We start from the raw sequence: 144,179 nt of genomic DNA on the forward strand, positions 1-144,179 counted from the left end.
TTTGTTCACACCCATTGTTGGACCTTGTTCACACCCATTGTTGGACCTTGTTCACACCCATTGTTGGACCTTGTTCACACCCATTGTTGGACCTTGTTCACACCCATTGTTGGACCTTGTTCACACCCATTGTTGGACCTTGTTCACACCCATTGTTGGACCTTGTTCACACCCATTGTTGGACCTTGTTCACACAAATTGTTGGACCTTGTTAACACCCATTGTTGGACCCTGTTCACACCCATTGTTGGACCTTGTTCACACACATTGTTGGACCTTGTTCACACCCATTGTTGGACCTTGTTCACACCCATTGTTGGACCTTGTTCACACACAATGTTGGACCTTGTTCACACCCATTGTTGGACCTTGTTCACACACATTGTTGGACCTTGTTCACACACATTGTTGGACCTTTTTCACACCCAACTGAAGTAAGAAGGGCCTTTACTAAACTGTGTACGAAGATCCAAACAATAAAGTGACTGTGGGTGAGTTTTTTGAAAGTTGAAAAACAAAAGAATTCTGATCTCACGAATGCAAGAACAGCACATATCAGGGGCGGATCAGTTCATTTTAGGGGGGGGGGGGGGGGTTCCCAAAGTATATTGTGAAGATATGGGTGTGAAGATGCGAAGCGCCGAGCCGACGGCACGAAGCGCCTAGCTTGATAGGGGGGTCCGGGGGCATGCCCCCCGGGAATATTTTCAAAAAAAGGCTGCAAAATGGTGCAATCTGGTGCATTCTGAGGATGATCATTACCAGTTTCAGACAGCAGATTTTGTCACTGATTAATACTCCAAAAATAGAAACTCAACCAAAAAAAACCCACAAAAATATTTTTATTTTTTGGCTGGGGGGGGGGGGGGGGGGGTCCGGAAACCCCAGAACCCCCCCCCCCCCCTCGTCCGCCCCTGCATATACAACTTAATCAAATTTTCGCCTATAGGGGCTTCTTCAGGACTAACAAACAAGTCGCGTAAGGCGAAATTACTACATTTAGTCAAGCTGTGGAACTCACAGAATGAAACTGAACGTAGTCCGCAGCTAGTGCAAAAGGCAGTGAAAGTGACGAGCCTGTTTGGCGCGGTAGCGCTGTGCTTCATAGCACGCTTTACTGTACCTCTCTTCGTTTTAACTTTCTGAGCGTGTTTTTAATCCAAACATATCATATCCATATGTTTATGGAATCAGGAACCGACAAGGAATAAGATGAAATAGTTTTTAAAACGATTTTAGAAATTTAATTTTAATCATGATTTTTATATTTTTAATTTTCAGAGCTTGTTTTTAATCCGAATATAACATATTTATATGTTTTTGGAATCAGAACATGATGAAGAATAAAATAAAAGTAATTTTGGATCGTTTTATAAAAAATAATTTTGATTACAATTTTCAGATTTTTAATGACCAAAGTCATTAATTAATATGTAAGCCTCCATGCTGAAATGCAATACCGAAGTCCGGCCTTCGTCGAAGATTGCTTGGCCAAAATTTCAATCAATTTGATTGAAAATTGAGGGTGTTACAGTGCCGCCTTAACTTTTACAAAAAGCCGGATATGACGTCATAAAAGACATTTATCGAAAAAATGAAAAAAACGTCTGGGGATATCATACCCAGGAACTCTCATGTAAAATGTCATAAAGATCGTTCCAGTAGTTTACTCTGAATTTCTCTACACACACACACACGCACAGACACACACACACACACATACACCACGACCCTCGTCTCGATTCCCCCCTCTATGTTAAAACATTTAGTCAATACTTGACTAAATGTAACAAACACAGAGTGAGTGAGAAAAAAAGATGATTACAATAACGGTATCGTATGTCATTAAACGGACAGCTGACCTCCATAGGAAACTTGACCCCATCAATGGCGTGTTCGGAGCCGTACGTGTGTTGTGAGGACCAGTGGAAGTGAATGTTGGCCATGGTGTAGATCTCGTTCCTGTCTCCCAGCCCCGTCAGATGGATATTGCTTCGTGGCCTCAGCGTCACTGTAACAGTCACAGGACAAACATCTCAATATATTAAAATAGGGACTGGGTGGCCGACTGGTAAGTGCACTTGCCTCGGAAGCGAGAGGTTGCGAGTTCGACCCTGGGTCGGGGAGTAAGCAATTTTCTTCCCCCTTTCCTTGCCCAGGTGGTGGGGTTCAAGTGCTAGTCTTTCGGATGAGACGAAAAACCGAGGAAGTGTCAAAAACTTCACTCGTAGATCATACAGATCAGCGCATTTGGTGAGAAAATGGCTCACAGAAAAACTATTATCACAGGCATGGCACCATGGTGCCTCTTCTCTTTTAATTAAGCAGGTGGACATGCGTTATATAAGTGTGGCCAGTGTGTAGCCCAGCCAAAACACGTGATCGGTAAATACAAAAACAGCAGCATGTTGTCCTGTGCTCGAAAACGAGGAATTTTCGTTCAAATCTGTAGTTATCCCCAAAGGATCCCCAACGAGTTGTAATTCACCTTTCCACGTCAGCCGTTTGTCCCAAAATAGTCCTCCCCGTCAAATGCATGCCACGCAGTAAAGCCCCTAGGGTCTTCAACATGATCGCGATGGTGACTATCAAAACTGGTACAGTCCAACCTGCCCTTAACGACCACTTTTGATCGGCCCCTTGAGTGGTCGTTCCACACAGGTTGGACTGTACCAGTTTTGATAGTCACCATCGCGATCATGTTGAAGACCCTAGGGGCTTTACTGCGTGGCATGCATTTGACGGGGAGGACTATTTTGGGACAAACGGCTGACGTCCAATACGACAAAAAAAAACGAGCCTGGAGCGAACCGCTTCAAGCGAGCAGGCCAATTAATCAACGTTGTCCGAGTGTCGGGATTATGGCTGATAGCGATATCCACGGACAATCCCGATGACCGCAATGACATGGAATCACACTTGTGCATCAAACTAAGAGGCAGAAAAGCCGATGGATTCAACGACAAAACTTCGTTTCAGAACTGAATCTGGCACTCCGACTCATACCTTTACTTTCACCCTCTTTGAAGTGAATTTCGCTACTTAATCACATCATACCCGGGGACTTTTTGACTATGTCTGTGACGGTGTTTGTGTCTTTTCTTTCTTTTTCTCATACTAAATCCATGGCTCTTTTTCTTCTTTTATAATTTGGGACCGAGATATTTGAATGAAACCTCTGTGTGTGTGTGTGTGTGTGTGTGTGTGTGTGTGTGTGTGTGTGTGTGTGTGTGTGTGTGTGTGTGTGTGTGATATTTCTTTTTTCTTTTTCTCATACTAAACCCATCGCTTTCTTTTTAGATTATGGAGGGGAAAGATTTTGTGACTTACGCCCAGCCCCATTGTAAGTGACGGTGAAGGTGCTGGATAGAGGCGTATAGTCCAGCATGTTTATTGGTTCAATGTCTCGGAAGCGCATGCGCGACGTTACGATGTTGATCGGTGATTGGCGGAGTCCGGAACACTCAGGATATCTTGTCATCCACGTGGTGGGCCCTGGAACATTTATATAATTGTATAGGAATCGTCAGATGTAGTGGACGCCAGGTTCCGTTTTACGTTTTTTTCTGAGATGAAAGATTGAAGTTCTTCTGCAGAATACCGAACGGTAATAAAAAGCAAAGCAAAACAAAATTATTAAAAATTGAAAATGAGAGAGAGAGAGAGAGAGAGAGAGAGAGAGAGAGAGAGAGAGAGAGAGAGAGAGAGAGAGAGAGAGAGAGAGAGAGAGAGAGAAAGACAGAGAGAGAGAGAGAGAGAGAGAGAGAGAGAAGAGAGACAGAGAGAGAGAGACAGAGAGAGAGAGAGAGGAGAGAGAGAGAGAGAGAGAGAGAGAGAGAGAGAGAGAGAGAGAGACAGAGAGAGAGATGGAGAGGGGGAAAGGAACACTCACGCACACACACACACACACACACACACACACGCGCGCGCGTACACAGACCATGTTCTTGGGGGAAAACAGATCAAACCAAAAGCCCATCCGAAGAGTGTAGCACGCCAGCCAATACAGCTAACGCATGACAATGTGTGTACAGCAGACAAGGTGTGGGATACAAGAGTAGTATTGATTTATGGCAAACAACGTTGCTTATCTGCTTTGCTCTCACGTCATCACACACCTATTCATAAAATCCCAGAACCTACCAAATGATGGACGTTAAAGTACATTACAAAATAAAACTTGCACGGCATATTTCAAGAACACTTAAATCAAATCAGATCAGAGGCGCGTGGAAATCGTCTTGGTTGCTTGTGGATACAAAATCTACAGGTCCAGGCTTTGATTGCACGAAACCGCCTGCCTGGTGGTAAAGGCCCAGCCAGGGCTTCCCACGGACGCCCCACCCAAAGGGTCTCGGGACCCCCACTTTTAATGTTTAGAGGGTCCATGGACCCCCACTTTTAATGTTTAGAGGGTCCATGGACCCCCACTTTTAATGTTTAGAGGGTCCATGGACCCCCACTTTTAATGTTTAGAGGGTCCATGGACCCCCACTTTTAATGTTTAGAGGGTCCATGGACCCCCACTTTTAATGTTTAGAGGGTCCATGGACCCCCACTTTTAATGTTTAGAGGGTCCATGGACCCCCACTTTTAATGTTTAGAGGGTCCATGGACCCCCACTTTTAATGTTTAGAGGGCCCATGGACCCCCACTTTTAATGTTTAGAGGGCCCATGGACCCCCACTTTTAATGTTTAGAGGGCCCATGGACCCCCACTTTTAATGTTTAGAGGGTCCATGGACCCCCACTTTTAATGTTTAGAGGGTCCATGGACCCCCACTTTTAATGTTTAGAGGGTCCATGGACCCCCACTTTTAATGTTTAGAGGGTCCATGGACCCCCACTTTTAATGTTTAGAGGGCCCATGGACCCCCTCAGCGGAGGTTTAGAGGGTCCCAAGAGTCCCCAAAGCCCGTCTGCTCTTGTTGTACCTTGACCACGCATAGTGTGACATGGAGTGTCTATTGTCGACGGAATATTCCCGTATGGCTTCAATTTGGCTTTGGTCGGGCGTCAATCTAGATCATCAACTGAAAGTTTGAAATGTAATCCTATCAATGTGTAAGTCCTCTTGCATTTTGTCTGAAAAATCTCACTCTTTTAGTCAGTGATGGTGCCATTTTCCCCCTCCATTGCTTCGCTGGATCTGTGTCACCGTGTTCCTTCAACGCTCAAGTAATAAAGTACGCCTTTTTTTGCTGGCAACCAATGCTTTTTAGATCAAAACCTTTGCTGGGAGCAGCTACATCTGCATTGGTTTCAACCTCCTTTCCGGTGTTATTTCAGCGTGAAATTGGCATCGGTGCTTGCACTCGATTTTGCTGACGACTACAATCTGAAAACAGTACCTAGGTTACGCACGATAACAGAAATGAAGTGCGTCCCGGGACCCCTTGCACACATTTCTATTATGTGATTTGGGCTTCTATATAGTGCGTCCCGGGACCCCTTGCACACACTTCTAGTATGTGATTTGGGCTTCTATATAGTGCGTCCCGGGACCCCTTGCACACACTTCTAGTATGTGATTTGGGCTTCTATATAGTGCGTCCCGGGACCCCTTGCACACACTTCTATTATGTGATTTTGGCTTCTATATAGTGCGTCCCGGGACCCCTTGCACACATTTCTATTATGTGATTTGGGCCTCTATATAGTGCGTCCCGGGACCCCTTGCACACACTTCTAGTATGTGATTTGGGCTTCTATATAGTGCGTCCCGGGACCCCTTGCACACACTTCTAGTATGTGATTTGGGCTTCTATATAGTGCGTCCCGGGACCCCTTGCACACACTTCTATTATGTGATTTGGGCTTCTATATAGTGCGTCCCGGGACCCCTTGCACACACTTCTATTATGTGATTTTGGCTTCTATATAGTGCGTCCCGGGACCCCTTGCACACATTTCTATTATGTGATTTGGGCTTCTATATAGTGCGTATAGGACGCAATGACGTAGTTTGGGAAGCCCTGGGGTGGGGTCCTGTATAATGATCTGGGCCTACCTCACAACACGAGCCAGAATAAGGAGATCACATCCATCCAATCGCTCTGGCTGCTGTCTTCACAATTTGCTGCAGGTTATTCTTGTCCGTTTGAGTGACACTGATACACCAAACAAACATGGAAAAGGCGAGTACACTCTCTGTCACAGCCCGGTAGAATTGTGTAAGAGTAACTGCACAAAGCCCAAATCCGTCACAATTAATTTGTAAAGGTTGAATTCTTACTATTTCATGAACATCACGTCGAACCGCGTCATTTCATTTCTAATTTCAGGTGTATAGCTTTAGGGTTTTTTTCCTCTGCGTTTTCCCTGTTGCATGAAAGTAGCCTTGAGTAAAACTGCGCAATGTTGCTGCGAGTCAAATGTACAGGCAAGGCATCAAGTGAGCTATTAGCTGGCATGCTATACCCTCTTAACGGCCCATGACGGGGTTGATATTACCATCCCTGGTCGTGTAGCTCCAGTTTCGGCGGTTCGATGAAACAGAAAATAAAATGGAAAATGACAATGACAAGTGGCTCGCTGAAACAGAAAATAAAATGGTAAATGACAATGACAAGTGGCTCGCTGAAACAGAAAATGAAATGGTAAATGACAATGACAAGTGGCTCGCTGAAACAGAAAATAAAATGGTAAATGACAATGACAAGTGGCTCGCTGAAACAGAAAATGAAATGGTAAATGACAATTGACACGCATACAGACTTTTTGACATACATTCACAGACGCAGATGCATACACACGAACAGATGTACAAAGAGAAACAGAGACAGACACATGGACGCTCACACACTAATGCAGGCAGACGGACAGACAGACAGACACATGTACACACACACACACACACACACGCACGCATGCACACACAAACACATGTTTTTCTCTCCACTCCCTCTTTGGAAAGCGCACAATAATACCGACAGAAACACTCGCACAACTAAGGAACAACAACAACAACAACAACAACAACAACAACAACAACAACAACAACAACAAACAACCATACCCCTCAAAGACCGAGCGGCGTTGGGGGAGAACCTGATCTTGGCCGAAGGACTGAAGATGGTGTATGGACGATGACCGTATGGACCAGTAGAATTCAACCAGCCAAGGAACCGTGGACGACTGCCAGAGCCTCTGCCAATTTTCCAAGCAGAGACTCTTTCCCTCCACGTCGGGCGTTGAAGTGGGTGTTGCCTGCCCCACTGCCCGCTGGAAGTGAGACCAGCCAAGATGGTTGGTGCGTGGCCGTGTGGAATGAAACCTGTCCATGGAAATGAGATTATTGAGTCAAACTTTACACCCTGACACATGCACCGCCTGGCGGTGACCTCAAAAGAATGTGTTACCACAGGCGAGGCGAAATAGCATCATGTGAAAGCTTTTTGTGTCTTTCTTTTTGTTTATTTTTTATTCCCCAGGCAAATGCTTCTCTCTCTTCTTTGTAACTAACCACATTATGCTCAAATGTAACCGATTAAATGTTCAAAGTAAACCGTTATAATATCAACAAAGGCGACCTACTTCAGAGTAAGGCCTAAAAAAAAATAACTTTTTATTACATTTGTCAAAAAAATACACACAAAAAACAAGTAAACGAGTGCAGAAAACGCAATGAAAGCGAAAGCGCCCGAGTCGCACACTTATTTCCCTGTCAAGTAGGTTTAATTTGTACACATTAGAAAAAAAAAGTTACCAAAAAAAAAAGTGATTGCCTACCTTCCTACCCTATTTTTTGGGGCTATGTTACCGTAACCACACCTATTTTTTTTTGTGTGCCTAATTTAACGAGATACAACATCGATGCAACAAACCAAGACGTCTTGTCTTGACCCTCATATCCACAGAGAAAACTCTGGCGTCAAAAGCGAAGCAAAGTTCCAGAAGACATCATAAATGAGAATAATGGCGTCACGTTAAAGTTCTATTACTTGTTATGTATGTTTCCCCAGGAATTGAACAAGAATATCGAGAATAAAGTTTGTCTCGGTGACTTAGCAGAGGAAAATACTAGAACAGTCACCGCCAGGCTGCGCATGTATCGGTATCGTATCTCATTAAGTCTGTGTGTCAGTGGGGATGAGTAATTGGCCTTGAGTCGAGTGAAATGGTTTGAAGTTTGAAAGTGGGTCGATTGAAAGTGACGGCGCTGTCAGTAAGTTTGAGGTAGAGGGCACAAAGGCATACATTTACAGAATATAAATTAAATAGAATTTTACATATGGCTTGCTGTGTGATACCAGGTTTATCCTCGACTTTTTGTGTCTGCACTTTTAAATGAAAGGTTCCACTTTTGAACACACTTACCCGTTTTGAACATAGTGTGATATATATATGTATAGTACATAGTGTGATATATATATATATATATATGTATAGTACATAGTGTGATATATATATGTCGTGCCGAATTCACGGAATTGCCGAATTCGCGGAATCGGCAACATTTTTGCCGATTTCGCGTAATCGGCAAAACGCTGCCCAATACGTGAAATCGGCTGCGTTTTGCCGAAATCGCGTAAAGGCTTCTAAAATTTGCCCATTTTGCGAAATCGGTAGCGACTTTTTGGTTTTAAAGTTCTCAAAAGCCTGGGATATCATCAAACTTAGACAACTAGATACTCCAATGGATAGATATCGCAATAATCGACAAGTTATGGCAAGTTATTGCAGAAAGTGTAGTTTTCGTGCATTTCCGGAGTTATGCTCGACACAGACCAACATAGACCATACACAACATAGTAGGGAGGTAAAACAATGTTAATGCAATGTTCTGGTGACACAAAAAGTAACAGACTGGCTGTCGCTTTTGCGAAATGGGCAAATTTTTGAAGCCTTTCTGCATTTTCGGCAAAACGCTGCCGATTTCACGAAATGGGCAGCGTTTTGCCGATTACGCGAAATCGGCAAACATGTTGCCGATTCCGCGAATTCGGCAATTCCGTGAATTCGGCACGACATATAATTATATATATAGTACATAGTTCTATCAGGTAGATAGTGAATATGGTAAACGCTTATGTTCAAATGAACAAAGTTTTGAAAACAGTGTGGCATGTTACATAGTTCTACTGGTGTTATAATGTGCTACTTTTGCCTTGTACAACAATGTACTATGTTTACACTGTGTTATAATGTGCTACTTTTGCCTTGTACAACAATGTACTATGTTTACACTGTGTTATAATGTGCTACTTTTGCCTTGTACAACAATGTACTATGTTTACACTGTGTTTAAAACTGGTTACAGAAACGGTGTTTAAAAGTCGAACACTTCAATTAGAATGTTTCTTTCGCTAGCATTTCAATATTTAAACAAGTGCGGAAAGCGCTATCAAAACATTTAGTGAATATGTCGGCCTGACCATCAAACCTGAACTAAAAAGGCTTCACCGAGACTGAGTCCTGGCTTACAAGCACCAGTCAACCGAGACAGCGATGTTTCGGTGCCATGGAGACAGGGGACCTAATTCACCGAATCCGGATTTTCGTTGCGCACATTATCAATTTAAACACAACATATCCATATATATTTTAGATTCAAGAGAAAAAGAAAGCAATGAAAACATTTGTGTGTCTGAGATAGAGAGAGAAGTGAAATGAACGTTATCTATTCCGATTTAAGGCTCGGCCTTGTCTTACAATCTGTCCTTGAAACCAACACACACAAACAACACACAATAATGTGATTTCTTTAACAAAAATGAATGATCAACAAATTCAAACACCTTAGGAAAGTCTAGACATAGTGCTGGAGAGAGAGAGAGAGAGAGAGAGAGAGAGAGAGAGAGAGAGAGAGAGAGAGAGAGAGAGAGACTCAGACTCAGACTCTCAGAGAGAGAGAGAGAGAGAGAGAGAGAGAGAGAGAGAGAGAGAGAGAGAGAGAGAGAGAGAGAGAGAGAGAGAGAGAGAGAGAGAGAGAGAGAGAGAGAGAGAGAGAGAGCAGAACTCATGTTATTGTGAGGTTGAAAAAGATCGACACAAAAACAGAAAGAAAGAAAGAAAGCAGAAAGAAATAAAGAATCCAGACAGAGAGCAAAGACCTAAAAAAGGAATAGAAAAAACCCAACCAAGACTTAACCAAATGAATACTCTACATGAAAGTGCAAATGTGTTTACCATATAAAGGTGAAACCTCAACTGCCAGGATGACCAAGACAGCAGCCCAGCCTTGAGAATTCCAACATTTCCGCATTTTTCTTCACACTCAGTCACCTGCCAATCAAACACAACACTCCCGAGTTCCTAACTTTCCCCACTTCACACTCAGTCACCTGCCAATCAAACACAACACTCCCGAGTTCCAAACTTTCACCACTTCACACTCAGTCACCTGCCAATCAAACACAACACTCCCGAGTTCCTAACTGTCACCACTTCACACACAGTCACCTGCCAATCAAACACAACACTCCCGAGTTCCAAACTGTCACCACTTCACACACAGTCACCTGCCAATCAAACACAACACTCCCGAGTTCCAAACTGTCACCACTTCACACACAGTCACCTGCCAATCAAACACAACACTCCCGAGTTCCAAACTGTCACCACTTCACACTCAGTCACCTGCCAATCAAACACAACACTCCCGAGTTCCTAACTGTCACCACTTCACACTCAGTCACCTGCCAATCAAACACAACACTCCCGAGTTCCTAACTGTCACCACTTCACACTCAGTCACCTGCCAATCAAACACAACACTCCCGAGTTCCTAACTGTCACCACTTCACACTCAGTCACCTGCCAATCAAACACAACACTCCCAAGTTCCAAATTTTCGTATGTCTTCACCACTTCACACACAGTCACCTGCCAATCAAACACAACACTCCCGAGTTCCAAACTGTCACCACTTCACACTCAGTCACCTGCCAATCAAACACAACACTCCCGAGTTCCTAACTGTCACCACTTCACACTCAGTCACCTGCCAATCAAACACAACACTCCCAAGTTCCAAATTTTCGTATGTCTTCACCACTTCACACACAGTTTACCTCACAAGGAAACACACGAATCTCAAGTATCCCTGTTCTTTCTCTGTTTTTCTTCACAAGCAATTATCTGAAAATCAAAGACAACACTCCTAAATTGCATCGCTTTTTATCTTCTCACGAACATTTACTTGAAAATGTGAAGATAAAAGTTAATTTAACACTGCCAACTTGACCTACTTTCCGTTTCACTCAGGAATCTGTTGATTAAGCACAAGACTCCGAAGTTTCCTCATTTTTCTTTATTTTTTTTTCAAAAACAGTTACCCGAAGAAAAAAACCCACTGACAAGTGTCTGCATTATTTTGTCACAAAACACCTGACAATTTAAAAACAATACTCCCAAGTTTTTGCCTTTTTCTTCACGCACAGTTACCTGAAAATGAAGTACAACAATACAAAAACAAAACAAAACAAAAAAACAAAAAACAAACACACAAACAAACGTACACACGCCTAAACAAGCCCTCCAAAGTGTTCTAGTATTTGTTTCCTCTTTCCTTCAGTTACCAACACATCAGTCTATATATCCTGAGTTTTTTCACTTTTTTCTCTTCACTACTGAAAATCTAAAACAGACACTTTCAAGTTTCCTCACTTTTTTAACACCTGAAAATCAAAACACAACATTCCCAAGTTTTCCATTTTATCTTAACACCTGTAAATCTAAAACACAACATTCCCCAAGTTTCCCCTTTTTCTTAACACCTGGAAATCGAAAACAGAACACTCCCCAAGTTTCCCCTTTTTCTTTACACCTGGAAATCGAAAACAGAACACTCCCAAGTTTTCAATTTGTTTCTTAACACCTGGAAATCAAACACACAACACTCTCAAGTTTCCCAATTTTGTCTTAACACCTGTAATTCAAAAACACAACTCTCCCAATTTTTCGATTTTTTTTCTTAACAACGGAAAGTAAAAAACACAACACTCCCAAATTTCCCTTTTTTTTGTTTGTTAACACCTGTATATCAAAAACACAACACTCCCAAGTTTCCCAATTTATTCTCAACACCTGTAAATCAAAAACACAACATTCCCAAGTTTCCCAATTTTGTCTTAACACCTGTAAATCAAAAACACAACACTCCCAAGTTTCCCAATTTATTCTCAACACCTGTAAATCAAAAACACAACATTCCCAAGTTTCCCAATTTATTCTCAACACCTGTAAATCAAAAACACAACATTCCCAAGTTTCCCAATTTATTCTCAACACCTGTAAATCAAAAACACAACACTTTCCCCATTTTTTTCCACACCCAGTTACCTGAGAATCAAACGCAAGACTGTACAGTTACCTCACCACCACCGGCACTCCAAGCACAACGCAGGCCTCCAATACCTCCCGTGTGTCCTGGCCACAGTGAACTAAAGCCAGGTTCACACGGGACGATTTTCCAACGATTTTCCCCGTCACACAGACCAGCCAAGAGCAGTGGAAACTCTCGCGCCAACACTCACACGGCGCGTAGGAATACATGAAAGAGTACAATGACACTTTTCCAAGCCAGGAGGACCCGCGCAGGCCGACACACACAACCAACGAAGACAACGGGAACAATGCACGAGAGAGGCGCGATATAAACCAGTTGAAAACCTTGACTTCCAAGAGGGGGGGGGGGGGGGGGAGTGGAGGTGGAGTGAGACGGGGGTTGGGGTGGGTGAGGGGGTGTTGGGATTTTATATAAAGGGGGGGGGGGAGTGGAGGGGGAGTGAGACGGGGGTTGGGGTGGGTGTGGGGGTGTTGGGATTTTATTTAAAGGGGGGTGGGGGGGGGGAGTGGAGGGGGAGTGAGACGGGGGTTGGGGTGGGTATGGGGGTGTTGGGATTTTATTTAAAGGGGGTGGGGGGTGGACCGGGGGGGGGGGGGGTGTTAGGAGGGAGGAACGGGCGATAGAGAACAACGGCTAGACGATGTATATATATTATCGAATCATTTCAAACCATGACTTTGAACCGCATTAGGTGGAGGGTGGGGAGCATTGCTCAGCAAGTTAGCAAATAGGCACTGAGGAAAGCAATCAGGCAGCCAACTTATTTCTTATTGATCCGAACACAAGCTGACAACTAACGTTAAAAAAGGAGGTAAATATAACAATCACACCAACAAACAAACAAACAAGGTTATGTTATTACAAAATGTTGGTTACTTACTTTCCGCTTCTATACATCTATACTTACAAATAATCTCACACCTAATCCCTCTTTAAGCTTACCCAATCAACGAACAAAGAAACCAACGAACTGGTCAACTAGCTTAGTTTCCGCTTTTATAATTAAAACAAACAAACAAACCAACAAACAATCATACCCACGCTCATTTGCACTTACACACCAACACACGAACCCAACCAGCCAGCCGAATCGTCAACATATTTTTCACGTTATGTTATGTCACGGACTGTACTAAGATACTGGGCCATAAAAGAACAGGTATATCATAATTGTGAATATATATCACAATTTTTGTATTCTTGAAAACATTATATCACACTTTTAACATTTTTTGTGTGGAGATCAATCATATGGATAATGAGTTCAAGGATATTGTGAGTGGATGGATACATGTTTATTTTTGTAATTAACCTTTAAATTAAAAAAAAAAAGTACAGACCTTCCCGTGCAAAAGATTCGGCTCACCTACTCAGATCAGGCCTCGGTTGTGCGCGGGATAATGCCATTCCTCAACTTGGAAACATAGCAAAATAAAAAAGCCTGACTACTTTGGGGGAGATCTGAGATTTAAAACAGAACCGAGTTTCACGGGAAGGAACATGCTTTAAACAATGTGCATGTCAACACAACAACAATGTGCATGTCAACACAACAACAATGTGCATGTCAACACAACAACAATGTGCATGTCAACACAACAACAATGTGCATGTCAACACAACAACAATGTGCATATCAACACAACAACAATGTGCATGTCAACACAACAACAATGTGCATGTCAACACAACAACAATGTGCATGTCAACACAACAACAATGTGCATGGCAACACAACAACAATGTGCATGTCAACACAACAACAATGTGCATGTCAACACAACAAGAATGTGCATGTCAACACAACACTACAATGTGCATGTCAACACAACACTACAATGTGCATGTCAACACAACAACAATGTGCATGTCAACACAACAACAATGTGCATGTCAACACAACAACAATGTGCATGTCAACACAACACTACAATGTGCATGTCAACACAACACTACAATGTGCATGTCAACACAACAACAATGTGCATGTCAACACAACACTACAATGTGCATGTCAACACAACAACAATGTGCATGTCAACACAACAACAATGTGCATGTCAACACAACAACAATGTGCATGTCAACACAACAACAATGTGCATGTCAACACAACAACAATGTGCATGTCAACACAACAACAATGTGCATGTCAACACAACAACAATGTGCATGTCAACACAACAACAATGTGCATGTCAACACAACAATGTGCATGTCAACACAACAACAATGTGCATGTCAACACAACAACAATGTGCATGTCAACACAACAACAATGTGCATGTCAACACAACAACAATGTGCATGTCAACACAACAACAATGTGCATGTCAACACAACAACAATGTGCATGTCAACACAACAACAATGTGCATGTCAACACAACAACAATGTGCATGTCAACACAACAACAATGTGCATGTCAACACAACAACAATGTGCATGTCAACACAACAACAATGTGCATGTCAACACAACAACAATGTGCATGTCAACACAACAACAATGTGCATGTCAACACAACAACAATGTGCATGTCAACACAACAACAATGTGCATGTCAACACAACAACAATGTGCATGTCAACACAACAACAATGTGCATGTCAACACAACAACAATGTGCATGTCAACACAACAACAATGTGCATGTCAACACAACAACAATGTGCATGTCAACACAACAACAATGTGCATGTCAACACAACAACAATGTGCATGTCAACACAACAACAATGTGCATGTCAACACAACAACAATGTGCATGTCAACACAACAACAATGTGCATGTCAACACAACAACAATGTGCATGTCAAAAAAAGAAACAAGTCGCGTTGGGCGATATCAAACCCCATAGTCCGGACCGAGTCAAAAACGGCTTGACAACCATTTCAATTAATTTGGTTGAAAAATGAGGTCGTCACAGTGCCTCCTCTACTTTCACTAAAAGCCGGATATGACGTCATCAAAGACATTTGTAAAAAAAAAGAAGAGCAAAAAACCCTACTTTTTGGGGTAGCATCTGGAAGACTTTGTAAAGTTTCATGAAGATCGGTCGAGTAGTTTTCTCGGAATCGCTCCACACACACACACACACACACACACACCACCACCACCACCACCCTCGTCTCGATCCATGATCTGTCTGAAAACATTTAGTCAAAACTGGACTAAATGCAACAACAACAAAAGGAAATGATGTATAACACCTGTGTCAGCGCATGACAACAGAGTGTCACAGGGCCCAATTCGAGCAAAGGGAGGGAACCCTGCCCTCCGCACAAAGATTTACTGGTGTAGATGCAAGTGCTTATTTTTACGTACTGCGACCCCGCGGTATGGGGTGACAGGTTCGAAGCATCACGAGGCGCACACATTAATCTACTCTCCGTAACCTTTACACCTGGCTGTGGCAAGCCATACAACTTGTCAACCTGTCTCATCCATCCATCTGAGAGACTAAACTGACGTGGTGGTGCACCGAGTCTCTGTACTGTTATGTGTAAAACCTCATGCACATGCAACTTGTCAACCCGTCTCATCCATCCATCTGAGAGACTAAAGTGACGTGGTGGTGCACCGAGTCTCTGTACTGTTATGTGTAAAACCTCATGCATTTCATGGATCAGGGTAACCAAGACTGAATCAAAAAGAAAAATATAGCACACGTGGATGGGATGGGATGGGGGGGGGGGGGGGGGGGGTAACTCAGTTAAGAGAGCACTGGACTCGTGATCCTGTGATCACTAGTTCAAACCCAGGCTGGAAGGGACACGTGTAAAGTCCTCGTGCCGACTCGGTGACAGCAATTGCACTTCAATGCTGAGAATGTGTGTGCAACGCTTACCTGTAATTATGCAAATGTATGCAAGGCAATGTTAGGCGGGAAGCATCAATGCTTTCCCTCGACCCACGTATTCACCCCCCCCCCGGCCCCTTCACCTCCAGTCCCCTGTACCCCCCCCCCCCCCCCCCAACCCGACCGATCCCAACATGGAAAAAGTTATTTACGAGAAGAGAGCGAGACCTTAAAGATAATTAACTTCCTTCCCATATAGACGATCTGAATACATGTAAATAAGTTATAAAAAAATACAACGGCATCTGCTTTGCAGCATAAATCATCCACGGACAATATCATTTGAATGTACGTACGTACAAGTAATAGGAACATAATATACTCAACGACAAAAACAAGTACACGCTTTTATTTTTTGTGTCACACGCGTAATATTACTTGCAATCGACTTTTACTTGGAATACATTTCCAGAAGGCCATATTACTGCGGATTGCGCGTGACATAGGCTGAAACTCTCTGGTGCACTTGTGTATGCGTTTGCACGAGTGGACTTTTACGTGATTCCCCGTATTTCTTGTGTTCTACAACCCACTCACATTACAGGATCTCTTCCGTGCGTACTCGGTTTTGTGCTTGTGTGTACACACAGGTCTGCACATCAGTTGACCTGGGAAGTCGAGAAAATCTCCAACCTTATCATATCCAGGTACTCGGTGCGAACGGGATTCGAACACTGAACCTTCCACGTGAGAGGCCGACGTCTCATCCACGAGGCTATTGCGCATGTCTCCGATACCAGCACAGATGATAGTGTTGTTTTACGTCCTCACGGTGACACCATTAGGGGCATTACCCCCGACTTTTGGTTCAAACACAATTTTATTACAAATACATGACATGAAACAATTGACAAAAATGCAGATAGGACACGAACTCAAGCAGATGCTTATTTGACGTGACCATAACAATGCTAAGTTACACAAGTTTTCATGATGGTGGACAACACAATTATTAACCAGAAGAACAAAATGTAGGAGGGGGGGTATGGGGAACTTAATCAAAACAGGAGGATTTACAAAGAAAAAAGAAAAAAAGGAAAAAAAGCGAGACTTTTGGATGAGACACACATGTGCATACGTGTTTTGGTGTAATCAGCCACCTGCACTTACAGCAGATTAACCGAGGTCTTTTACGTGTTACTGTGGTGACACGGTGGTGGGACATGGATACCGTCTTTTTTCAATCTGCACATACAGTTGACCAGCACAGCTCTGTCCGGGTTTTGCTTTATTTCAACCCCTCACCGTCGCTGCATATTGCCCTTTGAATGGGCGGTTCTGGTGAGGATATGCCCCTTCTTTCTTTCGGCTGGTAACAGGCGGAACCTCGCGGCAAGATCACACCAGAAAGGAAAAAAACCGTGCATTGGTCCCAAATAGCATGTCGCTTTGGTAACAGTTCGTGTGTAAGTCGTGCATTTTATACGGTAAAAAGACAATGGAAGCAGGCGGAACCTCGCGGCAAGATCACAGGAGTTGTCTTGCGTTATCACCCCATCAAGAAGCGCTCATTGCAGGAAGAGGATTGCCAACCGTGGAGACCATTTTCTCGCTTTTGGTCTGATTGTAATACCTTGGATGTTTTGGGTTTTCATTGGGTTTTTTAAACTAAGTTACTCCGGCAGTGAATGGTCAACAGCCAGGCTGCTTCCTGGGCGCGGTGCTTTTTGCTTAGGAATTACTTCCGCAGATAGACATGGGGAAATTAAGTTACGAAATCGATTCATCACCAAATTATAACTATGCAGGCAGCAGCCAGACTGTTGATTGTTGGCGTGTGTCCGACGGGCGCAGTGGCGTGGAGGTAAGACGTCGGCCGCCTAATCGGGAGGTCGTGAGTTCGAATCCCGGTCGCTGCCGCCTGGTGGGTTAAGAGTGGAGATTTTTCCGATCTCCCAGGTCAACTTATGTGCAGACCTGCTTAGTGACTTAACCCCCTTCGTGTGTACACGCAAGCACAAGACCAAGTGCGCACGGAAAAGATCCTGTAATCCATGTCGGAGTTCGGTAGGTTAAGGAAACACGAAAATACCCAGCATGCCTACTCAACGAAAGCGGAGTGAGCTGACTGTGCTCTCAGAGTATAGTGTGGGGAATCCAAATGGGCAAACGAGCTCACACGTAACGAGAAACAAGTCGCGTAAGGCGAAAATACAACATTTAGTCAAGCTGTCGAACTCACAGAATGAAACTGAACGCAATGCAATTTTTCAGCAAGACCGTATACTCGTAGCATCGTCAGTCCACCGCTCGTGGCAAAGGCAGTGAAATTGACAAGAAGAGCGGGGTAGTAGTTGCGCTGAGAAGGATAGCACGCTTTTCTGTACCTCTCTTCGTTTTAACTTTCTGACCGTGTTTTTAATCCAAACATATCATATCTATATGTTTTTGGAATCAGAAACCGACAAGGAATAAGATGAAAGTGTTTCTAAATTGATTTGGAAAATTTAATTTTGATCAAAATTTTTATATTTTTAATTTTCAGAGCTTGTTTTTAACCCAAATACTCATTCAACCAATTTGGTTGAAAAATGAGAGCGTGACAGTTCCGCCTCAACTTTCACGAAAAGCCGGATATGACGTCATCAAAGACATTTATCATAAAAATGAAAAAACCGTCTGGAGATACCATACTCAGGATCTCTCATGTCAAGTTTCATGAAGATCGGTCCAGTAGTTTTCTCTGAATCGCTCTACACACACACACACAGACACACACCACGACCCTCGTCTCGATTCCCACTCTATGTTAAAACATTTAGTCAAAACTTGACTAAATGTAAAAAGCATTGAAATGAACAAGCGACTTTCATCCTCAACGAATAAATGGTGTTTTTTTTTTTTACACGTTTTGAGGAAGCATTTATCCCGCCCGCTGTACCACCCCGTGGGAACATGCTACGGTTCGTTTGATCAGCAGTGACCCAGTGTGCAAACCCAGGCTTACAAGGAAGCGCAGGGGGTGACATGTGTCCCTGGCTGTGGGTGGCACACTTGTCCTTTCTTTGGCCCCTCTTCCCTCATTCTTGTTTTCTTCTTCTGTTTTGTTTTGTTTTAGGGGTGGGTGGGGTGGTGGTGGCGGTAAGGGTTTATGCTCTTTACACCCCCGGTATAGGGGTGTGTATAGGATTCGGTCGATGTGTTTGTTTGTTTGTTTGTTTGTGTTCGCATATAGATCTCAAGAATGAACGGACCGATCGTCACCAAACTTGATGAACAGGTTCTATACATTCCTGAGACGGTCCTTACAAAAATTGGGACCAGTCAAACACACGGTTAGGGAGTTATTGGTGGATTAAGATTCTACAAGGACTTATAGAGCGACATATTAATGGTCAAAGGGAAATAACCTTCTCAGTTGGTGGCAGTGAGAATGGTAAGGACGGGGGTGTTTTTTCTACCTCGGAGGAATTTCTTGTTTTATGTCCTTCTCCACTTCCTTTTAGTCTTCTCTTTTTTAAACGTAAGCCCCAAATAAACGAGAGAAAAGATTGGACGATTAATACTTCTCTTTTTTAAACGTAAGCTCCAAATAAACGAGAGAAAAGATTGGACGATTAATACTTCTCTTTTTTAAACGTAAGCCCCAAATAAACGAGAGAAAAGATTGGACGATTAATACTTCCTTTTTGAGAAAGGTCCCAATGACGAAAAGTGATTTTTTTCTATTCTACATTATTCGGGGTAATACTTTTATGTTATCTTTGAAGATTGTTTACAAATGTGTTGTCATTTGTTTGTTACTTGGTTTTTATTATTGGTGCAACTTGCACCATCATGTGTCCAACTTGCACCATCATGTGTCCAACTTGCACCATCATGTGTCCAACTTGCACCATCATGTGTCCAACTTGCACCATCATGTGTCCAACTTGCACCATCATGTGTCCAACTTGCACCATCATGTGGTCCAACTTGCACCATATCATGTGTCCAACTTGCACCATCATGTGTCCAACTTGCACCATCATGTGTCCAACTTGCACCATCATGTGTCCAACTTGCACCATCATGTGTCCAACTTGCACCATCATGTGTCCAACTTGCACCATCATGTGTCCAACTTGCACCATCATGTGTCCAACTTGCACCATCATGTGTCCAACTTGCACCATCATGTGGTCCAAATTGCCCGATATGGCGGCTAAGTTGAACTTTAATAATTGAATTTTTATTTTATTTTCTGACAATATGTTTGCTTTTAATTCTTGCTCTGTATGCAAGTTCGTCTACCCCTAGGCTCAAGAACAATAACAGACATTATGTCAATATTGCAAAACATTTATTTGGCAATTTGCTTAGGTGGTTCAACTTTGCCCCCTTTACCCTACTACTAAAATGCTAAAACTACTGTGTGTACTCAACAAAGGCATGTGAACATTTTGTTTGAGATAAACATCACAAACCAAAGTCTGGCTTGCAGCACTTTCCCCACATATTAATTTATATCATAAAAACTGAGTGGTGCGGGGTAGGACCTTGTGCATGAGAGGGCTTCCAAAATTGGGCAGTGGTACAGAGGCTGCCCAAGGTTGCCCCCGCCCCCCCCCCCGATGCTGTTTTGAAATTTTGCGTTTGAAAGAGGTATTTTCGTTCCCAGATATGTTGCTTGGATTTATTTTGTTTGCCAAAATGGCTATAACAGTTTCGGCAAAATGTTATGTACTGTTGTTATTTGCACAAGAAACGAATGTCTAACTTTAGATGATGAAGTTGTGTATCTCTGTGACCACAACCGGACTTGAGGTTGGCTTCTCAGACGGTCCTACGCGTGTGCGGTTTCTCTGCTGTACTGTGTCTGTGCGGTCTACTCACAACTCTATTATCAGTTGGACAATGAGTAATCTGTCATGGCAGTCAAAATAACCTTCGTTGTGCATCACCATTTATAACAACTCTATGATCAGTTGGACAGTGAGTGTCTTACGTGAAATCTACCTTGCCTGTCCGTTCTGTCGTCTGTATGCAGGTGTGTTTGATATGCAGGTGCGTGAAGTTGGCAGTTAAGGGAAGAGTCAACTCAAGCACAACTGAAGTTCACTTGAAACATATAATGATCTGCACAATACCAACAAGAGAACAAACGTTACATGACTGAATCAATAAATCACTGACTAAAGAGTACACGATATATGAAACAGTGAAAATAAAACAGATATCTCTATCTTTAATATGTATTTAAAAAATAGAAAGAAGAGAAAAAAAAGCAGCAACACTTTGAGAAAACAGTCGATGCACGAAATTAATGAAAACTTCCGAATAATAAAAGCAAAGCAAAACAACGACAAAACAAACCAAAATAGTCATGCATTACTTTCACCATCTTAAGATCGAATCAGCTCATACCGAGGTAAGTTTCCCAAACTGTTTAATGTTTGTATGTCTGTCTACTGCAAATACCATTGGGTCGACGTACTTTTGAATGTTTTGTTTTATCCAAAATTATAAACGTACCATAACCTAACTTTTTTTGTTCTTTGATTCCGGATCGTCAGGTGCCTAAATGGTGGGGTAAATGCAGTCATACACGTAAAATCCCACTCGTGCAAAAAAGTCCCATGAGTGTACGTGGGAGTGTAAGCGCATGAAAGCAGAAGAAGAAGAAGAAGAAGGAACGTTAACAGTATTTTTTGTTTCAGATAAATGAAACCTTCACCCTGACGAAACTGTAGGTATTGAAGTTATCGAAACGTCGCCTGTATTTGTTTCGTTTTCGTCATTCCAACGTGAGTACAGTGCTTTTTGGTCTTTTTGGTATTTTCTTGTTGATATATAGTCATAACTTTTTCTTCTCATTGGTTCACCTCTGCGGGTGCCTGCTGTCCGGCGAAGGGACAGCTTCCATTAACAATCTTAGTCCACGGGAGAGCCGTGGTAATGTACAGCTCCTGGCAAATGAAAGTGTCAACAGTACATGCTGTGGGTAAGTAGTAGATGCTTTCTGTCTGTTAGTTGGGCCCGAAGATAATAAGGGATTATGTTGAAATTATGTATCTGCGTGCTTGAGACGGGATTACTGACGTTATTTGAAGCAACGTTGTGCAATGGGGATTTGTAATTATCAGAAAGGTGGATTTGTGTGTGTGTGTGTGTGTGTGTGTGTGTGTGTGTGTGTGTGCGTGGGTGTGTGTGAGAGAGAGAGACAGAGACAGAGAGAGGGAGAGACAGAGAGAGAGAGAGAGAGAGAGAGAGAGAGAGAGAGAGAGAGAGAGAGAGAGAGAGAGAGAGAGAGAGAGAGAGAGAGGTGATCAAGCGTCTCTGTAATCGTTCTTAATAATAGATCACTTGCCTCCGGCCTGCCACTGACAGGAACAAACTGTCATGGGGGCAACAAGTTAGATTTGGGTATATCATTGCAATTAGAGTTGAATAGTGGTAGCAAATGTATGGACATTTGTTCTATTCCTAATGTATTTAAACTGATTATTGAATGGAAGAAAAACGAAGTTTCGTTATTAACATAGATAAATTAAAAATGGTTGTTAATTATAATGTTGCTTATGATAGTAAAGAAATTGTTTTGAGAAAAAAACTGCTTATGAAGAAGGATGCCTTTAATTAAAAAAAAAAAAGGAACAAAAAAAGGGTTGATGCAACCTGCACTCATGAGGAAAAAAACAACAAGCCGTCATCCGAGCCACTCACCACGACTTGATGTCTCCCGGTTAAACTACTCTCTGTCGTCTTCCTGGCTGGTTGCAGTTTTTATATTTAGTCGAGTTTTGTTCATAACATGGCCAGCGAAGAATTACAACATGTAATCTTGGTGCAGATTGATCCTGGGTTTTCACTGTTGATGGTTTACTTTCAGGCCGACAGATTGATCCTGGGTTTTGACTGTAGATGGTTTACTTTCAGGCCGACAGATTGATCCTGGGTTTTGACTGTAGATGGTTTACTTTCAGGCCGACAGATTGACATTGAATCACGCAACTTGAATGAACTTTTTTATTATATGAAGTCTTATATCGCGCGCGTATCTCCAGACTCGTACTCAAGGCGCAGGGATCTATTTATGCCGTGTGAGATAGAATTTTTTACACAATACATCACGCATTTACATCGACCAGCAGATCGCAGCCATTTCGGCGCATATCCTACTTTTCACGGCCTATTATTCCAAGTCACACGGGTATTTTGGTGGACATTTTTTTAATCTATGCCTATACAATTTTGCCAGGAAAGACCCTTTTGTCAATCGTGGGATCTTTAACGTGCACACCCCAATGTAGTGTACACGAAGGGACCTCGGTTTTTCGTCTCATCCGAAAGACTTCCCTTCAACCGATATGCCTATAAGGGACCGATGCAAGTATAATTGTCATCCTTCAGCGCTTGGACGCATGCATTTACCCCCCCCCCCTCCCCAAGAAAACAACCACACACACAAAACAAACAAACATCAGCAACAAAAACAACTTGTTTCTGTGCAGATCGGGATCCATGACTTTGCTAAAACAATTGTGTAACTGTCGCGGACAGTTGTATGTAGTTATAAGGTTCCTTGGTCGGGCGTTGCTGACAGGTACCTGTGTCAAGGTGGGAAGACCTGTAGCTGGGCTTAGCTCAGTGATTCGCGCCTTGCACGCTTTGCACGCATTGCACGGGACGTTCACGGTAGGCTGCGCGCTATTTGTAGAGTTCACCGGTTACCTGGTTGCTGACTGTGAAATTCATAAGCATTCTTTTTTCTGTCTCGGCCGAGACCAGATGTTTGTCGAACGGCTTCGAAATTCGTGTGTGAATTGTCGTTTGAGTTCGAAGTTATTTTCAGTAGTAATGTACGTCTACTGTGGACTTTGTTAAAGTCGGTTGCGTAAAGTGTACGCGATGATTTTCATTAGCCTGTGTGAGGTAAGTCATATTTCTTGGTCTAATTGGATAGACTTTTGTCAGTTTTTGCTGAAGGTGAATTAGCGGCCGGTGGCAGGGGACAGGGAACCTACATTAGTTACCAGTTGTACTGTTTTGTCTCGTCTTTGTGTTGTTGTAAATAGTGTTCATCATAGTGTTTAAAAGGAAATCATTATAATGGTAAATTATATGGTAGAAGGAAACCAAAGTCTAGTCATTGTGCTTCCTCCTCATCCCTAATAATGATGTCTATTGGAGGAGGAAGTCACGTGTCTTATATTTTTGGGGAGATTATTGACTTTGGCCTTCTAGGCTTTCAGTGTTTACTGTCGAAGACAGACCGGACGGGAAGGTGCGAACCCTAGCTTCACAGCATGGAGGAGGCACCACCACGCTGCTGCTTGAGCAGCCAGTTTGGACTCTCGCATCGTCACCCCCACGCTGCTGTGTGAGCAGCCCCTCTGGATCTTCTCCGAGGCTTCATTACGCTGTTTTGAGCAGCTATCTTGTAACGTCGCAGCGGCGCAACCACGCTGCTGTTGGGCAGCAACATCGAACCGGCGCCGTCGCTGCAGAGTGTGTGCCGTGTGACAGCTCTTAACTGGGCTGATTCTCTCACCCCCGCGACAGAGACGCAGGTGTCGACCCGAGGGCGCACCCCCCCCCCCCTGAATTCGTCGAACGTGTAGATAAGTACTTTCTTACGATAGATATCATTTATGGAATGAGGAGGGCCTTTATGACGTACGTGCTTTGTGTTTGACTATCCTGATTGTCTCGTATGTCGTTTGTTGACATTATTTTGACTGTTGTGTACTTTCTCATGTTCATTATGTTCATCTTCATGTATTCGTGTTAACCCTTCCATTGTTCCATCCATCGTCACCCCCATATTTCACCCAACTGGGAACTATTAAATACTTTCATTTATCTACATCGGTGTTCTGTGAGTGCTGTGTGGTGTGGCCAAAGTTTTTGTGTGAAAAACTAAACATGCAAACGTGCATGCACGCGACAGTAACCGACACCTTTGTCATGGTACCCCTCAACATTGAAACCTCTAGTTACACCCCCGGTATAGGGGTGTGTATAGGATTCGGTCCATGTGTTTGTTTGTTTGTTTGTGTTCGCATATAGATCTCAAGAATGAACGGACCGATCGTCACCAAACTTGGTGAACAGGTTCTATACATTCCTGAGACGGTCCTTACAAAAATTGGGACCAGTCAAACCCACGGTTAGGGAGTTATTGGTGTGTATAGGATTCGGTCCATGTGTTTGTTTGTTTGTATGTGTTCGCATATAGATCTCAAGAATGAACGGACCGATCGTCACCAAACTTGGTGAACAGGTTCTATACATTCCTAAGACGGTCCTTACAAACATTGGGACCAGTCAAACACACGGTTAGGGAGTTATTGGTGTGTATAGGATTCGGTCCATGTGTTTGTTTGTTTGTTTGTGTTCGCATATAGATCTCAAGAATGAACTGACGGATCGTCACCAAACTTGGTGAACAGGTTCTATACATTCCTGAGACGGTCCTTACAAAAATTGGGACCAGTCAAACACACGGTTAGGGAGTTATTGGTGGATTAAAATTATACAAGGACTTATAGAGGGAAATATTAATGGTCAAAGGGAAATAACCATTCTCACTCAGTCACTGCCACCAACTGAGAAGGTTATTTCCCTTTGACGGGGGTGTTTTTCCTACCTCGGAGGAATTTCTTGTTTTTTACTGCTCATGCGATCGATGTTTTATTTGGTACCTGATCGACGTTTTTGTCAGGTCGATTTTTGGGGTACCCTTACATCGTCGGCGGTCACGTTGCACCTCTAACGGCTATCTAACGTACTTTTGGTATCAAAGATTTCTAAGTGGAATAAGGCCTTTAATGGCATATAAAATGAAATGACACGGGAATGAATGTTTTAGTTGGGATACAAAAATGGGTGCAATAATTTGTTGTCAGAGTTTATAATAAAACACTGATGCTATGGTCACAAAAGAAATTCCATCTGAAACGAAGTCTTCCATTATTGTTATTTTTCTCAATTTGACATCAACAATGAAATGGGCTTTTTAAAGGTATTGATATATATATGAAGTCTTATATCGCGCGCGTATCTCCAGACTCGGACTCAAGGCGCAGGGATCTATTTATGCCGTGTGAGATGGAATTTTTTACACAATACATCATGCATTTACATCGACCAGCAGATCGCAGCCATTTCGGCGCATATCCTACTTTTCACGGCCTATTATTCCAAGTCACACGGGTATTTTGGTGGACATTTTTGATCTATGCCTGTACAATTTTGCCAGGAAAGACCCTTTTGTCAATCGTGGGATCTTTAACGTGCACACCCCAATGTAGTGTACACGAAGGGACCTCGGTTTTTCGTCTCATCCAAAAGACTAGCACTTGAACCCACCACCTAGGTTAGGAAAGGGGGGAGAAAATTGCTAACGCCCTGACCCAGGGTCGAACTCGCAACCTCTCGCTTCCGAGCGCAAGTGCGTTACCACTCGGCCACCCATCCTTTGAGACTCATTGGGACTCTAACAAATTCCGGGAGAGAATTCTACACAACGCTGTCAGAAAAGATGAAATTTAATTTGGAATAAGGACACTAAACTTTCGGTTTGGTTTGGCTTGACATTTTGCGGTGAAAGCACGTGGTGCACGTCCAGAGGATTTTGTGAAGGAGCACGCCTTTACTAAATTTAAATCTTTCTCTGAATTGCAGAATCTTGAGAGATAGAGAGAGAGATAGAGAGATGGATTGGATAGATTTGTTATTGTTTAAAAATTAATGATAGCTTACAAAGCGGGAACCACAGAGTTTATGATAATGGCTAAAACACACAAGTGAAAATGTAATACATAGAAAATCTTAACAAAGCAATGAAACCACAAACCTACCACACACTAATTTTGAAAAAAGTAACCCCCCAAAACAAAACCTTTATGCAGACACACACAATAACCATAGATGTACACATCAAAATCAAAATGGCTAAAAACAAATCTCATTTACACACACAAACATGATCAGCCATCTCCGTGTGGTCAGGGCAGGAGAGGTTTGTTGAATACTCTAACTAAAGCTTGAACAGATAGGTTTTTAAGGCTGTTTTGAAAGCAGGAGTTGACGCAATGTTGAGGATGTATAAGGCGGGAGGGAGTTCCAATTTTGAGGGGCAGGATAGGAGACGGGTCTGTGACCGAAGGTTTTAGTTTCAACTTGTGGAATGCGTAAGAGACGGGACGCAGCAGATCGAAGCTGACAGGAGGAAGTGTAACCAGTCAACAGATCAGAGAGATAGGCAGGAGAAGTCTGGCTGCCTATCACTAAAAGGATCGAATACAAACTCTCCTCTCTTTCTTTTGCCGTCGTTTCTGGTTCTGCCCCAGAATACTTGTCAGAACTCCTCAATCTCTACACCCCCTCTCGTCAGCTTCGCTCCGCCGCCGACACTCGACTCTTCCGACTCCCCACAGTGCAAAGAAAGACATGTGGCGAGAGGTCCTTCGCCTATCAAGCCCCTGTGACCTGGAATAGATTACCTCTGCCTCTCAGACACACAGATTCTCTCACTACATTCAAGACAAATCTCAAAACACACCTCTTTCAGCGCAAGTGATTTTTTTCCCTCCAGCATCTCCCCACCCACCCCATCCCGCCCCACCTCACCCCCTACCTAGTGCCTAAAATAACGTGTATATATATTTTCTGCGCTTTGTGTCAGCACTGTTTGTGTGTGTGTAAATAGTACTGTTGACACGTTTTTATATAGAAGCCTACTGTGGTTCTTGTGCTTAGGCTGTGTATTGGACTGTCACTGTATGCCTGCATTATTAGTTGTCAGTAATTATTACATGTGCTGATTGTTCTCTTTGCCTGCGCGCGTATAGTATGTTGGTTATGTTTGGTCATATTATGTTTGCTTATGTTTGGTCGTTACCTTTGCCTGTGCGTGTATTGTATGTTTGGTCGTTTTCTTTGCCTGTGCATGTATAGTTTGTTGGTTATGTTTGGTCGGTTTCTTTGCCTGTGCGTGTATAGTATGCTTGGTCGATGTATGTATTGTAAAGCGCTAAGAGTAGACATTTTTCTAGAATAGCGCTATAAAAGTTTGCATTATTATTATTATTATTAAGTCTGAGAGAAATGACTATGACAGAGAGTACAGAGTTTGAAGTCAACACACACAACCAAACACTCTCTGTCTTTAACACAAAACAGAAGGAATGAGAACTACTGTCAATTAGTAAAACATGAGCAAGAAAACAAGGCTTGGAAGGATACCGACAAATACAAACGTAGAGATGGACTCTCTCTGTGTGTCCCTCTCTTACAAATAAACACACGCGCGCGTGCACAGATGTTTATTCACAGTACATATAAATGAATATACAAAATATTTACAAAATTGACAGACATTTTTAGGCAAGGAGACATATACAAAATAACAGTTTCCTCGACGGTAAAAGTACGCGCGCTATGCCTGCACACATGCCACAAAAACATACCAACATACTCACTCAAGCACACACAACCACATTACACACTCACTAGAATCCGATTCAGTCTCCAATGTGGCTTTTCTACCTAAGTTGTGGGATGGTTTCGAATTTTATTTTAGTTGAAATAAGTCGATAATCAAACCGTTATTTCTAATATGCTGACTGTTAGCAAATAATAACAGACATGTCTCAAAAATGATATGAGCATTCACCTGCCCGCTAATGTTGATATTCATTTTGTCGAATTTTGCTTGTTATCCATTCCTCAACAGTAAGTAGATATAACTAAATTAACATTTTGATGCACCAAGTAACTACTTTGACCAATCAGGACTGAGTTTAGGTGACATGCTTAATGTTATAGCGGTCAGGCCGGGATCTTGTTTCATTATCACTCTGAAATTAACGAATACAAAGTAAAATAAATTACACATATCAGGAAAACATCTTCTGCAGAATGAAGCCTTTTATTTTTAGCAGTAATAAAACTTTAGGGGAAGGGCTCTTAATATGGACCACTTTTTGTTTCATGCTGATAACTAGCTTGTTTTCTTGCGAAGATGTTTCATTTTGTGATTGGCAGTCCATCTCTCTTAGGTTAACCGTTAAGCCTAATTAGAGTGAATTAGCTTTGATAGACATTCAGCAAAAATTAAATACAGAAAAAGTTACAAATGGTCCATATTAGGAGCCTGGGCGCCCAATATGGACCAGTCAAGAGGCCTTCACAAATTACGGTAAAAAGCCCCTATATTTCAAAATAACATGATACAACTTAGTGTGCAGGTCAGACTAATTAAAATATGATTTAGATTGATCTGTTTCGTGTTGATGAGAGCATTATTTGAAGCACACCAGGAAACTAAAGAAGCTTATCAAAAACAGAGTGAAAATAAGTGAAATTATCAACTTCCACGAAAAGAAGACTATTTGTTATATTTTTTTGAAATTTCGAGGGCTAGTTATAGGTTATTTCCACCAAGCTTCTGAATGAATTAATGAAAATAGCCTTTAGCTTTTATTTTCTTCGATTTGTTGAAGGTGGTCCATATAAATGGACTCACACATACTTTGAGATTTTGCTATTATTTTATTGTTTGCAGTAGAAACTCGGGGTCAACACTGCTAAAATGTAACAAATACGGTCTTAGCTGTCATATATAGCAATTTTTGTGTGATAAAAGCTTTGGCTGTGGACAGAAACGAGTCCGTTTTAGGCGGCAAATTTAGAATAAACCCTGCCAAAAGTGAAAAAAAGAGAAAAAGCCTAACGGTTTTGAGGTTTGTGTTTCTGTTTGTGTTTTGACATGTGCAAGTTATCCAGAGAGGTGGAATACAGCCAATGAAATTATTTTGAGCGCTCTAGCGCCGTTAGTTTGTCAGAACAGGAGGTGGTCCATATTAGGAGCCGGTCCATATTAGGAGCCCTTCCCCTGCATACTGTGTGACAGTGGTATACGTCCCAGACTATCTTCGCTTTCCGCCCGCGTCAAACAAGACTGAAAAGCAAAATGCTTGTACGACTCGCCTTCGACATGTCCCATTACAGTGTAACCCCCCTTTTCACATCCCCCAATATAAGACTCTCTCCTCTTTAACAGGGCCGTCCCAATTGTGGAATGGGTACATTATTAGTTGAGGATGCGAACCCTAACCTGCTAGAGGGGTACGGGGGCGTGCATCTTAATAAGATAGAAACTTGAGTTTGTGTGAGTGTTCATAACCTATTCAAGTTTACCTCTGTTTACCACCTCCCCTTTTTTTCAGACCTGATTTGCTCTGACCTTTAGAGGTCTTATAAGGGGGGTTCTTTTATAAACACATACAGTGGAACCCCCTTTTAAGACCTCAAACATCTGAGAAAATCAGGTCTGAAAAAAGTCTTAAAATGGAGGTAAATGTACAGAGGTTATGAACAGAACATCTGAAACATCAAGGTCTTAAAAGGGGGGAGTCTTAAATCGGGGGGTCTTTTTCTTCTTGCGTTCGCCGAAATCTGTACATGAATATTGCATCAGTAAAATTTAGTAAGTCATGCATATTTTCTGTGAGAGCTAATCATGCGAGTCTGCAGATTCTCTTTGACCAGTGCTGAAATAATATCAACAACAAAACAAAACAAAACTAATGGTTAATGTCTGTGTCCTTATGCTGCTTTCCAATTGTTTGGTATGTTGTCCACTTTTCATGTGCCACTGCCATGGCGACCTCTAGTACGCTATGGCCACTGCTCTAAATGCACCTGTCATGGGTTCAAGTTTGATGACTGAGAACAAGCATACCATTTTGTGAAATTGTTTGAAGTGTGATTGAATGAGTGTCAAGGTGGTGGTGATATAGCTCAGTTGGTAGCGCGCTGGATTTGTATTCAGTTGGCCGCTGTCAGCGTGAGTTCGATCCCAGGTTCGGCGGAAATTTATTTCAGAGTCAACTTTGTGTGCAGACTCTCTTCGGTGTCCGAACCCTCCCCCCGTGTACACTACATTGGGTGTGCACGTTAAAGATCCCACGATTGACAAAAGGGTCTTACCTGGCAAAATTGCTGAGGCACAGTTAATAATTGTCTACCTATACCCGTGTGACTTGGAATAATAGGCCGTGAAAGGTAAATATGCGCCGAAATGGCTGCAATCTACTGGCCGTATAAAATTTCATCTCACACGGCATCACTGCAGAGCGCCTAGAACTGTACCCACGGAATATGCGCGATATAAGCGTCATTGATTGATTGATTGATTGGTGGTGGAGATGTTTGTGCACGTGTATGCGAGTGCATGTTTGTGTTGTTGCATGAAATCTGGGTCGGCCCCTGGGGTTGATGGTATTACTGCAGAATTTTTGAAAGTGTTTTGGACCCGCATCAGAACATTGTTAATTGCGTCTTTTAATGCAAGTTTTGATGATGGAAAATTGTCTTCCACGCAGCGCAAAGCTGTCATTACTCTTATACACAAGGGAAAGGATTTGCCCAAAAATGAATTAAAGAACTGGAGACCCATCTCCCTTACAAACAGCGATTATAAACTGATAGCCAAGTGTTTGGCAAAAAGGTTAGGAAGCGTTATTGGTGATATTGTTCAGAAAGATCAAGTCGGTTATATTAAAGGCAGAAAAGTATCTACAATATTAAGGTTAATTGATGATGTAATCGAACAGTCACACGAGTTAAATCAACCTGGTCTGTTGGTCGCAATTGACTGTGTTCAAGCGTACGATAGTATTTCAAAAGAGTTTATTATTAAAGCCTTTCAAAAATTCGGGTTTGGGCCAGAATTTGTTCAATGGGTGACTGTGTTAATGAACGACACGGTTAGCTCAGTGCAGTCTTGTGGATGGTTGTCTGATTTTTTTGATGTGAAAGCCGGGATTCGTCAAGGGTGCCCGTTTTCATGTTTGGCCTTTGTACTGGCCATTGAATTGTTGGCATCAAAAATAAGACAGTGTAGACGTATTAAAGGAATTTCGTTATGGAATAATGTTGATATTGCAACCGTTATTAAAATTGCTCTGTATGCAGACGATATCACCCTTTTTTTTAAAGGATGAGATTGATATGTATTATGCACTTGAAATAATGAATGACTTTTCTAGCTTTTCAGGCTTAAAGATACATGAGAAAAAGTCTGAGGCGATGTGGTTGGGTAGTAGGAAACATTGTGATGAAACATTTTATAATTTTGTTTGGAAGAAGAAGTTGAAGATTTTGGGTGTATATTTTTGTAATGATAAGAGTGCTTCTTTGGTAGAAGATAACTGGACTGGAAGAATAAGGAATATTAAGCGATTGATTTGTGCATGGGAGAAGCGAAATTTGAGCATTGTAGGGAAAATATGTATTGTGAAAACGTTTTTAATTTCACAATTTGTGTATATTATGCAAGCGTTTGTATTACCTGACTGTGTTTTGAATGAAGTCAATACCTTATTGTATCGATTTTTGTGGCGAAAAAGAGATTGTAATCGGAAGGCCTTTGAAAAGGTGAAAAGAAGCGTTTTATGTTTTGAAATTGAAAAAGGTGGTTTAAAAATGATCGATATTAGGCAAATGCAAATTTCTTTTTTATTACAATGGGTTTCACAACTGACTACATCAAATGAAAATGATAATTGGAGTTTCACTCCAAAGATGATGTATTTGCGTTTTGGAAAGCATTTTGAATGTTTCTTATCGAATGTAAACAGTGCCAGATTTAAAGGGTTAGACCTAGTGAAATCACACTTTTGGAAAGCAGTATTAAAATATTGGCTGGATAATAACCACTACGATCGTGGGACAATCGGGCCGATTTTATTATGGAATAATGCATGCATAACGTATAGTGGCAAAGTTTTATTTTTTGAAAGTTGGATACAACGAGGTGTATTGGTATTAACTGACATTGTACGTTCGGGAGACATATTATCATATCAAGATATATGTGATTTGATTGGATATTCGCCAAACCGAATTCTTAAATATAATGTTGTAAAAGCTGCTGTGTCATTATTTATGAGGAAAAATGTTGTAAATATGACTGATGATGTTTGTATTACCCCACTGTTTAACGGCAAAAATGTGTTAAGTGCCAAAGAATATCGGAAAGAGATTATTAATATGAAAACAGATGTACCATGTTCCGGAGGATTTTGGAAGAGAAAGTTTAATGTAGAAATTGATGAACGTTCTTGGATAGTTGCCTATCAGTCAACACAAGAGACTAGATTAAGAGTTTTACACTGGAAAATTATGCACAACATTTATCCGACCAACATTCTCCTGTGTAAAATGAAAGTAACGGAAACTAATAAATGTAATTACTGTTGTGATGTAACTGATTTCATTGAACACTTCTTTTTTGAATGCCCGGTTGTATACAAATTCTGGAAGTTTATTGAAGAATTTATTTTTCGTACTTTAGAAATTAAGATTGTTTTGAAAGTTAGTAATGTTTTATTTGGTATGCATTTTGTAATGGTGAAAAAGGCAACTATGTATAAATTGAACCACATTATCTTAATCGGAAAGATGTGCGTTAGTATATATATAAAAAACAAATTCGTTTTAACCGTTGGAAAGTATTTTCAATAGACAGTTACAGATAAGAAGCATTTTTGTGTGAGTGTTCGAAGAACTAAACGTTAAAAAAAGTTAGCTTGTTGTACTCGATAAATTGTATTTAATTCATTGTATGAGATATTGTTGATTGTTGTTATTTATTTGAATAAAATAAATTTATTTGTAAAAAAACAAAAAACAAAAACTTTGTGTGCAGACTCTCTTCGGTGTCCGAACCCTCCCCCCGTGTACACTACATTGGGTGTGCACGTTAAAGATCCCACGATTGACAAAAGGGTCTTTCCTGGCAAAATTGCTTAGGCACAGTTAATAATTGTCTACCTATACCCGTGTGACTTGGAATAATAGGCCGTGAAAGGTAAATATGCGCCGAAATGGCTGCAATCTACTGGCCGTATAAAATTTCATCTCCCACGGCATCACTGCAGAGCGCCTAGAACTGTACCCACAGAATATGCGCGATATAAGCGTCATTGATTGATTGATTGATTGGTGGTGGAGATGTTTGTGCACGTGTATGCGAGTGCATGTTTGTACTTGTTTCAGATATGCTGTGTGCATGTTTTTATTTTATTTTGTATAAAACAGACATATCCATGCTTGCCTCTCTCTCTCTCTCTCTCTCTCTCTCTCTCTCTCTCTCTCTCTCTCTCTCTCTCTCTCTCTCTCTCTCTCACCTACCATTCTAGCACACAAGCTAAGAAACAACAAGACAGGTTTGGAATGTGTATTTATTTAGGGAATCCAAGATTGAGCGCAACATACAATAATTGAAAGTCACATAACTTTTAAAGTTACCAACTGATATAATTGTAACTAAACAAATATATGTACAAATAAAATCTGTCAAACTTTTTTGAACAACCAGATATACATGTATATCCATTAGCTTTGATGGGACTGGGTGGCCGAGTGGTAACGCACTTGCGCTCGGAAGCGAGAGGTTGCGAGTTCGACCCTGGGTCAGGGCGTTAGCAATTTTCTCCCCCCTTTCCTAACCTAGGTGGTGGGTTCAAGTGCTAGTCTTTCGGATGAGACGAAAAACCGAGGTCCCTTCGTGTACACTACATTGGGGTGTGCACGTTAAAGATCCCAAGATTGACAAAAGGGTCTTTCCTGGCAAAATTCTATAGGCATAGATAAAAAAAATGTCCACCAAAATACCCGTGTGACTTGGAATAATAGGCCGTGAAAAGTAGGATATGGGCCGAAATGGCTGCGATCTGCTGGTCGATGTGAATGCGTGATGTATTGTGTAACAAATTCCATCTCACACGGCATAAATAGATCCCTGCGCCTTGAGTCCGAGTCTGGAGATACGCGCGCGCGATATAAGACTTCATATAAACATCAGATTTTAAAAGAGATTGAGGTATGACCTGTAACACATATCTTTTCCAGATCTGATTTCATACTCCTTCTGCAGAGCAGAATAATGCAAAAGCATACAAATTAAAGGCACAGTAAGCCTCCCGTAAACCATCACAGATACTGTCAGGCTTTTACACACAGTAAAAACACCCTTCCATTTGAACGCTCACCAAACGGGAACATCCTAGATGCCCTACGTAAAGAGCGAGCAATTTTCGAATAATTAATTTTGCGGATTGTCTCCATCACAATCGGACCGTGGTGCATTTTGGCGCTAGACCTAACTTTTATAATCTAACTAATAAATTGACAGCTTGTTACACAAACATTCTTAAATCATAAAAGAATTCTTTTTTCATCAAGACAAGATCAGTACAATTCGAAGTTTTGAAAGTTTGAAAAAAGAAAAGCCCGGAAGCAGGGTCACGCAAGGTCGTGGTTCTTGTAGCAGACGACGGTTTATGACGTCGCCAGTTCCTCTGAACAGTCAAAAGCCATCGCTAGAGTTCTTGTGAACCACAGCCGTTTGTTTCGTGCATAGTCAGAGGTACATAATAACGTGCTATTGCAGATAAGCTTACATCGAGTCGCATTCAAATTACTAACTGACGACTACATTGTGAAAAAGGGAAACTGGACCACACGGGTTCACGATGGCTCAGGGGTAAGATAAACCACGCAAACAATGAAAAAGAGAAAAAAAGAAGATAAAAAAGCAATATTAAATTAAAAGAGCGCCTAATGTGAATGTCAAAGTACATAACACATAGCGTATATCATTTTGGATTCTGTTAAATTGTCACAAGAAAATGTAGCACTGAATACAAAGAGAGTTGGAATTCTGATTCAGTGTGAAGCACCTGTTGTTCTATGACTTCATCTTCAATGAGTCTGAATTACATTTATCGTTCTGTTTCTTGGCTGAAATTAAGCCTCAACCTCTCCTATGACACAGAAATACTTGTTCTCATATCTATTTGCTTTAAAACAGCTTTTACCGGGGTTGTTTTTGATTGTTAGCATGCGCGAGTGCTTAACGAGGGCTTAATGTGTGCATATACTCATGACAATCTGTTGTGACGTCATACGCATGACGTTTTTCAAATCAACAGAGTGCGTTATGGCTGCTGAAAGTCTGACCAATTAAACATAATATCTTTTGTCATCAGTAAAAGCTTACAAAATGCTCAATCCCAAGGCAATTTGAGGGAACTTGTGTTTTACACGTCATTTGTCTGAAATTTCTAAAATCGCCACGTTAGAATCGAGTTTATTTTAACAGTTTTCACTTTAAAAATGATTGTTCTCAGTAATTAGACACATCTTATTCTGTGCATATTTTTGTCGGGGTAGACCGTTAAATGAGAATGATAATTGCAGTGCTATTAGTAACAAGGTTGTGTGCAAAAAGACGTTTCTACACAGAACATGTTCACATGATGACTAACATTTTTGGTATCACAAAATGCTGTAAATCAAGGTGTATGACGCTGCGCCATATGTCGTCACTGAACCAAATGCTCCATGTAGGTTAATAGTGACGTCACACAGCCCATCACGAGCAAAATAGGGGTAGTACTGAGGCACTCACTACCATCTGTAAAAACAAACAAACAAACAAATAAGTAACAGGAAAACTGAGGCGTGAATAAACATTCAGTCATTTGAATACACTGAAATACGTTCGGCACTCTCTAATGTTTCTATGAAACCAGGGGAGAGAGAGAGAGAGAGAGAGAGAGAGAGAGAGAGAGAGAGAGAGAGAGAGAGAGAGAGAGAGAGAGAGAGAGAGAGAGAGAGAGAGAGAGAGAGAGAGAAGGGGGGGGGGGGGAGGGCGAAACACTGATGATACTGACAAAAAGAATAAACCAACCAAAGATGCCAAGCAACTATAGTTAGCAAACTAGCCACCTAAACAATCGTATTAAAAAATAATGTCTCGACATGTATTTCTCTCTCTCTCTCGACTGTATACAGAGATAAGAACAGCCTCGCTTTCACCTAGATCCTGCCTAAAAACAATGTTCGGACCTCATGTTCAGACTCGGCGTAATGATTCCGAAAGGACTACTTTTTAGCAGTCAAGTTCAGTCGTCTGCATACTCGAAAGTGAAACAAGTCGCGTAAGGCGAAAATACAACATTTAGTCAAGTATCTGTTGAACTCACAGAATGAAACTGAACGCAATGCAATTTTTCAGCAAGACCGTATACTCGTAGCATCGTCAGTCCACCGCTCATGCTCATGGCAAAGGCAGTGACATTGACAAGAAGAGCGGTTTAGTAGTTGCGCTGAGAAGGATAGCACGCTTTTCTATACCTCTCTTCGTTTTAACTTTCTGAGCGTGTTTTTAATCCAAACATATCATATCTATATGTTTTTGGAATCAGGAACCGACAAGGAATAAGATGAAAGTGTTTTTAAATTGATTTCGACAATTTAATTTTGATCATAATTTTTATATTTTTAATTTTCAGAGCTTGTTTTTAATCCAAATATAACATATTTATATGTTTTTGGAATCAGAAAATGATGGAAAATAAGATGAACGTAAATTTGAATCGTTTTATGAGAAAATAATTTTTTTTACAATTTTCAGATTTTTAATGACCAAAGTCATTAATTAATTTTTAAGCCACCAAGCTGAAATGCAATACCGAAGTCCGGGCTTTGTCGAAGATTACTTGACCAAAATTTCAACCAATTTGGTTGAAAAATGAGAGCGTGACAGTGCCGCCTCAACTTTCACGAAAAGCCGGATATGACGTCATCAAAGACATTTATCAAAAAATTGAAACAAACGTTCGGGGATATCATACCCAGGAACTCTCATGTAAAATTTCATAAAGATCGGTCCAGTAGTTTGGTCTGAATCGCTCTACACGCACGCACACACGCACACACACACATACACCACGACCCTCGTTTCGATTCCCCCCTCTCCGTTAAAACATTTAGTCAAAACTTGACTAAATGTAAACAAGTCGCGTAAGGCGAAAATACAACATTTAGTCAAGTAGCTGTCGAACTCACAGAATGAAACGGAACGCAATGCAATTTTTCAGCAAGACCGTATACTCGACTCGTAGCATCGTCAGTCCACCGCTCATGGCAAAGGCAGTGAAATTGACAAGAAGAGCGGGGTAGTAGTTGCGCTGAGAAGGATAGCACGCTTTTCTGTACCTCTCTTCGTTTTAACTTTCTGAGCGTGTTTTTAATCCAAACATATCATATCTATATGTTTTTGGAATCAGGAACCGACAAGGAATTAGATGAAAGTGTTTTTAAATTGATTTCGAAAATTTAATTTTGATAATAATTTTTATATTTTTAATTTTCAGAGCTTGTTTTTAATCCAAATATAACATATTTATATGTTTTTGGAAATCAGAAAATGATGGAGAATAAGATGAACGTAAATTTGAATCGTTTTATAAAAAAAATGTGTTTTTTTTTACAATTTTCAGATTTTTAATGACCAAAGTCATTAATTAATTTTTAAGCCACCAAGCTGAAATGCAATACCGAAGTCCAGGCTTCGTCGAAGATTACTTGACCAAAATTTCAACCAATTTGGTTGAAAAATGAGAGCGTGACAGTGCCGCCTCAACTTTCACGAAAAGCCGGATATGACGTCATCAAAGACATTTATCAAAAAAAGGAAAAAAAAATGTTCGGGGATATCAATCCCAGGAACTCTCATGTCAAATTTCATAAAGATCGGTCCAGTAGTTTGGTCTGAATCGCTCTACACGCACGCACACACGCACGCACGCACACGCATACACCACGACCCTCGTCTCGATTCCCCCTCTATGTTAAAACATTTAGTCAAAACTTGACAAAATGTAACAAGTCGCGTAAGGCGAAAATACAATATTTAGTCAAGTAGCTGTCGAACTCACAGAATGAAACTGAACGCAATGCCATTTTTCAGCAAGACCGTATACTCGTAGCATCGTCAGTCCACCGCTCATGGCAAAGGCAGTGAAATTGACAAGAAGAGCGGGGTAGTAGTTGCGCTAAGAAGGATAGCACGCTTTTCTGTACCTCTCTTTGTTTTAACTTTCTGAGCGTGTTTTTAATCCAAACATATCATATCTATATGTTTTTGGAATCAGGAACCGACAAGGAATAAGATGAAAGTGTTTTTAAATTGATTTCGACAATTTAATTTTGATCATAATTTTTATATATTTAATTTTCAGAGCTTGTTTTTAATCCGAATATAACATATTTATATGTTTTTGGAATCAGCAAATGATGGAGAATAAGATAAACGTAAATTTGGATCGTTTTATAAATTTTTTTTTTTTTTTACAATGTTCAGATTTTTAATGACCAAAGTCATTAATTAATTTTTAAGCCACCAAGCTGAAATGCAATACCGAAGTCCGGGCTTCGTCGAAGATTACTTGACCAAAATTTCAACCAATTTGGTTGAAAAATGAGGGCGTGACAGTGCCGCCTCAACTTTCACGAAAAGCCGGATATAACGTCATCAAAGACATTTATCAAAAAAATGAAAAAAACGTTCGGGGATTTCATACCCAGGAACTCTCATGTCAAATTTCATAAAGATCGGTCCAGTAGTTTAGTCTGAATCGCTCTACACGCACGCACACACGCACGCACGCACACGCATACACCACGACCCTCGTTTCGATTCCCCCTCTATGTTAAAACATTTAGTCAAAACTTGACAAAATGTAAAAAGATGAAACGTTCTGCTACAGTATGGGAGGATGAACTGTCGAAGAAGAACAAGAATCTCGTGCAAACCGAGCGGCTCCAACACACTTCAGGGCAATGTGTCGGCTGATACACAGAGCGGGCGAGCCCATTATCCTAAAGGGGGGGATTTCACAAAAGAAGAACTGGTCAACATCTTCTCCGACGAAAATGAGTTCAATGACCCCGGAGCAGATCGATCTTGCAAACCTCCTTCCAAGCAACATTCCTTTCACCAACTGCCAGATCAAATCCCTCACCATCAACATTATCAATAAATAAACCCTTGATTGACAAACCTTTCGCACATTACCCGCCTCTCAAAATGAAATCGGTCGACCCACGTAGGGTTAAGTCGGAAAGGTCGCTGTGATGTTGGGAGAACTTGCGTATTTTCATTTCATTTATTGTTGTTCATTACCGTTCATTGCCGTTTCAGAATTGTATTCTCTTTCTTCCAGACCATTGCTTTTTTGTTAAAACCCAAGAAAAATTGAATTCATTATAATTTCAAACACGATACAATTGGTCCTACTTTTTCAAGCGTATGTCTGTGACGTCGAATGGAATGCGAGTGATTAGGTTTGTTGATTTTGCTCCGTCGGAGAAGTGGTCCGTGTTCAAGCAAGTTTCTTTCTTCTTTGAAAACAAAAACCCTAAGACCAGTGAATGTCGAGATATATATGTTAATTGGATCTGTGATCCAAACATGGCTTTTGGTCAATCTCGATGGCAGTTGGAATAAACTGCCATCTCGATTGACCAAAAGCCATGTTTGGATCACAGATCCAATTAACGTATAATGTCATTGTTCTACTTTCTTCTATTTACCTTTTTCTGTATCATCAGTAGATGTCAAAGGTGAAGACGTTGTGGTTGGTGTGATGGTGGTGGTGATGGGTGTTGTAGTGCTAGTGGTGGGTGTGGTAGTGGTTGTGGTGGGTGTTGTAGTGGTAGTGGTGGGTGTGGTAGTGGTTGTGGTGGGTGTGGTAGTGGTTGTGGTGGGTGTGGTAGTGGTTGTGGTGGGTGTTGTAGTGGTAGTGGTGGGTGTGGTAGTGGTTGTGGTGGGTGTTGTGGTGGTAGTGGTGGGTGTCGTAGTTGATGAAGATGAAATGGTTGTCGTAGACACGTTAAGCTCACACTGTCCGTCTATGCACCACTGAAAAAGATGCAACAAGTTTTCCATTTCTAAAATACGAAGTGCAGGGATTACAATTACATTTTTTTGGTCGATGTACAGGACGATGACTTATATATGTTACAGGCATTAAGTGAAACCAGGCATTACGTGTAATGCATGAAATGTTCAGGCATTACGCGTAATGCCTGTGACCACTAGGCATTACACGTAATGCCTAAAAATACCAGGCATTACACGTAATGCCTGAAATTTGTCTCTCAAAATTAAACTTACTGCCTGAAGCAATTCAGGCAATACACACAACATAAAAGCCTATTGCACTGAACAGTTATCCATTACCTCTTGGATGACGGTGAGAACATTTTTTAAGGACAAAGTGTTGACAAAATGTCATGGTGTGAATATAGTAACTTGACATTCAATCAAGTGAGCTTTGGAATGATTGCACATTTTATTTTGCGATTATGAGTGATGGTTCGCAATGCAAAATAATGTATTTCTGACATAGTGTTCACCACAGTTTGAATTTCACGTAAGTGTGAGTGCATGTCACAATGGAAAGCCGAGGTCCAATATTTCCAGTCGAGTTTTCACCAGTTGCTTATTCGTCACCATGGAGGATAATGAAAAAGAACAATTGTTTACTCGACGTTTGTTTGAACATTATGAAAAGGACGGCAGAAAGTTGCTCCCGAAAGTTGTGTACTTCAGAACAATCGAAGAATAAATTAATATGAAGCTTATGTAGCGCGTATTCCGTGGGTACAGTTCTAAGCGCTTGTCGAAGAGTTGTCAACACAGGACTAACAAAAGAAACTAACATCTACAGACGGACACGAACCCTATCACACACTAGCAAACCCTGATAAACATACAACAAACAACTGTTTAACAACAATGTACACATCAATAGCTAGGTCCAAACAAAATAATATTAAGCACAAACAAAACACCTCTCACAGAGCACAGCACAAGAATGTCTTTTGGGGCACAACACATCACGTCGAACATGAAAGTCGCAGCCAGCTACGGGAAGAACTGAGTCTTCAACCTACTCTTGAACGCGTCAAGAGAGGGGCTCTGGCGAAGCTCAAGCGGCAGGGAGTTCCAGACGGAGGGGCCCGCGGAGGGAAATGCACGCTGACCAGCAGATGCGAGTTTCGAGCGAGGGATGTGAAGGCGGAGTTTTCTTTATTTGGTGTTTAACGTCGTTTTCAACCACGGAGGTTATATCGCGACGGGGAAAGGGGGGGAGATGGGATAGAGCCACTTGTTAATTGTTTCTTGTTCACAAAAGCACTAATCAAAAAATTGCTCCAGGGGCTTGCAACGTAGTACAATATATTACCTTACTGGGAGAATGCAAGTTTCCAGAACAAAGGACTTGACATTTCTTACATACTGCTTGACTAAAATCTTTACAAACATTGACCATATTCTATACAAGAAACACTTAACAAAGGGTAAAAGGAGAAACAGAATCCGTTAGTCGCCTCTTACGACATGCTGGGGAGCATCGGGTAAATTCTTCCTCCTAACCCGCGGGGGGTATGAAGGCGGAGTGGGTCATCAGCAGAACGAAGGGGACGGTCGGAGGGCTGGGTGTACAGGTCCAGGGAGGATTGAAGGTACTCGGGAGCAGAGTCGTTGAGTAAAAGCTGCCTTCCAGAAAACGACAGAGTCACGTCATGAGTATCATCTCTTGGAAAGTAAGTGACGTGTGGTGTTTGTCAAAAACAGATTTGAGTGTTGGTATTCAGCTCTACGTCTATCGTAAAACAATACTGAAACCGGGTTATCTCCAATGCTGTCTCTGATAGAGTAATTGACACATAATTATAATGTCAAAGGGAGGATATGCTGGTAGCATGGATGAGAGAGAACAAGACTACGAACTGGACTGCTGGCATCAAATTTGTCCAGTTTAGAAAGAACACGAGTCACCACGCCGGTATAGGCAGATCGCCATTTAAAGCAATGTTTGGCACGGAAGCCAAGATCGGTCTGAGATCAACAACGTTCCCCGATGGGATGATAGACTTGATCGAAACGGAGGAAGAATTACAAAAGGCATTATTGTAACCAAATGAAGACATCGACATGCCCCGGGCTGAAAGTCAGACGCCTGGGCCGTCTTTTGGTGCAATACCCCAAGCTGAAAGTTAGACGCCTGGGCCGTCTTTTGGTGCAATGCAACAACAACAACAAATCAACAACCAACAACAAACCACCACCCACCAACCAACCACGACCCGCCACGACCAACTACCATACAACCAACCACGACCCACCACCAACCACGACCAACCACCAACAAACATCAACAGAAACCTCACCAACGACAATTGCAGAGAGGTTTCAGGCATTATATACGTTTAGGCATTACGTGTAATGCCTGACAATGATTTTCAGGCATTACACGTAATGCCTGGTATTTTTAGGCATTACGTGTAATGCCTAGTGGTCACAGGCATTACGCGTAATGCCTGAACATTTTAGGCATTACGCGTAATGCCTGGTTTCACTTATTTAAATGCCTGTAACATATACACGTTTCTTCTTCTCGGGGTCATGTCGATGTGACCACGTGTCGTTGTGACCACGTGTCGGTGTGACCACGTATCGATGTGACCACGTGTCGATGTGACCACGTGTCGTTGTGACCAAGTGTCGATGTCACCCAATGTCGGGTTTTTAGGCTTTAAAACTTTAAAACAAAAGATTTTTAATCGTGGCTTACTTGGCGTGATTTATTTCTCTTACGAAATGAAAATTATGACCACTGTTTAGTTTGCTTTCATTTATGTTATTTTATTCAGAATACAAGGTCAGACTAATCATTACTGTTCTTTTCCAACTAGATTACATGATTATTTTCATTCAATGTAAAGCGTAGAATTAGAAAGCTACTAATACATTCACTAAAAAAAAGTTTAGTTGTTAGCTGTGACTAAGTTATTTGATTTGACCTTCTTTCAGAAATGAGGTGATGACTGATTGATTGGTTTGCCTAACTTAGACCAAACCCAAAGCCAGAATTATTATTACTACCCCTTTCCTTTGTTGTGCCAATTTTCATTCTGTATAATGTGCAAAATCTTCGAATACAGTAATACAAATCATGGTAACTGATACGATAATTGTAAATGTCTACCTCTTCCTCGGTGGAGAGAGAGAGAGAGAGAGAGAGAGAGAGAGAGAGAGAGAGAGAGAGAGAGAGAGAGAGAGAGAGAGAGAGAGACTCAGACCTGTATTACATAAGGATAAAGGTTTCAGGCAAAGCCTATTCTTCCAACCTGTCCTTTATGCAACACATAATGACAGAGAGAGAGAGAGAGAGAGAGAGAGAGAGAGAGAGAGAGAGAGAGAGAGAGAGAGAGAGAGAGAGAGAGAGAGAGACTCAGAACTTTATTACAAAAGGATAAAGGTTTTAGGCAAAGCCTATTCTTCCAACCTGTCCTTTATACAACACATAAAGACAGAGAGAGAGAGAGAGAGAGAGAGAGAGAGAGAGAGAGAGAGAGAGAGAGAGAGAGAGAGACAGAGAGAGAGAGAGAGAGAGAGAAAGATAGAGAAAGAGAGAGAGAGACAGAGAGACAGAGAGAGATATATATATATATAGAGAGAGAGGGATTTAAGCAATACAGTTATATCAAGATGTAAACTTTCTGGCATCAAATGCTAAATTAACAACAAAATCGATGACATGACCGAGACAAACATATTGAATGTTTACAATCAATCGATGAATCAATAATTTTCAGTAACAAATATAAAATAATTATTTCTGGAAGGCACACATGTGCACTAGAAACATGTCGTACACACTGCCGATAAAAATGAAAGTTCCACACGTTTTAAATACACACGCACGCGCGCGCACACACACAACACTCATACATACATACATGCACACATATACTCCACATAAAAACATGCACGCACACTTTTGCACGTACACCTGACCACTGGTCAATTTGCCATATTTTTTACGTTTGACTGCCAATTAGAGCAGTATGAGTTCGGGTAAGCAATTAACTTCTCATGACTTTGACCAGTGGTCAATGCTACTGACCATCAATAAAACACTGAAAATAGGTAAACATTACCACTGGTCAGTAGCACTGAGCACTCATCAAAGTCATCAAAAGTTGCTTACTTGAACTTATACTGCACTAATTAGCAGTCTTAACTGTAATAATAGGCTATTTTTACTAGTATACTGACCACTGGTCAAAATCATTAAACGATGTGTGGTCACAACATGTGGTCACAATGATCTGCTACTGGGTACACAGTGACACATGGTCACAACGACATGTGGTCACAATGGCATGTGGTCACAACGACATGTGGTCACAACGGCATGTGGTCACAATGATCTGCCATTGGGGGCACAGTGACACGTGGTCACAACGACACTTGGTCACAACGACATGTGGTCACAATGGCCTGTAACCCTTCTTCTCATCTCGATGCAGAATAATCAGAAATATCAAACCAATTAAAACATTTTTTTTTTAAATATCTCAAGCATGAGAAATGACAGTGGTGGTAAATAGAACAGCAACAAATACACCAATACCACAGCATTTAAATACATGCACTTTGATTATTGCACCTCATTGTATACGAACACTATCCCCATAAAAATGTAAAAGATTCATTCACATAAATTCACATCCAATGCCTCTTTAAATGAAAACTTCAAAAAAAGAACTTTAATCCAACAAACCTGCACTATTCGTATCAATAACAAAGCCGCAAAAGCAGCGTGAGAATCACAGACTGGTAAGTGTACTGCTTGTTTCAGAGCATAATGAAAATGATACAAAACTCTTGCTAACCTTGAAAGTTCTCATTTTTGGCAAACGGAAGCATCAACTTTTAAAAGTTCGTTATACTGAGGAAGTACATTTATACGGCCAGCCGTTCGGGACAGCAATGAAAATGAACTCTAATTCAAACAATGTACGTAGGCCGTCGTTGGTGCATGTGCTGACAAACCAATCAGCTGCTTCAAATTCAACTAATAAGAACATACATCTTATTATTCAAAGTTGAAATCACCTTGCTCTCAATTGCTGAGGGACATAATTCTAATTCGGCTTTGGTCTGTGATGTCATCAGATTGTGTTTTTGTGCTTCTTGACTTTTCATAATTTTCATCGTCTACATCGACACCCCCCGCGGGTTAGGGGGAAGAATTTACCCGATGCTCCCCAGCATGTCGTAAGAGGCGACTAACGGATTCTGTTTCTCCCGTCGCGATATAACCTTCGTGGTTGAAAACGACGTTAAACACCAAATAAAGAAAGAAAGAAAGAAAGATTCTTTTTACCCTCGTTAAGTGTTTCTTGTATAGAATAAGAGCTTCTCGCCACGCTGGCGTGGCGATGGGCAGTTTGTGTGATTGCATGCGCCATTCTTTGATTGGCTCGTAGCGGACCGTTGGAACTGACCTGTGCGGCGGACAGTGCCCCGCGCAGAGCTTAGCTTAGCGTCACTACGCAAGATGCCAGCGAGCTGAAAGGTCAAGTTTTTGTATTTGGTGAAAATTTTTTATTTCAGAAATGTTAAGTCCTTTGTACTGGAAACTTGCATTCTCCCATTGTACTACGTTGCAAGCCCCTGGAGCAAATTTTTGATTAGTGCTTTTGTGAACAAGAAACAATTGACAAGTGGCTCTATCCCATATCCCCCCTTTCCCCGTCGTGATATAACCTTCGTGGTTGAAAACGACGTTAAACACCAAATAAAGAAATAAATATTTCTCATTTATATTAACGATATTGGTGTTGGTCTTGAATCAGTGTTGAAACTCTTTGCAGACGATACGAGTATGTACTTAAGTTTAGATAACGATGATGTACGAGCAGAGATTTTGAATTCTGATTTGGATAAAATTCGCACATGGGCTTCTAAATGGAAAGTCACTTTTAATTGTCAAAAGACAGAATTGTTGGACATTTGTAGGCAACAAAATGTTTTACTTCCACCATTGTATTTCGAAGATGCACACTTAGTTGATGTTGAAAATCACAAGCACCTTGGCGTCATTCTACAAGGTAATTGTAAATGGGATTCCCACATAAAAAGTCTAATTGCTAAATGTAGAAAGTCAATTGCGTGTTTTGGTTTATTCAAGCATCGTTTAAACAGAAAATCACTTGAAGTTATATATAAATCCTTTATGTTACCATTGTTTGATTATGCGGACGTTATCTGGGATAACTGTACACAGTGTTTGGCAGACGAGTTGGAGACATTGCATCTCGATGCAATCCGAATCATTGTAGGTGCAGTACGTGGCACAAGCCACCAAAAACTGTATAACGAATCGGGTTTTGTGCCCCTGAAAGAAAGGCGACGTCGTCATAAACTTTTGCTGTATTATAAAATTGTAAATCGTTTAACCCCAGAATATTTATATTCCAAACTGCCGGTCCTGGTTTCCGATGTAAATCCTTACCACAGACGACGCCCTCTTGAACGTAAGTTTCCATTGTGCAGAAGTGAGTTATATAAATCTTCATTTTTTCCTTCAACGACAGCTTTGTGGAATAATCTTCCAGAAAATATACAACAAACGCAGTCAGTTGGTGAATTTAAAAGGTATTTGACCGATGGAGATGTTGTTGTTCCACCGTATTATTATTTAGGCAACCGCCAGGGACAGGTACTTCACAGCAGGTTGAGATTAAACATGAGCGATTTGCAACAAGATTTAGATAACCGACACCTCTCTGATAATTTAGAATGTACGTGTGGAGCATGCCCGGAAGATTCTGAACATTTCTTATTACACTGTCCAAAATTTAAAGAACATAGAACCATTTTATTCAATAGTCTGCCAACACACGTTCTGGACTGCAAAACACTCTTGTTTGGAAATACTGATTTAACTATATCTTTGAACACGAAAATATTCTCTGTTGTACAAGACTATGTTATGTTAACTAATCGCTTCGGCTGATATTATATTAACTGTGCAATTGATGTAGCCAGGCATTCTCTCCCTCCCTCTCTCTCTCTCTCTCTCTCTCTCTCTCTCTCTCTCTCTCTCTCTCTCTCTCTCTCTCTCTCTCTCTCTTTACCCCATTTGTATAAAATATAATTAAAGATTATCAAGATAAGTGTTGAAGCTATAACTTGTTCGCCATGTTTTGCTATCTGAATGTGTATTGATTATAAGTTCAAGAACGTGTCCATAAGCAATCTGCTTGTTAACGTTCTCAATGTTGTTATTGTTTGAAACGTGTGTATGAGAATTTGCATAAACACGCTTAAACCAAAGAAATAAAGAAAGTCTACATCGACTAATGCATGAACTAGTCGCAATCAAATGAGTGAGTATTTTGTCTAAGCATTCTGCATATCGTGTTCAGCTGATCACCTACCACAATTCTGGACTGGGTGGCCGAGTGGTAACGTACTTGCGCTCGGAAGCGAGAGGTTGCGAGTTCGACCCTGGATCAGGGCGTTAGCAATTTTCTTCCCCCTTTCCTAACCTAGCTGGTGGGTTCAAGTGCTAGTCTTTCGGATGAGACGAAAAACCGAGGTCCCTTTGTGTACACTTCATTGGGGTGTGCACGTTAAAGATCCCCCGATTAACAAAAGGGTCTTTCCTGGCAAAATTGTATAGGCATAGATAAAAAAAAAATGTCCACCAAAATACCCGTGTGACTTGGGTGGCCGAGTGGTAACGTACTTGCGCTCGGAAGCGAGAGGTTGCGAGTTCGACCCTGGATCAACGCTCATTTTCTTTCCAAGCACCTAGCCAATGGAACACACTACCTCTCCTCCTCCGTCAACAACAGTCCCTCGAATCATTCAAATCTGCACTCAAGACATTCCTTTTTTCCAAATAATCCATGCATTCTACACTGCCCACCCCATCCCACCCTGAATAACTGTACATATTTTAATGGTTGATGGTGTGTGTGTGCTAGTGACTTTAAGTCTCCGTGTGTGTGAATGAGTGTATGTGCGCCTTGAGTCGCCTGTTGGTGAGATATGTGCGCGTTATAAATATTCGTATTATTATTATTATTATTATTACTTGGAATAATAGGCCGTGAAAAGTAGGATATGCGCCGAAATGGCTGCGATCTGCTGGTCGATGTGAATGCGTGATGTATTGTGTAAACAATTCCATCTCACACGGCATAAATAGATCCCTGCGCCTTGAGTCCGAGTCTGGAGATACGCGCGCGATATAAGACTTCATATAACATCATATATAACAATTCACTTGTGATTTTCTTGCGTGATACACGCAAAGACCACATTAACTACCAAACCAGCAAACTGAACCAAACGTAACAGCATATTCATTGCAATTATACTTCCGTAAAAAGTGCATACAATCTTTGAATTCTCATGAAGAGATCTCAGTCTCTGTACACAATACACCGGTTGCTGACATTTTGGGGAACAGATTCTGTTCGGGTATGATCTATCACAATTCATCTGATCATCAATAACTGTACCAAGGTTTCATTTATGCTCATACATTCCTTCAAGTAACTTGCCCACCATCGTTAAAAAGGCCAAGGGCTTTTACACTCCTTTTCAAAATCAATTTGTTTTCTTAATATTCAAATAAAAAAAAAATTCTTGCACCATGGCTGTCATGGATGAATCTCCCAGCCCAACTTCACTAAAGTAAATGGAATCGGAATTGAATAGATCTAGGACGGCGGAATAGCCAGAAATAAAATTAAATCAGTTCTGTACAACTATTTGTATAGAATATGAGGAGTTCGTGAGAGCACAGTACCCTGCAGAGAGCCAGTAGATGTGGATCTAAGAGACCATACAGCCACCTAAAAACGAACGGATATATCTTATATGAATCAATATAAACACAGCCAACGTGCTAACTTACACAACATGTTGTGGGTGGTATAAGATCAAGGTGAATCACTCATGTCAAAGGTAAGTGATACTGTTGTGAACCATTAATGCTCATTACAGATAGAAAACGATGTCTTTTGAACATACGAACACAGCACAAACAACTCACCAAAAAAAGAAGTGATCTTGCAAGAAGCGTTTTGTTCGCACAAGAGTCACGTCCGAAGTTTCTAGAAAAGAGGAAGTTTTTGCCTTAACACTAAATACACCATTAAAGGCACAGTAAGCCTCCCGTAAACCATCACAGATACTGTCAGGCTTTTACACACAGTACAAACACCCTTTCATTTAAAGCTGTGGTCTATTTATGACTTTCCGGGGCTACGAGGTTGAAAAATAGGGATATAATCATGTAGCAAACGCTACCCGAAACCCCACCTATACGGCGTGTATGACCTTGAGAGCTTCAGTCAACGCTTGAATTTTGCAGGGATATCATCCAGTTTGCTCTCTCAAGACTGATCATATTTTATCTTCAAGAGAGATTAAGGGGAAAAAATAAACGCCTCGGCGAAGATTCGAACTCTCGACCTCGAGACTTCGTGTCTCATGTCCTAACCACTAGGCTACTGCACCAATAGAGAAAAAGAAGGAAAAACAGTGATATGAATTCATGTTATGTTATTCTTGAAGCAGCATGATTTATATCTCTATCCGCCCATTGTTCAGAAGTGAATACATGTATAACTATTTCTTAGTTGTCTGTTTTCAACTGCACAGAGCTTTGGAGAGATTCAATTACTGTTCTTGTCATTTTTCTTGCATGTTGTAAATAGAGATATCGCAGCTATTTGCATGGCGCGAATGTCGTATACCTTGACGGTGTAAACATGTACTGCGATTCCGTGAAACATGTTTGCAAATAAAGGCAAATTTTGATAGCAATTTTTACGTTTTTGCAACGCATGAATGGTAATTCAAGCGTAGAATGATATAAAATTATAAAAAATTGTATCTTTGAAAACACTAGGGAAGTGGCCTAGCGGTTAAGACATCAGCCCCGACATTTCGAGGCCCCGAGGCCTTGAGTTCGAATCCCTGCCAAGTCGTTTATCTTTTCTGCTCGTTCCTTCTCGACAAATATGCTCAGCTCTGAGAGAGCAAACCGGATGTTACCACTGCAAAATTCAAGCGTTGACTGAAGCTCTCAAGGTCATACACGCCGTATAGGTGGGGTTTCGGGTAGCGTTTGCTGTACAGAATTCTGTACATGATTTTTTCCCTATTTTTCAACCTCGTAGCCCCGGAAAGTCATAAATAGACCACAGCTTTAAACACTCACCGCTTGAGAACATCCTAGGTGCCCTCCGTAAAGAGCGAGCAATTTTCAAAGAATTTATTTTTGCGTGGTTTATCTTACCCCTGAGCCATCATGAACCCGTGTGATCCAGTTTCCCTTTTTCACAATGTAGTCGTCAGTTAGTAATTTGATGCGACTAGATGTGAGCTTATCTGCAAAAGCACGTTTCACAAGAACTCGAGCGATGGCTTTTGACTGTTCAGAGGAACTGGCGATAGGCATAAACCGTCGTCTGCTACGAGAACCACGACCTTGCGTGACCCTGCTTCCGGGCTTTTCTTTTTTTAAACTTTCAAAACTTCGAATTGTACTGATCTTGTCTTGATGAAAAAAGAATTCTTTTATGATTTAAGAATGTTTGTGTAACAAGCTGTCAATTTATTATTTAGATTTTAAAAGTTAGGCCTAGCGCCAAAACGCACCACGGTCCGATTGTCTGACAGACAATCCGCAAAAATAATTATTTAAAAATTGCTCGCTCTTTACGTAGGGCACCTAGGATGTTCCCGTTTGGTGAGCGTTCAAATGGAAGGGTGTTTGTACTGTGTGTAAAAGCCTGACAGTATCTGTGATGGTTTACGGGAGTGTTAGGAAACGCTGCCGTTGCTGAACTTTGGTTCAGTTTTGTGTGTTGCATGTAGTTGACTTATTTGTACTTTGTGGGAAAGTACCGATATTATATTTTGTAAACACAATATTTATGCTTGGACGAGAATGCAGGTGAACTTTCTAGTCCTGTCAAAACAAGTTGTTTACCATGCTGTTATAGTGTGAGTTCGTGGCGTTCGATCGGATTAAGGGCGTCGGCACCTTTTGATGTACGTCACAGAGAACGTCACCATTCTAGTCCATGGGCGGTTCGCATATAATGTAGTTGTATCATGTTCGGTCTGGAATATTCTCGAGATTGAGTATTTACTATATATGCCAGCGCGATTTGAATGTTAAAAAGCTTCTATTTGAGTTCTGCTACGATGTGCAGTAGTATGTATTGAATGCTGAATAAATCCTCGAACTCAATTTGACGAGTTGTTTTCTGCTGCTGCGAAGACGGGCGACGTAGAATAAAAGAACACAACTATACGACGTTTGAGAACTTGTGGCAATCTCAAGTGTCGTGTAACAAGCCAAGCCAAGGATCTACGTTTAACGCCAAGGGTTTTCCAGCAACAAGGACCAGTGTCAAGACAGTCACAGGAGGTAGCCATCAATCGGGTGTATCCTGAGGGATCAGTATTGAGACTACGGAACCGTGGATTCGGTGTGACTGGTGAAGAGTTTGGTAATCGCCGCAGCTCGGTACGGTGAGCGACGCCGGAGTGTATCGGGATTACAGAGGTTAGCTGCCGTTTGGACGAGACGGACTTCGTCGCGGAGCTAGTGCATTAATACTACGAAATACGACTGGGGTACGTCGTGTACGTATCGTGAGCAGAGTGCGCCGTCACGTTAGACGAGGAGGGTGGCAGCCTGCGTCTACGAAGGTGACCAGCGACGAGAGAAGCATCGGAGGTGCAGTAGAGACTGTGTTCTTTTAGAAGACTACATTCGTCTACGTTCGGGGCTGTGAAAGAATACAGACGAACGCACCGGAAAAGACCAGAATGGCTGAGTTCTGGGGAAAAGGAATTGAACTGGGACTAAAAGGCAAGCAGCTGACGGAGTTCGTCGAGTTCCAGACACGACTCCTGGCGCAGCGTGAAGAAAGACACGCGCAGCGTGAGCGTGAAGAAAGAGAAAGACAAGCGCAGCGTGAGCGTGAAGAAAGAGAAAGACAAGCGCAGCGTGAGCGTGAAGAAAGAGAAGCACAGCGTGAAGAAAGACAAGCGCAGCGTGAGCGTGAAGAAAGAGAAGCACAGCGTGAAGAAAGACAAGCGCAGCGTGAAGAAAGGCAAATTGAGCTGAAACGCTTAGAGCTCCAGATAGAAATGGAGACGAAGCGCTTAGAGCTTCAGACAGAAATGGTGCGTGTTCAAAATGAGCACGAGGCACCACGCCAAAGAGATAACCAGCAGCAAATGTTACACAGGGCACCGAAACTTCCAGCATTCGCTGACGGGAAGGACCAGATCGACTGCTACCTTGCAAGATTCGAGAGGTTCGCTGAGAGTGCTAGATGGCAGCGCGACGATTGGGCGATTCAACTCAGCGCACATTTGACTGGGGCAGCACTTGAGGTCTACACTAGACTCTCAAACGATGACGCCAGAGACTATGATGTACTGAAGGAAGCTCTGTTGCGTTGCTACAACTTCACTGAAAGGGGCTACCGTCAACGCTTCCGCGAATGCCAGCCATTGTCTGGAGAGACACCGAGCCAGTTTGTGGAGCGCCTGTCGTCATACCTGCAGAAGTGGGTGGAGTTATCAGGTGAAGAGCAGTCATACGAGAGTCTGCGGGACTTGATCGTGAAGGAGCAGTTCCTTAATGCCTGCCCGAAGGACCTGGCGACCCGCTTGGAAGAGCAAAAACTGCGGGGTTTGAAGGACATTACTGATGCTGCTGAGCGTTATCTCATTGCTCATGGAAGGACCCTGGGGACGTCAAAGTCATCGAAACCTTTCCAGAAGAGCGGGAACCAGGGAAACCAACCTGCCAAGGGACAAACTGAGTCTGCACCATCATCCAATGAAGGGCAGAACATAACGTGTTTCCATTGCAATGCCAAGGGTCACCGAGTCGCCAACTGTCCCCAAAAGAAAAATAACGGACATGACAATGACAAAGCGCAAGAACATCGACGGAGATATTACGACAACAAGAGGCAAATGAGTGGCTCGAACCAACAAGTATGTGCGAGCAGCGTCATACTCCCAAGGGCTGCCGAGCAAGTGGATACACCATCGGACGTGGAAGAATGTCTATCTGATGGCCAGCTTCTACTCGCCAATGGCAAGTCAATCTCTGTCGTCGCCAGCGCAGCTGTGTCAGTGTCGAACATGCCCGTGTCGAAGGGATTTGTTGAGAAGCAGGAAGTGACTGTTCTCAGAGATTCGGGCTGCAATGGGGTCATCGTCAAAGAGGATCTGGTGCCAACAGAGAAGTTCACTGGTGATTTCAAGTGGACGCTCATGGCTGACAGCAAATGCGTGAAGGCACCAGTGGTAAAAATCCAGATCGATACTCCATACTTCACCGGAGAAGTTGAGGCCGTCTGCCTGAAGAAGCCCTTGTACGATCTACTAATTGGGAACATTGGGGGTGCGAGACGTCCTGATGACCCTGATTTCGAATGGAGAATGGGCTCAGCTCAGCCTGCTGCTGAGGAGGAAGACCCACTGCCATTCGCGAATGAAGATATCAGCGAACTGTTACGAGATGACAGAGCAACTGTGCATCGCCGCGACCAGCCGCAGGTCGTAAGCGCTGTGACGACCAGAGCCCAGGCGAAGAAGGACAAAACAACTACGCCACTCAGGGTCACCAACAGTTCTGCAACTGCTGTCGTGGACAGGGATCGGCTGATTCAGCTACAGGAAGCTGATTTGACCTTGACAAAGTACAGGAGTCGTCCTGTCAAGGTGATGACTAAGGGCGAAGGCACTGTGAAATTTGAAGTGAAGGCCAAGATTCTGTACAGAGTGTTCCAGCACGCGAGAGTCAACGGTGGGAAGCCATTACGTCAAGTTCTGGTGCCTCAACCACTTAGGCGCCAGGTGATGGAGGTGGCCCACGACTCTATTATGGGAGGTCACCTGGGGGTCAAGAAGACATCGGACAGAATCCAGGCTGCGTTTTACTGGCCAGGACTGCATGCAGATGTGACTCGATTCTGCCGATCGTGCGATATTTGCCAGAAAACCATACCTCGAGGAAGGGTCCCGAAAGTGCCGTTGCAGAAGATGCCTTTGATCGACCGACCTTTCAAGAGGGTGGCCATTGACCTCATCGGCGAGATCAAACCGCCAAGTGAAGCGGGTCATCGTTGGGAACTGACCCTGGTAGACTATGCAACCAGGTACCCAGAAGCCGTGCCTCTGAAGAAAATTGACACCGAGACTGTTGCCGAGGCACTTGTGGACATTTTCAGCAGAATTGGGGTTCCTGAAGAGATCCTCACAGACCTGGGGACACAGTTTGTCTCTGAATGCATGGAAGAGGTCAACAGGCTGCTGAGCATTCGTCACTTGACTACGACACCCTATCACCCGATGTGCAATGGGCTGGTCGAAAAATTCAATGCGACGCTGAAGTCCACGCTGAAGAAACTATGCAGTGAGCAGCCAAGGCAGTGGCATCGCTACATCAATGCCTTGCTGTTTGCATACAGGGAGGTGCCACAAGAGTCCACTGGATTCTCCCCGTTCGAGCTGATGTACGGGCGGACCGTGAGAGGCCCGATGCAGATACTAAAGGAATTGTGGACGAAAGATGTGGACACACCTGAAGTGAAGAACAGTTACCAGTACGTGTTCGAGTTGCGAGAGAAACTGGAGGAGACTCTCGAGATTGCGAGAGAAAACTTGAGAAAGTCTCAGGATAGTGGAAAGCACTACTACGACCGCAAAGCCGTAAACAGGAAGTTTACACCAGGTAACAAAGTGCTGATACTGCTTCCCACTGATCACAACAAACTACTGATGCAGTGGAAAGGCCCATACGAGGTTGAGGCCGTGGTAGGGATCAACGACTACAAGGTGAATGTCGGCAAGAAGTCCAAGATCTACCACGCTAACCTCCTGAAACTGTATGTGGAGAGACCTCCGGAAGCAGTACAGGTCGCAGCAATGGTGGAAGAACCAGCCGAACTAGACGAGTTCGACGGTGAGGAACTACTGGAGTTGGGAGACCTCCACAAGAAAGAGGGAGTGGATGACGTCAAGCTAGGACCTGACCTGACAGAAGATCAGCAGAAGGAGCTGCATGATTTTATGGGCGACTTCACCCATAGGTTCTGTGATGTTCCAGGCTCTACGTCCTTGGTCGAACATGAAGTCCACCTCACATCTGACGTTCCTGTTCGCTCAAAACCATACCCTATCCCGTTTCAGGCTCGGGAATCCTTGAAGAAGGACATCGACAACATGTTGAAGATGGGGGTCATCCGTGAGTCATCATCCCCTTACTCATCTCCCGTTGTTGTTGTCAAGAAGAAAGACGGTACAAACAGGGTATGCATTGACTTCAGGAAAGTGAATAAGATCACCGTGTTTGACCCTGAACCAATCAATCAATCAATCAATGAGGCTTATATCGCGCATATTCCGTGGGTACAGTTCTAGGCGCTCTGCAGTGATGCCGTGTGAGATGAAATTTTATACGGCCAGTAGATTGCAGCCATGTCGGCGCATATTTACCTTTCACGGCCTTATTCCAAGTCACACGGGTATGGTAGACAATTATTAACTGTGCCTAAGCAATTTTGCCAGGAAAGACCCTTTTGTCAATCGTGGGATCTTTAACGTGCACACCCAATGTAGTATACACGGGGGGTGGTTCGGACACCGAAGAGAGTCTGCACACAAAGTTGACTCTGTGAAATAAATTTCCGCCGAACCTGGGATCGAACTCGCGCTGACAGCGGCCAACTGAATACAAATCCAGCGCGCTACCAACTGAGCTATATCCCCGCCCCGAACCATTGAACCAATGCCGACTGATCTGTTCCGACGGTTGACTGGCAGTAAGATCTTCTCAAAGATCGATCTCAGCATGGGATATTGGCAGATTCCTGTGCGCGAAGAGGACATACCAAAGACCGCCTTTGCAACTCCAGACGGAACGTATGAGTGCCTGCGGATGCCTTTTGGCATGGTGAACAGTGGTGCCACCCTTAAGAGGGGAATGCGAAAAATGCTCAAAGGAATGAAGAATGCTGTGTACTACTGGGATGATCTGCTGGTCCACACGGAGACCTTTGCGGAGCATCTGGAGACTTTGAGGGAACTGTTTTCCCGCCTGACAAAAGCTAATCTGACCGTGAGACCCAGCAAGTGCATTTTGGGGACCGACAACGTTGACTTCATAGGTCATTCACTGAAGGAAGGTCAAAAGGGGCTTTTGTTGGAAAACGTCACCAAGATCCTCAATGCGCCACGTCCTGAAACCAAGAAGCAGGTGCGATCCTTCCTTGGATTGGCTGGGTACTACAGAGAGTTCATTCCAAACTTCGCCGCCATAACGGCACCTTTGTCGGACATGACCCGAAAAGGATGCCCCAACCGAATACTCTGGGGACCAGCTCAGTAGAAGGCATACCAGACCGTGCGCGACCTGATGTCACGAGACCCGGTGCTACGCCTTCCTGATACTGCCAAAGAATTCATCTTGCGTACAGACGCATCGGACGAAGGGATCGGCGCCATGCTGATGCAAGAGCATGGAGGTAAACCGTTTCCGGTCAGCTATGCCAGCAAGAAGCTGTCAGGAGCCGAGAAGAACTACTCGACCATGGAGAAAGAGTGTTTAGCCATCGTGTGGGGAATCAAGAAATTTGAACTCTACCTCCAAGGGGTGAAATTCGTGCTTCAGACTGATCACAAACCCCTCACCTACCTGAACTCTGCGAAGTTTGTGAACAATCGTATCATGAGGTGGGTGATGTACTTGCAGAACTTTGATATGCGAGTGGAATCGATCAAGGGTTCAGACAATGTTGGAGCAGATTTTCTCAGCCGAGTATGTGAGTAAAACTGTGTTCATTCTCCAACAGACTAATGTACATACCTGGATTTCAATCTGTTATGTATACATAATATGTGTACAGGTAGCGTTTCAATGATTGAAAGAAATTAGGTAAATTTCTTCTGGTGTTGGGGGTAATGTTAGGAAACGCTGCCGTTGCTGAACTTTGGTTCAGTTTTGTGTGTTGCATGTAGTTGACTTATTTGTACTTTGTGGGAAAGTACCGATATTATATTTTGTAAACACAATATTTATGCTTGGACGAGAATGCAGGTGAACTTTCTAGTCCTGTCAAAACAAGTTGTTTACCATGCTGTTTTAGTGTGAGTTCGTGGCGTTCGATCGGATTAAGGGCGTCGGCACCTTTTGATGTACGTCACAGAGAACGTCACCATTCTAGTCCATGGGCGGTTCGCATATAATGTAGTTGTATCATGTTCGGTCTGGAATATTCTCGAGATTGAGTATTTACTATATATGCCAGCGCGATTTGAATGTTAAAAAGCTTCTATTTGAGTTCTGCTACGATGTGCAGTTGTATGTATTGAATGCTGAATAAATCCTCGAACTCAATTTGACGAGTTGTTTTCTGCTGCTGCGAAGACGGGCGACGTAGAATAAAAGAACACAGCTATACGACGTTTGAGAACTTGTGGCAATCTCAAGTGTCGTGTAACAGGGAGGCTTACTGTGCCTTTAAGTTTGAGTAAATAAACGTACAGCAAATTAACACTGATTACTTACCATTCCGTCACCACATGTTGTACCTCTTGCAGCCACTTGCCGTCTGCACCGACCACCACCCAAAGAGCACCACATGTTTAAGCACACCATGCTCAGATTCCAGTTCGGAACCTGAAAAGGCCAAAAGCGGGGAAAGAATAATGCTATGAGTTAAAGTCGTTTGATTACTTCGCAGTTCTTTACAACAAAATATATGTAGAACTTAGGGTCATAACAAAAGACAAGCTCTTCACCTTATGTATTAATTTTATTGTCGCCACGTTCAGTCGTGTTACGAGGGGTGTTCTGAAAGTGCTTAGATTCCAAGCTGATGACACTGTCTCCTACATTTCTAAAACAGAGTATACCAGAAGTTCATTAATCAGAAGCGATCAACGACAATTACCTGCAGTCGAAGCGCGGTGACATACAAGCGCCTTTTGGGCTTTTCCAAATATATTATCATTTATAATTGTGTGAATCAGATGTAAACAACGGTATGTTTGTGTGTGTGTGTGTGTGTGTCTGTGTGTATATTTCCCAATGATTGTAACGCGCTCTGAGCAGGGTTTAATCCTGGATATATGCGCTCTAGAAATATGATACATTATTTAAGTTATTGAGACATCCCAGTGCGCTAAGAGATTTATAGAGCAAATCGAGAAAATTCATTATTGAACGAAGCGCACAGCGCTGAGTTCAATAATTATTTTCGAGATTTGCTCTATAAATCCCTTAGTGCACTGGGATTGTTTTAATAACGATATTGTCAGTACCGCCAGAGAAAAAAAGATTCAAAACGCACATTTTGCAACGCGCATTTGGATAGGCGTAACTGTGTGGTCAGGTTTGTGTCAGATCTACTTTTGTGTGGACTGTCTCAAGTGTGTCGTGCTTTCGTCACACGCAAACTCTTGTTTTAATTTCTGTTGGTAAATTCCAGTGTAGTGTTAAGCTAAAAAGTGATGATCTTTCATGGAGACCTCATTTAAACTCGGAGAAAGGACTGTGCTCTTAGTTATTTGCGATTCGAAACCTTCATCGAGCTTCGACAGATTGACTGTGCAGAGTGTTGCCCCTTGAATTGACTCCGGCCAAGGCCACGGTTAGCACATTTTCAAAGTAAATGTGGTATGTTTCTCGTGTTGTATCTTCACTCATCGGGGAGACTGGTACTATATACATGAACCGTAAGAATGCTGTGAACCCTACACGTATTATGTCCCCATCGTTTGTTTGTTCACATTTGCCCAACATGTTATTTTGCTGCGGGGTTTATGTCGTCTGCTAGGCGGCTAGGGCAATCGAACCACGGCACTGCACTGCAGTCTCATTTCAAAAACAACAATTGCTCGTCTGCACGCATGAGGCAGGCTGGTAATAAGTTTTATACATGGTAAGAACGTTCTTAACCCTACACGTTTTCGAATCCGATTGTTGTTGCCTTGAAATAATAATTCGGAAACCATTCATTTACTGAACTGATGCAGTCGTATTTCAGTGTAGTCTACTATAACAGAGTCGACTTTCAAATGCTGGTCTAGCTGATACGTTATCGAAATAACACTTGTGTTTTCTGTTTGCCGCTCGGAATTTTACACTAACTCATCATTTAGTAATATGGTTAATAAGCTACATGCCACTAACACGGCATAGGAGAAGAATCTTTGCAAGTCAAAACGAGAAGAGACCATTGGTGGAAGAGATACAGCCGCTTCTATTTTTAGATCAGTGGTCTTAACTGTGGCACAGGCGCCTGCGATCTGTCAGGAAAAAAACTTCTGCTTTGAGCCGCAGGAAATGTATGGTTATGTTTTGGTAAAGTGAAGAATATAAGCTACATGTCATTAATTTATTCTGAGGATGAGATTACAGTCTCGCTTTGGCAAAGGGCGTAAGAATATGCTCTGTGGAAAAGTTAGCGCACTCCAAGAGTGCGCTAACAGATTTAAGCGCATCGCCATTAGCCAATCAACTGGTTCACATCAGTCATGTGGCACCAGTACTTACTGACAATTATTATTATTATTATTATTATCACATGTTGGTGAACGGTAAAACTACAAAAAACACACATAAGTATTGAATTACAAACCCCAGCCACAAATGTATTTAGGAACTGTTCAAATTCTACTGGTGACTTCTTATTAATATTAAGAGAGAGAGAGAGAGAGAGAGAGAGAGAGAGAGAGAGAGAGAGAGTGTGTGTGTGTGTGTGTGTGTGTGTGTGTGTGTGTGTGTGTGTGTGTGTCACTGTGTGTGCAGCAATGAACATGGATAAACTGACATGTCTGCACAGGTTTGAACTAAACTTCAGATGGCATACAACGGTTTTTAGATGACAACGTTTTATACCCCGTTGCAGAGGTAAGAGCTTTGTCCATATATTTGCTGACACTGTTCATCTGTGTCATAGACTTGTCCCGGCATCAGTGTGGATGTGTCTTTTACTTCGCCGCTTGCGTTGTATGAGGTGTAGAAACATTTCCTTTCTTCACTGAAATAATTGAATAATATAATGCAGATTTCAACACAGCGCAACATCATCTTATTTAGGGGCCACGTGAACCGAAGATGACGCGTCTTAACACTTTCTACCCCACCTATGTTGACCAACTTTTTTTTAACCGAGACCAGCTGTGCTGCAGCAGGCCACTCAGAATTGTAGTAACTGTGTAGTAACTGTGTATCGATCAACACGCTGGAATGCAGGCTTTACATGGACGTTACAGGAAGCGACTGAAGCTAACAGTCTGAGCGAATATATCCGTACCTGGTCAGATAGAGCCATATGAGTGGGTACGGATATATCCGTACCTGGGAGACTATGAGTTAAGGTGGAGGTTAAAGTCAACTAAAACGTACGAAAGTCAGTTTTCAATTGCATCGTGCGTCTTCGTTTCTTGGTCAGTACTCTTGATTTTGGCACGTTGTGTTCCTACGACTCTGCACTTTCCTTTGTTATCAGGCTATTTGTGTATAACTGGGTCAAACACGTAATAGTCGCAAATGAATGAAGTAATGAGTTTTTTCCTGATTAAGGTACATACTGTGACTAATTGGAACCTGGCAGTGAGGAGGGTATCACTGCAACAGTTCGTCTACATCATTATGTACCCGTGTTCGCATGTTTGGTTTTGATTATTTGCTAGAGGAAGTAGATTAATTATGGCCGCCATTTGCATTTCATATTTTACAAAGAATTTACATGCCAAATTTCAGTAGTGTAATTCGAATCGTTGCACACATGTTGCACGTCCATCCGCTAAGATCAACAGTAGTTGTCTTAAAATCAATTCAATCAACAGACAAAATCAATAAACAATTAAAGAACGTACAGCCCCTTCCCCTGCTTAAAACCACAAAAAAGGAGATTCCAAACTGTAAAGGCCCGTTTCCGTCTCGTGAAGACAGTTAGACTCACCGTCGCATAGATCTGGTCAGGCTTCAACGTGGAATATGACCAGCCGTCCACTTGGTCACATAACAAAAATAAGGTTGGCGGAAATTGATTCATCAAAAGACGGGCGCTGTGGCGGGGTGGTAAGACGTCGGCCTCTTAATCGGAAGGTCGATTGTTCGAATCCCGGACGCGGCCGCCTGGTGGGTTAAGTGTGGAGATTTTCCCGATCTCCCAGTTCAACTTATGTGCAGAACTGCTAGTGGCTTATCCCCCTTCGTGTGTACACGCAAGCACAAGACCAAGTGCGCACGGAAAAGATCCTGTAATCCATGTCAGAGTTAGGTGGGTAAAAAAACACGAAAATACCCAGCATGCTTCCTCCGAAATAGGCGTATGGCTGCCTAAATGGCGGGGTAAAAACGGTCATACACGTAAAATTCCACTCGTGCAAAAACACGAGTGTACGAGGGAGTTTCAGCCCACGAACGCAGAAGAAGAAGAAGAAGATTCATTAAAAAAAACTCCAAATCACCACAACAAGCAGTCAGGGTGTTGAGTTTTGGTATGTGACAGCGTAGAAGGGTGGTCTTATTCCATTTTAAGCCTGGTCAGAACTGAGACAGTGACGAGCTGTTTAAACCATAACCTGCAATCTATCAAATGAACGAGCTTCCAACAAACGTAACCTGCTAACCAATCCTCCATTCCGTGCTTACCTGCTGTCAAGATTTTGCTTGATATAATCGTCGAAATACTTTATACTGCAATTGGAAAACTTCCAATCGTTCAGTTGCTTTGCGATTGTTCCTGGACGTTTGCCGCTTCCTGACATAATGTAGTTGTCGTCGTCGTTGCATACTCCGCTTTGTCCATCGTGCAGTGCAGAAAGTCTGCACGTGAAAATACGAAGGAGATAAAAGGTTACAAACCCCACAGTCTGTGGTGTGTCCGTGCGCGCGTGCGCGCGCGCGCATGTACTTGTTTGTTCATCTGCCTGTCTGTGATAACTCGTTTGTTTTTGTGTGTGTACAAGGTGAAAATAATTCGAAGAGCCCAAAGTAATTGTACCGTTTCAGTTTGTGTGACTGTTAATGTTGCTCGATGCTCATCATTTGCGAATCAAGGGACAGACACAAAGAGTTATCTCAGTGTCATAACGGACATATAATGGCCTCCTAACCTTGAGACAATATATTTGGAAAGTAAAGGAAAGCTTCCACGAACATTTTTTTTACCCACCCTGTCAAAGACGACGATAGTTAACGATAGAATGGACATAATAATAACTGGACATTTTTAAGTGCCTAACCTATGGCTCTAGGCCCTTTACAAAAGAACATAATTATACAGAATAGAACATGACGTGCCGAGGGATTAACGACGCGCTACAGATTTAGACGAGTACTTTGCCTGTTTTTACATTTAGTCAAGTTTTGACTAAATGTTTTAACGTAGAGGGGGGAATCGAGACGAGGGTCGTGGTGTATGTGCGTGTGTGTGTGTGTGTGTGTGTGTGTGTGTGTGTGTGTGTCTGTCTGTGTGTGTGTGTAGAGCGATTCAGACTAAACTACTGGACCGATCTTTGTGAAATTTGACATGAGAGTTCCTGGGTATGATATCCCCATACGTTTTTTTCATTTTTTTGATAAATGTCTTTGATGACGTCATATCCGGCTTTTCGTGAAAGTTAAGGCGGCACTGTCACGCCCTCATTTTTCAACCAAATTGGTTGAAATTTTGGTCAAGTAATCTTCGACGAAGCCCGGACTTTGTTATTGCATTTCAGCTTGATGGCTTAAAAATTAATTAATGACTTTGGTCATTATAAATCTGAAAAATGTAAAAAAATTATATTTTTATAAAACGATCCAAATTTACGTTCATCTTATTTTCCATCATTTTCTGATTCCAAAAACATATAAATATGTTATATTTGGATTAAAAACAAGCTCTGAAAATTAAAAATATAAAAATTATTATCAAAATTAAATTGTCCAAATCAATTTAAAAACACCTTCATCTTATTCCTTGTTGGTTCCTGATTCCAAAAACATATAGATATGATATGTTTGGATTAAAAACACGCTCAGAAAGTTAAAACGAAGAGAGGTACAGAAAAGCGTGCTATCCTTCAATCTCAGCGCAAGTACTACCCCGCTCTTCTTGTCAATTTCACCGCCTTTGCCGTGCGCGGTGGACTGACGATGCTACGAGTATTACGGTTTTGCTGCGTTGCGTTGCGTTCAGTTTCATTCTGTGAGTTCGACAGCTACTTGACTAAATGTTGTATTTTCGCCTTACGCGACTTGTTTTTTGTTTCGCGCAACGTGCACGCCTTGAATCGTGGACCGTCTAGTTTATGTATTTATTTGGGAGATTTATATAGAGCTTGACGTTCTCTAAGCGCTTTACATATTAATTTCTGCCGTGTGAGACGGAATTTTTTTCACAATATATCACGCATTCACATCGGCCAGTAAATCTCAAGCCATTACGGCGAATATTTACTTTTCACGGCCTATTATTCCAAGTCACACGGGTATTTGGTGGTCATTTTTTTTAATCTATGCCTATACATTTTTGCCAGGAAAGACCCTTTTGACAATCGTGGGATCTTTAACGTGCACACCCCAATGTAGTGTACACGAAGTTGTGTCCCCCGCAGGCGCTACACCCAATTTATGTCCCCCGCAAGACCAACCATATGGTAGGTGTCTCCAAATTAATGCCTTAAAATAGTAGATAACCAGACTTTCTTGTATTGAAGTTTATATCATACTGACCGGTCCTTTTTTTGCATTGGATCAGTTTTCTTACCATTTATACTCTCGTGTACTACATAAGAGAAGAAATTTCACCACGACAGGTCAGAAACACTGTCTCCCACGTTAAAATGATAAAATAACACAAAGCAAGGTAAACAGAAGGGCTTAAATGTTCTTGCTTGTCAAGGTCGAACTATTTGTGGATACTGCTTTCCATTTTTACATTTCGTCAAGTTTTGACTAAATGTTTTAACATAGACGGGGAATCGAGACGAGGGTCGTGATGTGTGTGTGTGTGTGTGCGTGTGTGTGTGTGTGTGTGTGTGTGTGTGTGTGTGTGTGTGTGTGTGTGTGTAGAGCGATTCAGACAAAACTACTGGACCGATCTTCTTGAAACTTGACATGAGAGTTCCAGGGTATAATATCATCACACGGTTTTTTTCTTCAATTTTTCGATAAATGTCTTTGATGACGTCATATCCGGCTTTTTGTGATTGTTGAGGCGGCACTGTCACGCCCTTATTGTTTTAAACAAATTGAAAATCTGGTCAAGCAATGTTTGACTCAGTCCGGACTTTGATATTGCATTTCAGCTCAGAAGCCTAAAAATTATTAAAATAGTTCGCTCATTAAAGTTGTCATTAAAAACGATTTTTCATTTACAAATTAAAAAATCATTGCATTGTATTCCTCGTTTTTTTCCTGAATTCAAAAATATACAGATATGTTATGTTTACTTGAACAACGCGCTTAAAATGAAAGAAAATAGGTCGAGTATAATGTTCGCATGCTTCGCGGGGACGAGCGTGACCCGTCTCGGTGTTCGGGGAAGTTTTGCCGAGACTATCTGAATGTAGTCTGGGCGATGACTGTTTTTTCTGGTATTGATACCTACAGATTGACTAAATGTGTTTATATCGCGTGAAATTTCAGCTTAGCTTAGTTTAGACTCACGATGGGTACAAAGATCAACAGTGAAATTTGACGGGGTAAGATCCCCCGCAGCTTGGTCGATTTGCCTACTACACCCCACCGCAACACTAGGGTAAGATCCCCCGCCGTTATGTTTATCAGACAAAAATCGCATACGGCAATGGTGTTCGTCTAAATCCACTAATTATGGATGTGATTATAGCATCTGACATTTTCAGATGTAGGCCTACTCGAACATTTGGCACGAGCAATAAGTCACCAATTAACTATTATTTTAGTGTGTGTGTGTGTGTGTGGAAATTCGTCAAAGCAAATGTGACATGCGTCTTGCCACCCTCAGGACACAATAAGAACAACATAGTGTTGTCTATTTTTGTGTGTGTGGGTAGCACGTTCAGCCTCAAAACACAATGACATTTCCTTTTTGAGGAGCTACATTTACTGAGCAAGTCTTTTTACAGTTTCTAAAGACTGTAAACATTCAATACGATGAGGGGAAAGAACATAGAAAGTATCCTTTCAAAACAGTTTTGAAAAAGACAATATGGACCGTTTTGTTTGTTTGTTTACCTCTTCTCAAACAGATACACCTTTTGAGCAGACAAACACATGTTTTTGTTTTTGAAACTTTGTACAGATGTAGTGGCACAATCGCTTGCTTCGTCGCGATATAACCTTCGTGGTTGAAAACGACGTTAAACACCAAATAAAGAAAGAAAGAAATCGCTTGCTAAGCATATACAATTACATGCAATTAGGGGATAGTTGCCCAATATGGACCAACTCCTGTTCTGACAAACTAACGGTGCTAGAGCGCTCAAAACAATTTCTTAGCCGTATTCACCCTCTCTGGATAACGTGCACATGTCAAAACAGTTGCAGAAACACAAACTTCAAACCCGTCAAGCTTTTTCTTTTTTTGGATAAATTTCTTTAGTTTGTGCTTCAAATAATGGTCTTATCAAGCCGAAACAGGTCATTGAAAGCATATTTGAATTATTCTGAATTGCACACCAAGTTGTATCATGTTATTTTGAAGTGCAGGGGGATCTTTACAGTGATTCGTGAAGGCCTCTTCACTGGTCCACATAAGGCGCCCAGGTTCCTAATATGGACCATTTGTGAACTTTTTTGTATTAATTGTTTGCTGAATGTCTATCACAGCTAATTTACTCTAATTAGGCCTAACGGTTAACCTAAGAGAGAAGTACTACCAAACACAAAATGAAACTTCTTCGCAAGAAAACAAGCTATAGTTATTAGCAAGAAACAACAAGTCGCGTAAGGCGAAAATACAACATTTAGTCAAGTAGCTGTCGAACTCACAGAATGAAACTGAACGCAACGCAACGCAGCAAGACCGTATACTCGTAGCATCGTCACTCCACCGCCCGTGGCAAAGGCAGTGCCAGTGGAATTGACAAGAAGAGCGAGGTATTCGTTGCGCTGAGAAGGATAGCACGCTTTTTACATTTAGTCAAGTTTTGACTAAATGTTTTAACGTAGAGGGGGGAATCGAGACGAGGGTCATGGTGTATGTGTGTGTGTGTGTCTGTGTGTGTGTATGTGTGTGTGTGTGTCTGTGTGTGTGTGTGTGTGTGTAGAGCGGTTCAGACTAAACTACTGGACCGATCTTTATGAAATTTGACATGAGAGTTGCTGGGTATGATATCCTTACACGTTTTTTTCATTTTTTTGATACATGTCTTTGATGACGTCATATCCGGCTTTTCGTGAAAGTTGAGGCAGCACTGTCACGCCCTCATTTTTCAACCAAATTGGTTGAAATGTTGGTCAAGTAATCTTCGACAAAGCCCGGACTTCGGTATTGCATTTCAGCTTGGTGGCTTAAAAATTAATTAATGACTTTGGTCATTAAAAATCTGAAAATTGTAAAAAAAATATTTTTTTTATAAAACGATTCAAATTTACGTTCATCTTATTCTCCATCATTTTCTGATTCCAAAAACATATAAATATGTTATATTTGGATTAACAACAAGCTCTAAAAATTAAATATATAAAAATTATTATCAATTTTTTTTTCTCCAAATCAATTTAAAAACACTTTCATCTTATTCCTTGTCGGTTCCTGATTCCAAAAACATATAGATATGATATGTTTGGATTAAAAACACGCTCAGAAAGTTAAAACGAAGAGAGCTACAGAAAAGCGTGCTATCCTTCTCAGCGCAACGAATACCCCGCTCTTCTTGTCAATTTCACTGGCACTGCCTTTGCCACGGGCGGTGGAGTGACGATGCTACGAGTATACGGTCTTGCTGCGTTGCGTTGCGTTGAGTTTCATTCTGTGAGTTCGACAGCTACTTGACTAAATGTTGTATTTTCGCCTTACGCGACTTGTTTGTACCTCTCTTCGTTTTAACTTTCTGAACAAAAGTATAATGGTTTTTGTGTTTGATCACAATGGTAGTCCATGAAGAGTTAAAAATGTGTTCCTTTAATGTAAATGGACTTGGAGACTTCAAGAAAAAGAAAGATGTGTTTGATTTTTTAAGACAGCAGAATGGAAATGTTTTCTTACTACAAGAAACTCACTGGAAAAGCCACCAAGAAAATTTGATTAGGTCACAGTGGGGCTATGAATGTATTGTTGCTGGTAATGATTCTGCAAGTAGAGGTGTTGCTGTATTGTTTAAAAATAATTTTGATTATAAGATTCATAATATTGTCAAAGATGATGATGGAAGGTATGTGTTGATTGATATTGAATTTTTGAAAAAACGTCTGACCCTTGCAAATGTTTATGGCCCAAGTAATGCTGATTGTCCTGCCTTTTTTGATAAACTGTTTGAGACAATTGTGCAGATGGATAATGAGTTAATTATTATCGGAGGAGATTGGAATGTTGTTATAAACCCGAATGTTGATACAAACTACCCGGCCAAATCTTATAAAGTCAATAGTAGGAGAAAAGTTGTCGATTTTATGGAGCAGTATGATCTCATTGACATATATAGATCCTTACATGCTAATGTGAGACAGTATACATGGAGGCGGTTCCATAGTTCACAGCGAAGCAGACTTGATTATTTTCTTGTGTCAGAGCAGTTAGGTTTTGAGATTGTGAAGGCTGATATTACACCAGGTTATTATTCTGATCACTCAATTGTTGGTGTAAGTTTTAGAACTGATGTTGTTAAACGTGATAGACCCTTCTGGAAGTTTAATAATTCACTGTTGACAGATATGGAATTTGTAAATATAGTGAAGAAGGTTATTGTTGATGTAAAGATACAATATGCTTTACCTGTTTATAATGTGGATAATATTGATGTGATTGACGATGATGATTTACAGTTATTGATTGATGATCAGTTGTTTTTTTGAGATGTTATTGATGGAAATAAGAGGTAAATGCATTTCATATTCCTCATATAAAAAAAAGGAAAATAACAGAAAAGAAAAAGATCTTCTTTCTCAAATATACACTTTGGAAAGCAATTTGACAGAGTATAATATACAACTTTTAGAGCAAACACGACAGGAGTTAAGTCAAATAAGACAGAAAAAAGTGGATGGTATGATAATTAGATCCCGTGCTAAGTGGATTGGAGAAGGGGAAAAAAATACAAAATATTTTTGTAATTTGGAGAAAAGACAGTTTGTCCAGAAGTCCATGTGTTTTTTTGCAGAAAGAAGATGGTGAAGTTATTCATGATAATGCCTTGATTGTTAAAGAAGCACAGACTTTTTACGAGGAGTTATATACTTCAAGAGAAGCCGAACTGGTAAATCAAGAGATTGATGAAAACCTTGCTCATCCTGTATTAACAGATGATGAGAGTAAACAATTAGAAGGTAGACTTACTCAATGTGAGCTACTCAAAGCTGTTAAAAAATTAAACAACGACAAAAGCCCAGGATCAGATGGGTACACTGCGGAATTCTTCAAGTTTTTCTATTCCGACTTAGGAAAGTTTATGTTACGGTCTATAAATTGTGGATTTGAGAAAGGAGAAATGTCGGTGACTCAGAGACAGGGCGTTATAGTATGTATTCCAAAGGAGGGAAAAAATAAAACACTTTTGAAAAAATGGAGACCAATTACTCTGCTAAATACGGTTTATAAGGTTGCATCAACGTGCATTGCAGAACGGTTTAAACGTGTTTTGCCAAATTTGATTCATGATGATCAAAAAGGCTTCTTGAAGGGAAGATATATTGGTGAAAACGTCAGATTAATATATGATACCCTGTTCTACTCAAATAAACATAATATACCTGGCCTACTTTTGATGGTCGACTTTGAAAAGGCTTTCGACAGTGTTGCCTGGTCATTTATTGAAAAATCTTTGAGCAAATTCAACTTTGGAAATGACATGAAACGATGGATTTTTACTTTTTATTGCAAAATTAAGTCCTGTGTTTCAGTTAATGGTCGGTATTCAGCATGGTTTAACGTAGGTCGAGGCACCCGGCAAGGGGATCCGCTGTCACCTTATTTATTCTTGATCATTTGTGCCGAAATATTGTCTCTTATGGTACGCCAGAACAAAAAGATTTGTGGTATGAATATTCTTGGCGAAAATATTTTATTGTCACAATTCGCCGATGATACCAGTCTATTTCTTGATGGTACAGAGCAATCATTTTGCGAAAGTATAAAAGTGTTACAACATTTTGCATCACTATCAGGTCTGAGAATGAATTATGATAAAACAAATGTAGTTTGGTTAGGACCTTTAAAGTTTTGCAAAAGAAGATTTTTGCCTGATATGAATTTTACCTGGAACCCGGATAACTTTAAAGCACTTGGTGTTATTTTTTCAGTAAATGTATCCGAGGTTGTTTTTCTTAACTATAAAAATAAGTTAAAGGAAATTCAAAAACTTCTGAATTCATGGACCAGAAGGAACCTGACACCTTTTGGTAAAATAACAGTCCTAAAAACCTTGGCTATTTCCAAATTGACACATTTGTTTACAAACTTACCTGATCCAGACGAACAGTTTATGATGGAGTTAAATAATATTTTTTTCAAATTTCTTTGGGATGGAAAAAGAGATAAAATTAAAAGAACTACGGTCACCCAATCCTATGAAGATGGAGGATTAAAGATGGTTGACGTGAAAAGTTTTCTGTCATCTCTAAAAATTGTTTGGTTAAAAAGAGTTGTTGGTCTTACTGGATTAATATCAAGATTATTGGCTAAAGCATGTCCATCTGTTATAACAATTAATACGAAAGGAGAGGAATTTGCAAATGTTTTGATGCAGAGAATAGAAAACCCGTTTTGGACCGATGTTTTTAGACATTATAAGAAACTACAAGGAAAATGTGACCCTACAACCTTTAAGGATTTTGTATCAGAATGTTTACATTATAATGTTAATATTCGCAGAGATAAAAAGACAGTGTACATTCAAAACTGGATCGACAATGGAATTGCTCAGATTGGTCATATCTTGGGACAAAATGGATACTTATCCTATAATGCATTTAAAATTAAATATCCAAATGTGCGAGGAGATTTTGTATTGTACCAAGGTGTAATCCAGGCTGTTAAAAAATATCAGAGAAAAATCGGCTTAGAATTTGATAAACATTTTATTATGACAGAGCCCAATGTGTGGAAATGTATTTGTAAAGGTAAGACACAACTTATTTACAAAAAGCTGATTGAACATGTTACGGTCCCAAAATGTATCGAAAAATGGTCTGAATCCTTAGACTGTTTGTTAGATAAGAAGGCTATTTTTCAACATGTTTTTAAAACAACAAAAGACACTTGTCTGAGATGGTTCCAGTACCGACTATTGTACAGAATTTTGCCCACAGAACGGTTTCTATTTTTGCGAAAAATTGTGGATACGTCATTGTGTACATTTTGTGGTAGAAATGAAGAAACCCTTTTACATATGTTTTGGGAGTGTGATAAAGTGCAGACTTTTTGGATAGAATTTGTAAATTGGCTAAAGGCGAACTGCACCCATTGTGACAATTTAAAACTGTCTAAAGAACTGGTTCTTCTTGGAGTTGCGAACAATGTTGTCACCGATAAAGCTTTTGATGTGTTAGTAATCTGTGCCAAACACCATGTATATATTTCCAAAATGAACAAAAAGACCCCTCATTTTCAGACGTTTAGTAGAAATTTTAAGCAAAGATTTATTTGTGAAAAGTATAACGCAGTTGTAAATAATACAGTAGATACATTTTACAAGGATTGGCGCCTGTATATGCATGTTTTGATGTAACCCTTATATATATATATATATTTTTTTTTTTTCAAAACCTTCTGATACTGCGACCACCAAGCTCTGAACATCCCCCCCCCACCACCCATCCTCCCACCCCATGTATGTTGTAATTGTTCAAGTGTTTTTCAAGTGTTATATGGATCTGTCCTTTTGGTTAAGTGATGTCCTGTAATGTACAGAATTATATGTATGTAAAAAAAACACAAAAAAAAACCTTCACCAAAAGAGAATAAAAAAAAAGAAAAAAAAAAAAGATGAAAGTGTTTTTAATTTGATTTCGAAAAAAAAATTGATAATAATTTTTATATATTTAATTTTCAGAGCTTGTTGTTAATCCAAATATAACATATTTATATGTTTTTGGAATCAGCAAATGATGGAGAATAAGATGAACGTAAATTTGAATCGTTTTATAAAAAAAATATTTTTTTTACAATTTTCAGATTTTTAATGACCAAAGTCATTAATTAATTTTTAAGCCACCAAGCTGAAATGCAATACCGAAGTCCGGGCTTTGTCGAAGATTACTTGACCAAAATTTCAACCAATTTGGTTGAAAAATGAGAGCGTGACAGTGCCGCCTCAACTTTCACGAAAAGCCGGATATGACGTCATAAAAGACATTTATCGAAAAAATGAAAAAAACGTCTGGGGATTTCATACCCAGGAACTCTCATGTCAAATTTCATAAAAATCGGTCCAGTAGTTTAGTCTGAATCGCTCTACACACACACACACAGACACACAGACATACATACACCACGACCCTCCTCTCGATTCCCCCCTCTACGTTAAAACATTTAGTCAAAACTTGACTAAATGTAAAAAGTGGTCCATATTAGGCAACCTTGCCCTACTTTTTTAACATGGCAAAGAGCAAGCATTTTGCTGCTTCAAGATTTCTGGTCAATCAGATGTTTTTGTGGCAGCAATGTTTTTGTTTGGTATGTTTTAGTCATTATTAAAAGCTTACCCATGACCAAGTTCGTGAGTTGAAGTGCCGATAACTGTGTTTAAGTCCTTCAGCTCCTCAGCAATGGAAGTAGCCGACCAACGCCGTATATCACACACGGTACCGACGTATGCAAGCCCTGGAATAAAACAAATTCTAACAATTTAAATTTTGAATTCAATGTGCGCCCAAGTCAGTGTGTGAAGTATAACCCCAAGACTGCACAACTTGCACATCTCATTTAAAAAGAACTGCCAGCTTCTGTGAAGCTCAAGTGTAGCAGTTTATATTTTTGAGGGTAGCAAATAGGCCAACATATGGCGTTATCTTTAATTGAACCATATATCCTGATGGGCGCAGTGGCGTAGTGGTAAAACATCGGCCTCTTTTCTTTCTTTCTTTATTTGGTGTTTAACGTCGTTTTCAACCACGAAGGTTATATCGCGACGGCATCGGCCTCCTAATCGGAAGGTCGTGAGTTCAAATCTTAGCCGCCTAGTGCCCTATTCCCTTTCGTGTGTACAGAGAGGGTGGATACAGCTAAGAAATTGTTTTGAGCGCTCTAGCACCGTTAGTTTGTCAGAACAGGAGTTGGTCCATATTAGGCAACCATCCCCTAATCGCAAGCATAAGTCCAAGTACGCACGGAAAAGATCCTGTAATCCATGGCAGAATTCGGTGGGTTATAAATAGAAACACAAAAATACCCAGCATGCTTCCTTCGAAATCGGCGTATGCTGCGTGAATGGCGGGGTAAAAACGGTCATACACGAAAACATCCACTGGTGCTAAAACATGAGTGAACCCGGGAGTTTTGGCAAAGCAATCTTCGACGAAGGCCGGACTTTGGCATTGCATTTCAGCTTGGTGGCTTAAAAAATAATTAATGAATTTGGTCATTAAAAATCAGAAACCTGTCATTACATTTTTTTTTAAACGATACAAAAACAATTTCATCTTATTCTTCGTCATTTTCTGATTCCAAAAGCATAATACATATGTTATATTTGGATTACAAACAAGCTCTGAAAATTAAAAATATGAAAATTATGACTACAATTAATTGCCCAAAATCGATTTAGAAACAATTTCATCTTATTCCATGTCGGTCCCTGATTCCAAAGACATATAGATATGATATGTTTGGATTAAAAACAAACTCTGTACGCTAAAAAGAATAGAGATACCGAAAAGCGTGTTATCCTAACTCAGCGCGACCATTACCGCACTATTCTGGCTTGTCGATTTCACTCCCTTTGCCACGAGCGGTGGACTGACGAAACTACGAGTATGCGGCCTTTGTGAAAAAATGCAGTGCGTTCAGTTTCATTCTGTGAGTTCGACAGCTACTTGACTAAATGTTGTATTTCGCCTTACGCGACTTGTTTGACCTTGCAAGACACGCTGGAAGGTGATCACTGCAGCCAATACTTGGAACTAATATGGTTTCAATAATGTTTGCTCGGATTTATACACACATATAAGCTAAAGATAAAGAAGAAGCTCTAATTCTTGTTGGAATCCTAAATAACTGTTCTAAATTATATAAGGCTAACGTTTCGATCCAGTAGTTTCTGGTTTTCATTAATGTCTGTGTGTATGTCTGGGTGGCTCCGTGAGTGTGTGTGTGTGTGTGTGTGTGTGTGTGTGTGTGTGTGTGTGTGTGTGTGTGTGTGTGTGTGTGTGTGTGTTGTTTCACTGTGTGTTTTTCTGTGTCTCTGTCACTGTCTGTGTCTGGCTCTGGGGACACATTTTTTTCGTTCTTGGAAGAAAGAACTTTGCAAGGTAACCTCATTATCGTTCGCCTTTAAATATGACGTCATTTGTGTGTTCTAGACTCCATGTGACTTCTCTAAGTTGAACAGAGCTGTGAAGTTAAATTTAAAGCATTACTCTCATCAACGAATGTCTTTATTTTAACAACATTTTTAACGTCAAACACAATAACATTATATATTTTCGGAATCACAAAATGATAAGGAATAGACTAATGTTAATTTTATGTCAAAAAATAAATGAAAGAAGTGCCTATTTAACGGTTTCTTTCATTCTTACGCGCATTTTCAATAAAACACAACAAAACTATATGCTTTCGGAAGCAAGAAGAAATTAGGAATACAATGATGTCAATTTAAATGCGTAATATTTTGTGTAAAATATTCCATCTCGCACGGCAGAAATTAGTATGTAAAGCGCTTAGAGAACGTCAAGCACTCTATAAATCTCCCATATAAATAAATAAATAAATTTCATGATTTACAATCAATTTTGTTTTACTAAAATGGAAAAATATGGCAAACTTTGAATGAACATTTCATAAACGATTTTCAAAGATACCATGCTGAAATGCACCCCATAGAGACCAAAAGTCCGTACCAAACCAAAGACTATTATGGAGGTGTTTTTGTAGCAGTCTCTTTGTTTTTGGATTTACTAAGTAAATATTTCGAGAAAAAAACCTTAAATAGTGCAACAGTCAGCCACAGTGCCGCCTCAACTTTATTTACAACGCGGAAAATGACGTCACCAAATGCTACCAGAAAGAGCAAAAATAAGCCGTTAGGAAATGACATCGAAACATGTATGCGTCAAATTTCATGAAATCCTATGGACAGAATGCTAGAAATGCTTGCCAAAGGCAAACATAAGCTACTTCAGGAGACAAACCTCGATCGCTCTTCAACCTTACTTAAATCATGATAAATCACGTAAAAACGTACCACTGATTGATGCCTTCTCTTACGAATACGAATACGAATACTTTATTATCTCATACAGAGAAATTTCAGTGTGGTGCACATTAAAAGACAAAACAAATAATAAGACAACAGATAAAAATACCATACGAAGCATACTACACTCGCGCACGCATATGTACACTAACAGGAATAGTAACATGATTCCAAATAGGTTAACTGCCGTCAGCTTTAGCTAAAAGTGGCATTTTACATCGTATCAAGGTTGACCAAATCAAAGGCCTTGCGGAAGTCAACAAAGGTAACAGAACTTATGATCTTTTATCCTCAAACATTTCTTGGCTATTAGTATTACATAAAGAGCAAAATGTGGTCAGTGAGAGAGACCCATAAAGTGAAGTGCTGTTTCCTAAAGCCAGCCTGGTTTTCAGAAAGTTTGATTATAACTAAACAACCATGTATACATTTACGGTTCAAAATTAAAGTGTAACATTCCGCAGAGAGAGAGAGAGAGAGAGAGAGAGAGAGAGAGAGAGAGAGAGAGAGAGAGAGAGAGAGAGAGAGAGAGAGAGAGAGAGAGAGTGTGAGAGTGTGAGAGAGAGAGAGAGAGAGAGAGAGAGAGAGAGAGAGAGAGAGAGAGAGAGAGAGAGAGAAAGAGAGAGAGAGAGAGGTGGGGGAGTTACCTTGCATGGTGTCTGCACCACTGGCGTTCGTTAGGTTATACCTAATGACAGAATGAAAAAGAACCGATCAAGCAGGTTGCTATTTGTCAATGATCTGTTGAATGTTTAGCAGTAATGCCACCCTCGATTTACACACACATACACGCGCGCGCACGTGCGCACACATACATAATGACACCGTAACACACACAGAGGGATCACCAAATCTAAAATAATAAACTCCCCAGCCAGGAGAGTATTTTCAAGAAATTAACTTTCTTTCTTTCTTTATTTGGTGTTTAACGTCGTTTTCAACCATTCAAGGTTATATCGCGACGGGGAAAGGGGGGAGATGGGATAGGGGAAAGGAGGGAGATGGGATAGAGCCACTTGTTAATTGTTTCTTGTTCACAAAAGCACTAATAAAAAAATTGCTCCAGGGGCTTGCAACGTAGTACAATATATGACCTTACTGGGAGAATGCAAGTTTCCAGTACAAAGGACTTAACATTTCTTACATACTGCTTGACTAAAATCTTTACAAACATTGACTATATTCTATACAAGAAACACTTAACAAGGGTAAAAGGAGAAACAGAACCGTTAGTCGCCTCTTACGACATGCTGGGTAGCATCGGGTAAATTCTTTCTCGTCCCAACCAATATGGGACTCCCCCTAACCCGCGGGGGGTAAGAAATTAACTAGCCCGCCACAAATTTCATAAGCCCTGTATTTGAGTTTACCATACACTTAAATCATGACTGTCAAATAAACACAATATAACAGTGAAACAATAGACAACCAGGTTCCGGTCAGCGATGAACAGGCTATCGATTCAACGCGTGTCTTGTCCGGCGTAATTTTGCAATGTTCTTCATGCATGTTGCATTCAGATTTGTGAGCAATCTGCTTCGCGCGACTTCATATTGTTCTACTTGAGAATGTTTTTTCCATTCAAAAATGTGTTCCTTTTGTCTTTCTGTGTTCTTGGACATTTTCAAGAAAAAATAAAATCACCATCATCGAAAACCACCCACTACCGTTTTTGCTATTCGCATTCAATGACCAGCGTCCCTTGAATGTATCTACAGAAATTCCTGCATCTGAAGTGTTTATATGGCTTAAAATTGAATGGTACAGGGAACCCTACGTCACTCTGTTTAATAATATCAATGCCTTACCACGAGATCACAGGTGCAGACGCATGGAGGGGGGGGGGGGGGGGGAGGAGTAAGAGTGTGGCACCGATAGCACCTGTTTTTCAGAATTTTTCAAGCAACAACGGGTAAAGTCAGCTGCAGTTATGTAACTGAACTGTACTTTGGGGATCACCGACACTTCAGTTTGTTCTTGTTGGGGACTGCAAGTCAGCGCGAAAAGGTCCGGGTCTTTTTTTTATTTAAATTGTATTGTTTGTTGTTGTCTTGTTTTTAGGATTAATACCGTTGTGTTCGTCTTATGCGTTCCCACTCCAGAACGCTCTGGAAGTAATTAGGTCATTTGTCGAATCTCGGTCAATCAAGAAGAATGTTAAATTTTGTGATCACATACACACATAAACGGACAAACACAACAATAGCGAATCAAATGATCACGTTTCACAAACATGAGTCAATAATCAGCGAAATCAATTTAGGAAACTCTCCACTTTGTACAAGAAGCAGTTAGATTGCTGATGTTTGTTTCCACCCAAATGGACGGATGCCAATATTTCATGCAAATGAGTGGACAGATATGTGGCGGGATACCAATGTTAAACCAAGAAAGAAAATCAAAACTTGACTAAATATAAAAAGATTTTTAACATGGCAAAGACTAAAAATGTAGATATACTTGTGCTTCTTTCATGACAATTTTCTGCTGTGAAAAGAAAATTAAAGTTGACAAAATGACAATTTCACATGTTATAATATATCAGTGTTCGGTAAAATCAACATTATGGTATATCATTCGGCGGAAATTGGGATACCATGGATAAGGGACGTACCCAGTGAAGAGCATGAGGTGATCATATCCCGGCAGAGTGGTGGTATTCTTAGCCCAGTCTCGAAAATCCCTTAGAGCAGCGTAGCCATCGGCTGTGTCCACCCTCCCGTCACTGTCGTTCTGTCTCCGCGTCTCTGTCCATGGAGAGTCTTCCGCTCTCTGCTCACAGTGGTAAATCGAAGACGTTAGAGAAGATGCAACTCATTTCAAGAATGGTGAAATCTCAAAGGTGTCCAATAGTCAATTCCAAGTTGACGTTGGCCAACTCTTAAACAAGTGGGGACATTGATCTGAACACTTGTGTTTTTGAGGATTAACAGAATTGAACTAGTTTCTTACCGTTGCCACGACGATAGCCGAGAGCTTGACGTGGATGGTGTAGGGTAGAGCGTCACCAATCGACTTGTACCGCAAGTTCACCTGGGAAAACAATTCGTGTGGAACGATATCAAAACATTTGGTCAATCTGCTGGCAGGTAATAAATGACCAACATTCAAAACCCGGAATTAGTCACCGTCGAGACTAGTAAGGCTTGCTTGACCGAAGCCTGAAGTCAGAGACGGTTCTCGTTGGTTTCCAAGAAACTGCGAGTATAAGACCTTATTCGCACACTGATAGTCTTTTACCTTGAGCACATTTGCTTTTGAGTAAACATTACATATTTATATATTTTTGGATCCAGGACACGAGGGAGAATACAATGCAAACCTGGTTAACATTTCAATTTTGAATACAATTTTTATGAACACATTTATTAATCAAGTGTCAAGCTTCTTAGATTAAATGCAGTCTCGTGAGGCAAAGGACCGTTTGGCAGAAATTGCAAACAATTTGATTGAAGAATTGGGTCGTCACAGTGCCGTTTCAACTTTGTTTAGCACCCAGATATGACGTCATAAAATAATATATCGAAACAATTTAGAGAGAAACCCGTGTGGATATCATCTCGCAAAATGCATACGTAAAATTTCATGAAGGTATTCTATAAATAAATGTTCACGACACACACACATTTGCTACTGTTCTCGTTTATATTTCAAGTCTACCATAATAAACTTAGTCAAAACTTGAATGTAAAAGAAACGCTCACAACTACACACGTGTGGGTAACTATATCTATATATATATACGACTTGTGTCTGTTTGTTTGTGTGTGTGTGTGTGTGTGTGTGTGTGTGTGTGTGTGTGTGTGTGTGTGTGTGTGTGTGTGTGTGTGTTTTCACGATGCACGGCCAAAGTTCTCGATGGATCTGTTTCAAATTTGGTGGCCATATTCAGGTACACCCCGGACACAACCTGGTCGATGAGATATTTCAACACGTGCTCTCTGCGCGCAGCGCTGAACCGATTTTGGTTTTTCTCTGGATCCATTCCCAGTAACTCTTCCTTATCTTCTCCAGTGTTTGGAGCGTTTATCTCCCTTCCTTCGTGTGGTGACAATCAGCTTCAGATATTCCCGTTCCGTTACTATTAGAAGGTCACTGCACTGTCCAGAACGCTTTCCTTGCACCCGTAAGTTGTCCTCACTGTAAAAGTGCAAAGGTCGAATCAATGTATAGCCACGCGAAAAATACACTGTCATCTATCTCTATATATTTATATATATATATATAAGGTCTGGCGGCTTTGGTGTGTCAGTATGTTCAGGCCTTCCTTTGAGAAGCCATAACAGTTTTGAAAGGGCTTAGAGATAAGCTCTAAATTTCTCAATCCTGTTTGAGTGGACTTCGCCTCCAAAGGTGATTGTGGTGTTTCGGCACTCGGTTACATTCGGCGTCGTCGACAGGGATGGGACTCGACATGATATGTTCAGGAATGACATTATGGCCACTGAATCATTTTCGTGCTGTTCCCATTCCACGAATATGGGAGGGACCTAAGCTTGGCGGGTCCATGGGGGCGGGGGCGGGTGTGACAGGGAGACTACCGTCGCCCTTCACAGCAGACTCTGCAGAGTTGTTCGCCTTAGAAGTTGTGAGTTATTTATAGCTCGCAATGCAACACCTGTGGATTGTAGAGTTCTGTTTGTGATATCGTAAATATTCTGCATCAAATTTGGTGGGCATATTCAGGTGGACCCCGGGCACAAACTGGTGGATGAAAATGTTCAACACGTGCTCTAAGCCGGCGAACCGCTACTCTGTCTCGCGATCCACCCGGCGAAGCCGGTCATTCCTCTAGTTTTATATATGACCAAAAACTTCTCAAGTTAAGAGTATTTGACAGAGGTAATTCCCGACTATGTGAAAAATATTACATATCAAATCTTACTACACCACTTCTGAAAATGCAAAACTCAGACACTGAAAAGAGTATATATGTTGATAAATTATCTATCGCTTCTTCGGACTAGGTATGATGGTCTACGTTTTAAAAGAGGAACTCAGTTTTTGTCATTGTGGGTTTTCGGTTTACACTAATCTGGGATTGTTTGTACAATAGCAACCATATTAAATGCTCCAGGTGGGTTTAGGGGAATCATTAAGTTTAAAACTTATAAGTTGACATACCCCATTGCACGGTTGGCCTAGTGGTAAGGCGTCCGCCCCGTGATCGGGAGGTCGTGGGTTCGAACCCCGGCCGGGTCATACCTAAGACTTTATAATTGGCAATCTAGTGGCTGCTCCGCCCTGCGTCTGGCATTATGGGGTTAGTGCTAGGACTGGTTGGTCCGGTGTCAGAATAATGTGACTGGGTGAGACATGAAGCCTGTGCTGCGACTTCTGTCTTGTGTGTGGCGCACGTTAAATGTCAAAGCAGCACCGCCCTGATATGGCCCTTCGTGGTCGGCTGGGCGTTAAGCATACAAACAAACAAACAAACATACCCCATTAAAAACGAAAGCATGGAACTGGTAGATAAAATCCAGTGCATCTTGTTTCTTCTCATCTTCTGAGGTCTCATTGCTGTTGTTGTACCACCTGTTTTAATCATATAAAGTAAAAACATCACGGAAGGGCAAATATGTGTGTGTGCAACGCATTAACTTCACTATATTTGTTTACCTTGAACGATGCCGCACGACCTTCCCAAGTCCCATCTCCCCCCTTTCCCCGTCGCGATATAACCTTGATGGTTGAAAACGACGTTAAACACCAAATAAAGAAAGAAAGAAAGACCTTCCCAAGGCTCAAGGAAAAAGATAACATCAGGAATCAACACTGAACAGGGATAATTAGTTAGTTAGTTGTTGCTTTTTTGGGTCCAGCGGACCATATAGACCAAATCAGGACCCCACAAGTTTAACATTACACATATTTAAATTAAAACAATTTTACTGAACAAAATGCGCCTTTGAAATGTGCAATGAAAAGGAATAGTTCGCAATAATTTGTTGCGAAGATTAGTACTTTACTTTTCCCGCGAATAGATTTCATTTGAGGCTGGGTGTTTGTTCTGTGTTAAGTTATAATCATCAAGCCTTATTGGAGCTAATGAACTGCGATAAAAACTCAGCAAAAATTAAAAACAGTACATTGGATGGCGGGTCAACATTGCCTCCTTAAAGGTGTATTTTAGACCAGTGAATCGGCCATCACCAAACACTTTAAAAGCAACCTATACTTCAATATGACATAAGACTCAGCATGCCAGTCAGATTTATTCTAATGCAAATTAGCATTTTTGTGTTTGTTCAATTAAGAAGAATGTAAACACAAAATCAAACTAAAAAAACAGGAAAAAACGGAATTAGCAAATGGAAGTAAATCTTAATATTAATATAGCATAAAAATATAAAATAACTGAGATAATTATTCTCCATATTTATCACAATCATGATAATGACATCTGTCCAAGTGTCACAGGTGTCCAAGCCCATATTAGTGAAAGCAAGAGGGGCAACTCCTATGGACCTGTTGTGACAAGGAGAGTCATTGTGCGCACCTGCAATATATGTATGACGCCACTTACTTGAAGTAGATACCATAGTCAACAACGGCAACAACATCAATGGTAACATCCTGAGTTACCGTCTGCCTTTTCTGACGTAGTCCGTGAATATAAGAGCCATCTTCGACTGTCGTTCCCCTGACAGAAGGTTCTGCACCTAAAAATAATAATCGTCAAATAACTTGCGAATGGAAAAGTGTGTGTGTGTGTGTATGTGTATGTGTGTGTGTGTGTGTGTGTGTGTGTGTGTGTGTGTGTGTGTGTGTGTGTGTGTGTGTGTGTGTGTGTGTGTGTGTGTGTGTGTGTGTGTAAAATATACATTAGTTACACTGAACAGCAGTCTACTCACTTTCGTAATCGACATCTATTTGCTGCTGTGGTTGTGTGACTTCTTGAAGGTCAAGGTCAAACAGCAAACTGTTGTTTTTGACCTGAGATGCCTCCCCTGCCGATTCTTCGTGGGATTTGCTCCTCGCTTCGTAAAGTTTTTCTCCCCTGATGATAAATCCTTGCTGGAAAAATGCAAATAAAAATCATGAAAATAAAACCAGAGCGAAGTACACCTATAATTGCATTGGATTAACTAATTGATTGATTGATTGTATTTTGTCTGTACTTGTGTGCTTCGTTATTCTGTGAAATGCGTGCGTGCGCGTGTGTGTGTCTAATCGATAGTAGTGGAGTTATATGTATAATGAATCCTTTTATTTATTTTTTATGCTATTCATTTTGGAATTCGTGTGTTTGTGGGGGGTTATGTGTGTTTGTGTGTGTGTCGCTCAGCTGTGCTATTTATTTTGGAAATCGTGTATGTAAGTGTGTGTGTGTCTGTGTGTGAGTTTATGTGATAGTGGTTGAGCTATTAATGTAAAATAATGTTGTGCTTTGTATTGGGAAATTCATGTATGCGTGTTGTGTGTTGAACATGTTATAAATTGTATAAGTTTACTTCGATGTGTATTACTATTGTATTTAGCAATGTGTACAGACTTATGTATGTGTGTATGATTTTGGGAAGCGCTTAGAACTATTTCAGGATTTGCGCCATAAAAGTATCCTTATTATTAGAATTGAAATGCGTTCGTGCACACACACACACACACACACGCATGCACGAACGCACACAAACACACATTGTGTGCCAGTTCTCCCCATGCCAATCCAAAGTCTGTTTTCGAGCTGTGATCCAACGATAGTGTACGTGAGACAAGTTCTTACAGACTGGTTTGAAATCAACCTTACACACACATACCATGGTAGTTGACACAGTTCCATTCCTGTTTCTCTTGCTGACAATCCCGAACGTAGAGTCATGCTGCTGGTTTTGGTAGAAGCTCACACTCTGCAAGAGAATTCTACATTATAATAAATGGAAATGAGAAGGGTTGCAGAGTTATTTCCCTGCATCAAAAAGAGATAAACAAGTCGCGTGAAGCGATATAAAACACATTTAGTCAAATCTGTAGGCATCTAACTAAAAGATCAACTCCAAAAACCAGTCATCGGCGAGACTACATTCAGGTAGTCTCGGCTAACCCATACCGCGAAGCATGCGAACATTAAACTCAACCTATTTTCTTTAATTCTGAGCGCGTTTTTAAATTAAACATAACATATCTATATATCTTTGAATTCAAGAGAAGATGAAGAAAACTGTAAGTAAAAATTCCGTTTTAATGACAACTTTAATGAGCAAACTAGTTAACTAATTTTTAAGCTTCTGAGCTGAAATGCAATCCCACAGTCCGGACTGAATCAAACACTGCTTGACCAAAATGTCATTTTATTTGGTTAAAAAAATGAGGGCGTGACAGTTCCGCCTCAACTATCACTAAAAGCCGGATATGACGTCATCAAAGACATTTATCGAAAAAATGAAAACAACCGTCTTGGGATATTATACCCAGGAACTCTCATGTCAAGTTTCATGAAAATCGGTCCAGTAGTTTTCTCTGAATCGCTCTACACACACACACACACACACACACACACACACACACACACACACACACACACACACACACACACACACACACACACACACACACACACACACACACACCACGACCCTCGTCTCGAATCTCTGTCTATGTTAAAACGAAGAGATGAAATGTAAACTGTTAGATAATACAAACGCTCTATTCGGCAAAGCGCCAAAGCCATCTCGCTGAGTATGAATGGAACTCAGTGGAAATAACCGAAACTAAGCAACACAAAGAGTGCTCTTTCTTTGCGTGTTCTACAACATTTAATGTAAGCAATTTAAACACTTCCTTTTGCAAAGTGAAGGCAGTCCTGCGCGGTAGCATTATTTGTAACGCAGAATAATACGGTATAAGTCTAGCTTAAGAAGCAATCTGAGGCCCTTTTTTCATTGGTATTATCTCTTTAATGTGATGAAATTCAAAGCCACGATTATTTTCATATCTCCACGGATTTGAAAAACCAAGACATTCACTGTGAAAACGAGTTTCTCTGCACAACATGAGAAGAGATAAGATAATGTTTACAATACGGGTTAAGCTTTCGATAGCTGAAAGAAAATCGAAAGAAACCAAAAACAAACCCTGACCCAGCATGGACATAATAAGTTCACGATGCGCATCGTGGTGAGTTGATACCAAAAGCTGATCAAAACAGCACAGTGAAAGGAATAATGTATAAAGATGAACAAAAACAGCATAAACCTGTTTGATAACAAAACCAAAGACAAACAAATGAACTAAACAAATAAACAAACAAACAAACTGTAACAACTACAAAAACAACAACTGAAATTACTGAAACGACACGAAACGTTGGTTTGACTGTGTCTTTTTTGTTTGTTTGTTTGCTTAACGCCCAGCCGACCACGAAGGGCCATATCAGGGCGGTGCTGCTTTGACATATAACGTGCGCCACACACAAGACAGAAGTCGCAGCACAGGCTTCATATCTCACCCAGTCACATTATTCTGACACCGGACCAACCAGTCCTAGCACTAACCCCATAATGCCAGACGCCAGGCGGAGCAGCCACTAGATTGCCAATTTTAAAGTCTTAGGTATGACCCGGCCGGGGTTCGAACCCACGACCTCCCGATCACGGGGCGGACGCCTTACCACTAGGCCAACCGTGCCGGTACTGTGTCTTTAATATGTATATTACCTTTAATGTCTTGGTCCGTTTTGCTTCTCGTTTCATCGGTTTATCGCTGCTTTCCGCCAGCGGTAAAAAGTCTAATTGTGCACCAGAAAAATATTTTACTCAATGACTAATGCTTGCGATATCTTTTTAATACCAGTGTGATCATTATCATAGGCAAATCAAAACTGGCTTACTGTTTCTGTCAACATTTTCCTAGCTTGTGCTTTCCCTCGGTCGTCAGTGTACAGCTCGTAGAGCGGAATGTGGGTATCCTGATCCAAATCTTGATCCAGGTCAAGGTGAACAATGCTCCCGTCAAGGTTAACGTCAAGAGCCAGGGTGGAAAACTGGGATCCAGGTCTGGATTGGAAGCCTTGACCTTGCTTTACTGCTGGTTTTGCTGGAACATTATGAAACGAGAAACATGTTTTTTTGGGTTTCCAAAAAACCCAAAAGGTAATGTATAAAGAATGAAAGCTGTCCGATGTCTGCTGACTAGCAAAAACGAAAAGAAAACAAGTCGCGTAAGGCGAAATTACTACGTTTTGTCAAGCTGTTGAAATCACAGAATAAAACTGAACGCACTGCATTTTTTTTTACCGAGACAAAACAGCTTCGTCAATCCCCGCGGCAGTTTTCCCGTGCAACACGAAGTGAAATTGACGAGGCAGAATAGCGCAATAGCGTACTGCGGTAAGCAGGAAAGCGCGCTTTTCTGTATTCTTTTTAACTTTCTCAGCTTGTTTTGAATAAAACATATTATATCTATATGTTTTTTGAATCAGGAAATAATTAAGAATAAGATCAAATCATTTTTGGATCGATTTCTTACATTTTAATCGTAGCACTAATTAACCTATTTTCGTTAATTGTGATCACATTTTAAAAGTAAACATAACATATGTATATATTTTTAGATTCAGAATTTGATGAAGGATACGATGCAATAAATTTTGAATCTGTTTGCGACAATTTCATTTTAATGACAACTTTAATGAGCCAACTCATTAATTGTTTTTTAAGCCTCCACTTTGAAATGCAATACCATAGTCCGGGCTTCGTCGAAGATTACTTGACCAAACTTTCAACCAATTTGGTTCAAATATGAGGGCGTGACAGTGCCGCCTCAAGTTTCACTAAATGCCGGATATGACGTCATCGAAGACATTTATCGGGAAAAAGAAAAAAAATGGTCTGGGGATATCCTACCCAGGAACTCTCATGTGAAGTTTTATGAAGATCGGTCCAAAAGTTTTCTGGGAACTGATCTATACACACACACACACACACATACACCACGACCCTCGTCTCGATTCCCCCTCTATGTTAAAACATTTAGTCAAAACTTGACTAAATGTAAAAAGAATAACAAGCAAACGATATGTACGTAAATATAAAATAATTGCGATTGCAACAAAGAGGAAAAGACACACAAATATATAAGAAAAGGTAAAAGAAAACACGGACAGAAGGCATTCAGATGAATTAAAAAAGTTAAACCTCTTCTAAAATCAGATTTTTTGTTTGTTTGTTTGCTTAACGCCCAGCCGACCACGAAGGGCCATATCAGGGCGGTGCTGCTTTGACATATAACGTGCGCCACACACAAGACAGAAGTCGCAGCACAGGCTTCATGTCTCACCCAGTCACATTATTCTGACACCGGACCAATCAGTCCTAGCACTAACCCCATAATGCCAGACGCCAGGCGGAGCAGCCACTAGATTGCCAATTTTAAAGTCTTAGGTATGACCCGGCCGGGGTTCGAACCCACGACCTCCCGATCACGGGGCGGACGCCTTACCACTTTAGGCCAACCGTGCCGGTTCTAAAATCAGATACACTAACAAAACAAAGGTACCTTCCTTTGTGTGCAAACAAAACTGTAAAGTACCACAGATCCGTCAAGGGACACACAGCTTTGTTCCGCTTGCACACATACTCACAGTCAATAGCAGACGAACTGCCAGTGCAGAGTTGAATTTGTATGTTTGCTGTATCGATGTAATTAGTGACACCTTTGTCAACCTACGAAATAAATTCAGCAAAACATCAACCAGCGTCATCCTGACCTCAGGTCAAAATGAGTTCGGCTCATTCTATCCCTGACAGGATGCCTTGGTTTTCCTTGTCTGGCGAGGAAATCGATTTTTTTACATATTTAGATCTTTTCGTAATGTGTTATGGATATAAGCAGATTCGCGATCGTCGATAATGATTTTTCATGGTGTTGTGTAATTTTTAAAATTACAAAGGAATTGATATGTAAGACAGTTTCAAGCGAGCTATTTTTCACGGCTGTATTTACTGTGCAAACAACTCTAAATATGGCAAAAGTGTCACGTGATAATCAACGTGGTTTCGGCGCTCGCTGGAGCAGACGATTTTTTCTGACAGTGATGCAACCATATATTACGGTCTCCTTCCGGCAGCAGTCCCAACATTTCGACTTGTTTTGACGTTTCAGCGTTCTTGTTTGTTATTGAATTAACCTTTAGAAGATGGCGAAAGACCACTCATTGTAAATAATATTCTCACAAAGAATAATAAAGAAAAGGCAGATGCGCTGGCAGAAGTCTTCGCAAAGGCCAGCCAGTCCAAAAACCTATCCGAAGAAAGACTAAAGCTGCGCACAGACGCTGAAAACCACTTTCCGAAGTTAGATGAAAATAATGACAATGTCACAAACAGCGTTTTTAAAATGAAAGAGTTAGTTAAATGTATTAAGCGGATTAAAAAAGTGAAAAAGGCAACAGGAGCTGACCCCATCTCATATACATTAATACGCCGCCTTCCACCCTCAATTTTGAATATATTATTACGTTTTTATAACGACTGCTGGGAAAACCAAGAATTACCAACAGCCTGAAAAGAAGCCCAAGTGATTGGTATTCCCAAACCAAACAAACCCAAATCCCTACCCGACAGTTATCGGCCCATAGCCCTTACCCCTCACCTAGGTAAGGTCTACGAACGATTGGTGAAGGCCAGAGTCGACTTTTACCTGGAAAAAAATAATATCATACCAACGTGCCAGGCGGGATTCAGGAAAAACCGCTCGTGCCAAGACCATTTTGTTAACGTTAAAGAACGTATTAAAAAAACATTAGCTCACCCAAAAGACACCCTACTAGGCACCTTTTATGACGTAAAGAAAGCTTTTGATACCGTGTGGCACGCTAAATTACTAGACAAATTACAACGTCTTGGCATGACAGGCCGCACCCTGCACTTTGTTAAGGCCTTTATTTCGAACAGAACCATTAATGTTAAAGTGGGCTCAGCTATCTCTGAGAAACACGTCCTAGACATGGGTGTGCCACAATGCTCAATCGTCGCCCCGACACTTTTTTTCCATCATGTTATATGATATAAACACAGTAAACGTGGGCGGGGCTACCGTCCTGCTTTACGCAGACGACCTCGCACTGCTAGACTCCAAAAGTCCTAGTAGACAAGGAAAAGCTGGCGTCGATATGACATCATACCAAAATGCAGTAAACAATCTGTGTCAGTATATGGTGGAAAATGGGTTTGAACTCTCACCAGAAAAGACAGTCTTCCTGGTAGTATCCAGAAGAAAGGTCTTTAAGAGGGTGTGCTCCATCAAAATAAATAACCAAGTCATAAAGCCCAGTACAACAGTAAAATTCCTGGGTGTAACCATCCACGATAGACTAATATGGACCCCCCACATGAATAATTTAATACAAAAAGCCTTGAAGGCAATAAATGTAATCAGGTTCCTCAAAACTAAACCGTGGGCAAACAGCCAAAAAAGTCTGACGCTGGTGGTGGGAGTCCTTGTCCGCTCGCGTCTCGCCTACGGACAGGAATCCTTCTTTTCAGCGTCTAAAACCATCCTCAAAAAACTGCAAACAACCGAAGTAAGGGCCTTGAAAATAGCATTAGATGTACCAAGATGGGCCTCTGTGAAAGCTACCTACAGAGAAGTGGGCTGGCTCACCCTCGACGAGGAACGTCTACTGCGGACAACCCAATATTTTATCAGACAGCAAAGATCCCCAAATAGTGTAGCACAGACCATAAACGATCTAATCAACGATTATAAAACGAAAACCTTCAACAATCGTTATACCCCTCAACTCCATGAGAAAGCCCTTCCAATTAAACATTATGCAGAAAATCTCCTCGACAACATAAACAAGCAGATAAAAGACATTGAACTTATCTTGGCCCCAATATACCCGCCGTGGTTATTAGAACCCCCCAACATCATCTCCAAAAGTAAATATAATCTCAAAAAAACCGATCACTTGTATTTGGCCACACTGGCAAAAGAAACAATAAACAAGAAATATAGCCACTTTTTAAAAGTATACAGAGACGGGTCGAAGCTGCCAGACGGCAGAGTGGGCTGTGCCTTTGTAATCCCAGAAGTAAAAATCGAAAAGTGTTATAAATTAAATAAAGGCATTTCAATTTTCTCAGCAGAACTATATGCTATCTTTATGGCAGTTTCATTTATTAACGATATGCCAGTCTCACCCGCAGGAGTGGTAATCTGTACAGATTCCAAATCTTCCCTAGAAGCCCTAGAAAATGGGACAAAAAACAGATCAAATATGCAACAAGAAATTTTATTTTTATGCAATCAAGTAATCTTACAAGGCACGGCCCTAGACCCAATATGGATTCCCTCGCATACTAACCTAAGAGGAAATGATCTCGCCGACACTGCAGCTAAGAAGGCTGCCCTTTCCTCCTCAACCGAAATTAATATTGGCTACTCCATCTCAGAATACCATAGCTTCCTAAACGCATTTTTACTTACAAAACTAAACAGCACACACAAGAACGACCCCATGAAATACATCAAAGGGGGCTTCTTTCCTAAACTCCCTCCAGCCCTATTACGCATTCTAAGAAGGGCCCGTACCAAAGGCCTCAATTGTTCCGTTTTCAAAAGAAACTGCGACTGTGGCAGCGAAATTACCATAGAGCACATGCACCTTCGTAAAATGTACTTCAAACTTAACCCGCTTTGCAACCCTGTATGATTATATGGACAAATATAACCTTCTGCCAATTCAACTCTTTAACCCGGACGATAAACACGGCCTCGACCATGTCTCGTTCTTCACAAAAGCAATCTACAACTCTGACATATCCTGTTGTTTTTAAAACTAAAACGCAATTGTTATTACTAGGCCCTTGTCATGGCTAAAAACTGACAAACCAGGTGCTACCACGACACCACCGATGAGGCCTTACCCCCCCCATCCATACCTAGCCAAGGGTTATAAAATGGCAGGCCACCACTTTTAAATAAAACAAACCTTCTTACCTAATAAATACACCTTTCAAAAACCAACCCTTTTACCCTAAAAGTACTTTTAGATGTCCGTGATATATGTACTCGGTGCCTCGCCGAGCTTTTAAGTTATTCCTGGCACAGGCACCCATGCCAGCTGCGCCATTGGCTGACGGCCGGGGCGTAGGCGGAGTGCCTGGCTTGCCAGTAAATGTAGATATACATATTTGGCACCCGTTTAATGAACCAAAAGAAGAAATGGTTCTACCAAAAAAATAGATGCTTTCACCAAAAGAAAAGATGGCTTGAGTGACAAAGAATTAAAGTACAAAAAAAAATTGATCCGCCAAAAGAATTGCTGTCTGAACAAAAAATAAAATAAACTGGCAAAAGCAAATATACTCAGGCAAAAGAAAATATAATCAGGCAAAAGATTGACTACTTCAGGCAAAAGAAAATATAGTTTCAACAAAAGAAATGGATAGTCATTCTCCAACACAGTGAAACACAGTGTGAGTGGTGGTCATTGTTTTGACTCACTGATTTCGCTTAAGCAGAGGTGATTTGTGATCACAAATTCAGCTGAATCAAGCAAGGACACAGATTCTGTCAGTTGAAAATGGAGTTTGAAGGTGGAGAGATGGATTTTGAGAGGATCGATCCAGTGAGATTTGATAATGATACGTCGGAGTCTGACAGTGAGCCACCAGCTACAAGACGACGGGGAATTGGAAAGCAGTGGACCAAAGACCGAGAATTCACCGAAGAAAAGGTTGAATCATCGTTCTGGGCTGACTTCGAGGAGTATGCCACATGTCGGAGGTCGGTGTGGAAGATTACGATCGACGAAAACAATCAGTTTTTCTGCAACTGTCCGGAGTTCCTCAAGTGCTACGTGTGTCATCATTCCATGGGCATGGAGATTCGTCTGGAGGTGACCAACCCCCCCTGCCCAGGCCAAGACCATACCAATTAGTGGGGCTCCTATGTTGCAAAATCATTCAAATCATGCAACAAACACCAAATTAAGCAAATATGAAGAGTTTTATGTGCTTAACAAAACCTGATACAGAGCCATCGCAAAAAATAAAAAAATGGGTAGTTTTTAAAAAAAATTTCAAAATGGCCGCCAGTGTAAACGGTTGGGTATGTTAGGCATATTTCACTTCATGTGATTAACAGCAAATTTGGCGTAAATGGACATTTGCTTTTGCTTAACAAAACCTGATACAGAGCCACCGTGAAAAAATTAAGAAATCAGTAGTTTTTTTACAATTTTCAAAATGGCCGCCATTAAAAGGGTATTTAGGCATTTTTGATGCTACAAGACATTCTCTTGCAATAGAAACTAACACAAACACATTTTTAAACAAACCAATACATGTATTATTGGTGCAGAGAATGATTGGACGGTGTGGGTGGCAGGGTTGAAGAATTTGTGGATTACCTAAACTGTGCAAAAATAAATATATTGCACCAATTTTCATACCAAAACGAAAACATTCATTCCTGTGCTGTTATATTCAATGTATGCTATTGAGGGCACTCAACTTGGCTAACTGGAACACTTTTAAGATAAAAGGTGGCCTTTACATGGGTTATTTGACCGCCGCCCAAATAAGGGTACCCCCAAAATAAAACTGATAAAAATGTAATGTATCAACTCAAAAGTCGACTAAAATTCATAATCGCTGTATTTCGAAAACGTTGTTTGTTCTCATGTGTTTACACAACTAGCACATTCCGGCAAGTGTCTATACTCAAAAGAAACTTTGGCAGTACTTGAAACAACCATCTGTCATATATACATGCGAAGTCAAAAATATGTGGGATGTAAGTCAACAAACCTGTGGCAGTTTTTAAAATATTATTTCGTGAAGATTTGAAAGTGTACTCAAACGGTTGAACTACGCCTCGTGCGTAGACACACATTCCTGAAAGTTTCAACGCAACCCACTTGGTCATTGCTAAAATACATGGATTTTAGTTGACTTGGGTATCCCTCAAATTTGACACATAAACATCTCATCCGTGAGATCGACACATACATCAGTAGGTACAATGGCACAACACTAGAAATATGCAAGATGGCGAAATAAAACAACCTGTTCTGGATGGATAATCAAGTTGACTTTCTCTTCGTATACAACAGTGACCCAGTTGTGACTCAGGAATTGTCGTCGGCTTTTTAAAAGGTACCCGAAGTTTTTGTCACATCTCTTTGTCACGTCAAGGGTATCCTTATTTTGACGGCGTAAATGATGATGTTAAAAAAAAATGTGCCAGATAGCGAAGATGCGAGCCTTTAATGGCATAGACAGTTTGAATAAAATGACACAGGAATAAAAGTTTGAGTTGGGGTATGAAAATGGGTGCAATAATATTTTTGCACAGTTTAGATGCTGACAGTTTTCACAGGCATGCAAGCACATTTGCAGAGAGCTGTGCTCTGCAGTCCTTCTTAGCAGCATTTGCAGCGTTTTGTTGTACAGCTCTTCTTGCAGGCACACCTCATGAGTTCTCGGCACACGCTGGATACCTCTTGAAAGCTCGTCCAGAATGACTCCCACTTTCCAGCCTTGAACTGCCAGCCCACAGAGTTTGGAAGTCTAATAAGTAGATGGCTCTTCTCAATCTCATGTCCTGCAGCAGCACCTCACTTGTAAGGGGATTATGGTCAATTTGGCAGCTCTATTTACTGAAGAGGTACCGTCTAGCACTGTTTACACCCAGTACGTTGCTGGTTTTGTCCTACAAATGTACACCAAAAAGCTCTTGTGCTGCCCTGTCAGTGGTACTCAGCTTACAAAGAGGAGCAGACAACCTGAAGAAAGTTTGAGTGACGTCTTCAAATGCTTGCCATACTTCCCAAGCCTTCTGATTCCCCAATACCATTGAAGAACGACATAGTGTCACAGCCTGTAAGGCTATGCAAAATGGGCAGACAGGGTGACTTCTCTTGGCCAATGGCTTTGGCAATGTGGCGATGCACTTCACGAGCAGAAAAAAACGCAACACAGCTGGAATGAGAAGCAGACTGTCTGGCCTCCTCTACATCCATGGTGCAGGAAATCAGCCTGGGGTACCCTTCACACAAAAAATGAAAAGTGACATTTTTATTTGAATGTATTTGAATAATGTTTACTATCTCAGAGAGTCGGTCAAAGCCGGGTTAGCAAGTCTTCACACAACAGACCAAAATGAAAGAAAATTGTATTTCATGAATTCGTATAATTCTTACTGTTTCAGGTTAAAAAATAAACAAACACAGTTTCCAGTGACCCAACTGATTCTGGAATCTTTCTGACCGCTACATTTATTCGCTTCAAACAGTCGCTAACAGAATGTTGACCATAGTGAGGGTTCGTACGTTAAACCCATCAAATTCACAGAGGTCGCTTACAAATGATGTGCAAACATGTTCCAATTAATACAAATAAAAAAATCTTACTGTTAAGATGTATTAGGTAACAAACCTTGATACAGTAGTACTAGTGAAATCGGCTCCCTTCTGTGGCACCGGAATAAATGCAGAACGCTTGTTCCCAGGAACCGGCATGTGGTGTAACTCTTGTATATTATATCCTGTAAAAATAAAATTCACACCAATGCACGGTCAACTTAAAATAAGCAAAAGGATGAGAAACAAGCAACAAACCAAAATTGTAAAACTCAAAGAGCGGTACCTCTTCATTTTTCAAAACCACTTATCTCATTTGATTAGCATACACTGTATGCTTTTGTCTGTTACCTACCGTCTTTGAAAGTTTGATCACAACACTGTAAAGACATGGGGAGTGGAGTGTTTTTATCTCCAGCTGGTCATCCTACTATCTGGCCTACCCTCACTCAGTTTTTGACTCTACCCCTCCCCACCTTATGGAAGTCCTTAACGTAGGCAGGACTAATCATTTATCATACCATGAACAATCTCTTTCTCCTCGCCTTTTATTCAAAGTTCGTTTAATCTGTTTAAAATCACCAGCGTGGCGATCATGATTTCCTTACTTGTAATCAACAGATAGATCTAGATCTATCAGCATCACAATCCAGCTGATGAGCTATTGCAAGATTACTCTGCATTTCAGCGCTTCACCCGATGAATAACAGACCCCAGGGGAGAATTAAACAGTAAAATGATGTGACATTGGTGAATGGATGCGTATTCTTGAAAACTTACCTTCAGAAACGTTGTTTTCGCTCAAATCAAAACACGCAATGTTGCGGAGGCCGCCATCTTGAATTTTCATGCTGCGGATATATAAAATTCTAAAAACGATCAAATTAAATACCAAAACACAAAAATACCCATAAGAGTATTTATGTCATGCGTGTGTTATCAGCAGACAACTTCTGGTGCATGGTAAACCATTGAATTTTACATTTGCTGAGTTGGGAATATTTACTGCTGAGCGCTTTTGGTACGAATTTCGTCTGCTGTAGATGCAGCCTTTTATTCCCTATCAAAGACAAAATAAACGATTTCTGAAGTGGCTCTGTATCTGAAATCCCTTAAATAATTATAAGGAACAATACCACAAAGTATGATGTTTGTTGCAAGATGTGAATGATTTATGAGTGCGTCTGCAACATACGAGCCCCACTAAATTGGTCAGAAGCGAAAGCGCGGGCGCCCAAAGCTGTCGAGACCAGCGCTTATCAGGCAGTGAACACACGGATCTTGACTGCTCTTTACACTGATTTTATCATTTTCATTTAACTTTCTTTGGACGTACAATTATGATATGGAGTGACACTATTTTGTCTCTGAAAGTACACTAACCTTTATATTTTTTGCTGACAGTAGCTATTTTGTTGTTGAAATAATTCGGTTTTTTGTTGAGAATTCTTTTGCAAGTCTCATTTCTTTTTTTGGTAGAATCAATCGGTTTTTTGCTAGAAGCATCTATTTTGTGGGTGGAAACATCCGATGTTTTGTTGGAATATCTTTTGCTAACTAAGCAATTCTTTTGGTGAAAGCATCTATTCTTTTGGTGATTTAATTTATTGCCTACATATTTGTGTGTATGAATGTTCGTTGTGTCACTGTGGCATAGCCTTTTAAAATGTAAATATAACAAGACGTGCGTACTGTATATACTGGTTCTTATTTTCTCTCTGTATAAAGCTGGATCAACTTTTTTAACCTTTGGTTTTGTAAAGTGGATCTGAAATTTGTATCTCTTTAAAAAGCATTCTTTTTCGAAATAAACGTTTTCTTTTAAACAAAAAACAAACCCTACCCCAAAAACGCTTTTGAAGACAATATACACAGAAACGAAGAAACGAACCGAAATCTTTTAATAAACTTTTATCACCACTCTTACCCGCTCCGACATCCCCCCTCCCTCGCTCCTTCCCTCCCTCTCCCCCCTCCTAACACATTACCTATATTCATGTCCCTAATAGATATTAGTATTTGTGAGGACGTAAAGGACCCCCATAGTATAGTATAGAAGATGGCATCAAAACAGGACGATTGCGGCCCCTGAAAAGAACGACACCTCGACTAAATAAATATTCTCGACAAAGGAATTATATGTTTTCAGGCAAAAAAAAGTTTGGTTGTAGCTGTTACTATTTTCTGTAGACGTTCAGGGGCAGAGCTTTTGTGAATGAGATTTTTGGAGATGTTTGCGGTCTCCGGTCCACTGTAACATAGTCCTCCAGTAAAATCAAAATTTGTTGGTGCATGCTTGGGAATGAATGGCCTTTCTAAAACGATAATTGGTTGCAACATAACTAGCATCACAACAAAATCTACACACAAAAAAACAACTACTTGCTCATATTTTTATCCCGGTATCTTCAAAAGGGAATGTTAAAAGTGTCTGACGCTTTGAAACACGGAAAATACAAATTATGCATGAAGCAGAATTGTGTTGAAAGTGACCCAGTTGCCGCTAACTTTACCACATGGCCCTCCGCCGCCTACCACCTTTTACGTAATTCTCCTGGTTCCATCGATGGTTGGTTTGGTTTTTGGGTTTTAATGTCCCTTCAGCAGATGCTAGCTGCTATTCGAGACCGATGCAGTTATTTTCTTTTTCACTTCACATGGCAAGTTCTACGTTTTAGACTATTTACATTCAGATCTATCACTGTAAAAGAAGGTTCTAAAAATTAATCACTATCACTTCTGGTACTTCAAATCTTGTAAAAAATCTTGATCTCTTTTAAAAAGTTAAAAATCTTGTCCGGGGGAACATCCCGGAGGTTCCATCGATGATAAAAGCTTGGGATTCAACGACACTAGGTATTGCACTGATGTGCTCGTGTGAACCTCCCATTCATCGAACGTGCCCCAACTTACATACAACCTAAAAGGCATCTAATGCAGCAGTTACATTATTTGTTGAATCGTCTTTGAACAGGATAAATATTAGGACCCTCTGTCAACTGGGCACACATCTTTGCCCTAATCTTTTTTTTCTCGCGTTTCTGTTTGTGTCAATACATGTTTTAAAAACACAGGCAACTATATTCCAATGACGTGCGGCATGTTTTAATGCAGAACTTGTATTACGGTATCTTGAAAGCGCCTGACTTGATACAGGGACATTAAAACTTCTGACTGAAGCAGGACTTCTTTGAAAAAATCAAGATGCCGCTATAATTATGTCGAATAACCCAAAGCTGCCTATCAGCTTAAGCGAGCACAAATCTCAACCCCTATATCCCTGCTGCTACCACGATAGCCCAACGAACAGCGTATAACTCGGGCAATCAAATACACACATTCTTTTCAAGGTTACAACATCGACCACTTAGACCTTACACACAAGTACCAAAGATTAAGGATTGTGCTTATGTCAAGATATTATGTATATTGACAGGGTGCTGAAAAATGTACCGTTTGAAAAGAGAAAATACAATATACGAATGCTGAAAAAGTTCGTCTATATCTATAGAATAAACGTGAAATCGTTTTGTTTGCATTAGGAGGAAAGTCTCTTTCAAAGCGTGATTCAAATCAAAATGTGCTTACAGGAACTTTCGTGTGTAACTTGTATGAAATAGAACCAGCTTAATTGTCCGTCGCGATATAACCTTGAATGGTTGAAAACGACGTTAAACACCAAGTAAAGAAAGAAAGAAAGCTTAATTGTGACGTCTTTTGGTTGAGGCAACTTCACAGAATATCCAATGCGTTTTATAACCGTCAAAATCGTACTATGACTAATCGTATAACATGAAAAGGTACATGTAAAGAGTAGCGAAGGCGTAAACAAATCTCTTCAATGAAGAGTAAACCTGTTAAACCCGTTCAGGAATATGTTAGACGTACTGGACGCTTTGCACATAATTATTAGACAAACACATAGGCCTAACCTCTCTCTCTCTCTTGCTGAATACTTATCCCCAATATTGTAAGTAGTACTAAATTGGGATTCTATTTTTGTGTTCATCTCTCGGATTGTTGTTGCATATTATGTATCTTTTCATTTGCTCACTTATTTTTTTATTTAAAATTTGTTTGAAGACACCCAACCCCCATAAGCCGGATGCTTGTTGTTGATGTCATATTTGTATTTATCCTACATACGTGAGAGAGACACCCGTGAGATAATAATCGTTCAAACCACACGTGTGTGTATCATGTAAATGAGGTCATGTCAAGAAAGTCTGGCAGGGACCTGTTTTTCCACTGCTTTTGATGCCAAAGTCACCGAGACAAACGTCATTATAGACCAAAAAAATTGCGCTCGCTAATTACCTACGATGAATTTTGAGAACTAACACGTCACGCCACACTTTCAGAGTGACGTTTCTTTGCTTTGACGTAATATATTGCACGAGGCTTTAGAAGAGATCGAGGTTCCAAAACAAGCGTCTTCAAGTTAGCTGCCTCGACTGCAGGACATTTTCAGTAAAATACACGTGAGTACAGTATGTAGGATAAACAGAATACTACATGGCTTGCTGTGTCGTACCAGATTTACACTCGTTGCTTTTTCAAATAGTGAACAGCTCGCTTTCGCTCGCAGTTCAATATAAAAATAAAAAAACTCGTGTAAATCTGGTACGACACAGCAAGCCATGTAGTATTCTCTATTTACATTTTACGTCTTGCTAGTGGAGAATTCGAAGCCGTTCGCTGGTACTCATTTTTGGACCCTATTAATACACAAATAAAGTTGCCGTGCAGAGATTTACCACGCACACATAGTGCAAAGTCATCAACAAAATAGAGATGACTCAGTTCCTTGAAGCACTGTCTTTACTATGTTATTGATTTTGAAGTTGAACTGTAAAAAATCGATTGCTAAGAAATCCTTCTGGTAGAGTCTTTTCAGCAACAAGTAATAGAAGAAGCCGATTCTGAGAATAGTTAGATAGTTGTTGCTTTTTGTGTCCAGCGGACCATATAGGCCAAATCAGGACCCCACAAGTTTAACATTACACAAATTTAAATTAAACCAATTTAAAAAAAAAAGAATTCTGAGAATGCAAGGCGAGCAAGAGAAGAATGAGTCATTGGAGAGTGTCAAGTTTCTTGAAGATCTGCTTATAGAGATGAGAAGTCCAACGAATTTGGGACGACAAAAGAGGATGGGACAACATTCAACGCCGGCACCACTCTGTGCATATTGCAGCTGTTATCTGAGAGTGTCGATGTCCACCATGTGAAAAGCGTCATGGACAGTGTAGTTGAAATCTGCGGCAAGAAATTGACCACTCTACCTTCTCTTCGTACCAGAAAAGAGACGACTTAGACTTTCTTACAGACACATTGAAGGGGGTCTGTCAGGCACTAGGAACACAACTCTACAGTCTGCCCGAAACAAGGAAACCTGGGGACACTTTATGAAGGTTTTGGCGTTAGTGATGCAGAGAACAAAGAATGAGTGTTAGGATTCCGGTACAGTCGAAGCCACTTATAAGAAACATCGCTTACAAAATTTCCTCGGATATAGGAATGAAACTCAATTTAGATTTACATTTTTTGCAATGTTCAATGTGATCCAGACTGACTAGAAGGCCTAGACATGCACCTGAATGGAAATTTAGTGTGTTCAAATTTCTCCTTCGTATGTTGTTAAATTACTGTGCAGAATAACTGCAACACTTGAACTTTAAGCAAGTGTTCCCTTCAACTGCCTATTACTGTTTGCATACATATTACATATTACCAGGAGTTCGGTATATTCAGGTGACCTTATTTTCGTTTCTGTAAGAAAGGCGGAATAGTGATTGAATTGTATAAAGGTCGTAGTTTGGTTAGTTGTATAAATCCTGGAATCTCTGTATATAGAGCAAAAGGGTCATTTGTGTTATATTATTTTGATTATGGGCCAATACGAGACCACTAAGTCACCAACCTCAGTATTCCTTGACAGCAACACAGAGGGAAAATGAAAAGGGGATAAAACACAGAAAAAAATCAGGAAAGGAAAAAGAAAACACAAACACAAGTCATTTGGAAGTACGAAAGAAAGGTTTTAACAGATGATTTGATAAATTAAGGTACATGTACCTTCCTTTCTTTGCAAACGAAAATATAAACTACCACAGATCCGTTCAGGGGAGGGGGGTGTGAGAGCTTAATTCCGCTTGCACACACACCAAAACTCAATAGCAGACGTATTCCCAGTGCAGAGTTGAATTTGTATTTTTGCTGTATCGTTTTTATAGATGACACCTATGCGAATCTGCGAAATTAATTCAGCAAAACAAATGCAGGAAGTGTTAAGAATGTAGATTTGCAGTATATGTCCAAGAAGAAGGATGCTGTTATCCTATGTAAAAGCCTGGATGATCTTTGGTGATTTACAAGGACGTTTACACGGAAAAGAAGGTATCTCAAAAGACGAGAAATGATTACATAAATCAACAATACAATAACTTCGTACCTGAAGCACGACCAAGGTTGTAGAGAAGCAGTACTGCATACGGAAACACTGAAAACATGCACCTATACATGGTCGTCTGAAGTAATGCCTGAATAAACCGGTGACCGGTTTCGTAGTGGCAATATCACCGCACGGGCGATGTTTTTATAGGCCCAATAACAATGACTTAAGTTCCAGAAAAACACACCCCTTTGAGTGAAACGTGATGTCATTGTGGTGGTTGGCCCATTAATAGCATATGACCTCAGTGTACTCTTGAATTCGTGTGTTGCATGGGACACTTGCCAGTCTACAAATATAAATGTTCCAACTCCGACTTGTAACGATATCTAACATTGTCATCATTCCTTACGAGTTTTCATTCACAAGCACCTGGGAAATAAATCTCATGTTCCCAATGCAATAAATCCCCGGTTATCATAGTTGCAGGAAGCAGGTTATACATGGATAATCAAAAGCAAACCCATTAGAAACGCTCGGGGATTCTTCGGCTCTTTTCATTGGCTTTTCCCCAGACCTAACAGACGACACGACACTGCTTTGCAAAGTTCCAAAAACGAACTGGCAAAAGTAAACAAAAAACAAAACTACTTCATGAAAGGTCATACATTCTTCACAAACAAATGAAACCTAGCGATATGTTTTGTCTTCTTACAAAGTCATGGAGTGCGTGTATCTGTGTTTCGATACACAGACGTTCGGAGAAACACAAACGTCAAGTTCAAGTCAAACCAATTGACCCCTGACACACACATTTTGACCCGTGCACAAGACATTATATCGATAAACGAAGCGCAAATCAAATATAATAATAAAAGCAAAGAAAATAGCAACAAGATATGCAAACATCTAACAAAGCCGAGCAAGCAGAATGACAGGTCTAATGAAAAACAAAGAGGCACTGAGTCGGAAACAAGATCGCGATTCTTTCCTTCGCTGCACGAAGCAAATCTTCTGTGACCTTTGACCCAACGTAGCTTCTCCATTCGATCACTAAGCTTAATATTTACAAATGAAAGCCGAGGGGGTGGAATACCGAGATGAACCTACAGAACTGTGCATCCTCAAACCTGACATATTCATCCCAACATTTTATGAACTCAAAAACATAGAACGTTGCTTTCACACGCCAGCTTTGATTGCCAGTGGTTATCAAAACGGAACTCGTGTTTCATAGCATGGCTCCCTGTGTTGATTGTGCACTTATTTTCTCACTACCAAAAAGATGACAAAAACGCTGTTTGGTGGTTTGTTGTCAGACCGACAAAAAAGCTGGTCTGTCAACAACCCATCAAACATCCTATAATATTATGTAGAAGTACAGGCGTATGACACACTTCACACAATACAGGCATAATCAAAATAAGTTATTGCACTTATGTACAGTATGTATTGTTTCAACACGTTTATTTGAGCACATGCTCAGACAAGATAAGACCCACAACAAGCCAGACAAATCGTTCAAATAATTTTATTTTTGGCTTCAAAACCCACTGAGAGAGTTTACCGCATTAAACATTGTATTTTGACTAAGCGCAATGCCGTCAAAATACCGAGACAATGGGTCGAGCCGTTACTGAAATGTGTTTTTTACATTTAGTCAAGTTTTGACTAAATGTTTTAACATAGAGGGGGAATCGAGACGAGGGTCGTGGTGTATGTGTGTGTGTGTATGTGTGTGTGTGTGTGTGTGTGTGTGTCTGTGCGTGTGTGTGTAGAGCGATTCAGAGTAAACTACTGGACCAATCTTTATGAAATTTTATGAGAGTTCCTGGGTATGATATCCCCAGATATTTTTTTCATTTTTTGGATAAATGTCTTTGATGACGTCATATCCGGCTTTTTGTAAAAGTTGAGGCGGCACTGTCACACCCTCATTTTTTAATAAAATTGATTGAAATTTTGGCCAAGCAATTTTCGACGAAGGCCAGACTTTGGTATTGCATTTCAGCTTGGAGGCTTAAAAATTAATTCATGACTTTGGTCATTAAAAATCTGAAAATTGTAATTACAATTATTTTTTTATAAAATGATCCAAAATTACGTTCCTCTTATTTTTCATCATTTTCTGATTCCAAAAACATAAACGTGATATTGACTTTGACACCATAAAATATTTCAGTCAGTATGTGGAAAAAAGTAGTCCATCTGTAAACTCTGAATATGCAGATGACCTCTATAAATTATTCAATTGTACTCTGAAATCAAAGACAATGACCAATGACAGTTGAGATCGAGACTCGGTTGTGATGGATAATTCATATGGTTGCGATGGATAATTCAGAATAATCACCTCCTCAGCTAACAGAGACAAAGAGGCAGGTCATGGGATAAATGTATATATGTGTCTCCCCAGGTATATATTTGTGTGTGGTGTATGTGAGTGGTGTATATACGGTGGACGCCGCTTAATAAAACCGCGGTTAATAGAGCCAGCCGCTTATAAAAGCCGATTTCAGACGGTCCGGATTTATCACTATATCTTATGTACAGGGTGACCCAAAATAAAGAGTACCCAAACAAAACGTCATAAATTGAACAAAAATAAAGCAATCTTCATAAAATTTATTTACACACACAAGTAGCCTCTGCATGATTTGCACAGAAAAGTTTAGCGTTCCAGCTTGTCTTTCAGGAAAGTTATACTCATTCTACAGAACATGCTCCAAATGGCCTCCCCCGGATTTAAATCCCCCAAATTTCTATCTTTGGGGGTTCCTGAAAGACAACGTCTACAGGAACAACCCACAGACACTCACAGAACTCAAGAGAGCCATCACAACAACCATTCGCGGAATCTCGCAACAGAGTGTGTGCGGGTGATTGATAACTTTGCGCGGCGAGTTCAAGTTTGCCTGCAGCGGCGCGGAGGCCATTTGGAGCATGTTCTGTAGAATGAGTATAACTTTCCTGAAAGACAAGCTAGAACGCTAAAATTTTCTGTGCAAATCATGCAGAGGCTACTTGTGTGTGTAAATAAATTTTATGAAGATTGCTTTATTTTTGTTCAATTTATGACGTTTTGTTTGGGTACTCTTTTTTTGGGGTCACCCTGTATTAGAAAAAGCCGGTTAATAAACCCAACCCGCCGCTTATTAAAGCCAGTTTTCTCAGAGAAATCACGTAGTTTGTGACTAAAACTCACATTATCTTGTTCTGATATGGAAGACGACCAACAAACAAACACTCATAAAATGGTTCTTCTTTGCCGAGTATGGATTCGTGACGGTGACAGTGAAATTATCGATGTACCGAAGTGATCAAAATACACGTACATGTACATAATTAAAACAAAAGTTCAACATCCTTCGTGAAGTTTTGTTTAGATTCAAACAAGTGTAAATGACGTAAGAAAGTGACTGAGTGGCGTAAACAAAAGAGAAGATTTTTTTCTTTCTTTCGAAAATGACGTATTTCTGGACCGCCGGTTAATAAATCCGCCGCTTATTAAAGCCATTTTTCGTCGGTCCAGAAGTGGCTTTATTAAGCGGCGACCACTGTATATATATATAAGAATAAGAATACGAATACTTTATTATCTCATAGAGAAATTCAGGCGTGGTACATAGCAATAGTACAAACATATATATATATATATATATGTGTGTGTGTGTGTGTGTGTGTGTGTGTGTGTGTGTGTGTGTGTGTGTGTGTGTGTGCAGGGCCGGACCAAGTTCATTTGAGGGGGGGGGGGGGGGGGGGTTCCAACTGAAGGCAGGGGTCCAGGGGCCGCCGAGGCCCCGGTGGGGTGCAGGGGCAACGCCCCGCTGGGGGGTCTGGGGGGCAAAGCCTCTCCGAAGCTGAGAAAATTTTGCATTTGTGAGGTCATTTTTATATTTAGTCAAGTTTTGACTAAATATTTTAACATCGAGGGGGAATCGAAACAAGGGTCGTGGTGTATGTGCGTGTGTGTGTCTGTGTGTGTGTGTAGAGCGATTCAGACTAAACTACTTGACCGATCTTTATAAAATTTGACATGAGAGTTCCTGGGTATGAAATCCCCGAATGTTTTTTTCATTGTTTTGATAAATGTCTTTGATGACGTCATATCCGGCTTTTCGTGAAAGTTGAGGCGGCACTGTCACGCCCTCATTTTTCAACCAAATTGGTTGAAATTTTGGTCAAGTAATCTTCGACGAAGCCCGGACTTCGGTATTGCATTTTAGCTTGGTGGCTTAAAAATTAATTAATGACTTTGGTCATTAAAAATCTGAAAATTGTAAAAAAAAATAAAAACTTATAAAACGATCCAAATTTACGTTTATCTTATTCTCCATTATTTGCTGATTCCAAAAACATATAAATATGTTATATTCGGATTAAAAACAAGCTCTGAAAATTAAATATATAAAAATTATTATCAAAATTAAATTGTCCAAATCAATTTAAAAACACTTTCATCTTATTCCTTGTCGGTTCCTGATTCCAAAAACATATAGATATGATATGTTTGGATTAGAAACACGCTCAGAAAGTTAAAACAAAGAGAGGTACTGAAAAGCGTGCTATCCTTCTTAGCGCAACTGCTACCCCGCTCTTCTTGTCAATTTCACTGCCTTTGCCATGAGCGGTGGACTGACGATGCTACGAGTATACGGTCTTGCTGAAAAATGGCATTGCGTTCAGTTTCATTCTGTGAGTTCGACAGCTACTTGACTAAATATTGTATTTTCGCCTTACGCGACTTGTTTGGTCTTTCCTTGCAACTGGGAATCAAAATTACACATTTTCAACAGTAACAAAATACTTCAGATATTCATTTACCATAGTGGTTCAGAGGAATAATCCCAAAGACATATATGCCTAGTAAATAAGTCTGACATTTTTTTTTCTTTTCTCTGAGAGGTACATCGGATGGCCAGGGGAGGGGGGTTCCGGAACCCAGGAACCCCCCCAGATCCGGCCCTGGTGTGTGTGTGTGTGTGTGTGGTGTGGTACCATGGTGTGTATCAAAAACAGTGGATTGGATTGACAATGGTTAAATCACAGGGTTCTGATTTTTTTCTTGAATAACCCATTAGAAAACAGCATCAAAACACGACTATTGCGGCTCCTGGAAAGAACGACACTTCGACTAAACTGTTTTGGAATGAGAAATTAAATGTTTTTCACACACACACACACACACACACACACACACACACACACACACACACACACACACACACACACACACACACACACACACACACACACACACACACACACACACACACAAAAGGCCGGTTGTGGGGGCGGTTACAATTTGCTGTCGATGTTTAGGTGATGAACTTAGCTTTTGTGAATTCGATTTCCGGAGATGTTTGCGGTCTCCGTGCCCCTGTACCATAGTCCTCCAGTAAAATCACGATTTTTAGAGCAGGGAATGAATGGCCTATTTAAAACGACAATTGGTTGCAACATAACTACACCAAAACTACTTGCTTAAATGTTCTTTAACGAGGAGTAGAAAAGACATATATATATGTAAACAGTGTCATATACATTCCCGAAACTTGCCAAGGAGACGTGAACAAACACAAAGAATCGAATGTGCTCATTTTGACGAATATTTGGACTCACTTCGAGTCAAAAATAGAAAACGTGGGTGATTTGTCTGAAATCCAGTTCAAGAGCTAAAGGTGGAAACCACGCGCTGATTCATTCGGGTCAAATGTGTTTATTCCATTCACGAGTTTTACAGCGACTCGCAGCAAGCCGTCAACATGTTTGTACAGCTAAAAGTGCAAGTTAAAGGCCCCATTCTTCTCATGTAAGCGATCAAATACTCCACCGCAGATCTATCGCTTATCCAGTACAAACAAACACACACACACACACGCACACAGACAAGAATACAATTCTACAGCCTGGTTGCGTTTTGTACGAAATTAATTTTACAGAATGACACAAGAGTCACTAACACACCTTTTTACATTTAGTCAAGTTTTGACTAAATTTTTTAACATAGAGGGGAATCGAGACGAGGGTCGTGGTGTGTGTGTGTGTGTGTGTGTGTGTGTGTGTGTGTGTGTGTGTGTGTGTGTGTGTGTCTGTGTGTGTGTGTAAAGCGATTCAGAGTAAACTACTGGACCGATCTTTATGTAGAGGTTACACGCCGAGTCTCAGTGATTATTAAAAATAATGGTCGAAGTTAGCGGATCATGAAAAATGCGAGCTTCAGCGAGCTTTTTCATGACCGCGAACTGAGACCATTATTTTTTATAATCACTGAGACGAGGTGTGTAACCTCTTTATTTCTCCTTTCTTCAGTTATTCAAAGAAAAGAGGAGGTTTTTTGCGAAAGTTTGATCGAATCCTATTCACTCAACCAGTCAACCTGCGCAGGCGATCGATTAATGCGCGGTTGTATAGTTCCGTGCAAATCATTCCATTCTGTTAACACTTCTTGTCAGTTTTCCTATTTTGGACTAAAATCAAGTACACAGATATGCTGTTATTCTGCTGTGGCGGCAAAGGCAGATATTGTGTGTTCTGTATATGTTTTGGTATCGCTTAAGATAATGTTCTTTCGTCAAATGGGACTAGCAGACGAACTTTTGCACCCGTGTTCCAACGTTAAAAACTGTATGAAGTTCAGTTTTCTGGGGAAAATAGTGTATGAAACCGCTTTATGTTGTTTAAATTGATGAGATGTGTGCATTTGGTTGCGTGTGATCTGTTTATTAAATGAAATATTGTTGAAAACTGACCGTGGGCAAGGGCGGATCAATTCATTTTGGAGGGGGGGGTTACAAAATGACTGCGAAGATACAAGTTGACGGCGCCGAAGGCGCCTAAGCCTCTAGGGGGGTCCGGGGGCATGCCCCCCCGGAAATTTATTTTATCCAAAGAAGCAAAATAGAGCTATCTGGTGCATCCTGAGCCAATAAATTACCTCTTTTTTGGGGGGTGGGGGGGGTTACGTAACCCGTGTAACCCCCCCCCCCAGATCCGCCCTTGGTCGGATTGCAGTCTGTTGTCGAAGAAACTGTGTGAAAAAAGGGGAACTACTCTTGTCGCTAGACAAAGTATGAGTTACTTGCCTTGCGGGAAATTGCTTGTGATGAACGTTTGAGCACGGCAAATCTAGATTCAGAAAACAACCGAACTCATGGATTTTATATGAAGATTCATGTGTTCAGGCCTGTAGTTGTTAATTTAAATGCGGTATGTTTGTATTGTTTGCTCCAGAGATGTATACTTCGTACGTTAGAGCGTTCGGAACTTTTCAGTCGCAAAAAGTAGTACCGAAACAGAACAGCTTCTCAACCCATTGCACTATCGAGGATTCAGGCTGTTGCTGGGTCGTTATTTGTTTGGTTGCTGGGTCATTATCGAAAAATAACTACCCCTACAAGTTTACAGAGGTAAAGAAGCAGAGGGGGGTAATAAGAAATTTTACATGAGAGTTCCTGGGTATAATATCCCCAGATATTTTTTTCATTTTTTTGATAAATATCTTTGATGACGTCATATCCGGCTTTTTGTAAAAAGTTGAGGCGGCACTGTCACACCCTCATTTTTCAATAAAATTGATTGACATTTTGGCCAAGCAATCTTCGACGAAGGCCGGACTTTGGTATTGCATTTCAGCTTGGAGGCTTAAAAAATAATCAATAACTTTGGTCATTAAAAATCTGAAAATTGTAATTACAATTATTTTTTATACAACGATCCAAATTTACGTTCATCTTATTCTTCATCATTTTCTGATTCCCAAAACATATAAATATGTTATATTCGGATTAAAAACAAGCTCTGCAAATTAAAAATATAAAAATTATGATTAAAATAAAATTTCCGAAATCGATTTAAACACAATTTCATCTTATTCCTTGTTGGTTCCTGATTTCAAAAACATATAGATATAATATGTTTGGATTAAAAACACGCTCAGAAAGTTAAAACGAAGAGAGGTACAGAAAAGCGTGCTATGCAGCACAGCGCAACCACTACCGCGCTAAACGGTCATTGTGAAAAAATGCAGTGCGTTCAGCTTCATTCTGTGAGTTCCACAGCTTGACTAAATGTAGTAATTTCGCCTTACGCGACTTGTTTGTTTCTAGCAAAACCTTCTCTCTTCGCGTAGAAAGCAGCCAGGCTGTGGTGTTGTTGTTGTTGTTGTTGTTGGGGGGGGGGGGGTGTATGTGTTCAAGTGGAAGGATGCGCACATTCTCTGTAAAAGGGTGTGTGGTGGAGGAGCAGTTGTCAGGGGGAATACTGTCTTGGGGTCGGGTCAAGGATGCACACATTCTCTGTAAAAGGGTGTGTGGTGGAGGACCAGTTGTCAGGGGGAATACTGTCTTGGGGTCGGGTCAAGGATGCACACATTCTCTGTAAAAGGGTGTGTGGTGGAGGAGCAGTTGTCAGGGGGAATACTGTCTTGGGGTCGGGTCAAGGATGCACACATTCTCTGTAAAAGGGTGTGTGGTGGAGGACCAGTTGTCAGGGGGAATACTGTCTTGGGGTCGGGCCAAATAGCCTGCCACCGATAATAAGCAATAAAGGAACTGAACGTTAACGTCGCAAATTCGATCCCAGCTCTGTCGAACGACTGGAATACGAAAAGCGGCTCGTTGCAACTAGTCACACTGCGTTTATCCTGGTCTTCCGCGCCACCGCTTGGCACTGTGCCAACTACTGAACGACTTCATTGCAGCAATTGACAGCCATGTAAACGCCACCGACTTTCAAGAACTTCCCTGTGCAGGGAATAGAACCAGCTCGTGACGTCTTTTGTTGAGGCAACTTTACAACATTTCCAATGCGTCTTATAATCGTCGAAAGTGTACTATGACTAATCCGATAACATGAAAAGGTACATGTAAAGAGTAGTGAGTGCCTAACAAATCTCTTCAATGAAGAGTTAACCTGGTAAAACCGTTCAGGAATATATTTGTCGTACTGGCCGCTTTCAACATAATTAGACACACACATAACTTCTCTCTCTCTCTCTCTCTCTCTCTCTCTCTCTCTCTCTCTCTCTCTCTCTCACTGTATACTTATCCCCCATAGTGTACGCTTATTTTTGCAAGTACTAAATTGGGATTCTATTTTTGTGTTCATCTCTCACGACTGTTGTTACATATTATGTATCTGTCCTCCATTTGCTTACTTTTTTGTTTATCTAAAATGTGTTTGAAGACACCCAACCCCCATAAGCCGTAGGCTTGTTGGTGATTTCATATTTATAATTGTATGTACATTTTACGTATTAGTAAATGGAAATAACACGTTGTTTAAACCAAGAGCTAACCGGTTCCTTTAGAGTGTAACGTGATGTCATCGGGATGTTTGGCCTATTAATAGCATATGACCTCAGTGTACATCTTGAATTCGTGTGTTGCGTGAACAATGACACTTGCCAGTCTACAAATATTAATGTTCCAGTAATTGACTTCTAAAGACATTTAACACTATTATGTAGAAGTACAGACGTATGATACACATTTCACACAATACAGGCATACTCAAAGTAAGTTATGCATTTATGTACAATATGTATTGTTTCAACACGTTTATTTGAGCACATGCACAGACATGATAAGACTCACAGACAGCCAGACAAATCGTTCAAATAATTTCATTTTTATCTTAAACACCCGCTGATGCTTGCAGAGAGAGTTTCACGCTTTATACATTGTATTTTGACTAAGCGCAATGCCGTCATAACACGGAGACAATGGGTCGACCACACCTTTTTACATTTAGTCTAGTTTTCGTGTGGTGGAGGACCAGTTGTCAGGGGGAATACTGTCTTGGGGTCGGGTCAAGGATGCACACATTCTCTGTAATAGAGGGTGTGGTGGAGGACCAGTTGTCAGGGGGAATACTGTCTTGGGGTCGGGTCAAGGATGCACACATTCTCTGTAAAAGGGTGTGTGGTGGAGGACCAGTTGTCAGGGGGAATACTGTCTTGGGGTCGGGTCAAGGATGCACACTTTCTCTGTAAAAGGGTGTGTGGCGGAGGACCAGTTGTCAGGGGGAAAATTGTCTTGGGGTCGGGTCAAATAGCCTGCCACCGATAATAAGCAATAAAGGAACTGAACGTTAACGTCACAAATTCGATCCCAGCTCTGTCGAACGACAGGAATACGAAAAGAGGCTCATTGCAACTAGTCACTCTGCGTTTATCCTGGTCTTCCGCGCCACCGCTTGGCACTGTGCCAACTATTGAACGACTTCACTGCAGCAATTAAACAGCCTTGTGCACGCCATGTTGGTTTTTGGTTTTTGGGGTTTAATGTCTCTTCAGCAGATGCTAGCTGCTATTCGAGACCGATGCAGTTATTTTCTTTTCCCTTCATATGGCAAGTTCTACGTTTCAGACTATTTACATTCAAATCTATCACTGTAAAAGAAGGTTCTAAAAATTAATAATTTTCACTTCTGGTACTTTAAATCTTGTAAAAAATCTTGATCTCTTTTAAAAAGTTAAAAATCTTGTCCGGGGGAACATCCCGGATGTGCACGCCATCGACTTTCAAGAACTTCCGTGTGCACTTTTTTTGCAGTGTGAGAAGTTGACGAGTTTTTAGGAAAATGTTGTCCATTATATTTTTAAAAATACAGGATTAAATGTGCACCTTTCAAAACACGATGTTTTGTTTGGTCATCAACCTAGTAATATATGCCAAAATAATAATGTAATTAATCACATTATTTTGATTGCAAAAATGTGTTTTAGTAAATATAAGTATGGTGATAGATACGATTTGAATAGTATATTGGAAAATGAAATGTACATTAGAAGATTGTGAGTATTGTATAAGTCGAGATGAGGTGAAGTGATATGTGAGGTGTGTGAATATTATGTATGAGGGGGGTAGGGGTGGGGGTGGGAGGGAGCAGATGGACGAGAATACGTGTATCTGTCTTTGGGGATGCATATATACTCACCGGAAAAAGTTAGGGACCACTTACGCAAACAAACACAGCTTCCAAACCACCAAACAAAATTGAATCAAATTTGTAACATGTTTAATTCATTATCTCTGCGATCCTTTTCCAAAATATTGTGATATATCATTCACGCATTACGTGTCAACAAGCTCTGAAACAACATGGGGGTCGAAAACAAAATTTGCAATTTGTTTGTTTGTTTATTTGTTGCTTAACGTCCAGCCGACTACGCAGAGCCATATCAGGACGAGGAAGGGGGGGATGAAGGGGGCCACTTGTCAAGCGATTCCTGTTTACAAATGCACTAACCCATTACTTGTGTCCCAGCAGGCTTTAGTAAAACTAAATTAATACCTACTGGAAGATTACCAGTTTCCAGTATGTTAAAATAGGCTTAACCTATCTACTGCTGGACTTACATCAGAACACTAACAGATTAAACTATACATGAATCGCGAGACAAGCGGCAAGAGAAGAGATTTTTGGAAAAAATACAGGTGAATGAGCAAGAAGGCAGAAAAAAGAAAAGAATTCATGAAGAAAAAGAGAGCATGACAGGAAAGAGGAACCAAAAATCTATCTAACAGCAAACTAGAAAGCTCCTGCGGTTCCAAAAACAGGAGGAGCCTTTAATTTCATAACCGCAGTGCCCCACTGCGGGAAACAAAATTTGCAAGTTCCGAACAGGTCAGTAGGTGTGTCCGCCGCGTTTTGCGATGCCTTCTGCAGTCCTGTTCCGCATCGAGTTTACCAGCTTCCTGCACACGGCCTGAGGAATGGCCTGCCGTTCGATTTGCAGGAATTGAAGCAGTTGCTGCAGGTTCCTTGGGGGTGGGTGGTTGTTCCTCACTCGCCTGTCCAGCTCATCCCACAGGTGCTCGATTGGGTTGAAATCAGGGCTGCAGGCCGGCCAGTTCATCCTGGTGACACCAGCCTGCTGGATGAAGTTGTTGACCAGCTTCGCTCTGTGAGGTGTCGCGTTATCGTCCTGGAACACAGCCTGCACACCAATCTGGTGTAGAGCGGGTAGAACCAAAGGGGCGACAATCTCATCTCTGTAGTGCTGGCCCGTCAGGTTGCCAACAATGTGGTAGAGGGGGGTTCTGTGTCGAAAACTGAAGGCCCCCCACACCATGATGGAGCCCCCGCCGAAGGCCACCCTCTCCGGCACCAGACCGTTGTTGTACCGCTCACCCTGACGCCTCCACACACGAGCCCGACCGTCACGATGGTGTAGATTAAAGCGGGACTCATCGCTGAACAGCACATCGGCCCATTGCTGGTGTGTCCACCTGGCATTGTTGTGACAGAACGCCTAACGAGCCTGGCAATGAGCTGCTGTCAGTCGTGGCCGTACAGCTGGACGACGTGATCGCAGGCCAACTTCGTGCAGGCGTTTGCGGATGGTTTTCGTGCTGACGTTGGTGTTTGTTGCCACCCTCAGCTGGCCCCTGATGATGTTTGCAGTGATGCCTCGCTGCTGCAGAGCTTGTCTTCTGATGAAGCGATCTTCACGCTGTGTTGTCTTCTTAGGCCGTCCTGACCTGGGCCTCTCCAGAACGCTGTTGGTGGCCTGTGTCACGATCTGGTGACATAGACCAAGAAAGTGTCACTCAGTGGGGTGCCTTCTCTTGGTCAATTGCGACTGAAAGCGCCTGTGCGTGAGTCGGGGCTACACGGCAGTTTTGCTGACAGCGCAGAGCACGGATTTTGTGACGCACGGATTTTTCGGGGTTAATTCTGCTTTGCGAGGCAGAATTGTGGATAGCTGAACTTGATATGTGACAAGGTCAGTCACGTGTTATTGGCTAGGTGGTCTATGAGAGACACAAGGACGGGCCACTTGACACTCAGCGGCAGAAGAAGAAGGATCGAATACGACGGTTTCTAGAGTATGATGGATTTCACCGAATAGAATATTCGGCACTCTAGGGGAACTTCCATGAGTTATCACCTTCTCACTGCCACATGTTTTGCTGAGGACGAGTCGTCAAATCTTTCCTTCGTCGTGCGATGGTCTTCGCATAAGTATTCGACAAGGGGTTTCTGGATGTTGTTGTCACTGTTGACGAACAGAGGCCATTCCAGGGAGGAAGCGGGTTTTGCTTCCATGGTTGGTTTTGGTTTTTGGGGTTTAATGTCTCTTCAGCAGATGCTAGCTGCTATTCGAGACCGATGCAGTTATTTTCTTTTCCCTTCATATGGCAAGTTCTACGTTTCAGACTATTTACATTCAAATCTATCACTGTAAAAGAAGGTTCTAAAAATTAATAATTTTCACTTCTGGTACTTTAAATCTTGTAAAAAATCTTGATCTCTTTTAAAAAGTTAAAAATCTTGTCCGGGGGAACATCCCGGAATAAAACCTTCAGTGTTTCCGCATTGTAGTGTTTGTCTCGAAATTCTTGAACGTCTACACATTTTGTGAGAACATGTTCTAATGTCCATGGTTCGTCACATCCAAAACAGTATGGTGGATCTTCACCTTTCAGCAGATACGAATGTGTAATGTGACTGTGCCCAATGTGTAAGCGACAGAGAACTGTCTCTTCTTTTCTGTTGAGGCGACATTGGGGTAGGCTGTCCGACAGCTGGGGGACGATCTTATGAAGTTTATTTTCTTCACATTCGTCCCATTCACTCTGCCATAGGTACTTTATGTACATGTTGGTGCGAGTTCTGAAATCTGAATGCTTTGTGTGTTTGTCAGTGATGAGTCTTTCTCTGGCTTCTTTAGCAGCTTGATCAGCTGCAGAGTTGCCTCTAATTCCAACATGGGATGGCACCCATGCAAACACAATCCTTTTGCCTTCTTCAATCAGAGATGCATGTAGCTCTTGGATTTCGACCAACAGTGGGTGATCTAGCTGAGTTCTCTTCACGGCGGTAAGAGCCGATAGGGAATCCGACAGAATCAGGAAGTCTTTCTTTTTTGACTGATATACCTGTTTCAGAGCTAGCTGTAAAGCTTTCAACTCTGCAGAAAATACAGAACTGTCATCCGGAAGACGGGCCGAAAAGGCCCTATCGAGTTTAGGGCCAGTGACAGAAGCTGATGCCACTTTACTTTCAGCTTTGGACCCATCAGTGTATATTCGTTGATGGGAAGGAAACTCGGTACAGAACTGGCTAAAACACTGTTTAAAAATCAAATCATTTGTCTCTGACTTCTTTAACCTTGTCAGATCGAGTCGAACAACTGGATCTGGCAATGTCCATGGAGGTGTTTCTGTCCATCGATTTTCACTAACATGATCGAGTTTTATCTTTGATTCGGCCAGATGTGACTGAATCCGAGAAGACAGAGGTGCTCGATCATTTGGGTGACTTTAAAAAAATTCAGAGCATTGTGGTTGAAATACGCATTGGTAGGCTGGATTTGTAGGCATAGCTTTCAGTTTCAACACATAATTTAGGGTGAGTTTCAGGCGTCGCAGCCTCAGAGAGGGTTCTTTGGCCTCAAAATATAAGGACTGTACTGGAGACGTCCTGAAAGCTCCCAGACAAAGACGTATACCCTGGTGGTGTATTGTGTCTAATAGCCTTAGGTTGGATTTTGCGGCTCCACCATAGACGACACAACCATAGTCCAACTTGGATCGGATTAAAGCACGGTAAAGTCTGAGTAGGACTGTGCGGTCAGCACCCCAGTCCGTATGAGAAACCACTTTCAATACATCCAGAGCTTTCAGACATGATGTTCTCAGATACTGGATATGTTTAAGGAATGTTAGTCGACGGTCAAAGGTCAGTCCTAGGAATTTAAATTCTTCAACAACCTTGACAGGATTACCATTCAGGACCAGAGAGGGTTCTGGCATGGCTCCCCTTTGTTTGCAAAGATGCATACAGACAGTTTTGCTGGTGGAAAATTTGAAACCGTTCTCTGTTACCCATTTTTGCACCTTGTCGATACATAATTGAAGCTGCCTTTCCACTCTATGTAGGGATTTGCCACGCACACAAAGTGCAAAGTCATCAACAAACAAGGATGACTCGGATCCTTTCAGTACTGCCTTTACTATGTTATTGATTTTGATGTTGAACAACATGGGTGATAGAATGCTTCCTTGAGGAACACCCATCTCTTGTTGACAGAACTCTGATAGGTTGGGACCGACCCGTACTGTAAAAAATCGATTACTTAGAAATCCTTCCACAAAAACAGGGAGACGTCCACGAAAACCCATTTCATGCAAATCAGCTAAAATACCGTGTTTCCAGGTCGTGTCGTAAGCCTTCTCGAGATCAAAAAATATAGCTAGTACATATTCAGATCTCGCAAAGGCCTCTCGAACGAAGGTCTCAAAACGTACCAAATGATCAGTGGTGCTGTGTCCCTTTCGGAAGCCACATTGCACATCACTTAAAAGGTTTTGTTTTTCTAGGTACCACACCATCCTAGCGTTGACCAATCGCTCCATGGTTTTACACAGACAGCTGGTCAAGGCTATCGGACGGTAGTTGCTGGGGTTTGTATGATCTTTACCTGGTTTTGGAATGGGGACAATCATCGCTTCTTGCCATGAAGGTGGAAAGGATCCACTCTCCCATATGTGGTTAAAAACCTTCAGCAAGACCAGAAGACAACTTTCTGGTAGGTGTGTGAGGAACTGATAATGTATTCCGTCCAGCCCCGTTGCTGAGTTGTTGCATTTTTGTAAGGCTTGTTTGAGTTCAGTTATACTGAACAACTTGTTGTAGTTCTCCTCATTCTGAGATGAGAAGTTTATGGGTTTACGTTCTTGGGTGGCTTTGATTTTTTGAAAATCTGTGCAGTAATTTTCTGTTGATGAGTTTTTTTCCATTGTTGAAGCCAGAACGTTTGCTACTTCATTCTTCTGGGTTATAAGGGATCCATTTACCACAAGGTGGTTAATTGATGCAGATCCTTTTTTCCCTTTGATTTTACGAATAGCATTCCAAACTTTACTTGATGATACCTTAGAGTTTAAGTTTGAGCAAAAAGACCTCCAGGATGTTCTTTTAGAATGTTTTATGACAGTGCGACTCTTAGCGCGAAATCTGAAGAAAGTCAACTTCTTGCTAAGGGTCGGGCATCTGTAGAACCTGTGTAGACTTCTCTTTCGCTCAGATCGGGCTTCTTGGCATTCTTGATTAAACCATGGCACTTTAATGCGGTTGTTTGAAGATGTTTTTGGGATGTACTCAGTGGCAATGTCTTGTAGAGTGTTTGTAAAAATAGATGATGGGTCGTCACTTCCATCAAAGACAGTGTCTTCTGTGAGTTGGACAGAACATTCGGCAGTAAAAGACAGCCAGTTTGCCTTGTTCAGGTTCCATCTCTGGGGGGAAGCTTCTTCCAATCCATCTATTTGAGACATCAAGATAGGGAAATGATCGCTACCACATGTGTCATCATAGACTTTAAATTCAAAGTCTAGAACAAGAGAGGTGTCGCAAATAACTAGATCTAGTATGGACTTGCATCCTGTTGCTGGATGGAGATAGGTTGGTACTCCATCGTTTAAAACGCATAGATTACGATTGTCTAAAAAATCTTCTAGAATTCGTCCTCTCGTACTTAGAGAGTTGCTGCCCCATAAAGGGGAATGAGCGTTAAAATCTCCCATTAAAACAAAGGGAGCTGGAAGCTGATCAATAAGATTTTCAAGATCGTGCTTCGTGTAACATTTTGATGGTGACAGATATACACTGCAGAGAGTGATGGTTTTATCTAATGTCACTCGTGCTGCGACAGCTTGAATGTTTGTACATAGGTTGATCTCACTACAAAGTACACTTTTCTTAATCAAAAGAGCAACTCCCCCAGACGTGTTATTGTCTGAATGGTTTCTAAAAACATTGTATCCAAATACATTAAAATCTTTGTTTGGTTTCAGCATTGTTTCCTGTAATGCTGTAGCAACAGGATGAAATTTGTGTAAAAGTAGACATAATTCTTCATAGTTAGCTTGGACCCCTCTACAATTCCATTGAATAACATTGGCTATGTTTGTTTAGTTTTAAGAAGTTTCTGCCTCCATACCCTCTTCGTCGGATAAACTCCCAAAATGATTGTATAATGTGATGGGATTTCTCTCCATTTTTGGGGTGCGAGGCGATCTTTGGGGCAGAGTAACTTTTCCCTTGTCCGGAGGTGTTCGTGGTGTGGATTTAGTAAGGTCCACTACCTCCACAACCTCGACGGCCCCCTTCCTGTGAGTTGCCCTGTGAACGGGCTTCTGGGTTGGGGTGGTGAAGCGAACCTCACCAGGAGACCCCATAGGGTCCTCAATTGGGGTGGTGAAGCGAACCTCACCAGGAGCCCCCACAGGGTCTCCAGTTGGGGCGGTGAAGCAAACCTCACCAGGAGACCCCATAGAGTCTCCAGTGGGGATAGCCCCACCTGTGCTTTCATCTGTCTGTGTACAAATACTTTTGTTTCTTGTGGGCTCTGTCCTTTTCAACATGGACGGGCCTGCCTGGACACCCACAGACCTATACGAAATACTGGTCTGGGTGGGTGTTGACTTTGTTGCAGGTCTTTGACTGACTGCTGCCGCAAAACTTTTCTGGAAGGAAAAAACATTCGTTTTTTCAACCTCCTTCCTGGCGTCTGAGAAAGACATCTTTTTCTCCGTTTTTGTTTTTTGAATGGCCTGTTCAAACTTGTATTTTGGACATTCTCTGGAGGACGGGGAATGGTTTCCCTTACAGTTTGTGCAGGTGGGTGGTGATGTGCAGGGACCTTCGTGAGGATCTCCGCCACACCTCTCGCACACTGCCTTCTGTTTACATCCAGCCTTTGAATGTCCAAATCTTTGGCATTGGAAACATCTCATTGGTGATGGAATATACAGAGTCACTCTTATTTGAACAAATCCCACTTTGATTTTCTCAGGGATGGTTGGGGTACAAAAAGTGACGAAAAGGGTGTTGGTGGGTACTCTGATATCGCCCTTCCTGATCAACACCCGGTACACATCAATGACACCTTGATCCTTTAGACCTTCTTTTATTTCAGCCTCACTGAGGCCCTCCAGCTCTCGGCATCGGATGACTCCTTTGCTGGTGTTCAGGCCTCTGTGAGGACTGACCTTGACCGGTCTATCAACAAATTTCTGACCATTCAGACGGAGAAGACCATCTGATGCCTTTTTTGAAGGACATTCAATCAGTAGAGAACCATTACGAAGTCTCTTAATGTTGTCTATCGTTGATGATACTCCTGCAATAACCTTCTGTATCGCAAAAGGCGAAAGTTTGGAGATGGGCTGTGCCTCATCTGCTGTCTCAACAACAATGAAACGGGGCCAGGCCTCGCTGATGTTGTTCTTTGTTGCTCTGACTCGGACTTCATCGTCAGAGTCAGAGTCAACGCAGTATCTTCGTTTGTTTCCGTTTCGGGTGCTTGAAAAAAAAGAAGAAAAAGAAGAGGTGGCCATGTTTGGGGCCTTTATCTTCGTCGCATCTGATCCCCACCCACCACGGAGCCCAACAAGGGGACGCTTAGGTGGAGCGGTTATCCAACTCCAGAGCGCCAAGGATACAGATGGATATACGCAGCGATAAGAGGAAACATATGGTATCAATCTGTAATAGGAGATTTAACTCTTTCCAAGCGGAAACGGGTTAGGTAACAACTTGGCATAATGTTCGTCAACTCTTTCCAAGCGGAAACGGATTAGGTAACAACTTGGCATAGTGTTTGTCCCGACTACCGCCGCCCCCTCCTACCGCCGCTTGCTCCTTTAGCCAAAGGTCCGATGCAATATGCTCAAGACATATACCCAGACTTGACCAGCCGATTGATTGAAGCGGGTAAGCCTTTTTCAACCTCCTGTCTTAGATAAAGACTGGGCCAAAATGATGTGTTGGCGCTACAAAGTCGCAACTAAGTAAACCCCTCAATCATCAGGTCACCAGCCCAAACCGGTACAGGTCGCAGCGCACGGCAAACACGCTGGGTCTTAAGAAGACCACAGAGAAATAAGGATGTGGAAAAGAAGACTTTTGGGAAGTGAAATAAAGGTGACGGATCCAGTCAGGTAGAAATAAGACAAGAAAGGAATCAGAAAACTGCAGGGAATAGTAGGGAGAGTTTTTTGGAAGGAAATATAGGTGAAAGGACTGGTAAGGCAGAAATAAGACAAAAGAAGAGAAGTAAAGGGGTGGGGTAGCTTGGTGGAAACACTCCCGCCGCGTGAAGGCGACCCCATGGGAGCTTTTGCTTCCATGAGAGTGCTACATTCATTGAGGTAATAAATCATTATTTAACGCTGTTGACGAGTCTGTGTTTGTGGAATGAAATACTCTCTGTTGTTCTTTCCAGGTTAGCGCATAATTTGCTCTCTGTGACGCTAAAATACTAACCTGTATATGGTTTTTGCAGGTAGGGAGAGAAGGACGAAAAATGGCTGTTTTGTTGTTGTGGGAAGTCCGTTTGTGCAGGCCCACGTGCTCGATGAGATATGTAAAAATGACATGTTTAAAGGTGGAGGGTGAGGGGTAGCTGACATGTTTAGTGCACCGATGCTTTCTGTTTGCAGCCTTTTCCTAACTTCTGTTCGGCTGCCTTCTGCGGGAATACGCTAACCAGCACACCGGCTAACCAGCGAACCGGCTAACCAGCGAACCGGCTAACCAACGACTGGGTGCGGCGCCTGATGCCTCCACAGGTCCCTGCTTCGTCACCACGCTAACCAGCACTTCATTCGACGGAGCAGTTGTGGAGGCTAAAAAGACTAATTACAGGCCGTCCACCCAGTGGCCAAAGAAAGCTAAGTGCACCATGTCTTTGCACCCCGTTGTTATTTTTGCTATCTGTGATTATACTCGAGTAGTGACGACGTGGGGTGTGTGACACCTGCATGAACTAGCACTTTTGGAGCAGAACAGTCGTATTTTCTTATCTTTACACGGGATCAGCGTGTTACTATAATTTTCTATATTCTAACTGGCATTTTGTCAGTGACCACGGGGTTTTATTACGTTTTGTGAACGTAAAAGAACATATTTTGAGTGAAGTCTCGAGGGAGGTGGCGAGTTTTTACATAAACAGGCGTCTGAAACTTATACTTTTGTTGTCTCTATTTAATTGTATGACTGCGAGAGTGGATCGTGGTGTGGTTAGTTGGTTAGTAGTAACTAACCGTTTCATAATCACCTTAAGTGATATATTGAAACGTGACACATGGGGGCCAAGCCGGGATTTACTCAGTTAATTTCTAACTGATAAAGACCCACCAATTAAGGATAACTAAGAGCAGATAATCTCGTCAGTGCTCGACTTATTTTCTGCTTGGTGCTACCCTTTTTTGTATAGTTTTGATCATATACCACACCTTAAGCGATTCACATCTTGCAGGAAATGTAAATTGTAATTTGTGAGCTATTGTATGCGCTAACTGTGATTACTTCCCTTTCCTTTGTTTGTGAATCTTTGTTGTTGTACGTTCAGAGTTTTCCGTTGCAGAGAGCTGAGCGGGGTTAGCGGATTTGTTATTCGTTTTACTCATTGTTCTCTACATTGTTGTTTCGCATTCTGTAACAGGTTACATTTCTACCGTCTTGTTTTACTTGGATTTTTCTCCATATTTTGACTTTGTTGAATTTGGGGGGGAAGGGTCCGAGGACTTCTGCCCTAACCAAGGCTGTGGGGAACACTCTGTTTTACCGCAAAAAGCAGCCGATAAAGTAGGCCACGGCTGTGGGAAACACTTTGTTTTACCGCAAAAAGCAGCCATAAAGTAGGCTACGCGTTTTGTTCTACACCGTTTGGATTTTTCTTCTGCTTTTTCTGGTTGCTGGATTTTTGTATCCATTTCATCACCGCGTGTTCTAGCTATAGCTGCGTTAGCCTTACTTTTGTGATAAAGCTTTGCTAAACTAACCATGGCTACAGGGGGATCTCCTACGAGGAGAATAACTTTTGAGACTCCTGGCAGCGAGCAACCGACTGAGCGAGACGCACGCGTTAGAGCCCGAAGCGTTCTAAAACGCTTAGAAGTAGAACGGAAGGAAGAATTTGAGCGACTGACAAGAAAAGAAGAACGTGACCGACAGGACAAGAAGGACGAACTTGACAGACAAGAAAGGGAACGACAGGCTGAACGACAGGCCGAACGTGACCGACAGGACAAGAAAGAGAAAGACGAACTTGACAGACAAGAAAGGGAACGACAGGCAGAACGAGACAGACAGGAAAGGAAAGACGAACTTGACAGACAAGAAAAGAAAGAGAAAGACGAACATGACAGACAGGACAAGAAAGACGAGCTTGCAAGACAAGAAAGGGAACGACAGGCCGAACGTGACATACAAGAAAGGGAACGACAGGCCGAACGTGACAGACTAGACCGGAAGGAACAGGCGGATCGCGATCTCCAGCTAGAACTAGCTAGGCTACAGGCCGAGAAGGGTACACCTACTCAGGCTAGCGCGCCGACGTTTGTTGCTGACCGTACGAGACTGCCGACGTTCGACAATGACAAAGACGAGCTCGACGACTTTTTACGCCGGTTTGAGCGTATTGCATCTGACCAGAAGTGGGAAGAGGCCACGTGGGCTAGCCGCCTCAGCACTTGCTTAAAGGGACGCGCATTGCAGCTCTACAACGCTTTGGATGACGACGAGGCGAGGGACTATCAGGCACTAAAGAAGGCGTTACTCCAGCGCTTCAACCTGACTGCTGAAGCCTACCGACGACGTCTGCGGAACAGCAAGAGACTGAGCGGAGAGCTGAGTCATCAGTTTGTGGCACGTCTGAATCTTTACCTGCGGCGCTGGGTGGAGATGGCCGAGAAGAACTAGACCGTCGACGACCTTGCCGACCTCATTGTCAATAATAATAATAATAGATAATAATAAAATTATCTTATGAATGCTTTTTTTAAATAAAATATTAGGAAATAAATTAATAAAATCAGATATAATTTTAAAAAAAAACCACACTATATTGTTTTCCATTTTGCATTGATTTATTTGAGAAAATGTTCTGAAATATGGAGTATTTTAGTATGAACAGAATAACCTTAATCCTTATTTGAACAACCATAACATAAAAATTCAAATTAACTACTCAAGGTAAAGGGATAAAATTGTAAATGTTGCATACATATATTTTTTCAGCATTTTGTCTTCATTTTTTGTTCTGAATGTAATATCCTTTTAGATGGGAAAAGAAAGAACAGTTGTTCTTCAGGGGAGACAATCATGTATGCAATTAAAAGAGCAATATTGCAGTTATTTCCCTTTACATCCGGGGACTTCTTGTTTGAATGTCAGTGCAAGTGGAAGGCCAGTAGCAGTTAATGACACATTATCTGCAGAAATACCACACTTATTTTCAGTCAAATGATTTTTTTGAAAAGAGAGAAGTTTCAAGGAGTAGAAGATGCATTTGGAGACCAGCACTGAGAAGAAATTACAGCATTATGTGTGTCAGGAGTTAATTCAGCTGATGACAGTGTGTTTGCCGCCATATTGGACTATCGGCGGTTGAGATGATTTGCTGACTGGATTCAGTCAAAAATTGGTGAGTTCCATCGTTTTCTTTGAAGTTAATGAGGAATGAAGGTAAACTTATTTGCTTAGAGTCATAGTTTTTTTGTACAGATGGAAGAATTCGGGAATTATTCCTTGTCCAATGCTGTTACACGACACTTGAGATTGCCACAAGTTCTCAAATGCCGTATAGTTGTGTTCTTTTATTCTACGTCGCCCGTCTTCGCAGCAGCAGAAAACAACTCGTCAAATTGAGTTCGAGGATTTATTCAGCATTCAATACATACAACTGCACATCGTAGCAGAACTCAAATAGAAGCTTTTTTACATACAAATCGCGCTGGCATATATAGTAAATACTCAATCTCGAGAATATTCCAGACCGAACATGATACAACTACATTATATGCGAACCGCCCATGGACTAGAATGGTGACGTTCTCTGTGACGTACATCAAAAGGTGCCGACGCCCTTAATCCGATCGAACGCCACGAACTCACACTAAATCAGCATGGTAAACAACTTGTTTTGACAGGACTAGAAAGTTCACCTGCATTCTCGTCCAAGCATAAATATTGTGTTTACAAAATATAATATCGGTACTTTCCCACAAAGTACAAATAAGTCAACTACATGCAACACACAAAACTGAACCAAAGCTCAGCAACGGTAGCGTTTCCTAACATTACCCCCAACACCAGAAGAAATTTACCTAATTTCTTTCAATCATTGAAACGCTACTTGTACACATATTATGTATACATAACAGATTGAAATCCAGGTATGTACATTAGTCTGTTGGAGAATGAACACAGTTTTACTCACATACTCGGCTGAGAAAATCTGCTCCAACATTGTCTGAACCTTTGATCGATTCCACTCGCATATCAAAGTTCTGCAAGTACATCACCCACCTCATGATACGATTATTCACAAACTTCGCTGAGTTCAGGTAGGTGAGGGGTTTGTGATCAGTCTGAAGCACGAATTTCACCCCTTGGAGGTAGAGTTCAAATTTCTTGATTCCCCACACGATGGCTAAACACTCTTTCTCCATGGTCGAGTAGTTCTTCTCGGCTCCTGACAGCTTCTTGCTGGCATAGCTGACCGGAAACGGTTTACCTCCATGTTCTTGCATCAGCATGGCGCCGATCCCTTCGTCCGATGCGTCTGTACGCAAGATGAACTCTTTGGCAGTATCAGGAAGGCGTAGCACCGGGTCTCGTGACATCAGGTCGCGCACAGTCTGATATGCCTTCTCCTGAGCTGGTCCCCAGAGTATTCGGTTGGGGCATCCTTTTCGGGTCATGTCCGACAAAGGCGCCGTTATGGCGGCGAAGTTTGGAATGAACTCTCTGTAGTACCCAGCCAATCCAAGGAAGGATCGCACCTGCTTCTTGGTTTCAGGACGTGGCGCATTGAGGATCTTGGTGACGTTTTCCAACAAAAGCCCCTTTTGACCTTCCTTCAGTGAATGACCTATGAAGTCAACGTTGTCGGTCCCCAAAATGCACTTGCTGGGTCTCACGGTCAGATTGGCTTTTGTCAGGCGGGAAAACAGTTCCCTCAAAGTCTCCAGATGCTCCGCAAAGGTCTCCGTGTGGACTAGCAGATCATCCCAGTAGTACACAACATTCTTCATTCCTTTGAGCATTTTTCGCATTCCCCTCGTAAGGGTAGCACCACTGTTCACCATGCCAAAAGGCATCCGCAGGCACTCATACGTTCCGTCTGGAGTTGCAAAGGCGGTCTTTGGTATGTCCTCTTCGCGCACAGGAATCTGCCAATATCCCTTGCTGAGATCGATCTTTGAGAAGATCTTACTGCCGGTTAACTGTCGGAATAGATCAGTTGCCGTCGGCATTGGTTCAGGGTCAAACACGGTGATCTTATTCACTTTCCTAAAGTCAATGCATACCCTGTTTGTGCCGTCTTTCTTCTTGACCACAACAACGGGAGATGAGTAAGGGGATGATGACTCACGGATGACCCCCATCTTCAACATGTTGTCGATGTCCTTCTTCAAGGATTCCCGAGCCTGAAACGGGATAGGGTATGGTTTTGAGCGAACAGGAACGTCAGATGTGAGGTGGACTTCATGTTCGACCAAGGACGTAGAGCCTGGAACATCAGAGAACCTATGGGTGAAGTCGCCCATAAAATCATGCAGCTCCTTCTGCTGGTCTTCTGTCAGGTCAGGTCCTAACTTGACGTCATCCACTCCCTCTTTCTTGTGGAGGTCTCCCAACTCCAGTAGTTCCTCACCGTCGAACTCGTCTAGTTCGGCTGGTTCTTCCACACTTGCTGCGACCTGTACTGCTTCCGGAGGTCTCTCCACATACAGTTTCAGGAGGTTAGCGTGGTAGATCTTGGACTTCTTGCCGACATTCACCTTGTAGTCGTTGATCCCTACCACGGCCTCAACCTCGTATGGGCCTTTCCACTGCATCAGTAGTTTGTTGTGATCAGTGGGAAGCAGTATCAGCACTTTGTTACCTGGTGTAAACTTCCTGTTTACGGCTTTGCGGTCGTAGTAGTGCTTTCCGCTATCCTGAGACTTTCTCAAGTTTTCTCTCGCAATCTCGAGAGTCTCCTCCAGTTTCTCTCGCAACTCGAACACGTACTGGTAACTGTTCTTCACTTCAGGTGTGCCCACATCTTTCGTCCACAATTCCTTTAGTATCTGCATCGGGCCTCTCACGGTCCGCCCGTACATCAGCTTGAACGGGGAGGATCCAGTGGACTCTTGTGGCACCTCCCTGTATGCAAACAGCAAGGCATTGATGTAGCGATGCCACTGCCTTGGCTGCTCACTGCATAGTTTCTTCAGCGTGGACTTCAGCGTCGCATTGAATTTTTCGACCAGCCCATTGCACATCGGATGATAGGGTGTCGTAGTCAAGTGACGAATGCTCAGCAGCCTGTTGACCTCTTCCATGCATTCAGAGACAAACTGTGTCCCCAGGTCTGTGAGGATCTCTTCAGGAACCCCAATTCTGCTGAAAATGTCCACAAGTGCCTCGGCAACAGTCTCGGTGTCAATTTTCTTCAGAGGCACGGCTTCTGGTTACCTGGTTGCATAGTCTACCAGGGTCAGTACCCAACGATGACCCGCTTCACTTGGCGGTTTTATCTCGCCGATGAGGTCAATGGCCACCCTCTTGAAAGGTCGGTCGATCAAAGGCATCTTCTGCAACGGTACTTTCGGGACCCTTCCTCGAGGTATGGTTTTCTGGCAAATATCGCACGATCGGCAGAATCGAATCACATCTGCATGAAGTCCTGGCCAGTAAAACGCAGCCTGGATTCTGTCCGATGTCTTCTTGACACCCAGGTGACCTCCCATAATAGAGTCGTGGGCTACCTCCATCACCTGGCGCCTAAGTGGTTGAGGCACCAGAACTTGACGTAATGGCTTCCCACCGTTGACTCTCGCGTGCTGGAACACTCTGTACAGGATCTTGGCCTTTACTTCAAAGTGCACAGTGCCTTCGCCCTTAGTCATCTCCTTGACAGGACGACTCCTGTACTTTGTTAAAGTCGAATCAGCTTCCTGTAGCTGAATCAGCCGATTTCTGTCCACGACAGCAGTTGCAGAACTGTTGGTGACCCTGAGTGGCGTAGTTGTTTTGTCCTTCTTCGTCTGGGCTCTGGTCGTCACAGCGCTTACAACCTGCGGCTGGTCGCGGCGATGCACAGTTGCTCTGTCATCTCGTAACAGTTCGCTGATATCTTCATTCGCGAATGGCAGTGGGTCTTCCTCCTCAGCAGCGGGCTGAGCTGAGCCCATTCTCCATTCGAAATCAGGGTCATCAGGACGTCTCGCACCCCCAATGTTCCCAATTAGTAGATCGTACAAGGGCTTCTTCAGGCAGACGGCCTCAACTTCTCCTGTGAAGTATGGAGTATCGATCTGGTCTTGCCCTTCAGTAAATGCTGAAAGTTTCGATGCCCTGTGTAGCATTTGCGGCTGGTTATCTCTTTGGCGTGGTGCCTCGTGCTCATTTTGAACACGCACCATTTCTGTCTGAAGCTCTAAGCGCTTCATCTCCATTTTTATTTGGAGCTCTAAGCGTTTCAGCTCCATTTTCCTTTCTTCACGCTGTGCTTCTCTTTCTCTTTCTTCACGCTGCGCTTGTCTTTCTTCACGCTGCGCTTGTCTTTCTTCACGCTGCGCTAGCAGTTGTGTCTGGGACTCGACGAACTCCGTCAGCTGCTTGCCTTTTAGTCCCAGTTCAATTCCTTTTCCCCAGAACTCAGCCATTCTGGTCTTTTCCGGTGCGTTCGTCTGTATATTCTTTCAAAGCCCCGAACGTAGACGAATGTAGTCTTCTAAAAGAACACAGTCTCTACTGCACCTCCGATGCTTCTCTCGTCGCTGTTCACCTTCGTAGACGCAGGCTGCCACCCTCCTCGTCTAACGTGACGGCGCACTCTGCTCGCGATACGTACACGACGTACCCCAGTCGTATTTCGTAGTATTAATGCACTAGCTCCGCGACGAAGTCCGTCTCGTCCAAACGGCAGCTAACCTCTGTAATCCCGATTTACTCCGGCGTCGCTCACCGTACCGAGCTGCGGCGATTACCAAACTCTTCACCAGTCACACCGAATCCACGGTTCCGTAGTCTCAATACTGATCCCTCAGGATACACCCGATTGATGGCTACCTCCTGTGACTGTCTTGACGCTGGTCCTTGTTGCTGGAAAACCCTTGGCGTTAAACGTAGATCCTCGGCTTGGCCCCCAATTGTTACACGACACTTGAGATTGCCACAAGTTCTCAAACGTCGTATAGTTGTGTTCTTTTATTCTACGTCGCCCGTCTTCGCAGCAACAGAAAACAACTCGTCAAATTGAGTTCGAGGATTTATTCAGCATTCAATACATACAACTGCACAACGTAGCAGAACTCAAAAAGAAGCTCTTTTACATGTATACAAATCGCGCTGGCATATATAGTAAATACTCAATCTCGAGAATATTCCAGACCGAACATGATACAACTACATTATATGCGAACCGCCCATGGACTAGAATGGTGACGTTCTCTGTGACGTACATCAAAAGGTGCCGACGCCCTTAATCCAATCGAACGCCACGAACTCACACTAAATCAGCATGGTAAACAACTTGTTTTGACAGGACTAGAAAGTTCACCTGCATTCTCGTCCAAGCATAAATATTGTGTTTACAAAATATAATATCGGTACTTTCCCACAAAGTACAAATAAGTCAACTACATGCAACACACAAAACTGAACCAAAGCTCAGCAACGGTAGCGTTTCCTAACAAATGCATTGTCACTTTTTGTCAGTAACTCGGAGTTAGATTTACTTTAGAATTTGCACTTTGACTTAGCCAGTATTTTCGAATGTGGAATGGTTCTACACAAAATACTGTCTTTAAAATAGTTTTACTTCAAGTTGGCTTGAAGGGTTTTGCAGAGCTTTTGTGTGAAGTAGAGTCCAATTTACTGCAAGGATTGGATGTGCAGACTATTCCAAAAGAAAGAGAAAGAAAGGTTTTTAATCCATTGATGTAATACACTCATACAGAGGAGGTAAACTTTTTATCGTCAGTAATAATAGTAATATTGTGATTACTATGAAGCATTAGCTGTTTCGTTCCACAGTAGGCGACTGGACCAGATGAAATACCTGCTTTTCTACTGCAGACATCAGCTGAAGAAATAGCACCTATCTTAACAAGGATGTTCCAAATGTCGATTGATGGAGGAAAAACACCCCAGGACTGGAAGGAGGCCCTAGTCGTCCCTATATTTAAAAAAGGAGACAAACACCAACCCGCGAATTACCGCCCTGTATCACTCACATCAATCACATGCAAGATCCTCGAACATATAGTCCATAGCACCATAATGCAACATCGTCAAAAGAACAACATCCTTACTGACGTCCAGCACGGTTTTCGGAAGCAACGATCCTGTGAATCCCAGCTCATAGTGACAGTGCACGACATCGCACAAAACCTTGCCAAAAAAAATCAAGTGGACACTGTTCTACTGGATTTTTCGAAAGCTTTCGACAAGGTTCCTCACCAGCGCCTTCAGCACAAACTCCACTATTACGGAGTTCGGGGTTCCACTCTAAACTGGATTCAATCTTTCCTGTCCGACAGAACACAAAGGGTGGCAATCGAGGGAGTCCAATCAACACCAGCACCAGTAACATCAGGCGTGCCCCAAGGCACAGTGCTAGGACCCCTCCTATTCCTGCTATATATTAACGACATGCCAGACGTCGTCAAAAATTCCAAAGTAAAACTGTTTGCTGACGACAGCCTCCTGTTTAGAAACATCTCAAATCAACAAGACCAGATGCTGCTCCAACAAGACCTGGAAGCGCTAGAGAAATGGGAGCAAGAATGGCAAATGGAGTTCAACCCAAGCAAATGTGTGGTAATGAACATCATGCCAAACAAGAATAAGATACTTCTTCCATCCAACTACGACCTCCATGGACAGACTCTTGAAACAACGACAGAGAGTAAATATCTAGGTGTTACTATTACAAGTAACCTTTCTTGGGGCAGGCACGTAGAAACAGCTGCAGCGAAGGGAAACAGGACAGTCGGCTTCCTCCGAAGGAACTTCAAGGAGTGCACTCCAAAAGTGAAAGCGGCAACCTACATCACAATGGTCCGCCCCACCCTTGAGTATGCCTCGACTGTCTGGAATCCGCACGAACAACAGCACAACAACCTGCTCGAGTCAGTCCAAAAAAGAGCGGCCAGATATGTCCACAATAACTACAGGGAAAAAGAGCCTGGCACCGTCACCAACATGCTGACAAACTTAGGATGGAAGAGCCTCGAAGAACGAAGACATAACAGTCGGCTAGCGATGATGTTTAAAATTAAAAATGACATGGTCGGCATTGACAAGACCGCGTTTCTCAAACCATCAGACACGAGAACGAGAGGGAATAGGATCCATCAAGAACAGGACTACCACCCTTCACTGTCCCACTCCTTTTTTCCGCGGACAACATCAGAGTGGAACAAGCTCCCGATCTCCACCACATCCGCCCCCTCCCTTGAGTCGTTCATGTCACGACTCGGTGGCAGCAGAGCCCTGCAGCCATCCACCTCCCTCCCATAGCCGTTGATGGATTGTACAAAGTTTTAATTACCCCAAAACCTAGCCAAGCTCCTCTCCACTGCCCTCCTGCACCCCCCATACCCCCCCCCCCCTCCCCCAGCTTTGGCTTTTTAACTTCCTTACACGACTGGCACAGACCGCAATGGGGGCCAACAGTGTATGGACATCACCGCGGGACCTTCAACATCCAAGAAATTGGATCCGGTCCCCCACGGGAAGAAGAAGAAGAAATGTGTTTTTAGAAAAATGTTTGAACAGCATTTTTTTCTGCAAATTTTAGTATACTGGTCTTTTTAACTTTAAGGCCTGGACCACACAAAAAAGGAATGTAACTCACTAACTGTAAGTTGTAACTTGTATTGTAACAAATAAGCTGCAATACTGTGATTCAGAACTATTCATCTGGAGAACTATTTATTTATGAACTGACTATTTCTAAACTTCATAGTTGTTGATCAGGAAAACATTACATTTTGAGAGCAGTTTGACATTTTAAATTTAATGCACAAAAATGACAAATAGCAAAACAAATTTATAAACACCTTTTTCTTACGTTTTGTTAACGTCTTTTTACGTTTTTATTTTTTATAAACGCTTCCTTAGTTTACTTACAATTATTTAGCACATGTTTTTGACCTAGATATATTGAAACTAAATAAAGTATACTTGACTTCATTTTTATTTTTATTTTTGGTGCGAAAAGCGAAAAAAACCTTTAGGTACGGCGCTTAAAAAAAGGGTCGGTCGGGTTACCGGAAACAAACATATTTTTCTTTTTGGCCTAAACTACTCAAATCTATTAAATTAAATAATGTCCAATTCTCAATGTAATTTTGTAATTAAGTGTATTATAATTTATGTGTGCAGGTGATGACCAGTGCCACTCACTACCAGGAGCTTGCTGCCTTATTCTGTGTCAAGGATATGGACCCGCCTCTTTCAACATGCAGAACTTTGTGCAGCTGATTTCTTGAGTTATTCAGTGCCAAGGACAATGGAGAGCCACCCATTTCAATGTACACAAGTTTGTGCAGCTGATTTCCTGCCTTATTGTGTTATTCGGTGTGTGCAGCTGATTTCCTGCCTTATTGTGTTATTCGGTGCCAAGGACAATGGAGACCCACCCATTTCAACGTAAACAAGTTTGTGCAGCTGATTTCCTGCCTTATTGTGTTATTCGGTGTGTGCAGCTGATTTCCTGCCTTGTTGGGTTATTCAGTGCCCAGGACAATGGAGACCCACCCATTTCAACGTACACAAGTTTGTGCAGCTGATTTCCTGCCTTATTGTGTTATTCGGTGTGTGCAGCTGATTTCCTGCCTTGTTGGGTTATTCAGTGCAAAGGACAATGGAGACCCACCCATTTCAACGTACACAAGTTTGTGCAGCTGATTTCCTGCCTTATTGTGTTATTCGGTGCCAAGGACAATGGAGACCCACCCATTTCAACGTACACAAGTTTGTGCAGCTGATTTCCTGCCTTATTGAGTTATTCGGTGCCAAGGACAATGGAGACCCACCCATTTCAACGTACACAAGTTTGTGCAGCTGATTTCCTGCCTTATTCTGTGCCAAAGAAATGCCAGATCCACCCCTTCAAATGTGCAGTCAAGCTTGTGCAGCTGTATTTCCTACCTAATTCTGTGCCAAGGACATGAAATTGAGAGATCCACCCCTTTCCACGGGATAAAAGTTCAAATCTTTCTCTACAAACTGTGACCAAAAGCTTCTTTCTTTACAAGGCGTTACCCGACTCGGTGCTAGTGTTTGAAAACTTCACTTGATTTGGGGAAAATGTAATTTATTGCAACAAAAAGTGCTTTAATGCAATGTGGTGTGCAGAAGGACAGGTGCATATTCCTCGTACACTCTTATTAGTTAAACAGGGGTGAAGAGAGAAAAAAAAGAAACAGAGTGTGTGTGTCTGACTGCATTTATATTACAGATGACTAATGAGTTTAGATTTTTGTTAAAGTTTTTTTTTTATTTCATAAGGAGAATAAAATATTGACTTTAACATTATGCCTTTGAGAAGTTTGACTGAGTTTGATATGTGCATGTCCAGAATTTTGAGTTTTCTATGCATATGCAATTATAGGGAAAGTACTTATAATTATAGGTTTTCTTTATTTCCCCATTATAAGTTTTGATTTGAATCCTTATAAGTTCTTATAAGAACTAAACAGGCATTCCTTATAAGTTTTATCTCATTTGCATGTAAACTACTGACATTTATACGGATTTAATATCGGTTCCTAAACTTGCAATTCTTATAAGGAATGTCTTCTCAGTTCTTATAAGAACTTATAAGGATTCCATTATAGGAACTTATACCAAATCCCTATAAATGTCAGGATTTTAAATGCAAATGAGGCAAAACTTATAAGGAATGTCTTCTCAGTTCTTATAAGAACTTATAAGGATTCCATTATAGGAACTTATACCAAATCCCTATAAATGTCAGGATTTTAAATGCAAATGAGGCAAAACTTATAAGGAATGTCTGCTCAATTCTTATATGAACTTATAAGGATTCCAATCAAAACTTATAGCAGCTAATGGAAAACATATAAGGTTTTTTTTGCCCATCCCTATATTTTCCTTATAAGTTTTACCTCATTTGCATTTAAAATCCTGACAACTCTTATACCCTTTTATGGCTATAAGTTTCTATAATAAGGATTTGCCTTATAAGTTCCTATAAGATTTCTTATAAGTTCATTTCGTACTGAGCTGTTGTGCCTGGCAGTGTTGTTTTGCCATTTTGAAGAAGACTGGTGTCAGCCTCGTCAGAAGCCATAAAAGGCTTGTTTTGGCGTCATTTTTTGTGAGCTATGTCACGGTGTGTCAACTGATTCCGTTCATCCACCGGATGTTTCCGTTCATCCGCAGGATGTGTCCGTTCATACAGCCTCATTTTCGTCACTTGCTTCGGGAAAAACGTTGTGGTAAGTCGTGTGGGCAGCGCGCTTGTGTGATATTGAAAAAATAAGTAGCGAAATGGTTGGGCTATGTGTACGATAAGTACCAAGGTGCTAGTGAATCCTAATAATAACACACGCGGGCCGAACGTGGCAAAATTGCCTGATTTTGTAACATTTTCTTGTTTTTCTCGCTCTGTTATCGAATCTGACCCCTGATTTGCACATGATCACCAAAACCATTGCCTGTTACAACATTTCGCTTGAACAGAAGTTTATAGAAACCCATGGCTTTTGTACAATCACTTGTCTTTTGAAAACATGTAGATTCCGTTCATACCCCATGTTTCCGTTCGTACAAAAGTGCATGTTTCCCTTCGTACGAAAAGCGTTTCCGTTCATACACATTCGTTAGATCAGAGTGAAACAGGCCCCCACTACAAGTTCTGTGTATTGGAATCGTCTTCAAATAGCACAAAGTACGAATGCGTGTGATATTAGACCTATGTGAACCATAAGGTGAATTGAATTTGCATAAAACAGTTTTGTGTCCGTTCGTACTGATTTTGACGGGGAAATGTGTCCGTTCGTACCACTTTCATCAAATTGTTTCCGTTCGTACGCTTTTCAGTAATGTGTTCGGTGACGGAGCTTTCTGGGTGTTTTGGTAAGAACGAAGATTGATTTATGTAGTTTTGCTTGCTTTGCAGCACGGCAACTAAGACTGAACTAAGTAACATGTACATTTGTATTTACTCCTATCATGCCATTTGCTTCACCTGTGATAATCATGAGCAGAATTTAGATAAATCAAGAAAAAACATTATCCAGGCTCTATCAGTCCTTTTTACATTTAGTCAAGTTTTGACTAAATGTGTGAACATGAATGGGGAATCGAAACGAGGGTCGCGGTGTATGTGTGTGTGTGTGTGTATGTATAGAGCGATTCAGAGAAACCTACTGGACCGATCTTCATGAAACTTTACATGAGGGGTTCTGAGTATGATGTCCCCAGCATTTTTATTCTCATTTTTTTAAAAATAAATGTCTTTAATGACGTCATATCCGACTTTTTGTAAAAGTTGAGGCCGCACTGTCACACCCTCATTTTTATTTTATCAAAATGATTTTAAAACTTTAGCCAGGCAACCTTCGACGAAGCCCGTACTATGGGATTGCATTTCAGCTTCAAAGCTTAAAATGTTTTAAAAAGAAGTTAGGTCATTCAAAATCTGAAAATGCTAAAATCGACCTAAGAATGATTTCATCTTATTCTCTATTGTTTGCTGATTCCCAAAACATATAGATATGTTATGTTTGAATACAAAAACAAGCTCAGCAAATTAAAAAGAATACAGAAAAGCGTACTTTCCTGCTTCGCGCAATAGAAGCTACTGCGCTTTACCGGCTTGTCAATTTCACTTCGTTTTGCACGTGAAAAGGGAGCTTTTTCCTTGTCACGGCGATTGACGAAGCTGTATTGCCTTCTGTTTCATTTCGTGAGTTTGACAGCTTGACTAAATGTAGTAATTTCGTCTTACGCGACTTGTTTTTAGATTACTTTCAGATGGCTGTGCATCTTTCCGTTCTTGAGGAGGCAGTAATCAACGCCAGTACACTGGACATCAGTGGCAACGTTGAAGTCAGTGCAGAGCCAACGGCGCTTGCCACCAGCACACCAGTAAATAAAGAAGGACCTTGTGTGCGATCAGTGCGGAGCAATCTTTGCAACCAAGCGAAATGTAAATATACATGCAGAAAACAAACATGCAGCAGACCCAGGCTGGGCCCACACATGTGACACCTGCAAAAAGGTTTTTCGAATCAAAGGGGATTATCATGCCCACATCAGCCGCCATGAGGGTGTCAGACTCTACACATGCGCCTATTGTGATAAAGAATACCAGTTCAAACAAAGCCTCAATCGGCATGTCGCCAGCTGCTCACCGCAAGCTGTCCCGGAGACGTATAGCTGCAAGCAGTGTGGCCAGGTTTTTCGGAAGAAAGATTCGCTTCTTCAGCACACTAAGTATAAGCACTCACACAAACGCATATACAAACAAACAAATAAGCAAACAAACTAAGGAACGAACAAACAAAAAGTTATGCAAACAGGTAACCCTACCTAGCCCCCAGACAGTCAAGGTCAACGGCCTCCTCTCCAAGACGCTGGTCCTGAGCAGCCCAGGGGTGCGTCCTCTCACCGCTGCTCTACTGCCTCTTCACCAACGACTGCGTCGCCTCTCATGACTCAGTTCAGCTGGTGAAGTTCGCTGACGACACCACAGCCGAAGGTCTCATCACCGGCGGTGATGAGACCGTGTACCGCCAGGAGGTCGACTGTCTGGTGTCGTGGTGCGACAACAACAATCTCCTGCTGAACGCCACCAAGACCAAGGAGATGGTGGTGGACTTTCGCAGGAAAAAAGGCCCTGTGGCTCCACTGATCATCAACGGCGATCCCATCGAGATGGTGGACTTTTTCAAGTTCTTGGGCACCACCATCTCCAACGACCTGTGCTGGGATGATAACGTTGACGCCATCGTCAAGCGAGCGCGGCAACGCCTCTACTTCTTGCGCCAGCTCAAGAAGTTCCGCCTCAGCCAGGTCATCCTGGTCCAGTTCTACAGGGCCGTGGTGGAGAGCATCTTGACATTCTCCATCACAGTGTGGTACGGCAACACCTCCCAGCTGCTCAAGAACAAGCTGGAGCGTGTGGTGCGCACTGCTAGCAGGATCGTCGGCTGTGAGCTGCCCTCCCTAGCATCCCTCTATGCCAAGCGCATGCTGTCCAGAGCCCAGAAAATTGTGGCTGACGAGTCCCACCCTGGCCATCCCCTCTTCGAGCGCCTGCCCTCAGGTCGTCGATTCCGATCCCTGGGGGCACGCACTCGACGTCTCCAGACCTCTTTCTTCCCCCAAGCTGTTTCCTCCCTTAACGCATCCCATCCCTCAGTTGGGCAGCTTCGCAGTCGGTGATCCTGCTGGCGGTGAGCTCACCACATCCTGTGACTCAGTGTTAGGTAGTGGTGGTGGTGGTGGTGGGGAGGGGGGGGGTTGAGTGGGACTTTGATGTGTGATTCCTGATTTCCAAATGTTCAACATTTTCTTTAGCTGCATTATTTTAGTTATTCATGAGTGGGTGGGTGGAGGGGATGGGCTAGTTCTAACTATGCATTAGATTATAAAATTGCATTCTGTGTAGACCCTTCCACCAGCATCTTAGACCACTCTTTGTACATTTTCTTTTAATAGATGATTGTCATTTGTTTTTCCTCATGTCTGCCCTGCGTGTGATGGTGTGATCGTGACTGCTGTAGTGTGGGCGTGTGTGTGTTGGTGTGTATGTCAGTGTATGTGTGTGTGTGTGTGTGTGTGGGTGTGTGTGTGTGCGTGATTTTACCAACACTACGCGAAATTCCTTGTGCTTTAAATGTTTTTTAATGTCACTTGGCTCAATAAATACTGTATTCTGTATTCTGTATTCTTTCGTATTCCCTCACTAAAACAAGTGTTAGTTTTGTTTTGTTAAATTGCTATTCGTAATAAACATTTAAAAGTGTGTTGACCTATCACCTGATTATAATGATTTTAGCACACAAAAGTGACAAATAAAAGCGCGACCAAGAAGCCTAGTTCGACAGTCACCAGACCATCAGAAGTGACTGTGACAAAAGTGACAGATAAAAGCGCGAACAAGAAACCCAGTTCAACAGTCACCAGACCATCGGAAGTGACCGCGACTAGTCCGAAAAAACCTCATCGGAGCCATTCGGCGGAGGTTTTCGTAGCGGATGTCATCGCCAGTTCTGAATTCCGGTTCATTCAACCATCAGTTGTTCAGTCGGGATCTGATACGATGGTGACACGCGCGAGGCCAGAAATGAGACAAAGTCGCGCAAACTTGGCCAGAAGAATTCAGAACGGCTGGTGATGTTGTGGTGTCTTCTCCGACAGTCACGACCGCGGTTCCTTTGGTGGGAGCTGCTACTGGAGTTGGCGCTGGTATAGTCGGTGCTGTGTCAGTGGATGCTGCTCCTGAAAAAGTGGCGGTGTCTGCTGTTGCGGCAGCTGCTGTGCCGGTGTTGTCTGGTGCAGTAACAAAGGAGGAGTCCATGGAAGTGGATGAGGGAGAAAGTTCAAAAGAAAAGGCTTGGGGAATTGATTCTCATTTCCACCTTGATCGCCTGGCTATTAAGCTCTGGCCGTGAACGCACAGAACTCCTTGGTTTGATAATCTGTCGTTGGCGGTTGTGCTGGACAAGGCAGGTGAAAGGTTCAAACATGACACTGTCAGCAGCAGTAGCTAGTTTCTGCGACAGAACGTTTCAGATGAAACTTGGGGAGGAATCAGCAAAGGGAAAGGACAGGAGGAACAATCTGTTGATTGACAATCGCCTGTTTTTGTCTTTTGGTGTTCACCCAAAGGACGTTGAAACGTTTTGGAGATACCGGAAGGCGACCGTTCAACGATTGAAACGACTAATGGATATGTCCAGGGTCGTTGCTTTCGGCGAAATTGGTTTAGATTTCACGGAAGCAGAGGCTGAGTGGGATCGGCAGGTTTCCACACTTGTGTACATGTTTGAGGAGCTGGGAGAGACAATTCGCCAAAAGAAACTTCCGCTCGTCTTGCACGTCAGGGAAAGGGAGGGAATGCCGACTCGCAGAAAAGCTACTGCGGAGATACGGACATTGCTCCAGAGGTTTTTTCCGGCAGAATACCCTATCCAACTGCACTATTTCACAGGAAAGGCAGTGGATGTGGAGTCTTGGCTGGAGGCCTTTCCACAGACACATTTCAGTGTGAGTGGGGATGTCCGGAACTCATCAGCTGAGAAAAAAGCTGGAGTGGTAGCGATTCCATCGGATAGGCTGCTACTGGAGACTGACGCACCTTATGCTCCGGTCACAGGTAGTTTTACTGAGTGGTAAGACGGCTGTGAACACTTTACCTAGGCTGAGGGTAACTCTGGTGAATAACACCGATTCACCTATCACGGTGAAAAGAAAGCAGATTATTGCAGATTTGTTTGCTATCCAAGTTGAGTATGCGCTGTCTAGTGTGTTGCAAGATTTGAACAGTCAGTGTGATGTGCAGAATGACACTCAGAGTGGTGAGCGTGTGTGGTGTGATGAAAGTCGTGACTCCCCAGGAATGGAAGCTGACATTTCAGAACTTGTTTCACGATTTCAGTTTGGATGTGATGTTGATCTTGTGTGGAAAGAGAATTTCACAAAACGATTGTTGACCTTTGCAGATGTGTTCAACCAAAAAGATTTTTGACCTTGATCAGGCTGAAGTTGAGCATGATATCGAACTCACTCCAGGTGCCGCAATGAGACAAAGACCCCGACCAATACCTCCCCAGGACCTGGAAGAAGTTCGGCAGCATATTTTTGTTTTTTGTTTGTTTGTTTGCTTAACGCCAAGCCGACCACGAAGGGCCATATCAGGGCGGTGCTGCTTTGACATATAACTTGCGCCACACACAAGACAGAAGTCGCAGCACAGGCTTCATGTCTCACCCAGTCACATTATTCTGACACCGGACCAACTAGTCCTAGCACTAACCCCATAATGCCAGACGCCAGGCGGAGCAGCCACTAGATTGCCAATTTTAAAGTCTTAGGTATGACCCGGCCGGGGTTCGAACCCACGACCTCCCGATCACGGGGCGGACGCCTTGCCACTAGGCCAACCGTGCCGGTCGGCAGCATATTCAACAGTTGTTAGATGCAAACATCATCAGACCTTCGACGAGCCCTTTTGCTTCACCAATAGTCTTGGTCAGGTTCGTTACGCATGTGCGTTGATTACCGAAAGGTAAATGCTCGTACCGTCAGAGACAGCTATGCGCTTCCAAAGATTGAGGACTTGTTTCGAACTCTCACGGGAGCAAAGTTCTTCTCAAGTCTGGGTCTTTCGAAGGCGTACTACCAAGTACCTCTGACGGAACGTGCAAAGAAGATATCGCCATTTACCACCCCGTTCGGCTTGTATTATTATTATTATGGGGAGCTTATATAGCGCGAACCACAACTGTGCTCTCCGCGCTTTACATATTAATTTCTGCCGTTTGAAATGGAATTTTTTTTACAGACAGACAGACAAACAGACATTTTTTACACACAATATATAACGCATTCACATCGACCAGCAAACTTCAAGCCTATTAGGCGAACATTCACCTTTCACGGCCTATTATTCCAAGTCAAACGGGTATTTGGTGGACATTTTTATCTATGCCTATACAATTTTGCCAGGAAAGACCCTTTTGTCAATCGTGGGATCTTTAACGTGCACACCCCAGTGTAGTGTACACGAAGGGACCTCGGTTTTTCGTCTCATCCGAAAGACTAGCACTTGAACCCACCACCTAGGTTAGGAAAGGGGGGAGAAAATTGCGGCCTGAACCAGGGTCGAACACGCAACCTCTCGCTTCCGAGTTTGTATGAGTTTGAGAGATTACCATTTGGTCTTGTGAATGCTCCAATGACATTCCAGCGCATTATGGATTGTTGTTTCAGTGACATGAACTTGGCGGAACTGATAATTTTTCTGGATGATATTCTGATTCATGCTGCCGCATGACATCGCTACCACAGCCAAATACGTAGGACAGATCCGCAGGACAAGTGAGACGGCCATCCTCGCTCTCGCACACAAAAATGCGAAGCGGTTCTTCGTTCTACCAATCGGGAATTGTGCGTTCGATCGGAGGGAGTCAGTCTGAGCTGGCCAAACAAACCTGTGCAGTGTTTAGAGTTGAATTTTTTTTTTTTTAGGGGGGGGGAGAATAGAGATTTATTTATTGGTTTAAGGGGGTTACTGGGTAAGGGATGAAGTTAACAGGTTAACCGGCAGGTGTGTTAAAATGTAAAGAACCTTCATTATTGTGTTATTGGGTAACAGGTTAACCAGCAGGCGTGTTGAAAGGTAAAGAACCTTCATTATTGTGTTATTGGGTAACAGGTTAACCAGCAGGCGTGTTGAAATGTAACGAACCTTCATTATTGTGTTATTGGGTAACAGGTTAACCAGCAGGCGTGTTGAAATGTAACGAACCTTCATTATTTTGTTATTGGGTAACAGGTTAACCAGCAGGCGTGTTGAAATGTAACGAACCTTCATTATTGTGTTATTGGGTAACAGGTTAACCAGCAGGCGTATTGAAAGGTAAAGAACCTTCATTATTGTGTTATTGGGTAACAGGTTAACCAGCAGGCGTGTTGAAATGTAACGAACCTTCATTATTTTGCAATTGGGTAACAGGTTAACCAGCAGGCGTGTTGAAATGTAAAGAACCTTCATTATTTTGCTATTGGGTAACAGGTTAACCAGCAGGCGTGTTGAAATGTAACGAACCTTCATTATTTTGCTATTGGGTAACAGGTTAACCAGCAGGCGTGTTGAAAGGTAAAGAACCTTCATTATTGTGTATTGGGTAACTGGTAGGTGTGATTTTAGGGTTAATTAGGTAGGATTTGTAGGCGTGTGTTAAATTTGGTTTAACCGGTTAGGAACATGCTTATAGTATAGAAAGTGTTATTTTGTTATGGTTAATAGAAGAGCAGGTTTTTGTCAGGTGTAATAATTTTTTATGTGAAACATTGTTGAGTGAAAATCGGGGAAGGGCGTTGATGAACTGGAATGGAATAATTAACCCTGATGGCCATGGGTGGAGTTCGAATTTGCAGTTTGTTTAAATTAAAGTATAATAGAAATTGAATAAGGATGACGTATTAATAATAAAGGGTTTCAATAAGGGGAAACTAATAAAACGGGGAGGAATGTAAGGGAAATAACCTAGTTGCAAAGAGGGAAGTGTTGGGGGGTTTTGATCACATGACACGACTGACATATGACAGACCATTGACGGACCACATGACACTGCTGGCCAATCAAGCGACGAGGCGGTAAAACACCAACGGTGATGCACAGTTATTTCTGGTTTTTTTTTGCAGGCTGCTTCAACCCTTCCTTGTTTACTTCTCTCTTTTTTCTTTTTCTTTTTTTTTCTTTTTTTTTCTTTCTTTTTTTCTTGTAAATAGGCGGTGAGCATCCTTTTTCATTGGTCTTTTTTCTTCTTTTTTTAACTCCAACATAGAGGTATATTACAGTTGCGCAGTTAATTAGAGAAACCACAACAGAAAGTCGCGAAGTCGCCCCGCAAGGGATCCTCATATCAAGTAAGTACTGGTAGAACATGGTCGCCAGTGCTTAGCTTGCCGTTCCAGTAGATAATAGCCGCTAGGAACGGACGGCCATACTAGTCAAGGACTTGCTATGGGGCAATCCCGTATAACCCATGTAAACTTTACATCTATTTTGTTTTTCAGGATCAAGTCGGTCTCTAATGAGCAGTAGAACAACAGTGCTTATTGAAGTTGAACAAGAGCTTAATCCAGAATGTAGAAGAGCTCAGGCCACTTCAGTCCCTTACCTTTCAATACCTCATAGATGATAAAGACACCATCTGCATGGGACCAAACTTCGCAAGACTGGAATGCTCAGATCGAGTTGGGGTCTTGGTTCAGCCGGACCACAAGTGTTTGGCTTCTCCCCTGGGTGTCGCAGGGCGTTCCTATTGTTCCTCCGTCTCCTCAGAACATTAATCTGTTCACGGACGCCTCCCTGTCGGGCTGGGGTGCTCATCTTGCAGATCAGACGGCGTCGGGTGTGTGGAACGTCAGTCAGGCCTCTTGGCACATAAACGTTCTGGAGCTAGAGGCAGTAGCGCTGGGCCTTCGGGCGTTTCTTCCTCTTTTGGAAGACAGTCATGTCAAGGTTCACGGATTGGATATTGGATTGGATAAGATTTACAGTCCAGTGAGGTTACCCTCATGGAAATTCGGGCTGCTTTCTCCCTGGGGAAAGCGAGCTGCCATACATACGGCGCTACCCATATTTTTTATTTTTTTCCTGCATGCGTGTATTCATGTTTCCTGAGACTTAATGCCGTGTGAGATGGAATTTTTTTTTACTTTATTCCAAGTCCCACGGGTATTTGATGGACATTTTTATCTATGCCTATACAATTTTGCCAGGAAAGACCCTTTTGTCAATCGTGGGATCTTTAACGTGCACACCCCAATGTAGTGTACACGAAGGGACCTCGGTTTTTCGTCTCATCCGAAAGACTAGCACTTGAACCCACCACCTAGGTTAGGAAAGGGGGGAGAAAATTGCGGCCTGACCCAGGCCTGAACACGCAACCTCTCGCTTCCGAGCGCAAGTGCGTTACCACTCGGCCACCCAGTCACACCGACAACATGACTGTGGCGGCTTACTTAAACCGTCAAGGGGGCACTCGCTCTCAGGTTCTGTCGGACAGCGCGTGTCGCTTGCTGACATGGTGCAGTTTACACAACATTCTCCTGTCAGCGGTCTATCTGAAAGGCACTCTCAATGTCTTGACCGATGCTCTCAGCAGAGGGAGCAAGATCTTACACTCGGAGTGGACTCTCTCCCACCAGGCTCTGGAGCGCCTTTGGGTGCAAGTAAGCAAGCCTCCCATCGACTTGTTTGCGACGAGATACTCGACTCGTCTCCCTCTATTCGTGTCTCCGTTTCCCGACCCTCAAGCTTGGGGGGTCAATGTTCTGGAGATGGACTGGACAAATCTGCAGGCTTATGCATTCCCACCGTTTTGCCTTCTCGGCAAGGTGATAAGAAAAGCAGAACTGGAAGGGCCGGCGTTGGTTTTGGTGGCCCCTCTTTGGCCCAGCCAGCATTGGTATCCAGATCTGGTTCGCATTGCGGTTCGTCCGCCCATTCCTCTCGGGGTTCGAAAGGGCGATCTGTTGCAGCCCAGGTCGGGCATTCCGCACCAGAATCCTCAGGCCTTGCAGCTACACGGATGGATTCTGTCTGAGTCTCTGCTCCGTGCGGGTGCCACAGCTTTGACTTTGAAATTGGTTCAGCAGGCACACAGGGCGGTGTATGCTTCACATTGGTCTTCCTGGTCCAAATGGTGTTCAGAAAACGGCGTCGATCCTCTTGCTCCGAGATCGATGCACGTAGCTAATCATTTATCCTGGTTGGCGGAACGGGGAGGTTCTCCTTCCTCTTTGCGCGTAAGAAGGTCAGCTATTTCCTCTACGCTTAGACAACTTGGCCACAAAATCACTTTAAGTGGCGTGATAGCGAGTGTAATCAAGGGCGCTTCCCTTGATTTAGCTCGGTCAAAGGTACAGCTCCCGGCGTGGGACCTGTTTTTAGTTCTTCGTTTTTTGGCTTCGGATGATTTTGAACCTCTTCATTTAGCCAGTTTGGCTAACCTCACGAAGAAAACTTTATTTCTTGTTTTGCTCGCGACTGCTAGGCGCGGCAGCGAAGTACACGCTCTCTCGGGTTTGGCAAAAGATATTGCCTTAGAGAAAGATGGATCTTTTACTTTAAAATTTAGTCCAGATTTTTTAGCTAAAAACCAAAAACCTGGTCAGTCATCTCCTTGTATTCATGTTCCCCCCATGAGCAGTGTTCTGGCTCCGGGGGATCCTGATGTTTGTAATTGTCCGGTAAGGGCCCTCAGCAGCTACCTGGCTAGGACTCTACCGATTCGCTCAAAATCTCAAAAGTTGTTGTTCATCTCACCCAACACGGTGAGAGGGAAGGATATTTCGAAGATCACTCTGACTAAATGGGTGTCAAGCACCATTAGACAGGCTTACATTTGGTGGCAGAGCCAGTCTGGCGATGTCAGAGCCGTGTTGCCTCATACTTCGTCCCGGACACATGAAGCGAGAGCTTGGGCGTCTTCCTTAGCGGTTCTTCGTTCTGGACGCCTCTCTGAAGTTCTTGCGGCTGCATACTGGCGGTCGGAAGACATTTTCATTAACTTTTACCTGAGGGATGTAGCCTCAAGTCGGCAGGACGGCAGTTCAGCTTTGCCGTCTCTGGTGGCTGCAGGGCAGGTTCTACATTCTTAACTTGGTGAGTACCCGCCACCTATAGTAGCAATCTGCTATATGTGAGTTGGGTAAGATATGTAATTTAATCAAAAATTTTAGTAATAAATTTTCATTTGATTAATATACTTACCCAACTCACATCGTTTATTCCCTCCCGCCTCCCCGCTGTGGTGGGTGTTTGGGTCTAAAAAAGGAGTGAGTTGGGCTTCGCTTTAGAATTAATTGCATATGGCGGTGTATGCACGCGCATACAGAAGGCAGCCTCGTTTCCGGGCTGGCTTAGACACCCTTACGGGTCTCATGTCACTCTTATTTTAGAGGCGCCTTCCTTGTTACCAAGGGGACGCGTACAGCGTTACCAGCACTGAACTAGGGTTAATTGCTATATATGTGAGTTGGGTAAGTATATTAATCAAATGAAAATTTATTACTAAAATTTTTGATTTTTGTTTGTTTGTTTGCTTAAGGCCCAGCCGACCACGAAGGGCCATATCAGGGCGGTATTGACAAGAGAGAATATGAAGAGGTAACGAATGTCTTGGAAATAGGGGGTGGGGGGGGGGGGGTGGGGGGGGAGGGGTGTGGGGGGGGGGGGGCTGAATCGAAACCCAGTTTTCACCCTGTAACACTGAATCACAGAAACTTTATTTAAACACATTTTATGCATGCTTGCCACCCAAAAC

The 144,179-nt window shown here is 41.9% G+C and overlaps 3 protein-coding genes and 1 long non-coding RNA gene across 6 annotated transcripts in view; 1 reads left to right on the forward strand and 3 right to left on the reverse strand.

Annotated features, from left to right (window-relative positions):
* LOC138976670 (carbonic anhydrase 1-like) overlaps positions 1-6,483 on the reverse strand; it is a 13,119-nt gene extending 6,636 nt beyond the window's left edge. The window contains exons 1-3 of the mRNA XM_070349548.1: positions 6,454-6,483; positions 3,331-3,495; positions 1,863-2,011 (exon numbers count right to left, since the gene is read on the reverse strand). Coding sequence (XP_070205649.1) covers positions 1,863-2,011; positions 3,331-3,481 — 300 coding nt within the window. The 5' untranslated portion in view covers positions 3,482-3,495; positions 6,454-6,483. The remainder of the gene's footprint in view (positions 1-1,862; positions 2,012-3,330; positions 3,496-6,453) is intronic.
* A 541-nt stretch (positions 6,484-7,024) lies between these two features.
* LOC138977491 (uncharacterized) lies at positions 7,025-12,621 on the reverse strand. Of its 2 annotated transcripts, none has more exons than XR_011459306.1 (3): positions 12,317-12,621; positions 10,132-10,227; positions 7,025-7,276 (listed from the first exon to the last, which is right to left on the reverse strand). It is a non-coding gene; the product is annotated as an uncharacterized lncRNA (long non-coding RNA). The 2 variants fall into 2 exon arrangements; XR_011459307.1 differs by lacking the exon at positions 12,317-12,621 and adding an exon at positions 10,946-11,978.
* A 23,590-nt stretch (positions 12,622-36,211) lies between these two features.
* Positions 36,212-100,325, reverse strand: LOC138976682 (metalloprotease mig-17-like). 2 transcript variants are annotated; one of them, XM_070349557.1, is made up of 15 exons: positions 100,180-100,325; positions 85,245-85,450; positions 83,176-83,265; positions 82,273-82,435; positions 81,945-82,080; positions 80,860-80,953; positions 78,371-78,451; positions 78,033-78,190; positions 76,066-76,106; positions 72,708-72,825; positions 62,529-62,702; positions 60,765-60,906; positions 58,431-58,541; positions 40,534-40,861; positions 36,212-36,568 (listed from the first exon to the last, which is right to left on the reverse strand). In XM_070349557.1, the coding sequence occupies exons 1-15, from the start codon at positions 100,247-100,249 to the stop codon at positions 36,477-36,479; spliced, it is 2,004 nt and encodes a 667-aa protein (XP_070205658.1). In that variant the 5' UTR covers positions 100,250-100,325; the 3' UTR covers positions 36,212-36,476. The 2 variants fall into 2 exon arrangements, with proteins under 2 accessions (XP_070205658.1, XP_070205659.1); XM_070349558.1 differs by lacking the exon at positions 40,534-40,861.
* Positions 100,326-136,863: 36,538 nt separating this feature from the next.
* Positions 136,864-137,514, forward strand: LOC138977304 (putative deoxyribonuclease TATDN2). Its single transcript, XM_070350204.1, has one exon. It carries the CDS (start codon positions 136,864-136,866, stop codon positions 137,512-137,514), a length of 651 nt encoding a protein of 216 aa, XP_070206305.1.
* Positions 137,515-144,179: the final 6,665 nt, after the last annotated feature.

The sequence above is a fragment of the Littorina saxatilis genome, linkage group LG9 (genome assembly GCF_037325665.1).
Source record: "Littorina saxatilis isolate snail1 linkage group LG9, US_GU_Lsax_2.0, whole genome shotgun sequence".
NCBI classification, from domain to species: domain Eukaryota; kingdom Metazoa; phylum Mollusca; class Gastropoda; order Littorinimorpha; family Littorinidae; genus Littorina; species Littorina saxatilis.

Bases quoted from the DNA above. Each gene is read 5' to 3' on its own strand.
- LOC138976682 (XM_070349557.1), bottom strand. From the start codon at position 100,249: ATGTATAGGTGCATGTTTTCAGTGTTTCCGTATGCAGTACTGCTTCTC. The intron at 78,452-80,859 runs GTATGTTTGTTT...TTGTTTTCCCAG, and splicing joins ATGCTTTCGTTTTTAATGGG to GTGAACTTGCGGTACAAGTC. The intron at 36,569-40,533 runs GTAAATAGAAGA...TTGTTTTTACAG, and splicing joins TACTGATGATACAGAAAAAG to ATGGTAGTGAGTGCCTCAGT.
- LOC138977304 (XM_070350204.1), top strand. From the start codon at position 136,864: ATGACACTGTCAGCAGCAGTAGCTAGTTTCTGCGACAGAACGTTTCAG.